Source organism: Pongo pygmaeus, chromosome 6 (genome assembly GCF_028885625.2).
Source record: "Pongo pygmaeus isolate AG05252 chromosome 6, NHGRI_mPonPyg2-v2.0_pri, whole genome shotgun sequence".
NCBI classification, from domain to species: Eukaryota; Metazoa; Chordata; class Mammalia; order Primates; family Hominidae; genus Pongo; species Pongo pygmaeus.
The window spans coordinates 31,237,447-31,381,625 of record NC_072379.2 but is presented as its reverse complement, the minus strand read 5'-3'; the positions used below and the strand labels follow the sequence as shown (position 1 = coordinate 31,381,625).

Sequence of the window (144,179 nt, the reverse complement as noted above, 5' to 3'; positions counted from 1 at the left end):
AGCGATTTTTTGAAGGGTTTTTTGTATCTCTATCTCCTTCATTTCTACTCTGATCTTAGTTATTTCTTGTTTTCTGCTAGCTTTTGAATTCTCTTGCTTCTCTAGTTCTTTTAATTGTGATGTTAGGGGGTCAATTTTAGATCTTTCCTGCTTTCTCCTGTGTGCATTTAGTGCTAAAAATTTCCCTCTAAACACTGCTGTAGCTGTGTCCCAGAGATTCTGCTACATTTTATCTTTGTTCTCATTGGTTTCTCATTATTTATTTCTGCCTTAATTTTGTTATTTACCCAGTAGTCATTCAGGAGCAGGTTGTTCAGTTTCCATGTAGTTATGCAGTTTTGAGTGAGTTGAGTGAGTTTCTTAATCCTGAGTTCTAATTTGATTGCACTGTGGTCTGAGAGACTGTTCGTTATGATTTCCATTCTTTTGCATTTGCTGAGGAGTGTTTTACTTCCAATTACGTGGTCAATTTTAGAGCAAGTGCGATGTGGTGCTGAGAAGAATGTATATTCTTTTGATTTGGGTGAAGAGTTCTGTAGATGTCTGTTAGGTCCGCTTGGTCCAGAGCTGAGTTCAAGTCCTGAATACCCTTGATAATTTTCGTCTTGTTGATCTAATATTGACAGTGGGGTGTTAACTTCTCCCACTGTTATTGTGTGGGAGTTTAAGTCTCTTCGTAGGTCTCTAAGAACTTGCTTTATGAATCTAGGTTCTCCTGTATTGGGTGCTTATATATTTAGGATAGTTAGCTCTTCTTGCTGCGTTGATCCATTTACCATTATGTAATGCCCTCCCCTCTGTCTTTTTTTATCTTTGTTGGCTTAAAGTCTGTTTTATCAGAAACTAGGATTGCAACCCCTGCTTCTTTTTGCTTTCCATTTGCTTGGTAAATATTCCTCCACCCCTTTATTTTGAGCCTATGTGTGTCTTTGCAAGTGAGATGGGTCTCCTGAATATAGCGCACTGATGGGTCTTGACTCTTTATCCAATTTGCCAGTCTGTATCTTTTAATTGGGGCATTTATCCCATTTACATTTAAGGTTATTATTGTTTAGTGTGAATTTGATCCTATCATTATGTTGCTAGCTGGTTATTTTGCCCATTAGTTGATGCAGTTTCTTCATAGTGTCGATGGTCTTTACAACTTGGTATATTTTTGCAGTGGCTGGTACCGGTTTCACCTTTCCATATTTAGTGCTTCCTTCAGGAGCTCTTGTAAGGCAAGCCTGGTAGTGACAAAATCTCTCAGCATTTGCTTGTCTATAAAGGATTTTATTTCTCCTTCACTTATGAAGCTTAGTTTGGCTGGATATGAAATTCTAGTTTGAAAGTTATTTGCTTTAAGAATGTTGAATATTGGTCCCCACTCTGTTCTGGCTTATAGCGTTTCTGCAGAGAGATCCACTGTTAGTCTGATCATCTTCCCTTTGTGGGTAACCTGACCTTTCTCTCTGGCTGCCCTTAACATTTTTTCCTTCATTTCAATCTTGGTGAATCTGACAATTACGTGTCTTGGGGTTGCTCTTCTCAAGGAGTATCTTTGTGGTGTTCTCTTGTTTCTTGAATTTGAATGTTGGCCTGTCTTGGTAAGTTGGGGAAGTTCTCCTGGATAATATCCTGAAGAGTGTTTTCCAAATTGGTTCCATTCTCCCCATCACTTTCAGGTATACCAATCAAACATAGGTTTGGTCTTTTCACATAGTCCCATATTTCTTGAAGGCTTTGTTCATTGCTTTTCGTTCTTTTTTCTCTAATCTTGTCTTCACACTTCATTTCATTAAGTTGATCTTCAATCTCTGATATCCTTTTTTCCACTTGATTGATTCGGCTGTTGATACTTGTGTATGTTTAATGAAGTTCTCGTGCTGTGTTTTTCAGCTCCATCATGTCATTTATGTTCTTCTCTAAACTGGTTATTCTAGTTAGCAATTCCTCTAACCATTTTTCAAGGTTCTTAGCTTCCTTGCATTGAGTTAGAACATGCTCCTTTAGCTCGGAGGAGTTAGTTACTACCCACCTTCTGAAGCCTACTTCTGTCAATTCATTAAACTCATTCTCCCTCCAGTTTTGTTTCCCTGCTGGTGAGGAGTTGTGATCCTTTGGAGGAGAAGAGGCGTTCTGGTTTTTGGAATTTTCGGCCTTTTTGCACTGATTTTTCCTCATCTTTGTGGATTTATCTACCTTTGGTTTTTGATGTTGGTGACCTTCAGATGGGGTTTTTGTGTGGATGTCCTTTTTGTTGATGTTGATGCCATTCCTCTCTGTTAGTTTTCCTTCTAACAGTCAGGCCCCTCTGCTGAAGGTCTGCTGGAGTTTGCTGGAGGTCCCCTCCAGACCCTGAGTATCACCAGCAGAGGCTGCAAAACTGCTAAGATTGCTGCCTGTTCCCTCCTCTGGAAGCTTTGTCCCAGAGGGGTACCCACCAGATGCCAGCCAGAGCTCTCCTGTATGAGGTGTCTGTCAACACCTGCTGGGAGGTGTCCCCCAGTCAGGAGGCATGGGGGTCAGGGACGCACTTGAGGAGGCAGTCTGTCCCTTAGCAGAGCTTGAGCTCTGTGCTGGGAGATCCCCTGCTGTCTTCAGAGCTGGCAGGCAGGAACGTTTAAGTCTGCTGAAGCTGCGCCCACAGCCGCCCCTTCCCCCAGGTGCTCTGTCCCAGGGAGATAGGAGTTTTATCTGCAAGCCCCTGACGGGGGCTGCTGCCTTTCTTTCAGAGATGCTCTTCCTGGAGAGGAGGAATCTAAAGAGGCAGCCTGGCTACAGTGGCTTTGCCACGCTGTGGTGGGCTCTGCTCAGTTCAAACTTCCCAGTGACTTTGTTTACACTATGAGGGGAAAACCGCCTACTCAAGCCTCAGTAATGGCGGACGCCCATTCCCCCACCAAGCTCTAACATCCCAGGTCAACTTCAGACTGCTGTGCTGGCAGCAAGAATTTCAATCCAGTGGATCTCAGCTTTCTGGGCTCCATGGGGGTGGGATCCACTGAGCTAAACCACTTGGCTCCCTGGCTTCAGCCCCCTTTCTAGGGGAATAAACAGTTCTGTCTTGCTGGTGTTCCAGATACCACTAGGGTATGAAAAAAACTCCTGCAGCTAGCTTGTTGGCTGCCCAAACAGCCACCCAGTTTTGTGCTTGAAACCTGGGGTCCTGGTTGTGTAGGCACCTGAGGGAATCTCCTGGTCTGCAGGTTGCAAAGACTATGGGAAAAGTGTACTATCTGGGCCAGAATACACCATCCCTCATGGCATGATCCCTCACAGCTTCCCTTTGCTAGAGGAAGGAGTTCCATGACCCCTTGCGCTTCAGCTCATCCTCCATGGGCTGCACCCACTGTCTAACCAGTCAACTAATTAGAGCCCTTTGATATATTTTTGGTAGTGAAACATTGTGTATGCGACACATAAACACATAGACATATTGAGCCGGGAGAATAGGGTAGGTGACAGGGAACGTAAGGTCCATTTGTGCTGACTTCCTAAAAGAAAAAACACAGCCGGGCGCGGTGGCTCACGCCTGTAATCCCAGCACTTTGGGAGGCCGAGGTGGGCGGATCACGAGGTCAGGAGATTGAGACCATCGTGGCTAACACGGTGAAACCCCATCTCTACTAAAAAGTACAAAAAATTAGCTGGGCATGGTGGTGGGTGCCTGTAGTCCCAGCTACTCGGGAGGCTGAGGCAGGAGAATCACTTGAACCCAGGAGGCGGAGGTTGCGGTGGGATGAGATTGTGCCATTGCACTCCAGCCTGGGCAACAAGAGCGAAACTCCGTTTAAAAAAAAAAAAAAAAAAAAAAAAAAGGCCAGGCGCGGTGGCTCACGCCTGTAATCCCAGCACTTTGGGAGGCCGAGGCGGGCAGATTACAAGGTCAGGAGATCGAGACCATCCTGGCTAACATGGTGAAACCCGGTCTCTACTAAAAATACAAAAAAATTAGCTGGGCGTGGTGGCAGGTGCCTGTAGTCCCAGCTACACAGGAGGCTGAGGCGTGAACCCGGGAGGCGGAGCTTGTAGTGAGCCGAGATGACGCCACTGCACTCCAGCCTAGGCAACAGAGGAGACTCCGTCTCAAAAAAAAAAAGAAAAAGAAAAGAAAAAAAAGACAAAACACCAAGGCCTGGGGGGCAGGGAATCTAAGGCCCATTCGAGCTGACTTCCCAAAGCTGTATAAAAGGAAAACACCTGGGTCTGTGGGCAGGGAACCTAAGGCCAACTAACACAAACTTCCTACAGCTAAATCAAAAGAGAAAAACCCTGTCTTCCCACCCCAGGTAACAAATGATCAAAGGCTACTCTTGCTACAGCCCTCCCGCTTCCACCATGTCTCAGGGGGAAAAGGAGAGTACCTTGGGTCAGCTATGGGCCAAGCAGGGACCGTCCCTTCATCTGCACAGGGCGCCAATACACTTCAGCCTTAAATTAGCCACAGACCAAATCCAGATAAGCGGTAGCCAGTAAAACCTCAAATGGGCCGGGTGGCTCATGCCTGTAATTCCAGCACTTTGGGATGCCGAGGCAGGCAGATCACAAGGTCAAGAGTTTGAGACCAACCCGGCCAATATGGTGAAACACAGTCTCTACTAAAAGTACAAAAATTAGCCGGGTGTGGTGGCAGGCACCTGTAATCCCAGCTACTCGGGAGGCTGAGGCAGGAGAATCACTTGAACCTGGAAGGCAGAGGTTGCAGTTAGCTGAGATCACGCCACTGCACTCCAGCCTGGGCAAAAGAGCAAAACTCCGGAAAAAAAAAAAAAAAAACCCTCAAATGGGGTACTTAAAGCCCAAAACAATTTGTAACTGGGTCCTTGAGCTGGTTGCTGGGGCCCACTCTCACCCTGTGGAGTGCTTTCTCGCTTTAATAAATTCCTGCTTTCACTGCTGTGTTCCTGCATTTCATTCCTCTGCTACTTTATTTGTGAGTTTTGTTCAATTCTTTGTTCAAAATGCCAAGGACCTGGACAACTTGTAGTCAAGACCCTCCACCGGTAACAGTATTAGGCATACCAGTAGAAGTACATCTTATCGATTCATAAGACCTTCTCTTTTTTTTTTCCTATCTTAGACTTGCAAACTCTTGATAACCTGTTTCATTACTCTGGCAGTTGTCAGCTAAATAGCCCTAAGTCTGCATATTGAAGGAAATAATTCTTCGGTGAAAAATCAGCAAAATTTATATCTCAAGATACAGAGAGAAAAAGTCTGGTGGTGCTAGAGGGAGATTAAAGATGTATGCCAAATCAAACATAAAATTATAGAAATCTATCATAGGATTGTCTAAGGAGACCAATTTATTTAGAGACTACCTATATTTTAACTGGATCTCTGAGCTCTGGGCAGAGCCATCACTGGAATCCTGGGTCTCCAAAAAGGGAGAATTATTATGAGGCTAGACCACACGATGCTTTTACAGTGCACTTAAAATTTTTTTTTTTCTTTTGAGACAGTGTCTCGCTCTGTCGCCCAGGCTGGAGTGCAGTGGCGTGATCTTGGCTCACTGCAAGCTCCGCGTCCTGGGTTCATGCCATTCTCCTGCCTCAGCCTCCAGAGTAGCTGGGACTACAGGCGCCCGCTACCAAACCCGGCTAATTTTTTTGTATTTTTAGTAGAGACGGGGTTTCACCATGTTAGCCAGGATGGTCTCAATCTCCTGACCTCATGATCTGCCCGCCTTGGCCTCCCAAAGTGCTGGGATTACAGGCGTGAGCCACCGCGCCCGGCTACATTGCACTTGAAAATGTTTTTAAACAAAAACATTTATAAGTGTCTAAACTACACTCTTCCTTAAAAACACAAGAGTAGTCTCTGTTCCAATAGCTATTTTAGTAAAAAAATCAGGTAACACAATACAAAAGCAAGCAGTTTAAGAGCTGAGATGAACTTGTCTGTTTACACTCTTGGGGTTCCATAAGGAAAAACAGAGGTTTCTCCCCAAAAGGGAGTCTGGCACCTTTTCTGTTTTCTTTAAGGAATCCCAATCTACTAAAACTATTTTAGGTCTCTCATGCAGTAGAGGGTACAAGAGAAAGGGGAGACAGCGGAAGTAAATGAAGAAAACAGAATTCATTCAACTAGAAGAAAAAACTTTTGCTGAAAAAAAAACAAGGTCTAGGAGAAAAAAAAAAAAACAAAAACATGAAGGCCTTTTAAGTACAAACACACACACACACACACACAGAGGAATCTTGGAGTTAGCTTTTAATTAAGCTGAACTTTAGTCCAATTGAGCTCCTTTAAAAAAATCTTTTAAAATCTCATTACCATATTTCAGCTAGGACAAACTGCTGCTATTTCAGAAGTACCAGGTAAGAAATGAGTAAGGGCTTGATTTGGGAACCAAATCCAGGCTCTTGTGGTGAAAAGAGAAGGCAGAACGTTAGCTATGGAACTGCAGCGCGGGGCGACAGCCATTGCTGTTTCCGTTTGGCCTGGCTAGCAAAAAGGTGGCCTCGTTATGTTAATAGAGACCCTTAAGTACTCAAAAAATCTTTCCTTTTTGTTTCCCTTTTGCTGGCCATTTTTCTCCCCCCACCTCACCACCTTTTTGTGTGTGTGTATGGGAATTTAGCCACTTTGGAGTCCGGGTTCCAATAATTTGGAACTTCCCTTCAGATTTGATCAAGTCAAATAGAGTTGGTCAAACCCAATGAAAGAAAGACTGAAACAACAAGAACAACAGAAACAACCAACCAACCAAAAAAAAAAACCCAGTTAAGCAAAACAAACGATCCCACAACTTATACTATTACTGAGCACTCTAACAGTAAGGAGAAATTAAATTTTAGCCAAGACAAACCCCAATTCAGTTACTTACCTAGGGATGGGTCTCAGGTCGAAGACTGCTCTCTACCATCCTAGATGCAGGAAAAAACTTAAACTTGTCTTCCCTGTTGGAAGAGAGCTCAAACTCCATAAAGGAGTCCAGAAGGAGCTTTCCTTCAACATCAAAGCAGGAAAACTTGCCTTCCTTGTGTTAGAAGCAAGTAAAACTCAAAAAAGAGGGAGTTGTACAGCAAAATAAACTTTAGATCTTGACCAAATTTTGGGAGATCAGGAATTCTCTGGACGGGGTACTTCCAGGCCTCAGCAAATTGTCCTATTCGTTCGACCCATAAAGATATCTCAAATTGGTACCAAGAACCGATGGCAGATTTGTCAAAGGTCAGAGGCACCTCCACTCAGAATCCCTCAGTGGTTACCAAAATGTGAACCCCAAATATCTGAGACAGATCTCAGTTAATTTAGAGAGTTTATTTTGCCAAGGTTGAGGATGCGCACCTGTGACACAGCCTCAGGAGGTCCTGGTGACATATGTCCAAGGTGGTTGGGGTACAGCTTGGTTTCATACATTTTAGGGAGACATGACATCAATCAATATATGTAAGAAGTTGATTGCTTCCATCTGGAAAGGCAGGGCAACTGGAAGAAGGGAAGAGGCTTCCAGGTTACAAGTAGGTGAGAGACAAAGGGTAGCATTCTTTTGAGTTTCTGATTAGCCTTTCAAAAGGAAGCAATCAAATATGCATTTATTCAATGAGCAGAGGGTTGACTTTGAATAGAATGAGAGGCAGGTTTGCCCTAAGAAGTTCCCCAGCTTGACTTTTCCCTTTAGCTTAGTGATTTTTGGAGTCCCAAGACTTATTTTCCTTTCACACTGTAAATGAGCCAAATGTACAATTAAAAGGCAAAGGTTTTCAGATTGGATGTTTAAAAAGGCAGACACAACTTGTGTGCAGCCTATAAAAAACCTATGCTAAATATAAAGACACGGAGAAAAAGGATGGAAATAGATACAGTAACAGTAATCAAATGAAAGCTGTAGAGGCTCTGTCATTTTAAAAATATTACCTGAGAACTTTCAGGGGAAATAATAATGCAAAGAACAAAGAGAGTGACTTCATAATGACAAAAGTGTGAATTCAACAAGAGGAGGGCCGGGTGTCGTGGCTCACGCCTGTAATCCCAGCACTTTGGGAGGCTAAGGCGAGTGGATCACTTGAGGCCAGGAGTTCAAGACCAGACTGGCCAACATGGCAAAACACCGTCTCTACTAAAAATACAAAATTTAGGCAGGCATTGTGGTGCATGCCTGTAATCTCAGCTACTCAGGTAGCTGAGGCACAATAATCACTTGATCTGGGAGGCAGAGGTTGCAGTGAGCTGAAATCATGCCACTGCACTCCAGCCTGGGGGACAGAGCAAGACTCTGTCTCAAAAAACATAACAAAAACGAAAACAAAAACCAAACAAGGGGACATAACAATCTTAATGTTTATGTTCCTAATTACAGAGTTTCAAATTACATGAAGCAAAAACTGATAACACAGAAAGAATAGGCAAATCAGTAATTATAGTCAGAGATGTCAACACCATTCTCTCAGTAATCAAAAGGACAAATAGTAATCAATAGGAATGTAAAAAACTTGAAAAGCATTTTTATCCAATCTGACCTAATTGACATTTATAGACCTCTCCATGCAACAATAGCAAAATATACATTCTTTTGAAGTATACCCAGAATAAACCATATTCTGGGTCATAAAGCAAGTACTGGTAAATTTTTATAAACCCAAAATCTACCAAATATGTCATTCAACTACAATGGAATTAAACTAGAAATCAACAATATAATAAAGATTAAAACATACACACAAAGAAACAAAAGAAGATTTTTGAAGGTGATGAATATGTTTAGTACCTTGATCATGGTAATGGTATTATGGGTTTGAACACATATGTTCAAACTCACCAAAATGTTTACATTAAATGTGTGCAATTCTTTGTATATCTAAACATACTCAATAAAGCTTAAAAATAATAAAATCTCAAATAATGAAAGTTATCTGGATAATCTCCAAATCTCCAAAGTACTGGGAAGTGAAATAGCACATTTCTTTCTTTCTTTCTTTCTTTTTTTTTTTTTTTTATTTGAGACAGAGTCTTGCTCTGTCGCCCAGCCTGGAGTGCAGTGGCACGATCTTGGCTCACTGCAACCTCCACCTCCCAAGTTCAAGCAATTCTCCTGCCTCAGCCTCCCTAGTAGCTGGGATTACAGGCATGCGCCACCATGCACGACTAATTTTTGTATTTGTTAGTAGAAACAGGGTTTCACCATGTTGGCCAGGCTGGTCTTGAATTCCTGACCTCAGGTGATCCACCTGCCTTGTTCTCTCAAAGGGCCGGGATTACAGGCCTGAGCCACTGTGCACGGCTAAATAGCACATGTCTAAATAACACATACGATTAAAGAAGAAATCAAAAGAGAAATTAGAAATCATTCTAAACTAAATGAAAATTTAAAGAAAACACACAAAAATTGTGGGATGCTGTTAAAGTAGCATTGCCCTATAGGGCAAATTCATAACATTAAACACCTATATTAGAGGAAATCATGGGTCCAACTCACTTTAAGATCCTAGGGAAAAAAGAGCAAATTAAACCCAAACTAAGCAGAATAAAGAAAATAATAAAAATTAGAGTGGAAATCAATGGAATAGACAGAAAAAAATATAGTCAATGAGATCAAAACTTTTTTTAAAGCACGTGAATAAAACTAATAAACCTCTAACCAGACTGATCAGGAGAAAGTAGAGAAGACATAAGTTACCAATATTAGGAATAAGCGATGTATCATCATTACAAATTCAGATATTAAAAGACAGTATTATGAGTGTTAATGGAAAAGCCAAACTCTGTAAAATATTTTAAAGAGGGAATTCTCAGCCAACACAAGTGACCACAACCCAGGGAAACACAATCTCAAAGAGTCCTGAAAAAGTGTGTCCACGGTAATTAGATTACAGTTTGGTTTTATACATTTCAAGGAAGCAGGAGTTATAGGCAAAGATACACATCAACTCATGGAAGACATACATTGGTTCAGCCAAAGAGGCAGGATTCAGAGATTCCTTAGTTTGCAATTTATTAAAAAAGTGAGGTTCTGACTAAAACTTGGAGTCAGCAGAAAGGAATGTTTTACATTAAGATAAGGATGCCATGTAGCAAGACTGACAGCCTGCAGGTGACTTAACCCTTGCGCCACATGGCCTTAGGTCTTATTTTTAATTTGGTGTCTTATTGCCACAAAGAGTGTGTTTTGTCAGTGTTAAGATCTCTACTTTAACACTAATGCTGCTCAGGTGTTGTGCCTAAACTCCAAAAGGGACGGCAGGTAGCAAGGTGTGTTCGACTTCCCGTCCCATCAAGGCTGGGAACTCAGTTTTCCAAGGTTTATCTGGAGTCTCCTTTGGCCAACAGGGAGGTCCATGCAGTCAGTGGGGGACTTAGGATTTTATTTTTAGTGTACATGAGCAATAGTATAACAATCAATTTGACAATTTTTATAAAGTGGACACAGTACTTGAGAGACACAAACTACCAAAGCTCATTCAGTCAAGAAATGGATAGCCTGAAAGCCCTTCCAGGAGAGAATTCTCCAGGGGTGTCTTGCATTTCTGTACGTCTTGCAAGCAGAGCTTTGTTCTGGATGGTCTTCTTGTGACCTACAAAAGGGTCGGGCTGCTAGCTGCTTGTAGAAAGAAGTTAAAATAATAATGAGGGCCGGGCGTGGTGGCTCACGCCTGTAATCCCAGCATTTTGGGAGGCCAAGGCAGGCGGATCAACTGAGGTTGGGAGTTCGCGACCAGCCTGACCAACGTGGAGAAACCCTGTCTCTACTAAAAATACAAAACTAGCTAGGTGTGGTGGTACGTGCCTGTAATCTCAGCTACTCGGGAGCCTGAGGCAGGAGAATTGCTTGAACCCAGGAGATGGAGGTTGTGGTGAGCTGAGATCGTGCCGTTGCACTCCAGCCTGGGCAACAAGAGCAAAACTCCATCTCAGAAAATAAAAATAAAATGATAATAATAATAATAATAAGTTGTGGAGGGAATGCAGGGGTTTTTAAAGAAAGGGTTTGGAATGCAGAAGAGGTGAGGGGTAGGGGTGAGGGTTGGTGATTAGGAGGTGCCAGGCGGCAAGACCCACTCCAATCGCTCATCTTGAATTATTATTCAATTTGGTGAAGGGGCTGGCATCATAGTGGATCCTACCAGGTTATAAATTAATCGCAGTTAATCTTGTATCACTCTTCAGCTGGGAGTGGGTTCCAGCCTTGAAGTAATCTTTTGTTGGAGAGAGAATTCTGGAGGTGTCTAGTCCCTATGAGGATCCCACTCCTGAAGCCTCTAAGGAAATAGATGGCCAGATAGGTGAGCATGGTGTGTGCTTAACAAGCATCTGGGTAAATAAGTGTGCATAAGGCATGGGAGCATAGAATGGAAAAGGATGGGAAGTGGAGGTTACAGCACATTCTGAGGCTGTGGTACAAGATGAACATATACATAGCTTGTCTCAAAGTCGTATCTTGAGACAAGGGAGTGGGCGAAGAGAAAAGGGGAAAGAAGAAAGTTTTAAAGTGTGGTTTAAGGCTCAGCTGCTAAGCTGCCCAGTTACATTCTCAAAGATGTTTGTATATGAACAGCTGTGGAAGACAGTGATGGTGTCTCACTCTGGAGCACAGTGTAGGTTGATAACCCGTCCAGAATGATAATGTTTCCTTTAAGGCAAGGGTCAGATAGGTTTGCTAGCAGCCTGTATAATAAATCAAAAGAAACAAGGAGTGAGAGAGAGAAAAAAAAAAAAGAAAAAGAAGAAGAAAGAAGAAGGAGGAGGAGGAGGAGGAAGGAGGAGAAGGAGGAGGAAAGAAAGAAAGAAAGAAGGAAAGGAAAAGAAGAGATTAATAAATAAAATATTTTAGTTTGCTGAAGTAGGGGTTCCACAGCTGTGATACAAATCTGGATGCCCTCAACATGAGGGTTCTGACGCCTCCTGTGATTTTCAGCTTGGTCTTTCTCACTGCAGGGCCTTCTTAAGGGCATCTGAAGGGAGGTTTACCAAGGCTTTGTAAAGACAAGGCAGACACTCTTTCTTCTCCCTTCCCTTTCCTCCTCTTTTTTCTTTTGTTATTCTCTTTCCTCCTCATCTGACTGTCCTCTCTTAGTTTTTTTAGCAGCCTTATTGAAATATTTCCATACCACAAAATTCTTCCATCTAAAGGGTTTTACATTTTAAGTCTAGTAGTTTTTAATGTATTCACAGAGTTGTCCAACCATCACCACAATCTAACTTTAAAACATTTTTATTACCTCCAAAGGGAACACTATATGCAGTAGTAGTCAGTCCTCATTCCCACCCCACAAACCCATCCCGGACAGCCACTACTTCGCTCTGTCTCTACAGACTTGCCTATTTGGAAGATTTTGTGTAACTGGAATTATATAAAAGGTAGTCTTTTGCATCTGTCTTCTGCAACTTAGCATAGTATTTTCAATGTTTATGTTGTAGCATGCATCAGTCTTCATTATTTTTTTTGACAAGTAATACCACATTGTATGGATATTAAACATATTATTCATCTATTCAGCAGTTCCTGGACATTTTCCTTGTTTATACTGTTTTGCTATTGTGAGTAATGGTGCTGTGAATATTTGCATACGAGCCTTTGTGTGTGCACATGCTTTTCATTTCCCTTGGGTACACACCTACGAGTAGAATTGCTGGGTCATATGGTAACTCCACAGGAACTGCCAGACTGTTGTCCAAAGTGGCTGCCCTATTTTATCAGCAGTTCAGGAAGGTTCCAATTATTCCATATTCTCACCAACATTTGTTATCTATCTTTTTTGATTACAGTCCTAGAGGGTGTGAAATTGTATCTCTTTGTGGTTTTGATTTGCATTTCCCCAATTGACTAATGATATTAAGCATCTTTTCACGTGCTTATTGGCCATTTATATATATCCTTTGAAAAATATCTATTCAAATCCTTGTCCATTTTTTGTTGAGTTACTTGTCTTTTTATTACTGAGTTGTAAAAATTCTTTATGTTGTCTGGATAAAAGTACCTAACCATATGTATAATTTGCAAATATTTCCTCCCATTCCAAATGGGAGAAAATGCAACAAAAACAAAAATAGACAAATGTGACATAATTAAGTTAAAAATCTACACAGCAAAATAATCAACAAAGTAAACAGATAACCTATGGAATGGGAGAAAATATTTGCAAATTACACTTCTAACAAAAGACTATCTCCAGAATCTACAAGGAACTAAAACAACTCAACAAGAAAACAAATAAACAACCCCATTAAAAACTGGGCAAAGGATGTAAATGGACATTTCTCAAAAGGGGACATACATGTGGCCAACAATCATGAAAAAATTCTCCACATCACTAACCATCAGAGAAATGCAAATTAAAACCACAATGAGATATCATCTCACACCAGTCAGAGTGGCTACTGTTAAAAAGTCAAAAAATAACAGTTGTTGGCATGGATGCAAAGGAAAGGGAATGCTTACACACTGTTGGTGGGAATGCAAATATACACTGTTGGTGGGAATGCAATTATAGCCTCTATGGAAAACAGTATGAAGATTTCTCAAATAGCTAAAAATAGACTACTGTTTGACCCAGGAATCTCACTACTGGGTATCTACCAAAGGAAAAGAAATCATTACACAAAAAAGATACCTGCACTTCTCTGTTTATCACAGTACCATTCACAATAGCAAAGTCATGGAATCAACCTAAGTATCCATCAACTGTGGACTGGATAAAGAAAATGTGGTACATATATACCACAGAATACTATGTAGCCATGAGAAAGAATGAAGTCATGTCCTTTGCAGCAACATGGATGCAGCTGTAGGCCATCATCCTAAGTGAAATAACTCCAAAACAGAAAATCAAATACCACATGTTCTCACTTATAAGTGGGAGGTAAACAATAAGTACACATGGACATAAAGATGGAAATAATAGACACTGGGGGAAAATAATAGGCAAAAAGTGGGGAAGGTAGAGAGATGAGGGTTGAAAAATTATCTGTTGGGTATAATGTTCACCACTGGGGTGATGGGTACACTGGAAGCTCAAAGTCCCAGCATTACAAAATATACCCATGTAACAAACCTGCACATGTACAAACCTTGAATCTAAAATAAAAATGTTTTTAAATGTCTGAGTGAGAAAGGATTATAAAGGTCCCATAACCCCAAATTCCCCTAATCCCTGACCTGCATTTACCACATCCCAACCAAGTGGTCATCTGGCCAGTGCTAGAATATCTGCAATGACAGAGATACTCTCCACCTGCCAAAACAGACAATTTCATTTTGGGGTCAGTTTGATTTTGGGGCAGGTCTTCCTTGAAGCTCTTGACAAATCATTTCAGTGTCAACCTCTTAGGATCATACAAAAAAGTCTTCCATACGATAGCTAGCCCTCTATAAACTTGAAGACATATTTTGTATCCCTCAAACCTTTCCTCCTGAAGGTGAAATATTCCCTAGTCCCTCAGTAAATTCTCACTTTGGCGTGTTTTTAGTTTCATCACCTGACTCATACTTTTGTGTTCCAGATTATTTTTAGCTTTCTAAACATGTGGCTTCCAAAAATGAATGCACTATTCCAGGTGTGGCTAGCCAGCACAAAGTAAAGTGGAGCTATCACTCTCTGCCTGCTGACTTCTATACTTGGATTAATGCAGTCTGAGCTCATTTTTTTTGGCAGGTACCTCACAAACCGATGACTCACATTGAGACAACTTTTTAATAAATGCGCTAAAAATCTGTACGTTTATTTAGCAAAAGATGCCACAAAGTGACATATTCCTCATTCTGCATTTGAGCAAGTGGGTCTATGGATCAAGATCAGGACTTTTTCTGCTAACTCCGACCTGTTACTATCTTCACGAACCCTGGTTTTGTCCCATAGCTCAATATAATCTACAAGTGTAACAACCATGTAGATTCTGTCAGTCATATCTCAGAACTGGGGCATGAGGTGTGATGCTTCATTAGAGCACCCTGGAGCAGGCAGGGTCAAAGAGGAAGCCAGGACCTGAAATGACTTTTACCAAGAGGGGAGGTGAGACCCAGAGGATGCAGAGCCAGGAGGAGCAAGTGAGATGCATAACCCAAAGGGCACGACCAATTTATCTACTGATTTGGCGACAGATGGCCCTGGTATTTCTCAAGGAAGATGGTGGAATCCTATTCTAGGGGGTTGTGAGGGAAGGAACTGAGAATCTGGTGGACAAGAAGCCACGGCTCAGGAGAGCTCTCTTAGGGGTTACAGTTGTTTGAAATGTGGGAAGAAAGGGCTTAGTCTCTGGAAGAGGAGCTAGCAAGAACAAGATGGGAAGCACAGTGGAAACCAGTCCTAGCAAACTGGAACCAGGGAGAGCTCCCTCTGGGCAAGGCCTTGGGATCACAGGCTCGGCACTTTCTGATTGGAGTCCAGGAGCAAGCAGTTGCTGATGAGCTTGCCTGGAGGGGATTGGTCCAGAGGCTGGGAGGACAGGGCAGCGTGGAATCCAGCAGGAGGTAGCTGCAAGGAGTAGAGAAGGCAGAAGCTGGGAAATGAGACTGGGCCTGAGATATACCATCGTTGAAGTCTCCAGTGAAAGTGTGGAAGAGGCCTTCACACACACTATTGAAAGTCCACCACACACCCATCCTCTTCTGTTTGAATTTCCCTTCTATGTACTTTTCTTCATTTTTTCTTTAAACTCTTATTTTCTTGAGAGCAATTTCCCTGTACTGTTTTCCCTGATGTTTCCTGGGCCTTAGACTACCTTTTGAGAAAGACATGCACTTAGTCTTTATTGCTCAACACTCATGCCCATTGCATCACTGTCTAACCTGCATTTCCCTCTCATCCAAAGGGGCAATGTGGACAAAACAAAGTAAAAAGATCAAATGCCTTGCTGAATTTCAGTGTCAGTGTTGCTCACTCTACCAATCTTTTGATCTTAAAACTGGGTTCAAAAGGAAATAAGCTACTTTGGAGCCAGGTACAGTGGCTCATTCCTGTAATTCCAGCACTGTGGAAGATTGAGGCAGGCAGAGACTTGAGCCTAGGAGTTCGAGACCAGTGTGCGCAACATGGCAAAACCCCGTCTCTATAAAAAATACAAAAATTAGCTGACTGTGGAGGTGCACACAGGCAGTCCCAGGTACTTGGGAGGCTGAGGCAGGAGAATCACTTGAGCATGGGAGGCTAAGGCTTCAGTGATTCATGATTGCACCACTGCACTCCAGCCTGGATGACAGAGCAAGACCCTGTGTCCGAAAACAAAAAACAAAGAAAGAAACAAAAAGCTGGTTTGGCATACTTTTTCATCGAATCCAATGCCAAATTCTAGCCACTTCTTGCTTTTCTAAGCACAGAGGCAATTCATTGCTCAACTATTTACAAACCTCCCAACTATATTATATAAAATCTATCTTCCTCTCTTATCAAGGGAAACACTCGTTCATCTTTGAGCAACTCACATACTCCACATACCTGTGGTGTTGAAAGCCGTCTGGTCATTAGTATGTTCAGCTGCTCAGTGTCTGAAATTCCTTTGGGCCAGGCCTCTAGAGCAACCAGATAATCTCTCAGTGGCGGTCACAGGCTAGCAAGCCTTGGCCATATCCAGACCATGCCTATCATGGTCTGGCAACACTGCCAAAGTAACAAAGCAACTTTTACTTTTATATCTTGCCAAAGTAACAAGACAACTTTGAATTTATTGCCAACATTGAACATTGAGGACCTCATATAAAATCAGGATTCCCAGCTGCTCTTGAAAATTTGCAAGTTGTGACCCTGCTGGGCCCACATTCCCTAGAGTATTGGGTCTCCTGGGCTCAGCAGCTGCTGCCCCTGAGGGAGGCATGCATCTCTCCTGTGTAAGTTTCCACCTGGCTCACTGGCTTGGTCATATTGGCTTCCTGGCCTCTTTTTGCGTGTAGTTTGTGATCCCTGATTGTAGGTTCCATCATTTATCCTGGGCTGTTTCCTCCTGGGAGTTATAACCTTCCTAATCTGAAGCTGAAACTCCCCCAAATGCAAGCTAAACTTGAGTTGATAGTAATGGCTAATGCCTAAATAGCACCTACTGTGTACCAGGCCTGAACCACTAACTCATTTCATCTTCACAACAAGCCTATGCTGTGGGTGCTGGTTATTGCACCAGGCCTGAACCACCAGCTCATTTCCTCCTCACAAGCCCATGCGGTGGGCGCTCACTACCACACTAGGCCTCAACAACCAGCTCATTTCCTTACCACACCAGGCCTGAGCCACCAGCTCATTTCCTCCTCACAAGCCCATGCGGTGGGCACTCGTTACACTAGGCCTCAATAACCAGCTCATTTCATTACCACACCAGGCCTCAACCACCAGCTCATTTCATTACCACACCAGGCCTCAACCACCAGCTCATTTCATTACCACACCAGGCCTCAACCACCAGCTCATTTCATCCTCACAAGCCCATGCAGTGGGCGCTCATCAGCCCCATTTTACAGGTGAGGACACTGATGCTCAGAGACTTTAGCCCACTTGTCTGGAGCTGACTGCCTCCACCACACCTTCTGTGTGATTCACACTGACACAACTGGACATTTCCTACCACGAACCTGATATTCACCCCGGTTTTCTGCCTTGACCTCTACATTTTTGGCCCCTGCACATTTGGGCCTCAACCTTCCAGACACGGTTCTTCCAGCTTGGTTAGAGTCCCGTGCTCCTCCTCCCATGCCTTTGGTGCCCACACTAAGTCGGGGCTCAGAAGTCACTCCTTCTGTGACTTGGCTGCTCTGCTTTGTGAGCTCAAGAAACCAGGAAGCCTGTTAAACACGCCATCAGGAATGCTGAAGAATTAAGATTGTCCAATAAAAGTCAGTGTCAAAGGAATGGAAAATGAAGTGTGGATGGGAACTGTTATTTCTCAGGAGTCAGGGAGTATCTAAATTTTGCTGTCTGAAGTCAGAGTCATAGAAAATCCCCAGCTGCACTCTGGTAGTAGTGGTTTTAGCACCTTTACTTGTCATTACAAATAAATTTGAAACCGAAGGAAAGTGAAGAAACACCTCTTAGAAGAGCATGATGCCTTCGACCCGGTTTGCTAGGACAGGAACTGGACATAGATTCTGAAAATCTCATTCATTCAAGCTGAATAAAATGTAGACGCAAGGACATTTACGTAGTCAGCCATTCCTCAAGGATTTACTGAGTGCCTACTGTGTGCCAGAAGTGGTATTCGTTAGGTACCACGTTTCATTCATTTGCTCATAGTCCTTTGAGGCCCTTCTAGGTGGAAGCCCCACACTAGCTCTGCCACTGCAGAGCTGATGTTTTCGCATAAGATTCAGACTTCCAACAACCAATTACACTACTGGTTAATTACAATTATAGTGCTGCAACTAGGCGTTCCCAAACAGTCAGTCTGGGAAATGCAGAAAGGCCTCCCTGGCGAGAAGGTCTCTGCACTGAAATCTGCAGGAGCTGGAGGAGCAGAGTGAAGGGAGGTAAGGGAAAGTGAAAGCCTGCCAGGCAAAAGGAAGAGGAAGCGCCAAGGACCTACGGAGGGCGGGAGCCAGGGAACCCAAGGAGGCAGTTACCAGCACTCCTGAAGCACAGGCAGCCAGAGGACAGAGCCACAGGCTGGACAGTGACCTTGGCAGGGGACACACCGTGCAAGGCTAGTGAGCCACGTTCAGAATTTTGAGATTTATCTTGAAAGCACTGGGAAACCATTAGCATTTTAAGCAGAACGGTAATATGGTCAAATTAGCATTTATAAAGGCCCTGTGAAGGAAGGTCAGAGGTGCAGCAAGAATGGACGCAGTGAGTTGGTTACTGGGTGAATTCGCCAGGCAGACAAGAAGGGGTGTTGTAGAGCGAGGTTTCTCCACAGCCACACCGGTGACATCTGGCGTCTCATTGATCTTTGCTGTGAGGGCTGTACTGTGCACGGCAGTATGCTTTGCATCCCTGGCTCTGCCTGCTGGATGCCAATAGCTCCCTCCCCGAGTCATGACACCCAAAAATATGTCCACTGGACATTGCCAAATGTCCCTTGTCGGGGGAAATCATCTATAGTTGAGAAGCACCAATTTAAAGTGGGGACAAAGGATGTGAAGAGATATGGACAGATTCACAATGTGTCTTGGAGCTGGAATCAAAAGATATTAGTGACATATTTGAAAAGGGATGGAGGACATGAGGTCAGGGCTGACTCTAGCTTGAGGTGCTGGGTAGATAACATGGCGACCATTGCTAGAAAATACGAAGGAAGGCAGGATTCGAAGGAAAAGATAATGAGCTCCATCCTAGGTATTTCATTGGAAAGTTGAAAAAGCTGCCTGTGCCTCGTAAGACCTCCAAGAAATACACACACACACACAAAGCAAGGTAAGGAAGGCCCTAGAGTCTAGGAAGAGACTGGCCAATGCATTAACCATTGTAGTGTAATGGATTAGATGTTACTTTATGCTCACAAGTTGGACACACACACAGGGAACCAGATCAAATTGGAGGGGAAGGTCAAAGTCAGCTTCCCAAAGGAACTGAAGCTTAGATTGATTTTTAAAGGCTGAGTTAAAATAAACTGGGTAAAAATAAAGAAGGAAAGAGAAAAGCAAATGTAAAATATCTGTGCAGCATGAAGTAGCAAAATATACTCAGAGAATGTAAGAGGCTGAAATGAGGGCCTCAGCGAAGCGTGGGAATGCAGATGGTGACATAGCAATGCTGAGGTAGGCTCCCCAGGACCGAGGCCAGCTTGTTGCGGGGAGAGGGGAGGGGCATTCTAGGATGATCTCTGGCGTGAGCAGCAGGTAATGCGGTGCCAGGACATGGCTGAGTTTTACATAAACATTTGTTCAAGCAAATATGGGATAATTCGCTGAAACGGAGAATTCAAATGAGGTCTAGATTTGGCGGCAAGATACAACTGATTCGAGGTTAGGAAGGGAGAGTTGGAGGAACAGGAGGAAGCGGCCTCTCATCTGTGAACCCTGAGTTCCTGGAACACTTGTTTGTTAGGGAGGGAAGTGTGGCCCAGCCATGAACCTTTGTACATCTTCCTCTTCCATCCTCTGGGTTCTGCATTTCGTGCTGATCTTTAATACATTTCAGATTTTCCAGATACGTCCACACCTCACCCCGGTACACTACTGACTGGAATGTCACTTCCTTCAGGCAGGGGCTTGACATCTCCTTGTGAAACTAGCTAGCCAAGCTCCAGAAATGGGATAGAGGGTCTGGCCCACCCCTTTGTAGCACAGTCCTGGAGATGACAGCAGCCTTCCTGGGTGCGGGACAAGGAATCTCATCTGTCTGTCTGCAGTGGAGCAGTTTGAGCAGCTCCCCAGCCTGGTGCCACACAATAGCATCATGCCCACGAGGTCTTATTCCAGGTGAGCTTTACATACCATGTTGTCAAAGGTGCCTGCTGGGCCTTCCAGAGGTGCTGCAATTTCTCTCTGTGCCCATTTAGTGCAGGTCTCAGAGCATTCACAGCTGGATCTAGGTGCCAGTGCTATTCTGAGGCTCCTGGGAACCTCTTAACGTTGTAGACACTGCTCACTGTGTTTCCAGGGACCAAATAAATTGGTAAAATGGCACAAGCTGGCCACGTGTGAAATGGAGAGGAAACAGGTCAATTGGAAAACTTATGAAACTTCTAAGAAGGCCAGGCACGGTGGCTCGCGCCTGTAATCCCAGCACTTTGGGAGGCCGAGGCGGGCAGATCACAAAGTCATGAGTTCGAGACTAGCCTGACCAACATGGTGAAACCCCATCTCTTCCAAAAATACAAAAATTAGCCGGGTATGGTGGTGCGCACCTGTAATCCCAGCTATTCAGGAGGCTAAGGCAGGAGAAGTGCTTGAACCCGGGAGGCAGAGGTTGCTGTGAGCCAAGATCGCACCATTGCACTCCAGCCTAGACAACAGACATGATACCATCTCAAAAAAAAAAAAAAAACTTCTAAGAAGAGGCCCAGCATGGTGGCTCATGCCTGTAATCCCAGCACTTTGGGAGGCCAAGGAGCACAGATCATTTGAGGTCAGGAGTTCAAGACCAGCATGGCCAACATGGTGAAACCTCATATCTACTGAAAACACAAAAATTAGCCAGTCATGGTGGTGCACACTTGTAATCCCAGCTACTGGGGAGGCTGAAGCAGGAGAATCACTTGAGCAGGGAGGTGGAGATTGCAGTGAGCAGAGATCACGCCACTGCACCCCAGCCTGGGCCACGGATTAAGACTCTGTCTCAATCAAAAAAAAAAAAATTAATAAAAAAATATAAAAACTTCTAAGAAGAGGCTGAGCGTGGTGGCTCATGCCTGTAATCCCAGCACTTTGGGAGGCCAAGGAGGGCAGATCACGCAGTCAGGAGATCAAGACCATCCTGGCTAACATGGTGAAACCCCATCTCTACTAAAAATACAAAAAATTAGCCGGGCATGGTGATGGGCGCCTGTACTCTCAGCTACTCGGGAGGCTGAGGCAGAAGAACAGCGTGAACCCGGAAGGCGGAGCTTGCAGTGAACCAAGAACGTGCCACTGCACTCCAGCCTGGGGTCAGAGCAAGACTCCGTCTAAAAAAAAAAAAAAATTTCTAAGAAGAAAATGCAACTTGCTCTCTGCCATTACTTAGCAAAAGTATATCCCATTCCTTTCATCAGCCTGAAAGACCGCACAGCTCACAGGCTGCCTGTCTTGCCTCCTGATCACAATTTAACTGGAAAGTTGAAAAAGCTAAAAAGTTACATATGAAGTAGGATGTCAGATAAAATACAGTCCATCCAGTTATGTTTAAATACCAGATAAGCAGCAAATAAGTTTTTAATATAAATATGTTCCAAATATTGCATGAAACCTACTTACACAAAAAACTTATCCATTGTTTATCAGAAATTCAACTGGGTGTCCAGTATTTTTATTTACTAAATCTTGTATAGAACAACCCTTGTATAGAACAGCCTGAAGTTTGACCTTCAGCTTCCTAAAAGGGATATTTTAAATGTGTTTATTCATGTATTTAACAGGGCCTTCCTTGTTCCATGAGGCATTTGAAGTAGTTCAATAAAGTTGCGCTCAATTTTGGCTCATGTATTGACTCAGTTGCCAGTTTGGGCTCATTTATTCTGTATCACTGAAGGTGGTCCTCAGACAGTGATGAAGGGCCCTCCTCAGCCAGAAGCAAAGCCCTGGCAGGAAAGCGCAAGACAGCTCCTATTGTGAGGCCCTGGGCACCACGCCACCTCCTCCTGAGCGTCCTCCCCTGCACACCCCACAGGGTGTCCTCAGGGCATCGCCTTTCCCATCACAGCTGGAGGGGAATTTACAGCAAACAGGATGAGGGCAGGGAGGTTTGTCTCACCTTGTAGCTTACCCGTTGCCCCATTCTTGAATCCTAAGGAAAAAGCCAAACCCCTTACTTATACACACGCCTCCAGCTCATTCGGATCCCTGATGGCTGTCCAGCTGCTCACAAAGAGCTGTCCTTTGGGAGCCCTGCTGTCCTGCCACATGCATCAAATATAGTGTTGGAGCCTATGTCCTGAGCCAATGCCAGTTCAACCTGAAGTGGCCCCTGGGACCAAATAAAAAAGGCATCCTTTTTATTTATTTTATTTTATTTTATTTTGAGACATAGTCTCACTCTGTCTCCAGGTTGGAGTACAGTGGCGCAATCTCAGCACATGGCAATCTCCGACTCCTGGATTCAAGCAATTCTTCTACCCCAGCCTCCTGAGTAGCTGGGATTACAGGTGCCCACCACCACACCCAGCTAATTTTTGTATTTTTAGTAGAGATGGAGTTTCACCATGTTGTCCAGGATGGTCTCGATCTCCTGACCTCGTGATCTGCCCACCTCAGCCTCCCAAAGTGCTGGGATTACAGGCATGAGCCACTGTGCCCGGCGAGGGCATCTTTTTTAAAGTGACATCATCACAACAGTAGGGTCAGCGATCACAAAGGCGCTGGAGAAGCCAGAAAGCAGTTGAGGGAGCACAGTGCTTTTTGAATGTGCTCAGGTGCTGAGCTGAGCCAACCACCAGATGACCCTTGCCTCAGGCTTTCAGGCCTCAGAAACTGGCTGGACCCCAGGTAAGAAGTGCCACTGCAACTAAAAGCGAATTTTTTATATGTTTTTTATATATATGTAGATTATATATATACCTGTGCACATTAGTTTTTTATATTGCCACATTTGTTTTATTTTTCTCCTGAATAGAGATATATAACAGATATCAAGATATTCCTAAATAACACAGCATAAACCTCCTAAGAACAAAAATATTCTTCTACATAACCACAGTAAAATTATCATACAAAAGAAGTTTAATATGATTATCTAATTAAGTCTATATTCAGATTACCCTGTTGTCCAAGTAATGTCCTTCATAGCTTTTTTTGTTGCTGTTTATCCAAAAATCTAATCAATTGCACTTAGTTTTTAATGTTCTTTTAGTCTCCTTTAATCCAGAACAATTCTACAGTTTTGTGTTTGTGTTCTATGACATTGACATTTTTCAAAAATTGAGGCCGATTTTTTTGTTGAATGTCCCCCAAGTTAAACTGGATTGTTTTCTCATGATTAGATTCAGGTGCAATATTTTTGACAATCATACTAAGTAGATGATGCTGTGTCTTCAGTGCATCATATCAGGAGGCTCTTGATTTCAATCAGTCCCACTATTTTTTTATATATAGAGAGAGAGACTTTAAGTTCTAGGCTACATGTGCACAACGTGCAGGTTTGATACACAGGTATACATGTGCCATGTTGGTTTGCTGCACCCATCAACTCATCATTTATATTAGATATTTCTCCTAATGCTATCCCTCCCCCAGCCCTTGACCCCGACAGGCCCCGGTGTGTGACGTTCCCTGCCCTGTGCCCAAGTGATCTCATTGTTCAATTCCCACCTATGAGTGAGAACATGTGGTGTTTAGTTTCTGTCCTTGTGATAGTTTGCTGAGAATAATGGTTTCCAGCTTCATCCATGTCCCTGCAAAGGACATGAACTCATCCTTTTTTATGGCTGCATAGTATTCCATGGTGTATATGTGCCACATATTCTTAATCCAGTCTATCATTGATGGATATTTGGGTTGGTTCCAAGTCTTTGCTATTGTGAATAGTGCTGCAATAAACATACGTGTGCATGTGTCTTTATAGTAGCATGATTTATAATCCTTTGGGTATATACCCAGTAATGGGATGGCTGGGTCAATGGTAATTCTAGTTCTAGATCCTTGAGGAATCGCCACATTGTCTTCCACAATGGTTGAACTAGTTTACAGTCCCACCAACAGTGTAAAAGTGTTCCTATTTCTCCACATCCTCTCAAGCATCTGTTGTTTCCTGACTTTTTAATAATCGCCATTCTGACTGGCGTGAGATGGTATCTCATTGTGGTTCTGATTTGCATTTCTCTGATGACCAGTGATGGTGAGCGTTTTTTCATGTGTCTGTTGGCTGTATAGATGTCTTCTTTTGGGAAGTGTTTGTTCATATCCTTTGCCCACTTTTTGATGGGGTTGTTTTTTGTTTTTCTTGTAAATTTGTTTGAGTTCTTTATAGATTCTGGATATAAGCCCTTCATCAGATGGGTAGATTGTAAAAATTTTCTCCCATTCTGTAGGTTGCCTGTTCACTCTGCTGGTGGCTTCTTGTGCTGTGCAGAAGCTCTTTAGTTTAATTAGATCCCATTTGTCTATTTTGGCTTTTGTTGCCATTGCTTTGGTGTTTTAGTCATGAAGTCCTTGCCCATGCCTATGTCCTGAACGGTATTGCCTAGGCTTTCTTCTAGGGTTTTTATGGTTTTAGGTCTAACATTTAAGTCTTTAATCCATCTTGAATTAATTTTTGTACAAGGTGTAAGGAAGGGATCCAGTTTCAGCTTTCTACGTATGGCCAGCCAGTTTTCCCAGCACCATTTATTAAACAGGGAATCCTTTCCCCATTTCTTGTTTTTGTCAGGTTTGTCAAAGATCAGATGGTTGTAGATGTGTGCTGAGGTCTCTGTTCTGTTCCATTGGTCTATATATCTGTTTTGGTACCAGTACCATGCTGTTTTGGTTACTGTAGCCTTGTAGTATAGTTTGAAGTCAGGTAGCATGATGCCTCCACTTTTGTTCTTTTTCCTTAGGATGGATTTGGCAATGAGGGCTCTTTTTTGGTTCCATATGAACTTATAAAGTAGTTTTTTCCCATTCTGTGAAGAAAGTCATTGGTAGCTTGATGGGAATGGCATTGAATCTATAAATTACTTTGGGGAGTATGGCAATTTTCACAATATTGATTCTTCCTATCCATGAGAATGGAATATTCTTCCATTTGTTTGTGTCCTCTTTTATTTCCTTGAGCAGTGGTTTGTAGTTCTCCTTGAAGAGGTCCTTTACATCCCTTTTAAGTTGTATTCCTAGGTATTTTATTCTCTTCATAACAATTGTGGATGGGAGTTCACTCATGATTTGGCTCTCTGTTTGTCTGTATTGGTGTATAGGAATGCTTGTGATTTTTGCACATTGATTTTGTATCCTGAGACTTCGCTGAAGTCGCTTATCAGCTTAAGGAGCTTTTGGGCTGAGACCATGGGGTTTTCTAAATATACAATCATGTCATCTGCAAACAGGGACAATTTGACTTCCTCATTTCCTATTTGAATACCCTTTATTTCTTTCTCTTGCCTGATTGCCCTGGCCAGAACTTCCAACACTATGTTGAATAGGAGTGGTAAAAGAGGGCATCCTTGTCTTGTGCTGGTTTTTAAAGGGAATGCTTCCAGTTTTTGCCCATTCGGTATGATATTGGCTGTGGGTTTGTCATAAATAGCTCTTATTATTTTGAGATACGTTCCATCGATACCTAGTTTATTGAGAGTTTTTAGCATGAAGGGTTGTTGAATTTTATCAAAGGCCTTTTCTGCATCTATTGAGATAATCATGTGGTTTTTGTCATTGGTTCTGTTTATGTGATGGATTACGTTTATTGATTTGCATACGTTAAACCAGGCTTGCATCCCAGGGATGAAGCCGACACTTGATCATGGTGGATAAACCTTTTGATGTGCTGCTGGATTCGGTTTGCCAGTATTTTATTGGGGATTTTTGCATCAATGTTCATCATGGATATTGGTCTAAAATTCTCTTTTTTTATTCTGTCTCTGCCAGGCTTTGGTATCAGGATGACGCTGGCCTCATAAAATGAGTTATGGAGGATTCCCTCTTTTTCTATTGATTGGAACAGTTTCAGAAGGAATGGTACCAGCTCCTCTTTGTACCTCTGGTAGAATTCGGCTGTGAATCTGTCTGGTCCTGTACTTTTTTTGGTTGGTAGGCTATTAATTATTTCCTCAATTTCAGAGCCTGTTATTGGCTATTCAGAGATTCAACTTCTTCCTGATTTAGTCTTGGGAGGGTGTATGTGTCCAGGAATTTATCCATTTCTTCTAGATTTTTAGTTTATTTGCATAGAGGTGTTTACAGTATTCTCTGATGGTAGTTTGTATTTCTGTGGGATTGGTGGTGATATCCCCTAAAGGGAATCTTTTCTCAACTGCATTTGGTCTTGCTGGGAGGAGAGAGAGGCAGGGATGTGAAAAGCAGACATGGGCAGGATCATCAGAGCTGCCCCTGAAGAGTCCATCCCAAACGCTGGCATCCAGACCCTAGCCAAGCACCCTCCATAGGACGTCCTCTTCAGTCACTCCCTAGAAAAGTCTAAATAGGGGCCGAGCACGGTGGCTCACACCTGTAATCCCAGCACTTTGGAAGGCTGAGGGAGGCGGATCACCTGAAGTCGGGAGATCGAGACTAGCCTGACCAACATGGAGAAACCCCGTCTCTACTAAAAATACAAAATTAGCCAGGCATGGTGGCACATGCCTGTAATCCCAGCTACTTGGGAGGCTGAGGCAGGAGAATCACTTGAACCCAGGAGGCAGAGGTTGCAGTGAGCCAAGAGTGCGCCATTGCACTCCAGCCTAGGCAACAAGAGTGAAACTCTGCCTCAAAAAAAAAAAAAAAAGAGAGAGAAAGAAAGAAAGAAAGAAAAGTCTGAATAGGCATGGAATTTACCTGCTGCCCTGCTGCAGATGGCTCAGGGCTCTTACGGGCCATTATCACATAAATAAAGCACATGACTCGAAGCAGCAATGCATGATAAGTGGGTTAACTGTTATCCCTCTTTTTAAAATACAGAAACAGAGGTACCAAGGATACTGAAGATCAAGCCAAAGAGTAGTAGTAAGATCCCTAACAGTGGCCAGGCGCGATGGCTCATGCCTGTAATAGCAGCATTTTGGGAGGCCAAGGCAGGCAGATCATTTGATGTCAGGAGTTTGAGACCAGCCTGGCTGACATGGTGAAACCCCATCTCTACTAAAAATACAAAAACTAGCTAGGGGTGGTGGCCCACACCTGTGGTCCCAGCTACTCAGGAGGCTGAGGCAGGAGAATCACTTGAACCTTGGAGGTGGAGATTGCAGCGAGCCACAATTCCACCACTGCACGCACTCCAGCCTGGGTGACACAGCAAGGCTCCGTCTCAAAAAAAAAAGATCCGTATCAAATGCTTTCTATTTCCCATTTCAAATAAGGATTATTAAAAAGCTTAAACATGCCGGGTGCAGTGGCTCACGTCTGTAATCCCAGCACTTTGGGAGGCCAAGACAGGTGGATCACCTGAGGTGAGGAGTTTGAGACTAGTCTGGCCAACATGATGAAACCCCGTCTCTACTAAAAATACAAAAATTAGCTGGGTGTGGTGGTGGGCACCTGTAATCCCAGCTACTCCGGAGGCTGAGGCAGAAGGCAGAGGTTGCAGTGAGCCGAGATCGTGCCACTGCACTCCAGACTGGGTGACAGAGTGAGATTCCATCTCAAAAAAAAAAAAAAAAAAAAGCTTAAACACAAAAAGAGAAAAGAGTGTAGTGAGCCCTCATGCACCCATCACTGAACTACAATTAGCGACCCATAGCCAAGCTTATTTCATCACTCATTCTACCCTCTTCCATATTGTCTTAAAGGAAATCCCAACCATTATGTCACCTCATCCAGAAATGGTTTAGTGTGAACTCTGAAAGATTAAGGGCACTTTTCACAAAAAGAATAAAATACCTAGGAATACAGCTAACAAGGGAAGTGAAGGATCTCTTCAAGGAGAACTACAAACCACTGCTCAAAGAAATCAGAGAGGACACAAACAAATGGAAAAACATTCCATGTTCATAGATAGGAAGAATCAATATTGTGAAAATGGCCATATTGCCCAAAGCAATTTATAGATTCAATGCTATCCCCATTAAACTACCATTGACATTCTTCACGGAATTAGAAAAAAACTATTTTAAAATCCATATGGACCTAAAAAAAAAGAGCCTGAATAGTGAAGACAATCCTAAGCAAAAAGAACAAAGCTGGAGGCATCACACTACCTGACTTCAAACTATACTACAAGGCTGCAGTAACCAAAACATCATGGTACTGGTACAAAAACAGACACATAGACCAGTGGAACAGAATAGAGAACCCAGAAATAAGACCACATACCTACAACCAGCTGATCTTCAACAAACCTGACAAAAACAAGCAATGGGGAAAGGATTCCCTATTCAGTAAGTGGTGCTGGCAGAATTGGCTAGCCATATGCAGAAAATTGAAACTGGATCCCTTCCTTACACTATATACAAAAATTAACTCAAGATGGATTAAACACTTACATGCAAAACCCAAGACTATAAAAATCCTAGAAGAAAATCTAGATAATACCATTTGGGACATAGGCACAGGCAAAGATTTCATGATGAAAATGCCAAAAGCAATTAAATGAAAGCAAAAATTGACAAATGGGATCTAATTAAACTAAAGAGCTTCTGCACAGCAAAAGAAACTATCATCAGAGTGGACAGACAACCTACAGAGTGGGAGAAAATTTTTGCAATCTATCCATCTGACAAAGGTCTAATATTCAGAGTCTTTAAGGAACTTAAACAAATGTATAAGAAAAAAAAAACAACTCCATTAAAAAGTGGGCAAAGGACATGAACAGACACTTCTCAAAAGAAGATATTCATGTGGCCAACAAACATAAAAAAAAAGCTCAACATCACTGATAATTCGAGAAATGAAAATCAAAACCACAACAAGACACCATCTCATGCCAGCCAAAATGACTATTATTAAAAAGTCAAAAAAAAAAAAAACACTGATACTGACAAGGTTGTAGAGAAAAAGGGATGCTTTTACATTCTTGGTGGCATGTAAATTATTTCAACCAATGTGGAAGACAGTGGGATGATTCCTCAAAGACCTAGAGACAGAAATACCATTTGACCCAATAATCCCATTACTGGGTATATACCCAAAGGAATATAAATCATTCTATTATAAAGACATATGTATGTTTATTGCGGCACTATTCACAATAGCAAAGACATGGAATCAACCCAAATACCTATCAATGATAGACTGGATTAAAAAAAATGTGGTACATATATACCATGGAATACTATGCAGCCATTAAAAGGAATGAGATCATGTTCTTTGCAGGGATATGATTGGCGCTGGAGGCCATTATCCTCAGCAAACTAATGCAGGAACAGAAAATCAAATACCCCATGTTCTTACTTATAAGTGGGAGCTGAATGATGAGAACACATGGATACATGAGGGGAAAAACACAACTGAGGCCTGTTGGAGAGTGGGGGGTGGGAGGAGGGAGAGCATCAGGAAGAATAGCTAATGAATGCCAGGCTTAATACCTAGGCAATGGGATGATCTGTGCAGCAAACCAACATGGCACATGTTTACCTATGTACAAATTTGCACATCCTATACATGTACCCCTGAACTTACAATAAATAAGTAAATAAATTTTTAAAGCATTAAAAAATAAAATAAAATAAAAAGATACGGGCACTTTTTTATAATGTAGTCATGTTACCAATATCATACCTTAGAAAGAATTAATTTCCTCAGTAGCATCAAATATCCCATCAGTATTTAGGTGACCAATTATCTATAAATGTCATAAATATTTTTAAATTTGTTTGAATTAGGGTCCAAATAAGGTTCACATGTTCAGATTGGTTAATATGTCTATTAAATCTATAAGGTTCCCCTTCATATTGCTTTTGACATTTACTTATTGAAGAAACCAAGTCTTTCATGCTGTCATGTTCACCTTAGTATGGATTTGACTGAATCACTGAGGTGTCATTTAATATATTTCTCTGTCTTCTGTTATTTCCTGCAAACTGGTAATTGAAGACTTGATCCACCTTTTTGCAAACTTCTTCATAGGTGTTGCTGTGTACTTCCAGGAGGAAGATATAATGTAGGGCTCTCTCTCTCTCTCTCTCTTTCTATATATACATATATATATATATGAAGTTATCTACCATTAATATCCAAAGCCTAGCTATCTTAATTCATTACTAGCATTACTGATCATGAAAAGGTAACATTCTAATTCAGTGTTTCCTTTTTCTTTCTCTGTCGCCCAGGCTGGAGTGCAGTGGCATGATATCGGCTCACTACAAACTCCGCCTCCCAGGTTCAGGCGATTCTCCCACCTCAGCCTCCCAAGTAGCTGGGATTACAGGCATGTGCCACCACATCCAGCTAATTTTTGTATTTTTAGTAGGGACAGGGTTTTACCATGTTGTCCAGGCTGGTCTGGAACTCCTGACCTCAGGTGATCCACCTACCTCAGCCTCCCAAAGTGTTGGGATCATAAGAGTGAGCCACCGTGCCTGGCCTCATTTTTCATCTATTAGCTGACATACATCCACAAAAAGAAAATGTTCTCTTTTGCTCTCTGGGTTGCCCATTGCTGTAGTACACAGAACGAACTTAAGTTAAAGGTTTGATTCTTTCATTTCTGTACCACTTTTTAACATGCCACTTTTTCAAAATAATGAGTTGATTCACTAGCATTCTCCAATAGTAATTAAGTTTTTTGTTTGTTTGTTTGTTTTTGTTTTTTGAGACAGAATCTTGCAATCTCGGCTCACTGCAACCTCCGCCTCCTGGGTTCAAGCAATTCTCCTGCCTCAGCCTCCCGAGTAGCTGGGATTACAGGCACCTGCCACGATGCTCGGCATTTTTTTTTTTTTTTTTGTATTTTTAGTAGAGATGGGGTTTTACCATGTTGGCCAGCCTGCTATCCAACTTCTGACCTCAGGTGATCCGCCTGCCTCGGCCTCCCAATGTGCTGGGATTACAGGGGTGAGCCACCGCACCCAGCCAGTTTCTTTTTCAATGTTGTCAAGACCATCAATTTAAACATATTTAATAGATGAAGGAAGCCTAAAATTAGAAAGATATAGAATACTTAAAACTTAATTAACATTTTCTCCTGTTTCTGGGGACAAAGGAAAAAAACATAATTAACAAGCTTGCATCAATAATTGAAGAAAATACATTTTTAATTTAAAAATAATTCACATACCATAAAATTCATGCTTTTAAAAATGTTTTTTATGTATTCAGAAAGTTGTGCTATCCAATTCCAGAACATTTTGAACTCCCAAAAGAAACCCATACCCATTAGCAGTCATTCTGTTCCCTTCTCACCCCACCCGCACCCCGCCCCTCGCAATGACCGATCTATTAATACTTTCTGTTTCTATGAAAACAGAAAAATACATTCTTTTTAAGTACATTTGTAACATCTGAGAAAATGTAAACTAAGTCTGTTTCTTTAAATGTAAAGGAAATAAAAGCCAGAAAGCAAATTCCAACAACATTCAAAGGATTGATATTATATTGTTCACATTATTTGACAAAAATACAAATAAATCTAAAATAAATAACAAATAAAATTATGCCACAAAATAATAAAATAATACCACATTGAAAGATGAACAATACATTTATTTGACTCATGGATTAGAGACCATGGATCATAATGCCGATACCTATTCTATGTAAGATAGTCCCTCCTTTGTAGTACCTATTTAAACCTAAATTTTAAAATATTAAATGGCAACTTGAAGGTATTCAAGAGCATTTTAAAATCCTGTTATGGAGTGTGAAAGGAAGAGAGGAAGAAAGGGAGGAGGGCCACTGATCTAAAGAGTCCTTGAGAAGGCTGCCAGGATTGGCCATGCTCAAGGAGATGGTGCTCACCTGCGGCCAGGTGGGCAGCAGGGAGAGGTGACACATGGCAGAGCTGGAGTTTCAGAACAATGGCAGTGCTGTGAGTCCTGGCACTGTCCATTAGGGCCAAGAGCTTTTCTGCTGGGAGTGAGAGGCCTCATGACTCGGTGCTAGGAGCCCCCTCGGTCATGAGAACACCACCTCCTTTGTATCAGATCCCTGCAGCAGTGAAGCACATCCGCACTGCTCCTTCCATTTACATCCACCAACTGATGGTCACTCCACCAGCTGAATGATGGATAAGAATCCCTCTCAAATGTTACAGGACTTCTAGTCATCCAAATTTCTGATTTCACATTAACTTGTTAAGATGCCACAAAACCTGCATTTCAAGTCGCCCCAGCATTTTCACCCTGTAGTACCTCTGGCAACATCACTGCAATGCTTTCTGTCAGCCAATGTGGATCAAAACTGCCAGCAGAACATACTATTTTCTGCCATGATTGGCAGAAAGCAGGAGCACAATAATGGAGTAAACAGATTGGCCAGCACTTGGCAAGCTGAGGAAATCACACGTACTTGGCCCTTTCTGGCTCCTGGAACACATCCAACTCTGCCATATTAGTGACTGTGATACTGTACTCTCCAGAATTCCAAAGTATGAGCTATTTCTGAGGGAAACAGGTCAAGCTGACTCAGCCTGTGTGCAGTTGCTGAACAGAACTCCAGTCAAGTGATGCCGCAGGGAAATGCAGCAGGAGCATCCTGGCCTGGTGCTTTGCTAAGGCTGGTGGTCTTGCCAGAGTAGGAGGTACATACAGGGCACTACTGGGGGGCAGTGGCAGGAATTCAGCACCCACAGCAGGATGCAGACTCTGGCTGCCCACAATATTGGCAGCAAATTCCAGAGACCCATGATCAGTAGGCATCTAAGGACGCTGAGGCACTCTTTGAGCAACAAGAATAGTTTGTGGGTCCTATACCCACAAACCCAGATCCCTCTCCTCTCACTTTACCAGGAAACAAAGTGAAAGGAGGCGGGTGGCCTGGGCTTCCAATAATGATTGGTTTTGTTGCTAAGAAAAGCAATTCATTCCTCTTTCCGTTATTGTCTTTTCTTAGACTGGTGGCCAAGAAACAATAGTCACGTATGAAACTCCAAGTTGTTTGAAAATTTAATGTGAAACAGTAGTTAGTGAGTTTTCCTTCATGCCAAACTGTCCTGCTAAAACAAACATCAGGTGGCCGTCACCTCAGCCAAGATGTAAGGGCTCACAGACGGCCAGCCATGAAGCCATTGGCCAAGGGCCCACAGGACATCTGTTCTGGGTCTGCCACCAAGTGTGAGCCAAGAAAGTCAGATCTGAGAATAAAATATTTCCAAATATTATTTTCCTCTGGACCTGATTTACAAAGCATAACACAAGCTGGGGAAGAGGGAGTTTTTCCAGGATAAACAACCTGGCGTAGGGGGAGGTCATGTCATTTTAAACGTGGAGCTCGTACAGGAGAGTCCCTGGTCCCCAAGATCAGGGAGCATTCGCTGTGATGGTAATTTTCATTATTTTATGCTAACTCTGATACATAGCATTCCAACATCAGTCTAAAAAAAGGTGCTCACTAAAGGAAAGTGAGCCAGCAAGCACCTGTCCTCCACGGACAGAGGCCCTTGACATTTGGCTCTGCCACAGTTAGAGGGAAGGACTCCTCCAAGAAGTCAGCTCCTGCTGTTGCCTTCTCTTCCATTTCTACTCTCCCACGATTTCTCCCCAGGAGAACATACACACAGGCATTGACAAGCAGAGCTATTATGTGACATTCTATGCAGACCTCGGGGTAAAATTATTGGCACAGCTTGTATAAATTACAGATGCACATTTTCTTAATCAACCCAGGCTCTATACATTAATTGCATAGATCTTCCAATTCAGGCTCACCTACTTTTTTCTTGAATAATGTAGCAGTTGTTTTCTAAAAGATAATAATAATACATGCTGACTATCAAAAGCTTAAGAAATAAAAAATTCAAATTGACAACAATCCTACCACTAGTGAAACCTACTGTATTATAACACTGAGTATAATACATATGTACATAAAAATACACACGCACACATGCACGCTGAAATCTTGGCATTCATGGGGTAAACATTCGCAATTTCGGCTCTTCCTCGGTAACTCCAGTTTGCACCCCTGCAAGGCACAAATCTCAATCTGGTGTGTGGGAGAATATTGCTAAGCTAATGAGCAATCCTGCAGAAGTTCCTACCATGATGCCTAGATCTCTGGATGTCATAGATAATGCACAAGCGGATTTGAATCCAATCCATGTCAATAGATTTATTTGAAAATCCTACCGATAGACAGAGACCCGTTCATGCTGAGCATGTAGAGGAAGTGGGTGGAGTTAATAAACAGGCTATCCATAGATGTGAGTGGAAACAAAGGGAAATACATATGGAATACACAAGGAGTAGAAAGGAAAGCCAGGGAGGCAGACCAGGGCAACGCTCTCTCCCCTGCCTGAGGGATTTCCTCGCCTCTACTTGCTGCTTTCTGTGCCTTCCACCCCAGTTATCTCTGCTTCTTCCGCTTTCCAATGCCTAAAAATGGCCATTTCAGCACCCAAGAATAAATGAATCTTAGTCCAATTTCCCCAAGAAACTGAGTTTCTCAGTCTGAATTTCAACATCACTGGGATATAATCAGATTGGCATGGCTCATCGTTGATTGCCAGGCCAAGGACTGCTAGCCAGGCTTTGGAAGGACTGTCCTGGAGGCCAATATACACCCTGACCTCATCAGCTGGTCCTGTGGCTCTCGAAGAATAGCCTTCCTCAGACAGGACATGGACTGGTTGGTATACAGAGCCTCAGACTGCTCAAATCTGGCACTTTGTCTTTAATGTGACAGGGCAACCTTCTTTCTTTGCCACTATAAAACAGACGCAACTTTATTTCTAGTATTTTCTACCCAAGTTTTCCACTTAGTGTTAACACTCTTAACACATTTTGTAAAAATTTAAATACATTTTAACACATTTTCTTAACACATACTTAACCAACCTCCTTGCTACACTCTTTGCCCACGTTAGAGTTCAACTCAGTACAACACAGCTCATCTTTTCCTCCATACTCTGTACCTATTTGTGTACTAACGGTGGCCCATTCTAAAATTTTTCACTGGGTGATATAGTTTGGATAGTTATCCCTTCCAAATCTCATATTGAAATATGATCCCCAATGTTGGAGGTGGGGCCTGGTGGGAGGTGTTTGGGCCATGAGGGCAGATCTCTCATGAATGGCTTGGTACCCTCCCTCCCTATGATAACAAGTGAGTTTGGGCTCTGTTAGTTCACACAAGAGCTGGTTGTTTAAAGGATCCTGTCACCTCTTCCTCTCTCTCTCTTGCTCCCTCCTCACCATATGACATACTTACTTCCCATTTGCCTTCTCCCATGACTGGAAGCTCCCTGAGGCCTCACCAGAAGCAGATGCTGGTGCCATGCTTCTTCTTTTTTCATTGTTGTTGTTTTTGTGTTTGTTTTTGATACAGAGTCTCACTCTGTCACCTAGGCTAGGGTGCAGTAGCGTGATCTCAGCTCACTGCAACCTCTCCCTCCCAGGTTTAAGTAATTCTCATGTCTCAGCCTCCCAAGTAGCTGGAATCATAGGCACGTGCCACCATGCCTGGCTATTTTTGTATTTTTAGCAGAGACTGGGTTTCACCTATGTTGGCCAGGCTGGTCTCAAACTCTTTACCTCAAGTGATCCACCTGCCTTGGCCTCCCAAAGTGCTGAGATTACAGGCATGAGTCACCGTGCCTGGCCTTCCATGCTTCTTGTACAACCTGCAGAACCGTGAGCCAAATAAACCTGTTTTCTTATAAATTAACCAGCCTCAGGTGTTCCTTTATGGCAACACAAAATGGACTAATCCACTGGGTGAGCCCAGTATCTCTGTCTGCGCTGCTCTTGGCTTTCTTCTCATTTCTAATGGTAGAAATGGCAGGATGGCACGCAGTTCAGAAAAGTAAGGATTTATGTTAACCTCTGTATAGATACAGGACATTTTGATACCACTGTTTTCCAGCCTGATGGATTTTTGATTCTGTGATTATGAACACAAACATCTTATTGAAAATTATATAACTATTGATAAATTTTACTTCAAAAAACATTTACCAAAGCAAAATCCATTGATCTATTTTCATTGATAATTTATTTAACACATAAAGTGTTTCCATCTGTTTGTTTTCATTTTTATTTCATGGAAAATATTTTATTTGGAATGGATTATTATGAATAGTACATTTGTTTTTCTTCTGTACATCTTATTGAATCTGCTTCAGTGCCTCACGCAGCCAAAAATGGAAGTACCAACTGAGGGCTGTATGAGTCAGGGTCCTGAGAGGACACACATTGCCCACTCAGCCGAGATATTTTCCTTTTTAGCTTAAGAGATTGCTGCTTTGGCTTTTATTATATATTATTCAAAAAACAAACTAAAGTTACACATCATTACTTGAATTTTAGTAGTTTCTGACCTTTGACATTTAAAAGTGGTTGTCTTAGTTCATTTGGGTGGCTATAACAGAACACACAGACTGGGTAATCTATAATGAACAGATATGTATTCGGTTTACAGTTCTGGAGGTCGGGAAGTCCAAGAGCACGCTGCTGGCATTTGTCAAAGGCCTTCCTGCTGTGTCATCCCATGGTGGAAGGCAGAAGGGCTAGAGAGGGTGATGGCAAGCTAAATTCACATCCATCACAAGCCCACTCTGGAGACAGTGAATCCACTCCCTCGATAATAACATTAATCCTTTCATGAAGGCAGGTCCCTCATGGCCTAATCACCTCTAAATGGTCCCACCTCTCAACACTGTTTTATTGGGGATTGTGACCAACACTTGAATTTTGGGGTACACATTCAAACTATAGCAATGATGAAAAATCTTTTTTATTGTCTCAAATGTCACCAAAATCTCTAGCCTTTTCCTTTATAGTCAATAAAAGTATAATTAAATACATGAAAAAATCTCAAGTTTTGTTATTTCAAACTCCATTTAAATTTGACTGTTGGCTCATAATTGAGCGAGCTACCCTTTTATCAAAACACTGTCCTTAGACAATCTATGGTTAAATTAATACATCCAGTATTTGTTGTCATTGATAGTAATGGTAAAATTTTGTTTGTGGGAATTTTGGCTAAATTAACATTCCTATATAAAGAGGCATTCAGAGGTCCAAACATCATTCCACTGCACTTAAGCTGGTTTCTCATTCCTTCCTTTCCTGAAATAACATTTTTCCTAGAGAAGCAGTTAATAAAACTTATTTTCAATACGCTTTATAGAAATCAGAATGTTTTCCAATAAAAACAGCTTCTCGCTGTTTTTCACTCTGGTCATCTTAGCTCTGCATAGATACATTGAGTTTATTTTAGGTGTCTAAATGAATGTGCTGCATGCTGTGGAGAAGGAATAAATGCCCTATTTTTGAAGACATAATTTCCATTTTTGCTTAGTTGAGAGGCAGCATTGCTGCATGGAGAAGCTCCATTGCTTCTCTATAAGAAAGAAAGATTGCTCGCTTGGTACCAATTTCTGAAGAGAAAGCACAAAGGATAATTGGTTTAGAGCAAGTCCTGTGATATGACAGCTCCCACAGTTTCCCAGAATATCCTTTCGTTTTAAAGCAGGCAAAGGCAGGTAGACAACAGCCAAGCATACAAAGAATAATCATGCTTTAAAGATTTTTTCCTTAATGGCCGAGTTTCTTTCTAGCATAGCAGTGGTGCCATCAATGCAAGCTGATCCACTTGTGAGTGATGTGATTGTGCCCTTTAGAAGTCTCTTCAGATGGAACCCAGTGCTTTCACTCGGGGTTTACGCCAGTGATTCACAGTCGTGGGATTTTTGAAGACACTTTTAAATGAAGGGAATGATTACATAGACTGGGCAGAGTTAAGGGACACAGAGGGTATGCTGAGGTACCGTGGGAAGCTTTATCATCCCAGGCAATGGTGTTACCAGAGCCTGGGTGAAAGCTAGAGTTCTAGAAGAATCTACCCATACAGGGTGCATTCCCTGCCAGAACCATGCCGAAGCAGGGAGAAAGAAAGAAAAATACATACCCAACTTCCCTCTCCTCCCACTCTCTGACCCCCTATCAGTCAGTGCTTCCCCTTGGCCAACCCTTTGGGAAATCCAAGGGCATGAGAGCAGGAGGGACAATGTCTGCAGGAGGCGGCATCCCAAAGCACAGAGCAGAAAAACAGAGGGTGGAGAGTGGACTGAGAGGTCAGGTGGGGAAGAACAGAGTATCACCAGCACAGGTAGCATCCCCTCTACTCAGATAGCACAGATGACCCAGATCATTCCAGAAGAGCCCATTGGTTTACAGTCTACTCCCGTCACTCTGGCTCTGAGAAGGTGGGCGTTTCCTCTTCTTTCTCCTGTGCTATGGAGTTCTTGCTCAGGTGGGGCACCTTGACAGCTCTCCCACATCCATTCTCCCCACGCGCACCCTGTGAATGCTCCCCTCTGAGCTCCTGCCCACTGTTCAGGGAAAGAAAGGGCTTGGAAGACTGGCCCTGCTATTTAAGGGTCTACAAATAAAATAAAACTAATCCTTCTCAGTTATTTGGGGGATAAACTTTTATTAAACCTGATCATGAAAAAGTTTATTTCCCACATGCTGTTGTTTGAATGTATCCCCCCAAAATTTCTGTTATGAAACTTAATTGCCATTGTATCAGGATTAAGAGGTAAGGCCTTTAAGAGATGATTAGGCCATGAAGTCTCCACTCTCATGAATGGACTAATGCTGTTATCACAGGAGTGGGCTCCTGACAAAAGGATAAGCTTGGCCCCCGTTTTCTCTCTCTCACACAGTGGGATGCCTTTATACCATGGCATGACTCTTGCCAGATGCTGGTGCCATTCTCTTGGACTTCTCAGCCTCCAGAACCATGAGCCAAATACACTCCTGTTCTTTATAAATTATGTAGTTTGTAGTATTCTCTTACACCAACAGAAAACTGAAGACACATTTTAAAAGAAATTGAGTCTTTGTGAAAAACTCTAGAAATTCAGAGTTCACCTTTTGTTGCCAATTTCTACAAAGTCAAGACTTACAGAAAAATCACAATTCTTCCATCAGTTCTGGAAAATCTCTTTTTTTTTCTTCCCTCCTCCCCCAGTTTCAGAAAATCTCTAACAAACATTTTTTATGTGCAGTTTTAGTATTTGCCAGTATCTGGTGTTGATTTTTTCTGCTGGTGACATTTGTAATCTGGATTTAAGACTAATACTTCGTATTTATTTATTTATTCAATAATCTATGAGAAATTGTTCATGGTTTTGCCCAGGAATTCCAGAACTGCAATATTACTAATGATTCGTCTATTTTTTTGCTAGTTTAGTTCTTACATATTCTTCTCTTCTAAAAGAACATATTACAACATATGGCAACGTTCTAATTATGTATCCAAAAAGCCCAAGGAGGCACAATGCTTACTTTTTGCTTTTGCTTCATCAAATCTTTTGTTCCTTCATCAAATGTTTAGCTTTTACCATTGTTTTGCAGCTATTATCTGCTTTTATAAAAATGAATATAGATGTATATCCTGACTTTTACTCATAAACATGTCATCGTGAGCATTTTCCCAAGCTGGGCTATAGTCTGCCAAAATGTGACTTTAGTCATTGTGTCATATTCCTTCTAATGGAAACACTTCGTAAGAATTTCCCAATTTTTGGGCCAGGCACTGTAGCTCATGCCTGTAATCCCAATACTTTGGGAGGCCAAGGTGGACAGATCACCTGAAGTCAGGAGTTCAAGACCAGCCTAGCCAACATGGTGAAACCCCATCTCTACTAAAAATACAAAAATGAGCTGGGTGTGGTGGTGGATGCCTGTAATCCCGGCAGCTTGGGAGGCTGAGGCAGAAGAATCGCTTGAACCTGAGAGGCAGAGGTTGCAGTGAGCCGAGATGGCACCATTGCACTCCAGCCTGGGCAACAAGAGTGAAACTCAGTCTAAAAAACAAAAAGTAATTCCCAATTTTTGGACTCTAAGTTATATTTATTTTTCATGTTACTACTAAAACTTGGAAAACATTCTTATTTGTAACTCTTTGCGTGTCTAATTTTTCCTCTATAAGTCTTCCTATAAGTACAATCAGTAGATCAAATAACATGAAATTTTAAAGGCTCTTGAGCCAGGCATGGTGGCTCACGTCTGTAATCCCAGCACTTTGCGGGGCTGAGGCAGGCGGATCACCTGAGGTCAGGAGTTGTAGATCAGCCTGGCGAAACCCCGTCTCTACTAAAAATACAAAAAATTAGCTCGGCGTGGTGGCAGGCACCTATAATCCCAGCTACTCAGGAGGCTGAGGCAGGAGAATCGCTTGAACTGGGAGGCGGAGGTTGCAGTGAGCAGAGGTTGCAGTGAGTCAAGATTGTGCCAGTGCACTCCAGCCTGGGCAGAGTGAAACTCTGTCTCAAAAAAAAGGTTCTTGAATCGTTTGTCCAGAAGATTTTCCTCAAGATATAATTATGCTTCTGCTCAAACACAGAAATAAAGGGAGAAAAAATACCCAAAGTTCTACCATAAGATTTTAGCTTGAAAAATGTTTAGGCCAGGCGCGGCGGCTCAAGCCTGTAATCCCAGCACTTTGGGAGGCTGAGGCAGGCGGATCACAAGGTCAGGAGATCGAGACCATCCTGGCTAACACAGTGAAACCCTGTCTCTACTAAAAATACAAAAAATTAGCCGGGCGTGGTGGCGGGTGCCTGTAGTCCCAGGTATTCAGGAGGCTGAGGCAGGAGAATGGCGTGAACCCGGGAGGCAGAGCTTGCCGTGAGCCGAGACGGAGCCACTGCACTCCAGCCTGGACGACAGAGCGAGACTCCGCCTCAAAAAAAAAAAAAAAAGAAAAATGTTTAAAGCTGATGTACAAAACTCTCACTTAAACCATTAAAAAATTTGTGTAAACATCACATTGAACAACACGATTCTTTTTTTTTTTTTTTTTACTCTTTAGATTGACACATTGAACTACATGTATTTCTTGTGTACAACATGATGTTCTGAAGTATATATACATTGTGGAATAACTAAATCTAGCTAATTGACGTATAAAAAAATAAGGGAATCCTGTCACCCAAGACAACATAGATGAACATGGAGGACATTATATTAAGTGAAATAAGCCTGGCACAGAAAAACAAACACTGCATGGTCTCATTCATACGTAGAATCTAAAAAGTTGAACTCACAGAAATGAAAAATAGAATGATGGATACCAGGGGTTGAGTTGTTGAGGGGGATGGGTGGTTGGGGGAGATGGGCTGGAAAGATGTCGGTCCAAGGATGTAAGGCTTCAGTTAGACAGGAGGAAAAACTTCAAGAGATTTACAGTCATTAAACCAGTTTCAATGTACGAACATGATTAGATCCAGGATTTTTTTTAAAAAAAAGCTTTAAATGATATATTTGAGACAATTGGGGAACTTGAATATGGTGTTGTGGTTATACAGAACATCATTCTTAAGAGAAGCATGTGAAGTAACATGATTTATACATTGTTAGCAGTTTTTAACATATAATATAGACACATATATGCATATAAACAAACACACTTTGAAATAAAAATAAATCTTGGGACCCCCAAATCACTAAGCTAAAGGGAAAAGTCAAAATGGGAACTGGTTAGGGAAAATCTGCCTCTTATTCTATTCAAAGTCACCCCTCAGCATACTGAGATAAATGCATATCTGCTTCGTTTGGAAAGGCTATTCAGAAACTCAAAAGAATGCAACCATTAGTCTCTTACCTACTTATGTTCTGGAAGCCCCAACCCAGCTTCAAGTTGTCCCACCTTTCCAGACTGAACCAATATCTTACATATATTGACTGATGTCTCATGTCACCTTGAAACATGTAAAATCAAGCTATGGCCTGACCACCTTGGGCATATGCTGTCAGACCTCCTGAGGCTGTGTCACAGGCATGTCCTTAATCTTGGCAAAATAAACTTTATAAATTAACTGAGACCTATCTCAGATATTTTGGGTTAACAATACATACAAATATACATACTTTCTGCTAGTGAAAAGGTGACAAAATATTAACAGCAGGTGAAGTTAAGTAACTTATTTAGATGTCCGATGCTAGTTAGAGAACATTTATGTTTTGAGCACTACTGGGAAATATAACTAGTCCCACAGCAGCAGGGGCAGAATGCTCAGTCAGCAGTGTCTCACGTAAACATGAAGACTTGATGTCCTCAACTTCAATCACAGCCTGTCACACAGGCTCGTGTCCATGCGACTAGCTTCCTATGAGGACTCTGGACTGAGGATTCAAGTGGATGTGCCTGGAGGACACAGGTGTCTGTGGTTTGCCTCTGGAGAGCAAGCAGCAGAGGGAGGATTTAGAAGCCTGTGCCAGCCTTCCCTAGCCTTCCTGCACTGGAAGCTGTGCAGCAACCCATTTTAACCAACAATATAACTTTCTCTTGGGTCAGGTGAAGCCTTCAGCAAGGCATCCAGCTAGGGATGGGACCCCAAAACAAAAGGGCCTGTGGGAGCCTTCTCGGGTTCAGGTGTAAGGGAAAGACAAATGTAAAAAAAGAAAACTTGAATTTTCTCCAGTACAAAAAGAAAAAGAGACTCCCCATTTCTTTCTTTAGAGGATTTACTTAATTTTTTAATTTTTTACTTCAATAGCTTTTGGGGTACAAGTGGTTTTTGGTTATGTGAACCCAGAAAATCTGAGACAAGTCTCAGTTAACTTAGAAAGTTTATTTTGCCAAGGTTGAGGACACGCATGTGACACAGCCTCAGGAAGACCTGATGACATGTGCCCAAGCTGGTTGGGGCACAGCTTAGTTTTGTACATTTTAGGGAGATATGAGACATCAATCAATACATGTAAGAAGTACACTGGTTCGGTCTGGAAAGGCGGGACATCTTGAAGCAAAGGCAGGAAGACTAGAAGCAGGGAGAGAGCTTCCAGGTCACAGATAGGTGATGCACAAACATTCTTTTGAGTTTCTGATTACCCTTTCCAAAGGGGGAAATCAGATATGCATCTGTCTCAGTGAGCAGAGGGGTGACTTTGAGTAGAACAGGAGGCAGGTTTGCCCTAAGTCGTTTCCAGCTTGAGTTTTCCTTAGTGATTTTGGGGGCCCAAGATATTTTCCTTTCAGTTACATGAATGAATTCTATAGTGGTGAAATTTGAGATTTTAGTGTAAAGAGCAACCAAGTTGTATTCACTGTACCCAATATGTAGTGTTTTATGCCTCATCCCCCACCTTCCTCGTTGAGTCTCCAAAGTCCATTATATCACTGTATTCCTTTGTGTCCTCATAGCTTAGCTTCCACTTGGAAGTGGGAACATATGGTATTCGGTTTTCCATTCCTGAGTTACTTCTCTCAGAATAATGGCCTCCAGCTTAGAGGATTTATTTTAGAAAATGCCTCATCATAAGTTCTTTCTCTCTCCTTTTCAGATAGATTTATGCAAATCTTTCTAAAAGCTAAATAAGCTTCTTGCCAGTTTTACAATCCAGGGATGCTTTTCTCAAGTACCTGGGAGCCATCTCTTTGCAATGTAAACATCAAGGAAGAGAACCCCCATCCCCAGATTCCAGGGGAGGGTAAGAGTCCAACTTCAGCAGGCACCTGGCTCGACATTTTATTTTCTTTTGGATAAAGGCAATTAGCAAGCACAAGTGACCACTCTAATTACCAGGTGAACATGAAACATGAGAGTTTCCTGATCCCCCTCGCAAGACCTGCAGCAGGGGTGTGGTTCATCTGTTAGGCTACCACACCCTCAAACCCCTTATAGGAGGGGGAGCTCACAGACAGGCAGGTGCAAGAGCCAGGGTGAGCGCTTTTGGGCTCCAGCCGCACGGTAGTGCCTAGAGGTGGGTGTCTGCAACTCCCAAAGTTCCAATGGGCATGTGACAGTGCTACTTTAGCTCTGCCGTTCACAGATGGCTTACATGTTAACCAGCTCAGTGCCCTCATGGTACTCAGGTCCTTGTCCGGCACCCAGGAAGAGTCAGGTCACATGGACAAATTGAAGGATGCTAAATGAGGAGGATTTTGTTGCCAGATGGAGGTGTCTCTCAGTGGGATGAATGGGGAGCTGGAAAGGGGATGAAGTGGGAAGCTGATCTTCCCCTGGAGTTCGTCCATCCTGCAACTGATCTCTCCGACCGTCACCGGCTGAACTCCTCTCAGCGTTCAGATGCTCCTTCTCTAATCTCCTTCTCTGCAATTCTATCACTCTTCTGCTCCCCTGCTCTTCTGCTTATGGAGCCTGGTGTTTTGGGTTTATATGGATACAGGATAGGAGGGTGTGGTAGGCCAAAAGGCAATATCTGGGCATGAAAACAGGAATGCCTGTTCCCATTTAGGGCTTTGAGTTTCCAGGCTTGAGGATGGGGCCCTTCCTGGGGAACCTCCCTCTTCTACCCAGCATTTCCCTGCCTCCTGTCCATATCGAATGTAGTATGAACTATATGTGACAAACGGTGCTGCCAAGTTCTCTTACTTAAGGACTAGTTATTTTTCTTGAGAACAAGTATGCAATGAGTTGTATCTGCCAGGTTATATCCACGGTTGTTTTTTTCTATCTTTGCAGTCTCTTTCATGGATTGCCTGTGATATGTGTCACATGAGTTTAGTGTGTATTCAATGATAAAACTGTTTTCTTTCTCTTCTAAACTTGTGGAGAGGCTTTCTGGGTTAGCAGGAGAATTTGTTTTCAATTCCATTTCCTCAGTACTGGAAATGTCTGTATCTTAAGCTAGGTGGTGATTACATGAGTATGAACATATGTAAAACTTCTTTAACCTTTGTGTATATCACTCTAGGTAAATTCTATGTCAATTTAAAAAGAAAGAAAGAAAAAAGACAAGAAAATGCCAATTCAGCCACTGCCTTTTGCCTTCTCACAGCTGAAGAAGGGACACAGGGTGTGCTGCACAGAAGTCTCTCATTTCCAACTCTGACCACCAGCACCTGAAAACATGGCAGCCTCCACCTCGCTGCCTCCACCTCACTGCCTCCACCCAGAGCGTGTGCCACTGTACCACTTCCTACGCAGCAAGGGGTCTGAAGGATGTAATCTGAGCTTGGCAACTATATCCAATATAAAGAGGATGCAAAGAAGGTTGAGAGAACAAATCCAGCTATCTTCTGTGATAATTGTGCCTGCCTCAGGCCAAGTCACGTTGTTAGGCAGATTGCTGAGTTGGGTGAGTACTTGCAGCAAAATATCAAACTAGCGGGTGGTGATGGGATATCACCCACTCATTAGAGAGAAGGAACTGCCTTGGCATGAAGAAAAAATTACAAATGATAAAAAAATATGAGAAAAAAAGTTTCAAGTTTTCAGGGTAAGAATATGGATAAAGACAGGTAGAATGGGTATTTATTGTCTTCAATTATAAGCAAACTACCAGGGATCAAGGAAATATAAAGATAGTTTCTTCCTCCACTTACAAAACTATCGGTGGGGCCCAACCAGACAAAACTATACAAACTGGCCAGGTGCAGTGACTCACACCTGTAATCTTAGCACTTTGGGAGGCCAAGGCAGGTGGATCATCTGAAGTCAGGAGTTCGAGACCAGCCTGGCTAATGAGGCAAAACCCCGTCTCTACTAAAAACACAAAAATTAGCTGGGCATGGTGGTGTGCACCTGTAGTCCCAGCTACTCAGGAGGCTGAGGCAGGAGAATCGCTTGAACCCAGGAGGTGGAGGTTGCAGTGAGCCGAGATCGCACCACTGCACTCCAGCCTGGGCAAAAGAGAGAGACTACGACTCAACAACAACAACAACAAAAAAAGTATACAAGCTTAGAAAATACAGTTAGAGCCAACCTGCCAGGCATCCTTGCATACTTCAGACCAGGGATGCTTGTCTGCGTGCTTTGTTTGGGCCCATCTCTAGAGTATTCTTCTGTCTGCAGAGATTGCGGCAGGCACCTTGGCATGACAAATCATTGAGCGGGGCTTTTCCATGTGTCCCAGAGTTAGTGACAAAGTCCAAAGCCGCAAACGGAAAGACACTCAGTACCCCCACTACAATTAGAGAAAGATAGCAGCCCCAAAGCCTTGGATTGAAGAAAGAGGCTCAACCATACCCCTCCACCTGCCTCACCAGAAGGAGTAGAATGAGGAAGGGTGGGGGTGGGGGGTCACTGAGTTATCCTGTGGTTTTGCCCAGTTTGGTAGTAAGAGACTTCTCTCTTCTCCTTCTACGGTAAAGAAAGAGGTGCTTCTCTCACCCACTTACTCAAAGCCAAGAGAGAAGAGGGGAGCTAGAGGAATCATTTATGGAGACTAGGTACCTGGAAGAAGGACTGGCCTCTCTCTACCTGGATGATCCTTTCTGCAAGCGGGAAGTTCACGAGAGGAACCCAGGCCAGCATGATGAGAAGGGCGCACTGTGGGGCGTGCCCAAGAGCAGGAGGGATTTGCTTTTTCATCTGTCCCAGGTCTTGGAAGCTCTGAGAGCATAAGCTACTGCAGTGTGAAGAGCAGATGCTGGAGGAGGGCACAGGGCCAGACAGGGCAAGCCCCACACTGAAGAGATGTTGTAGATGTGGATTGCTGTGTGCCTAAAGGCAGACACAGCAGCCCCTTTTTGAGGGGATACTCTGTGATAAAGGGTAGGTCGGGGGAAGCTGAACACTGTCCCTCCCCCCAAAACACATACACCATCTACATATACACAGCATAACAGAGAAGCCACCAACCAGCACCAAACTGAAACAATCCAAGCCAGAGTAGGCCCAGAAGGGGAGGGCAGAGGGTAATAAAGGAACAGATGGTGGCCCTGTTCCTACTCCAGCGATTGCATCAAATATGAATGCAGCAGATTTCCTTCAGGCTTTTTTTTTTTTAAATAAATTTTTGTTGAAGGGAAACACATATAGAAAGGGCATAAAAGGTAAGATCACAGTCCAACGAACCATCACAAAGTGAACACAGCCCTGCACCTAAATGACTGAATGTTACCAAAGCCCCAGACACTCCTCATGCCCCTCCCAGTCACTGCTCCTCTCTGGAAGGTAACCACTATCCTGACTTATAATAACAAAGGTGAGTTTGGACTACTTCAAACCTTGAGTCACTGGAATCATATGGTAGGTTCTCTTTTGACTCTCCCTTCTTTCATTCAGTGTGACTGTTTTCAGATTCATCTGTACTGTGTGTAGAGTACTTCATTTATTTTTAATTGTTTTTTATTTTTATTTTTTAATTTTAAATTTTTTTGAGATGGAGACTTGTTCTGTCACCCAGGCTGGAGTGCAGCGGTGCGATCTCGGATCACTGCACCCTCTGCCTCCTGGGTTCAAGCGATTCTCCTGCCTCAGCCTCCCGAGTAGCTGGGACTACGGGCGTGCACCACCACACCCGGCTAATTTTTTGTATTTTTAGTAGAGATGGGGTTTCACCATGTTAGCCAGGATGGTCTCAATCTCCTGACCTGGTGATCCACCCACCTCGGCCTCCCAAAGGGTTGGGGTTACAGGCGTGAGCCACCGTGCCTGGCCTATTTATTATTTACACACCATTGCATGGTGTATGCCTTCTTTATTTGCTATAACATATTACTACAACCTTAGCTGCTTAAAACAATGGAGATTTATTTTCTCACAGTTCTGGAGGCCAGAAATTCGAAGTCAGTATCACTGGGCCCTAACCAGGGTCCCAGCAGGGCCACAGTTGTCCAGGGGCTTTAAGAGAGAGCCCTCACCTCCAGGAGCTTCTGGGAGCTGCCAGCAGCCCTTGTCTTGTGGCCACTCAACCTCTGCTTCCTTGGCCACATTGCCACCTCCTCTTCTGTATTAAATCTTCTTCCGGCTCCCTTTTATAAGGACACATGTGATTGCATTTAGGGCATTCAGGGCCCCTCTGGATAATCCAGGATCATCTCCCTCTCTCAGGATCTTTAGCTCAATCACAGCTGTAAAGACCCTATGACTGAGATTTAGAGTGAAAGTTTAACAGGCCAAGGAAAAAGCTCTCCCTGCTGCAGAGAGAGAGGTCCTGGAGAAATGTGTTGCCACTTCCACGGTGAAATGCAGATTTTATAGATGAGCTTGAGGAGGCGGTGTTTAATTTACATAAGGCATGAAAGATTGGTTGAACCAGGTGTGTCATTTGCATAGTGCGGGAAGAAGTCGGCCGCCCCACCCCAGTATTTTATTATGCAGATGGGTTTTTTAACATGGCTGGTGCCATGTTGCCTGGTTTTTGTTTTGTTTTTTTTTGAGACACAGTTTCGCTCTTGTTGCCCACGATGAAGTGCAATGGCACGATCTAGGCTCATCACAACCTCCGCCTCCCGGGTTCAAGCAATTCTCCTGCCTCAGCCTCCTGAGTAGCTGGGATTACAGGCAAGTGTCACCACGCCCGGCTAATTTTGTAATTTTAGTAGAGACGGGCTTTCTCCATGTTGGTCAGGCTGGTCTTAAACTCCCAACCTCAGGTGATCCACCCGCCTCGACCTCCCAAAGTGCTGGGATTACAGGCATGAGCCACAGCGCCTGGCCGTTGCCTAGTTTTTGTGGTAACAAACCAAAAAAAGGGGGGGAGGAATGGAGCCTCCATGTTGAACACACCTAGCCCCCAAGTCTATTGGCAAGCTGCTAGCCTTTATCCATGCAAGCTTTCTGCTTCCCTATCTTAGTGTGCCCAAAATAGGGAAAAGAATATGCTGATTAAGGTCCATTGTTTTTACTGCGACTCATTGTATTTATGTGGAGTTTGGTGATTATTCAGGAAGCTCCCCCTCTGTGCCGAAGTACTTATTTATGTTTTATAGCCCAATCTTCCAGACTGCTCTTTGTTAGAAAAAAAGTAATTTCTTTAAACTGTGTGTGGTTAAAAAGAAAGTAATTTCTTTTTTTTTTTTTTTTGAGACGGAGTCTGGCTCTGTCGCCCAGGCTGGAGTGCAGTGGCGCAATCTCCGCTCACTGCAAGCTCCGCCTCCCGGGTTCACGCCATTCTCCTGCCTCAGCCTTCCGAGTAGCTGGGACCACAGGCGCCCGCCACCACGCCCCGCTAATTTTTTTTAATTTTAGTAGAGACGCGGTTTCACCGTGTTAGCCAGGATGGTCTCGATCTGCTCACCTCGTGATCCGCCCGCCTCGGCATCCCAAAGTGCTGGGATTACAGGCGTGAGCCACTGCGCCCAGCCAAAGAAAGTAATTTCTAAGCTGCTTTTTATTAAAAGGAAAGTTTTTGCCGGGGACTCTTGCACCCTATCAACCTAAATAATTTCTATCTCCTGTATAGGAGTCCAGGGGTCAGGGCAGAGTTCAGGGGTCAGGGCAGAGGTGCAGGGGGTGCGACGCCACGGAGTTGGTCCCCATGGCCGTAAGCCAGCCCCAGCAGCACAGCCGCCCTGTCCCCAGCGGCATCTAGGTGATGCACAACTCCGGGCAGCTCTCCAGCTACTTGGCCTGGCACCTTAGCCCGGCCAGCTCCCGGAAGCAACAGGCCACCAAGCGGCCCCGGGCTCCCGTGGCAGTGAGCGAGGGCTCTGCTCTCAAAAAGCGATGCCGCCAAGGAGCCCGCCATGGCCAGCCCTGCTCAAAGCCAGGGCCAGCCCCGAGAGCCAAGCCGCCAGGCAGCCTTCCTCCAGGGAGGGTCTGGAGGCTGAGTGGGGCAGCCTGCGGGTGACCAAGGAGATAGCCATGCAGCGCCACATGGAGGACCTTGGGCTGCTGGGGAGTCCCCGGCCACACCCGGTTCCCCAGGCCTGGCCTGGCAGGATGGTGGCTGCCTCAAGGAGGGGAAACCCGAGTAAGAAAAGCGGGACCCCAGCCGCAAAGATGGTGCCCAGGAGGAGGACAAGACCAAGGACAAGGGCTGAGGGCAGCCCGGGGAGATGCCCGGTGTGGACAAGAAGGGCCTGCAGGCCAGCAGCCCCTGCCGCAAGGCAGAGCGGGAGAAGCGACCAATAAGAAGCCATTTTCAGCCACCGAGGTCCATTTGCTCCCCCAACCCTCCCAGACAGGAAGCACACGAAGGCCCCAGCGGGGAAGCTGGTGGAGTGGCAGGCCTGCTCGCTGGACCCCTCCCAGGACGCCCCAAACTGAAGAAGCAGGTCTTGAGCCACCCTGATCTCTTCGGAGACCAGAGAGAGGACAAGGCCCCGGAATCTGTGGCGCCGAGGATGTGGGCCCCTGCCCTCCCAGCCTCAGCTGGGACTTAGACTAGGTCTCCAGCCTGGGCTTCGGGGAGGCTCAGGAATCGCCCAAGCGGCTCAAGAACTCCCCGCCCCACTGCCCGGCCCATCCTACTCCTCCTCCTTCTCCTCCAGCGCGGGCAGGATGTGGACTACTCGGCCCTAGAAAAAGAGGTGGACTTCACTCCGATCCCCTGGAGGCGTGCCTGTGGATCTTCAAGTCCACTAGCGTCAACACGGAGGACAAAGGTCGACTGGCCTTCAGCCCCCCAAGGAAGAGACCTTCGGGTCTGACCACTCTGTTCAGAAGAGGATGATCTCATCTTTCCAAGCAAGGCCAGGAGGCGGAGCCCTAGAGGAGGAGTCCCGCGGTGCCCCGCCCGCCGGCGCAGGAGTTAGTTGGCTACCTGCGGGCCCAGCAGGCACAGAGGAAGTAGGTGAGCTGGCTTCGGGCAGCCCCCAGGCTGGCGGAGAGCCGTCCTCGCTCCAAGAGGATCGCCCACGTCCCCAAACCCGCTTGGCTGCAGCCCCTACAGAAAATCCTCGTGGCCAACAGCAGCCAGACCCCCAATGAGGCCCCAAGCCCGTCAGCCAGCTGCTTGAGACCCGCAGGTGGTGAGGGATGGCGTCCAAGACCACCACCACAATCACCCCTAAGCGACTCGCCCACAGTCCATCCTTACAGAGTGTAAAGAGACCCATTATCCCCGAAGAGTTTAGGGGCAGTCACCACCGTCATCCGCCAGCGCCATCTGAACCTGTTCATCCAGAAGTGTTCCGTTCTGCGCCTCCAACTAGGAGGCCATGGAGAAGGCGCTGAAAGAGGAAACGATGACCTGAGACCGGCAACCCCGGCGAAAACCTCTACCTGAACTGCCACGCACACCCTTCCAGAGCTCAGCCGCCTGGGAATCCCCGCGGCCGCAGGATGTGTCCCGGGAGGAGGAGTTGGTGGGCAGGCTGGCTGCCGGGACCAGCTTCTCGTGCAGCTACTGGAGCAGCCCCCGGTGAGGAACCTGAACCAGGCCGCCCTGTGCAGCCCCTGGAGGAGCTCCTGCTAACCCAGGCCCAGCTCAAGAACGGCTCACCGTCCCACACCCACCGCTCCGTCTTCTTCACGGCCAAGGAGAAGAAGCCCAAGGACTCCTCCTGCAGGACCTGCTGTCCAGCGGCACCGAGTCCCGCGTGTCCTCCTCGAGCTCTATGTCCGCGACGAGGAATTGCTGCCACTGGGGGCGACTGGGAGACCCGGGGCTGCGCTACGCCATCAGGTCGCTGAGCTTATCTGCCGGCGGGAGGAGCGCCTGGAGGGCTTCATGAGGACGTTTGAAAAAGCTCTGGGGGACGCCTCCCCACTGGGACCCATGCCCTGGATTGTTGGGCGCCCTGCACCACGCACGGCCTGGAGTTGGCCCAGTAACGCGGCCACAGGAACGTGGTGCGCGACGCCTTCGTCAAGACCGACGGCTTTCTCGCCGACATTAACGTCAGCTGCAGGCCGTCCTGCTGAACGTGTTCCGCTTGGCACCAACACCATCGTCACCCGCACCGCCTGGAGAGCGACCTGTGACCTCTAAGGGTATCCACAGTACGGAGGTGGACTAGTCCGCGCTCTCCCCAGCGCCTGGGCCTCCCCTGTAAGTGCTCTCTGCGGAGCCTCACGGCCGACCACGTGGGACATCTCACCCAGAGCCGCGTGTACAGCACAGCTCCCGCGTGGGCGCGGCGCCTGCGTGCATCCGGCTGTCTGGAAGGTCCGAGAAGACCAAGCGCTGGCGCCCGGCCGCCCGCCTCTCCTGCCGCCCTAGGCCTCTTCCAAAACAACGCCATATATCTCCACGAGGCCACAGCGCCAGGCAGCTCAGAGGAGCTGGATGAGCGGACGCCGAGAACGCGAAGCCCAGCAGACCCGCCCAGGCTGCACCCCGCCCTGGCCTCTGGCGCGCGTACCTGCCCCCCCGCTCTGCAGCCCCCAGCCCCGCAGCCCTCGGCCGACTCTGCCCCTCAGCCCCACGGCCCGAGCCGCCAGGAGACCCTCGCACCCGCCGGCGGCTCCAACCAGGCTCTCACTTCCGCTCCGGGCGGCGGCCGGCGCCTCTGTTTCTCACACGGGGCGCCGGGTGCGCTGGTCTCAGTTTGAGACAGGCTTTTTAAATTCTGTATTGTTATTTGTATTATTTTTAATGTAAACCTGATGAATTGCACAGTACCTTCCCCACTGAGAAGAGCAGGAGCCCGGCGCTGGCTTCCCTCCTGGGGCATAGGGGCGGGACAGACCCGAACGGGAGCCGGGCCACGGCCACACGCGGCCTAGCGTGGGTTGGACACGCCTCCCGGGCTCCCGGGGCTGGCCTGCTTGGCGGGGGCCGGCTTCCGTAACCTACCTACCGCCCCCTCCCCTGGACTCCGTTATCTCTGAGAACCAAAGAAGCCCCTCGCCAGCCCCCAGAGCCCACTGGCCTCCAAATGCAGTCTTCCTGTGGGAGCACGCTCCTCGTCTGTGGGGTTCTCTGTAACCCTTCCCCCTCACCCCCAGCATGGACAGAATAAATGGTAGTATAAATAAATACTGGTTAAAAAAAAGAAACCACAAAATAAAAATTATACCAGTTTACACTGCTACTCCATATTCTTGCCAACACGTAGTATTGAAATTCTTTTGAAATTTACCTTTCTGATGGACTTGCAGTGGAATCTCACTGTATAATTTTGATTTGCATTTATCTGAGAATTTATGATGTCGAACAATCTTCATATGGCTGTTAGCCACTTCAGCATCCTTTTTGGTGAAGAATCACTTGAGGACTCTTCCCCATTTTTTCCACTGTGTTGTTTTTTTCTCTTTAATAGGAGCTCTATACATTCTAGATAAAAGCCTTGGCCAGTATAAGGTTCTGCCAACATCTCCCAGCCTATGGCTCACCTTTACACTCAGAAGTGGTGTCTTGTTTAGTCCATAAACAAATTGTATTTTTATTCGCCAGCAACAAGCAATTACAAACAGCCTCAAAAATTCAAATGCCTGGGAGTAAATCTAATACAAGATATGCAAAACCACTACACAGAAAGCCACAAAGCAGTATTGAAACAAAACTTAAAAGTCCTAAATAAACATGTAATTAGAAGACTTAGTATTATAAGAATGTCAGTTTTCCCAAAAATGATCTATAGAGTCAAAACAATCCCCATCAGAATCCCAGAAGGGTTTTTTGTTTCCCCGTTTTTTTTGGAAACTGACAAGTGGATATGGACGTGTATGTGGAATTGCAAATGACCTAGTATAGCCAAGACAATCTTGAAGGAGAAGAACCAAATTGTGGGAATTTTCCGTCCAACTTCAAGACTAAGTTTAAAAGTACAACAATTGAAACAGTATTGGGGTGAGTATAGACAAATGGACCAAAGGAAACAATACAGAACAGAAACAAGACTCCCCTGGGCACACGTACTTGACTTATGACAAAGCTGGCAGTGCAGAATGATGAGTAAAGGCAATAATGCTGGGCCAGTTGAATAGTCAACTGGAGAAAATGAAAATTATCCCCTCTTCATGCTGTGCACATAAATAATTCCTGGTGGGTTATAGATGTAAATGTGAAAGGTAAAATAATAAAGCTTCCAGATGATAGCATATGAAAATATTTTTATGGCTTTGAGCTAGGCAACAATTCCTCATTATTAAATTGCATTAACCATAATAGGACTACATTAAGATTTGGATTGCTTTTTGGGAGGCCAAGGTGGGCGGATCACCTGAGGTCAGGAGTTCGAGACCAGCCTTGCCAATATGTCGAAACCCCGACTCTACTAAAAATACAAAAAGTTAGCCAAGCATGGTGGTGGGTACCTGTAATCCCAGCTACTCACAAGGCTGAGGCAGGAGAATCATTTGAACCAGGCAGGCGGAGGTTGCAGTGAGCCAAGATGGCGTCATTGCACTCCAGCCTGAGCAACAAGAGCGAAACTCCACCTCAAAAAAAAAAAAAAAAAAAAAAAAAAAAAAAGATTTGGATTGCTTTAATATCTGAAGGTGGTTAAAAAAAAGTTACAGGAAATAGGTTGCATGATAATATACTAATAATATCACCAACTATAATTTATTGAGCATTTGTGATATACTGAGCACCCTACTGCGTTTCAAATGTCTTATCTCATTTAACCATTACTAATATTATTATTTCACAGATGAGGAAGCTGAGGTACAGACTGTTGAAGTAACTTGCCTAAAGTTATTCACACCGCTAGTGAGTGAAGAACTGCTCTGCAGACCAGGCAATCTGGCTCCAGAGCCAACACTCTTAATGACTCCACCTGACCCCCATTGGGGGCATTGGATTTTATATAGTGAGGGCATCTAACTTATAGACTGATACCAGACCTGAAGAGGGCATGTAGGATGCCTTTTTGAAAACATACCAGGAGCCCCTGGTATGTTTCTCAGTGCTACATATCACAAGATGCAAAAGATAACAAGAAGAAGTTATGGCTGAAGTTCCTAAGGATAAGTATCTCAGGAATCAGGACGAAGCCAAACGAGTAGGCTCAATCTTCATGTCTTTTAATTATGTTCCCACAGCTTGCCCAAAGGTGTAGGTTGTTATGGTGATGGGAAAAGGTTTTGCAAACTTAACTTATGGGAGTATTTTTTTCAGATTTAAATAATGCCTTGTCATGATGTACAACCTTAGCTAGCCCTGCTCCTCTGTGATGCCCACTTCAGTGATACAAGAAGGTATTATGTTGGTGTTAGCTGGTAAAATGTCTGAAGAATCTGTAAACCCAAAAAAGCCATGGGTACCCCCTTGGTGGTGGTAACAATAAATGTTATTTATTTATTTTTTTGAGACGGAGTCTCACTTTGTCGTCCAGGCTGGAGTACAGTGGTGCAATCTCGGCTCACTGCAACCTCCACCTCCCAGTTTCAAGCTATTCTTCTGCCTCAGCCTCCCAAGTATCTGGGATTACAGGTGCCCACCACCATGCCCAGCTAATTTTTGTATTTTTAGTAGAGACAGGGTTTCGCCATGTTGGCCAGGCTGGTCTCGAACTCCTGACCGCAGGTGATCTGCCCGCCTCAGCCTTCCAAAGTATTGGGATTACAGGTGTGAGCCACCGCACCCGGCCACAATAAATTTTACATTAGTGAGATCCATGGTGGCCAACCTATCATTTTTCTTTTGCATGTTACTTGATTAATCTGATCAGTTGTTTCAAGCTATTTCACTATCTTTGATTTTGTTACCCAGGATTAGGGAAAATCCACAGTTGACAGGACCCAATATAGATGAAGCCAATGTCAGTTAAACCTCAGTTCTTCCTAAAAACTCATTCTGGGTATGTAACATTTACTAAAAATAATAATAAAAGGCCATAAAGAGAAACTTTTTGCCCAAGCAGATAGAATGGCTGTGATATTCATATTGCCAGGGAAATGACACAACTCTAGAAGAAATTATCATCATATGACTCACCACTACCCTTGCCAGTTCTTTTGCTGACAGATGGAGAGATAAAAGATCTAAAACTGTGTCTATGAGGGATTAGCGTTCTAAAATTGTGGTCACTCATAAGAATGCAATATTAACACTCATTCGAAAAGACAGCGGCACATCGAGGGTTTTTCTTATGGGACCCCAGCTGGCCCCACCCAGAAGACAGAGCTCAGTGACTCCAGGAATCCATGGGAGTTACTTCCCTCCCTTCGTTTTTTCCTTCCCTTCTTTTCAGGCCTTCTTTTCTTTGTCTCCTTTCCCCTCGTTCCTTCCTCCCTTCTCTCTTTTATTTCTATTTCTCTTTTTGTTTTGTTTTCTTTCTCTTTATTTCTTTCCTTCCAACAGATGGGATTTTATTTTTATTTTTATAGACTTATGTATAAAATTTCAGTCAAAATATTATCCTAGAAAGGAATAAAAATAATTTTTTTGTCTCATTATATCTAACAGGTTTTCAAGCAAACTAAGAACCTCTAAAATATCCAGGTCAGCAAAGAAACTGTAACTATGTAATTTATTGTGAAGATGCCTTCTCTTCTAACACAAGCTCTACCCAGCAGGAGGGTTTTCCTAAATTTAAATCAGCAGTAAAGCATGTTATCCTCTTCGCTAGGCAAGTTTTTGCAAACACCCTGTTGCCAAGCTGCCGTCTCTGTGCAGGGAGGCTTACACAATATCTGCCAATTGACCGCAGCAAGTACTGAGAGCAGTGGAGGAAGAAGGGGCCAGTATGATCGGACATGGGAAACGGATCAAAGGGTCAAAAGCACTGAGCACTAAGCTCTGATTTTTTATCTTGCCCAAATTCCTACCTAAGGGGCCTAGGGAGTCATGCCTTGCAAACCATAAATTCTCATCAGATGGGTTTTATTGGACCCTATATATTGTGACTTACTTTTCAGTCTGACTCTGGCATAACATTATGAGACAAGGAAAAAAAAAATTTAACCACAAAAATATATTTCCTTGCCATACCTTAAAATTGCCTTGCAAAATGTCTTGTGGGAAGAATCCACATTCTATACAAAATCCCCTTCCCCCTTTGTTTTTCTTCTTTCCTTTACAGATCCGGGAGATAATCGACTAAGAGCCAGGCACCCTTTTAAGTTCTATAAAAAACAATTTACAAACCGCTCTCTCTAAAGTTGGCTACCTAAGAGCTTTCTCTGCACAATAAAACTTGGTCTCCACAAACCTTTATCTTTAACCTGAACATTCCTTTCTGTCTATCCCAGGTCTTCAGACAACCTCAACCAATTGTCAACCAGAAAATGTTTAAATATACCTATAGCCTGGAAGCCCTCACTTTTGTCCCACCTTTCTAAACCAAACCAATGTATTTCTTAAATGTATTTGATTGATGTCTCACGCCTTCCTAAAATACATAAAACCAATCTGTACCCCGGCCACCTTGGGCACATGTTCTCAGGACCTCCTGAGGGCTGTGTCATGGGCCATGGTCACTCATACTTATCTCAGAATAAATCTCTTAAAATATTTTACAGAGTTTGACTCTTTTCATCAACAGCACCTAGGCACAAAGCAGAAATGAATAGAAAAAGAAATGCATTACATAATCCACGCTTACATAATCCATGCTTCCCTCAGCAACGCCAGCTTTAGATAGACTATTTGTCTGTGACAACTAATTAACGCATGACTAATAATTTCCGTATTAACAAGAAATTATTTAGTTCTGAGTCTTCAACTCACATTTTCACTGGAATCCTACAAGTATCAGAGGTGTTTGAACCACAGCGACTTCATCTTGAACAGGGCTGGGTAAAATAAGGCTGAGACCGACTGGGCTGCATTCCCAGGAATTTAGGCATTCCAAGTCACAGGATTAGACGGGAGATCGCCACAAGATACAGGTCACAAAGACCTTGCTTATAAAACAGGTTGTGGTAAAGAAGCCGGCCAAAACCCACCAAAACCAAGAGTGACTTCTGGTTGTTCCTCACTGCTCATTACATGCTAATTATAATGCATTAGCATGCTACAAGACACTCTCTTCAGTGCCATGAAAGTTTACAGATGCCAAGGCAACGTCTGGAAGGTACCCTATATGGTCTGAAAAGGTGAGGAGTCCTCAGTTCCAGGAGTTTCCCACCCCTTTCCCGGAAAACTCATGAACAATCCACCCCTTGTTTAGCATATAATCAAGAAATAACCATAAAAATGGCCAGTTAAGGCCAGGCGCAATGGGTCACACCTGTAATCCCAGCATCTTGGGAATTTGAGGCGGGCAGATCACCTGAGCCCAGGAGTTTGAGACCAGCCTGGCCAACATGATAAAACTCTTTCTCTACTAAAAATACAAAATCAGCCAGCTGGGCATGGTGGCACATGCCTGTAGTCCCAACTACTCAGGTGGTTGAGGCAGGAGAATCGCTTGAACCTAGGAGGTGGCAGTTGCAGTGAGCCGAGATCGCGCCACTGCACTCCAACCTGGGTGACAGAGTGAGACAGTAGATCAAAAAAAAAAAAGGGGCCAATCAAAAGCCCTCAGTGCTGCTCTGCCTATGAAGTAGCCATTATTTTATTCCTTTACTTTCTTAATAAGCTTGCTTTCCCATTACTCTGTAGACTCGCCTGGAATTCTTTCTTGCAGAGATCCAAGAACCCTCTCTTGGGGTCTGGATTGGGACCTTTTTCTGGTCACACAAGCACTTCATGTCCTCCTTTTCCCTTATAGGGTCCCAGGGGCTGCTAGCCATGGCCTACCACAGTGCAGCACAGGGAGCACCACACACATCCTCAGCTGTGCTCCCAGGGATGCTTCCTGCACAGTCCAGTGTGAACAGCTGCCCAGAGCCAAGAAGGGCAGTGTTGCTCCACACGGGCAGTTGGCAGCCACGTGGTAGCTATTGAGATCTTCTTGTTTTCATTATTTACTAAAACAAACAAAAACACTTATATGTCTAATAATAGATAAAATAAATTCTCGTAGATCATACAATGGCATATGAAGCCAATAAAATTATGTTACAGAAGAGTATTTAATGACAGAAAAACATTCATGATTTATTGCTAGATAACATGATAAAATTTGAACATAATAGGCAAAAAGACAAAAATGTGTAGCATAAAATAAAATTTCAGGAACCTCTAAATTTATTTTGCCAAGGAAGGAAGTTAAGCTCTGGAGACAGTAGCATGTTTGCAATTTCACTTCTTAGATTATAGCTTAATCCTCTTCCTCATTGCTCTTTTCCTGTAAATGCCTAGGAGAGACCAGAGACCAGACATTCCACCTTCCAATCACTGATCTTTGTTATAAATAACTGTCTTTATTGTCTAGTTCCTAACCCAGACCAGATGGCGCCCAAGACCCCATGACGGTTACATCTTCAGTGTGGAATGTTAAATATACCTTTCCCTGAAAGAAACATACCATCTGGACTAATCATATCATTGTATTTTAACTACACATTAAGTCTTCCATAGAAAGACGCTGAAATTCTGTTAAAGCACCCTAAGCTTTGTCCATGTAAATGATCCCAAACTTCTACACTCAGGAGCAGTGACTTCCGTTCTTTGAAATCTGGGCTTCCTGTGTGACCTGTCCTCAATCTTTGCACTTAAATAAACTCGCTTTAAACTAGAGTCTGACCTTTTTATTATTATTATTATTTTAGGTTGATTACAGGCACTGGAACATGACCAAAAGCAGGCAGTAACGACAGTGGAGTCAGGCCATGAGAATCAGGAACCACAGTGTGTAAGATTTGCCATATGCAGCATTTGGCCTCCAGGTCCTCCCCAGTTCACACAGAGCTCAGTGCAGCTGGAAACCTCAGTCTTACTGGTTTGATGTGTCAGATGACAAAATTTAGACTGGCAGAACAGCTGGAAAGTTATGAAGAAATCCTGGAAAGGAGAAAACCACAGAGGAAAGAAACTCTTACATCTGATTATAAGCTCCGCCTAAATTCTGGGCTGACTTGATAAACTACAGTCAACGAAAAGAGTCAAACTGTGTAAAATATTTGAAGAGATTTATTCTGAGCCAAATATGAGTGACCATGGCCCGTGACACAGCCCTCAGGAGGTCCTGAGATCGTGTGCCCAAGGTGGTTACGGTACAGCTTGGTTTTACATAGTTTTAGGGAGGCATGAGCCATCAATCAAATACATTTAAGAAATACATTGGTTTGGTTCTGGCTGGGCGCAGTGATTCACGCCTGTAATCCCAGCACTTTGGGAGGCCGAGGCAGGCAGATCACGAGGTCAGGAGATCGAGACCATCCTGGCTAACACGGTGAAACCCCGTCTCTACTGAAAATAGAAAAAATTAGCTGGGCGTGGTGGCGGGCGTCTGTAGTCCCAGCTATTCGGGAGGCTGAGGCAGGAGAATGGTGTGAACCCAGGAGGCGGAGCTTGCAGTGAACTGAGATTGCGCCACTGCACTCCAGCCTGGGTGACAAAGCAAGACTCCATCTCAAAAAAAAAAAAAAAAAAAAGGATTGTGGGCCAGACACAGTGGTTCATGCTCATAATCCCAGGATTTTGGGAGACCGAGGCAGGCAGATCACTTGAGGTCAGGAATTTGAGACCAGCCTGGCCAACACGGTGATACTCTGTCTCTACTAAAAATACAAAAATTGGCCGGGTGCAGTGGCTCATGCCTGTAATCCCAGCACTTTGAGAGGCCGAGGAGGGCAGATCACCTGAGGTCAGGAGTTTGAGACCAGCCTAGCCGGTGAAACCCCATCTCTACTAAAAATACAATAATTAGCCAGACGTTGTGGTGTACACCTGTAATCCCAGCTACTCGGGAGGCTAAGGCAGGAGAATCGCTTGAACCCGGGAGGTGGAGATTGAGTGAGCTGAGATTGCGCCACTGCGCTCCAGCCTGGGTGACAGAGCAAGACTCTGTCTCAAAAAAAAAAAAAAATTAGCCGGGCATGGTGACACATGCCTATAATCCCAGCTACTCAGGAGGCTGAAGCAGAATTGCTTGAACTCAGGAGGCAGAGGTTGCAGTGAGCCGAGATTGCACCATTGCACCTCAGCCTGGGTGACAGAGTGACACTCTTCTAAAAAAAAAAAAAAAAAGATAAAGGATTGTGGAGACCAAGTTTTATAGCACAGAGAAATCTCTCAGACAGAGGATTTCAGAGAGACAGCAGGTTGTAAAATGTTTCTTATTAGACCTAAAAGGAAGCCTGGCTCTTAGTTGATTATCTCCTGGATCTAGAAAGAAAGGAAGGAAAACAAAGGGGAAAGAGGATTCTCTATAGGATGTGGATTTTTCCCACAAGAGACATTGCAGGGCAATTTTAAGGTATGGCAAGGAAATATATTTTGGGGTTAAATATTTTTTTCTTGTCTCATAATGTTATGCCAGAGTCAGATTAAAAAGTAAGTTACAATATATAGGGTCAAAACCCGTCTGATGAGAATTTATGGTTTGTAGGGCATGACTCCCTAGACCCCTTAGGTAGGAATTTGGGCAAGATAAAAAATCAGAGCTTAGTCTTCACTACATAAACACGGGGAAGATCCCCGTGGGGCCAGCAAAAAAGTAACAAATGAAAACTAAAAGAATAGATATTTCATCTACTTCTCACTGCAGGTTGTTAAAGAAAAACTAGAGTTGGACAGTTGTTACAGCAGTAAAGATTTTATTCAGGAACTATTGCAATAGGGGAAAGGAGCCTCAGAATAGAACTGGGCTCAAGTCTGAATACGGCAAAGACAAGTGGGAATTTACAGCTGTGAACTAAAAATTAAAATTCTAAGCCCCGCAACCATCTGAATGAATCCCTCTTCTTAGCCAAGAGCATTCCAAAGCTAACCTGAAAATGTAGTTCAGGTCATGATGGGAAGTTGGGGTTTGACATGCCTCATTACCTTCCTTCCTTTGGAATTCAGGCACAACTGACCAGCATTAACATAAAAACAGAGATCTTAATACTTTTTGTAGCAATAAGATACCAAATTCCAGCCTGACTCTAGTATAGCATCACCTGACTGACAGCAGGCCCTGAAAGAAATCAGAGTATTTTACCCTAAAATGTATTTCTTTGACATATCTTGAAATGGCCCTGCAAAGCTGTCTCTTGTAGGGAAAAATCTACATTCTGTAGGGAATCCCCTTCCATTTCCAGGTCTTTGTCCTGATCCAGGAGAGAATTAACAGAGTCTGGCGGCTTTTTTAGTCTGATAAGAAACATTTATAAGCTATTCTCTGAAGCCTGCTACCAGAATCCTTCATCTACATAATAAGAACCTTGGTCTCCACATCCCTTCTCTAAACCCAGACACTCCAGGTCTTTAGATAATTCAACCAATTGCCAATCAGGAAATCTCTGAATCCACCTATAACCTAGAAGCAACCCACTTCTCTACTTTGAGTTGTCCTGCCTTTCCAGATAGAACCAGTGTACATCTTCCATGTATTGACTGATGTCTTATGTCTCCCTAAAATGTATCAAACCAAGTGTTAGCCAAACCACCTTGGCACATACTGTCAGGACCTCCTGAGGCTGTGTCACAGGCATATCCTTAAACTTGGCGGAATAAACTTTTAAATTGATTGAGCCTTGTCTCTGATACCTTTTGGTTTACATAGCCAAGGAGCAGGGTGGAGGTCAGTGGATGGAAAAGCATTAAGAAGAAACATCGGGGCAAGGGTGTTCTGGTTACAGAGGTCTAACAGGACTCCTGCTGAAGGCAGGCCAGGGTGATCAGAGGTCACCGGGAAGTTGGTGGAGAATGAGGAATTTGATCAGCTATTGAAGGTGACAGTAAACTGACTTGAGATTCTTGCTACACCTGGGCTCTTGAGGACAAGGCCCAAGGATGGGTCTTAGTCCAAAAAGAACTCAGAAGAGCCTATCTAGAGTTTGGTCAAAGACAGGATCTCTGTCAAGGAGACACCCAGGTTTGGAATTCTTTTTTATTTTATTAATTTCTTTAGAAGACATGTTTAGGCTGAGTGAGGTAATCCCAGCACGCCTGTAATCTCAGCACTTTGGAAGGCCAAGGCAGGCGGATCACCTGAGGTGGGGAGTTTGAGACCAGCCTGACCAATGTTGAGAAACCCTGTTTCTACTAAAAATACAAAAATTAGCCGGGCATGATAGCGCATACCTGTAATCCCAGCTACTCTGGAGACTGAGGCAAGAGAATTCCTTGAACCCAGGAGGCGGAGGTTGCAGTGAGCCAAGATTGCTCCATTGCACTCCAGCCTGAGCAACAAGAGGGAAACTCCATCTTAAAAAAAAAGAAAAAAAAGACGTTTAAAGATTATAACAGTGCATTGTGATGTTTCTAACAGGTAGATGTTATGTATATACTAACAATAATGCAATTTACAGGAGGTGTATTTTGAGCTATATGCCTTTATTTTATTTATTTATTTATTTATTTATTTATTTAAGATGGAGTCTTGCTCTTTCGCTCAGGCTGGAGTGCAGTGGCGCGATCTCGGTTCACTGCAACCTCCACCTCCTGGTTTCAAGTGATTCTCCTGCCTCAGCCTCCCAAGTAGCTGGGATTACAGGCACCCGCCACGGCGCCCAGCTAATTTTTGTATTTTTAGTAGAGACAGGGTTTCACCATGTTGCCAGGCTGGTCTCAGACTCCTGACCTTGTGATCCACCCGCCTCAGCCTCCCAAAGTGCTGGGATTACAGGCGTGAGCCACTGCGCCCAGCCTATATGCCTTTATTTTATGTGAAGGAGGACAACATTAACTTAAGTAGACCATGTTAAACTAAAGATGCATGCTGTAGGCCGGGCGTGGTGGCTCAAGCCTGTAATCCCAGCACTTTGGGAGGCCGAGGCGGGCGGATCACGAGGTCAGGTCAAGACCATCCTGGCTAACACGGTGAAACCCCGTCTCTACTAAAAATACAAAAAATTAGCTGGGCGTGGTGGCGAGTGCCTCTAGTCCCAGCTACTTGGGAGGCTGAGGCAGGAGAATGGCGTGAACCCGGGAGGCGGAGCTTGCAGTGAGCCGAGATTGCGCCACTGCACTCCAGCCTGGGCAACAGAGCCAGACTCCGTCTCAAAAAAAAAAAGATGCATGCTGTAATCTTCAGGCATTGGTTCTCATCTGAGGGTGATTTTTCTTTCCAGGGCAACATTTGGCAAAAAATATCTGAAGACTTTTTTTTTTATTGTCACAACTGTTGGGTAGGGGACTTAGTGGGGAGGACCTGTTACCAGCATCTAGAGGGTAAAAGCCAGTAATGCTGCCAACTATCCTACAGGGCACGGGACAGCTCCTCACAGTAAGGAATTATCCAATTTAAAAGGTCAATGATGCCAAGGTGAGAAACTCTGTCAAAAAACAAGCTAACAAAAAACCCATAGAGGCATAGCTAAAAAGCCTATGGGGGAAATTAAAATGGAGTACCAAAAAAAAAATTCAGTTAACCCAAAAGAAGGCAGAAAAGGAGGAGCAGAATAACAAAAAGTAGATAAGACAAATAAAAACAACAAAATTTTATACCGAAATCCATTCATATCGATAATTATACTAAACCTAAATGGACTAAACATTCCAATTAAATGGTTGAGAATGGATAAAACAGCAAGGCGTATAAGTGACACACTTTTATTTTTTGATAATTATCAGTGGTTTATTTCATACAATACATAATAAAGTACAAACTTCTTAGTATGCCATATTAGATCCTTTATAATCTGCCCACCACTTATTTTCAGTATGTTTACAAAGAAAATGGAAAACAACAGTGTATTTTTTTTTAGAGATGGTGAGATTTCCATCCCAATATAACTGAATTTATTTTTGGTGGCCTTTTTCCAGTAGGAATTCTCTTTGATATTGTGAATCATCTGAACATCCAAGTGTCAACAGGAGGTTGTGTCGAATTGGTAGAATTATGGATGTCTTCTATTTGCTTCTTCTGCCTTTCTATCTTTTTCAAATACTTCTCTATAAACACAGAAACATTTATAGTTAGAAAAAATATAAATAAATAGTAGGCAAGCAAGCAAATGTTTTATTTGACTTGCTGAAGATAATTAAATCCACATTATTTAAATCACAGAAGTGGCTGCCCACTTGCTGCTTCCCCTCAAAGCATCCTCATCACTGATGGGGCTCATCAACTCCCACACAGTAAGCGCCTTCGATGCTCCTAATGCCAGGCATCACATAGGAGGGAGGCAAACAGTTACTGAGGGGTTTAGAACCAGCAGGGCTTTGACTGTGACACAGCAACCGGGGTAAACATGCTCTTCTTCCTTCCCCACTGGCATTATTTCTGAAGTTGGGGAAAGCACACACTGGGCTGTGTAGGGCCTGGGACAAATAATGTTTTGAAGGGCGGCTATTTACATAAACAATTTGAATCACCCCAAGGCATTGTAACAGCACCATTCTTGTGGCTTAATGTCTCTCCAGGCTACTCTCCTGGAAAACCCCACAAGTTCCAGCTACAGATACCCCAGGAAAACTCCAGAGATACAAGTCCTAGAACTTCTGGGGTATCTGCAGGGCAGGATGTAGAGGGACGGAGAGTTCTCCAAAGGGAAGAAATGAGAACGAACCCTTGTATGTCCCATAGGGCTTGGGGCACCCCATCCAGTTGGCATTGCCAGGCGTGGCCAATCCCAGGGATGGGAGAAGAACTTGGACATCGTTGAGGAAGAGCCTAGAGTGACATTATTCCATCCATGTCTGTTTCTCTTTATCCTTCTCTCTTTCTTCCTCTGCCCAGCACACTAAGTCTCATGGGGCCAAGTCACAGCACATTTGAAGGAAGCATCCAATGCTCACATCCAAAGCCTTCTTTTCGTCCTCTAATTAGTAAAAAATGTATGTCCTAGTGTGGAGCCCAGGTGTTTTGAGTCTCTCCACCTCACCTAGTATTATATAAGCTAGATCAGTCATTTTTTCTACCTGCATTATTTGATAGGCAAATCATGGCACCCTGCTATCTAGGTACTGGTCATCAGTCCCTTGATTTGTGTGTGTGTAACAGCTTTACTAAGATATAATTCACATACCATATAATTCATTCCTATACAGTGTACAATTCAGTGGCTTTCAGTGTATTCACAGAGTTGTGCAACTATCACCATAATTCATTTTAGATCATTTTCATCACTACAAAAAGAAACCCCATACCTCTTAGCCATCGGTTCCCATCCTCCTCCCATCAGCTCCTGATATTGACTATTTTTTCTGTCTTAATAGATTAGCCTATTCTGGACAGTTCATAGAAATGGAATCATGCAATGTGTGATCTTCCATGACTGGCTTCTTTCACTTAACACAATGTTTTCAAGGTTCATCGATGTTATCACATGTATTGATACTGCATTCCCTTTCGTGTGGTAAAATAAACATAACATAAAATTCACCATTTTAAATATTTTATGGTGCACAATTCAGTGGCATTGAGTTTGTTCACAATGTTATGTAATCATCACTACTACCTAGTTCCAGAACATTGTGGTCATTCCTAAAGCAAAACCCTGACTTGTTAAGAAGTCACTCCCCATCTCTTCCTCCTAGCAGCCCCTGGTAACTCCTAAGCTGCTTTCTGTCTCTATGAATTTGCTTATTCTGGACATTTCATATAAATAGGATCAGACAATATTTGCCATTTTGTGACTGGCTTCCTGGTCTAGTATGTTTTCAAGATTCATCCATGTCATAGCAAGTATCAATACTTCATTCCTTTTCAGTGTTGAATAATATTCTCTTGTAGAGACATACAGTGCCACATTTCATTTTTCCATTCATCAGTTGAGGAATGTGTGTATTGTTTACACTTTTTAGCTGCTATTAGTAATGCTGCCATGAACATTCATGTACAAGTCTTCCCGTTGACTTATGTTTTAATTTCTCTTGGGCATATACCCAGACATGGAGCCTCTACCTTTTATATTCTTCTCCTAGGTGGCTTACCGGGTCTTTATGAGAAGAGAACAATTTAGGACCTACACTCACAGGACAGCTTCTTAGGACGTTTAAGGAACTCACTGTATCCTTGAAATAACCAGGACAGATCCTCCAAACATGAAAATAAATGGAGAAGCACCAGATGGGGAGGGTAACTGGATCTTGTGTCTCCAACTCCTTTTCCCCAAGATTTACACCCTCTGGGGTTTTCTTAACTTCCACGGCTGCCCCCTGCTGATGGCAGACTGGGCACCGCTCCCTCCCTTTGATGCTCTGACCCCAGATGGGCTCCATTCCTGTGATATGAGTGAGCGCAAACTGAAATTGCTAAAACAAGACTTTAGTAAGGCTTGTATTAGTCTGTATTCATATGCTACAGAGAAATACCTGAGATTGGGTAATTTATGAAGAAAAGAGGTTTAATTGGTTCTTGGTTCTGCAGGTTGTACAGGAAGCATGATGATCTGCTTGGCTTCTGGGGAGGCCCTGGGAAGCTTACAATCATGGCAGAAGGCAAAGGGGGAGCAGGCATGTCATATGGCCAGGGGAGGAGTAAGATAGTGAAGGGGGGGTGGGGTGCTGCACACTTTTGAACAACCAGATTTCATGAAATCACTCACTATCATAAGGACATCACCAATGAAATGGTGCTAAACTGTTCATGAGAAATCCACTCCCACGATCCAATCACCTTCCACCAGGTCCCACTTCCAACAATGGGGATTACATTTCAATAAGAGAATTGGGCAGGGACATGGATTCAAACTCTATCAGGCTCCAAAGAAAAATGGGAACAGATCAAGATAGCACATACATAATAATGTGGTTTAAAATGTACAATGTATTCCCCTTAAACAGGGGTCCTGTCATAATCCCTTTCCAGCCTAGCTGCAGACTTGCCTCCATGAGGCAGGAGCCATCCAAGTGTCCCACCAGACATAACTGGATTCCTCCATGTCTGGACCAAGAGGGTGGCGCTCTGAGTGGAGCAGGAGTCCCGACTCCTGTCTATATGGTCCAGCTGGAAGACGAGTAAGACTGACATCCACTCACTTAAGAGGAATTCTCACCCATTCTTAGAGGGCAGCCTTACCCATAGTTTCAACAATGTCAAAATGCCTCACACTAAGCCTGACATCCCATGAGAGATGGACACATGGCAGAGAGGGGGATGGTTTCTGTGCTATTATCTGCTTGGGACATCAGGTAGTGAAGTAGCTAGCCAGCACATTCTTTATAAAAGGAGAAGCTGCATCAAATGAAGTCCAGGCTGTGTCAAAAGAAGCCTATTTCTTTGCATGGAGAAGAAGTAAGAAAATAATCATGTAGGCGGGGCACGGTGGCTCACGCCTGTAATCCCAGCACTTTGGGAGGCCGAGGTGGGTGGATCACGAGGTCAGGAGATCGAGACCATCCTGGCTAACACGGTGAAACCCCGTCTCTACTAAAAATACAAAAAAATTAGCCGGGCGTGGTGGTGGGTGTCTGTAGTCACAGCTACTCAGGAGGCTGAGGCAGGAGAATGGTGTGAACCTGGGAGACAGAGCTCGCAGTGAGCCAAGATCGTGCCACTGCACTCCAGCCTGGGCAACAGAGCGAGACTCTGCCTCAAAAAAAGAAAAGGAAAGAAAAGAAAATAATCATGTAGCTAAAGGCAGAAACAGCAACCTGAGACCTGAGGCAGTACCTTATAGCACTTGTTAAGGAAAAATACTTTTGTATATTTTAGAGAAAAGATCTGGCCGCTGCAGCTGCTCTTTGTGCCAGGTAAAGCAGATCCCACTAACCTATGAGTACCGTCATGTGAACAGTAACATAGTAACTCATATTTCACTGGCTCATTGCCTGCAAACCAGTCTCCTCCCAAATCTTAAGAGTTGTCCTGGTATGTGTCTTATGTTCATGAACAGGTCTACTCCTGAGTGCTGCCACTGCTCTTCAGGGTGCCATACTGTCTCCGTCACGCTGACAGGCATGATGGCCGCAGCACCAGAACCCTCAGAGTCCCCACACATGTGGTCTGCAGTGAGGTGGGGAAAATGCACAGTTAGTTCCTTCACTCAGCACAACTACCTTCTCTTCTCCTACCACCCTTTCACAGGTGTTACTGTGGACAGAGACCCTGTTTTCCATTCTTTCATGATCAGTCAGGTGCGGCCACAATGGGGACACAGGGGAGGCACAGAAAAGTTGACTGTGCTTCCAGGTCTTAGAGAGGCAGTCACTGTGCACCATGAAGGGGCCACCCTGCAAAGGGAGGGGCTCCACCACGTGGGAGGAGAGCAGAGGGAGTGGGGACCTGTGGGCCAGTGCTGTCACTGGGGGTCAGGGTGGACACAAGCAAAAAGCAGGTGGGGCTTCATCGGTGTGGTGAGCGTCTCAATATTACAGGAAAATTATTCAATGTCAACTGTTAAAGCACAGGGTCTTAATTTGTTTTCTGTTGCTTATAATACCTGAAACTAGGTAATTAATAAAGAAAGGGAATTTATTTCTTACAGTTTTGGAGTTGGAGAAGTCCAAGGTCAAAGGGCCACACATGGCAAGGGCCTTCTTGTTGGTGGGGAGTCTCTGCAGAGTCTCGAGGCAGCACAGAGCACCCCATGGCGAGGGGCTGAGTGTGCCAGCTCAGGCCTCTCTTCTTCATATAGAGCTACAGTCCCACTCCAAGACAACCCGTTAATCCCTTCATCCGTGAATGGGTTACTGTCACACTGGGGATGAAGTCTCAACATGACTTTTAGAGAGGAAAAACATTCACATCATTCACAGCACACGGTAAGGCTGACTTTATTGAGGACCTTAATGGTATGGGGCCCACCACGATGGGATTTTGCAGTGTAGGGAGAAAGATTGAGCTTAATTCCCAATACAAGTGGAAATGGATAGCCAAGAAGCAAGGTGGGGGTGGCTGGATGGAAAATTACTAAGAGATAACATGAAGGGGAAGGTGGGTACTGACTAATCTTACCTAATAGGCTTCTTGCTGAACACAGGCCAGGTTGATCTGACATCATCTAGGGGATGGTGAGAGACGGGGAACCTGGTCAAATAATGGGGGTGATCACATATTAGGGGGTGGTTCTTGCTAAAGTGACTTAGCAAGGCTCTTTGCTAAAACTGGATTTTATAAGGAAGTGTGCAGATGGGCCTTGGAGGAGATTCAGGAGCCTGACTAGTTTTGTAGAGCAAAGAATCTCTGTCACTAGGTCACAGTCCGGGAGGGCAGGAAGGGGAACTGTGGCAGGGCCAGCTCACCACGCTGGGGCATCTGGTCACCTGGGCGGGGTGGGGGAGAGGGCGGCTCACTGCCTGTTTTCGGTGTTGAGGCTGCAGGGAAGCGTGAAGTTTTGAAATACATAATACAGGCCCCACGTGGTTCTGATCCAGCACCACGCAGTTCTCAGAACCATACATTCTAGCCCTGCAAGCACCTGAGGCTTGGTTCCCGGGCCAGAGGCTGGTACCTGACTCTGGGGTAAAGAGGAGAGCCGGGGCTGTCTGCGGGGCCCCATGGCTCGGCGATGGCTGAACCCCACAGTGAGAGCCCTCGTGCCCCAGGTTTTCCATCGTCTTCCTCTCACCTTTGGGGAGCTCCAGATGAGAGGTGGCGTTTCTCAGGGAGGCGCCCCCACCTCAGCTCCTCCTGTCTCAGGCCCCACTTGGTGGGGGAGCCGCCGCAGGCGGGAAGCCCGGGCTTGCCCCTGCGGGCAGTCACCGCTGCCCTGTGCCCCGAAACCCCCCTCCCCGCCCCCCAGTGACCTCGCGCCTCCGGGGCTCCTCTCCGCCTTGCTGCCTGCTGTGGCTTTAGAAGGGAGCTCAAGCTCGGCGGCGTTTGGGGCAGCCACATTAGGTGCTGGGGAATGGAAGAGGATGACACTGCCTATTTTGACTCAGATCTTCAAGGATGAGCACACCCTCCCCTGGCAGCAACTTCCGCACCCGCCGGCCACCCCGTAAGGCCCTGCCCCGCACCGCACCCGGTGGCCTCCCCGGAGGGCCGTGACCCAAGCACCGCACCCGGCAGCTTCCCCAGGTGCTGCTCCGCCCAGTGCCCGCAGCCTGAGCGGCGCCCCAGATCTCAACGTGGTGCCACAATGCCGCCCTCTCCCACATCGTGTCCTTTGATTCTGTCTTCCTTTGAAAGGTCAGTTGCCAGGGGTCCTCACGACTCCTCGGGTGTGCTTTGGGCCGGCATCTATGTCCTCTTGCCCTTCTCTTACACAGAAGAGTGGGGAGGGTGTCCTAAGAATTTGGCTTGTCCTAAGGAAAATAAAGTTGTAATTTCAAGCCACTGACCAAGGTCTCTGTACTACTCAAGAGCTCAAGAGTGGCCACGGGGGAAGATAGCCCTGGGTGTAAAAGGGCCGCAGAAGGGATCCCCTGTGCTCTGCATTAAAAAACCCCCAGGCGACAGGAGGCTGAAGAAAGGGAACCTACCACTTCTCCATAAAATAGTGTCAGTGAGCTGTCCAGGAGGGCAGGGGATCTGCCGATAAAACAGCATTTAGGAAAATACGCCGATTCCTTACATTGGGTTTCGATTTTTCAGCTTTTGAAAACATTGGTTTTCTTTAGGACAGGTTTGTGTACTTGCCAACAGTTGCCAGTTATCCACCAGCAGACTGCAGGAAGAAGAGACAATCTTCACTTCCCTCCTGGGTAGGGAGAGCTCAGAATTCACTAGGCTTAGCCTAACAAAGCCCGCAGTGGACGTTTCTGCTGTACCTGTCCAAGGCGTGATAGTTCCCCAGACTTTGGGGAATATCACCGTGGGTTATTTTGTCAAGTTAAGTCCCTGTGGCGGGATAAGGATGGCTCCTAAAGCATGTCGGCATCAGTAGTTCCTGGAGTGGATTTTCCTACACCGTGTAGGTATGAAAATTTGGTGGGAGAAAAGACCCCAGGAAAGGGGAAAGCAGGAAAGTGGAGCTAAGGGATGCTGCTATAACAGTCATCTGTTGTTATCTGTTCTGCTTCCCTGAACTTTGAGGATAGTTATGCTGAGTGCCCCCTTTAAAATGATTTTCTTCTACACTGTACCTTCCCATGGTCATGTTCTTGGTGGGGTGTGTTTCACATGTCCAGCCCTTGTGGGGTTGGGGGGACACTAGAAGAGGTAGTGGGAAGCCAGACTTTCCCACATCACTCCACTGAGGCCACGGAGGCAGGAGGGACCGAGCCTTCCCTGTGCTCGGCACTGTGTTTTTCTTCATCATGTCACTTTTTACATTAACGTGTATTTTTCTTGCTTCCAGAAAAGCACCTACATCAGCTATGCTGTAATCCTTGCTTTTCTCACCCAATAACTGGGAATCCCCAGAGAGCCAAAACTATCTTTTTAATCTCTTATTTCTTCATCACCTAGTACCATTTGGTGCTCAGTCAATGTTTACTGAACGGAAGAAAACGGAAATAAGACATTTTCCTCAAGGAGCAGAAATCATTACACGTATTTGGTTGTAAACAAACAACAAAAATAAAGAGAACCAATGAAGACTGAAGTAAACCACATCACGATTACATAAATGTAAAGATCTGGTTGCTTTTGTCCTTTTTATAATACATACTATGCTCTTTGCCAATTAACACTGGAGGACTCTTTCTGGTCGATAAAATATTTGGATAATTAAGTATGCTTTCATTTTATGTCCCGGTATCAAAGATGTCCATTTATTCAAAACAAAGGGACTGAACATAAAACATAAAAAGAAAAAAAAAAGGCCTGTGGCTCCTCCTCCCAGACACCCCCCTCCAACAGTGATGAATAGGAGGGACTGTCTCCCTCCCCCATCCCTCGGAGACTAGCCTTGCAGTGTTTTAGGCTATTTTGAAATTCTGTTCTTTAGAAGAGATTTTTTTTTTCTTCTTAATATCAAACAAAGAACTGCTGCTATTCTTTTGGGCTGGCGCAGCAGGGGCCGGTGAAATGCAGGCTGACGACGGCGCGCCAGGGGCTGCGCTCGTCCCGGTCGGCGACGCGCACACACCTTGAGTGACAGCAACCTCTTCTCCACAGGTTTTCCACGCGGGAGCGTGGCCCTAGCGGGCGTTCGGTTTTCTCTGGAAATCGCGGAGGGGGCTGGCCGGGCGCAGCGATCCCGACCCCGGGCCTCCAGCCCCTGCCGTGCGCGTCGCCGCGGACTGGCTCTGCGGGCCACGGGGAAGGTGCGAGGAGGCGCGAGCAGGCTGTGAACCGCTGGGCGCTCCCGCGAGCCCGCTCCTCCCCTTCGGGAGCAGGGCAAAGGCGCCAGGAACAGGGCAGAGGCACCGCGCCCACCGCCTCCGCGGCCGTCTGATGTGCTAACAGCCCGCGACGAGGCAGTGCACGCTCAGAGGCCCCGCTCCTCCCGCCAGCGCGCGGCCTCGCTCCTCCTAGAGGACGCTCTCTGCGCGGGCCCCCGGAGGAGGCGGCGGCGGCGGCGGGGCGAGCTGCAGCGCCGGGACAGGAGGTTTGTCCCCGCCCGCGCGCCGTACCGCGGCGGAGATGGGCGAGACCATGTCAAAGAGGCTGAAGCTCCACTTGGGAGGGGAGGCAGAAATGGAGGAACGGGCGTTCGCCAACCCCTTCCCGGACTACGAGGCCGCCGCCGGGGTGCTGCTCGCCGCCGGAGCGGCCGAAGAGACAGGCTGTGTTCGTCTCCCGGCCACCACGGATGAGCCCGGCCTCCCTTTTCATGAGGACGGGAAGGTGAGTTTGCGGCCTGGCCGCAGGGGCGCCGGAGGGGGAGCGCGGCGGTGGTAGCGTCCACCCTCCGCCAGGCGTGACGTCACTGGAGCGCGCCGGGCTTGGGAGGGCCTCGGGCGGGAGGGCGCGGGGTGATAGTGGCTGGCCCCTGTCTCCGGGCTTTCCTGGTGAGCGGCGCTTAGGGTCCGTGGGCTTCAGCTGCATGAGCCACGTTCCAGCAGTTCGGCCCTCCTGGCCCCAACGCGCCTTTGAAATACGCGGACAGTCCGCTTTCCTTGTTGGCCCGAGCGGCGGTTCGCGATGCGGGCTTGTGTACCCGTGAGGCCCGCGGACACCTCCCGCCCCTGCGCGGCGGAGCGCTCCGCCGGCGACCTGCTCCTCAGAAGTGGCCCGGAGGCTGGATTTCCTTGGCCGTATCTGGTCACTGGGCTCCCGCCGACAAAGAAGCATTGTTCGTGTAGATTTATTAGTGTCTGTGTGCCCAGGAATGGGAAGCGGGTGTAAGGGGAGGCCAAACTTGACTTTCTTAGTGTCGCGAGGTGGGTCAGAGCGTTACATTGACATAAAACAGATTAACAGGAGAAAAACATATACATCTCTTTATGTTTTACGTGAAAAAGACACAAAGAAATGGCAAAACCCAAATACTTTTATGCTAGGCAGAACCAAGAGCGGCAGCTGTGGGAGAGTAAAGTGTGCGGGGAGGCTAACGGAAGATGGAACTGCTTGAACCACGTCTGGGTAGGAATCTCCGCTTTGCTCGGCTCTGGTGCCGAGTGTTTCTTTGTTCCTGGCGTAGGGAGGCCATCTTTTACAGGAGTTTTATCTTCTTTTAGGAAGAAAAGGGGGCAGTTTAGAGCACTCTTCTGTTTTTGAAGTGCTTTTAGCTTAAAATAATCCTTATGCCAGAGACATATTTTTGGGGTGGCATACCCTGTCACCCTTCACGGGCTATCTGAACAGAATCTAACGTGGGAGGCAAAAAGTGGGAATAAAATAGAAGATTGAATATCAGCACAATTGTTTTCATGCTTGGTAAAACCGTACCTTTACCAGGTTTTCTTTTTCCACTGAGGTACGTGTTCCAATGTCCACTTCACCTCCTTGGATCTCCATGTATTTCATATTTGGCTAAAACTAAGAAGGTAATTTTGAAAGAGCCATTGGTCTGAATATGGAATCTAAGGCAAGTGAATTCTGTAAACCTCTCTCTTCTTGAATGTGGTTAAAAACTCGAAACAGGCCGGGCGCGGTGGCTTACGCCAGTAATCCCAGCACTTTGGGAGGCCGAAGCGGGCTGATTGCTTGAGCCCAGCAGTTCGAGACCAGCCTGGCCAACATGGCGAAACACCGTCTCTACAAAAAAAAAAATAATAATAACAAAAATTAGCTGAGCATGGTGGTGGACGCCTGTTGTTCAGCTTCTCGGGAGGCCGAGGTATGAGAATCGCTTGAGCCTCGGAGGTCGAGGTTGCAGTGAGTGGAGATTGCACCATTGCACTCCAGCCTGGGCAACAGAGCTAGACGCAGTCTCAAAAACCAAAAGCAAGCAAACCTGTGGGAACAAGTCCTAACTGATGGGGATGTTTCTGAATTAGATGAAGCATATAAATTGCCTAGCAAACTGCCTGATGTGGTACCTTAAGAAAGGCCTCAATAAATGTTAATCTCTTCCCCTTGATTTAAGTTACACGGTTTAGAATTCATATTCAATATTGGTTTTTCTCTAAATTTCTTCTATTTTTACATACAAATATGTGTTTCATTTGTGACTTAGTGTTTCATTTTTTAATAACAAAAATAAAAATCTGGCAAGCATTGAAAAAACTGCATCATTCATTCTTATTACCAGTGGCCATCTCAGTACCATCCTTGGAGTAAGTAGGTTACAGCAATGCTTAGTGAAAGATGAATGAAATGAACTCTTGACATGAGAATAATAAAAATAATGTTAGAGACATGGGAAGCAGGTGAGTTTCATTTGCAACCTCACAGGAGATAAACACTAATTCAACTCAAAGTTTTGAAATTGCGTATTTTTCTTTTTACCCTTTGTATCTGGATAAATGTGATTTTTGACTTCAGCTGTATACCTGATTTATGTTGAAAAGAAAATTAGACTACAAGTAACTAATGGGGCTTGTGATATCTCTGCAATGAAATGTAAGTTGGGGTGGGGACCTATGCCAGTGGTTGTGAGTATATGCTAAAGAAAGAGAAATGGACATCATATTGTTCTTGAATATGAAAATGAGAGCACGTTGAAGGGAGAGATGGATAGTGATTTTAAAAGTGGAAAGATTGCTTCTTGGTTATTGGAAAGTCATCAGGTAAAATGAATGAGTTGAACTCCACTGTCCTCCCTATTAATTTTTTTTATGATTGACATTAAATTTTTGGTTTTAAAAATCTGTTAAGAATGCAATTTGAGGATATCACACTATGCACTGTTTTTGATAGACATGAAATTTCATGAAAATGAGGGTGTTATGGGTTGAATTGTGTCCCCCACCAGAAAAAAAGGTATTGAAGGTTGAAGTCCTAACCCATTGGAACCTCAGAATGTGACATTTGGAAATAAGGTCATGGCAGATGTAATTAGTTAAGATGATGTCATACTGGAATGTGATGGGTTCTTAATCCAATATGACTGGTGTTCTTATATGAAGAGAAGAGAGCCGGGTGTGATGGCTCATGCCTGTAATACCAGCACTTTGGGAGGTTGAGGCAGGAGGATCACTTGAGGGCAGGAGTTCAAGACTAGCCTGGGCAACATAGTGAGACCCTGTCTCTTTTTTAAAAAGAATTGTAAAAGAGAAGAAAGAGACATAGGGAGAAAGAAGGTGGTCATGTGATGATGGAGGCAGAGATTGGAATTGCCAGCCAACACCAGAAACTAGGAGAGGCAAGGAAGAATTCTCCTCTGTAAGTTTGATGGAGAGCATGGCCCTGTTGATACGTTGATTTTGGAGCTGTAGGCTCCAGAACTATGAGAAAATAAATTTATGTGGTTTTAAGCCACCCAGTTTGTTGAACTTTGTGGTATCCCTAGGGTAACTTGTTAATTTGTAAGTTAAGCATTGAATAATTTTCTCTCCATGATGTTACCGAGTAACGATTACAAAAATCTACCAACACAATAACATTTTATTACTAAGTATTCTTTAAGTCATTCACTCTATCTCATTTTAGTTTGGCTGCCTAGGTGTGTGGTGTGATCAGTCAATAAAATTAGCCTCTGATTCTAAAACCACTCAAATCGGCTTCTCTGAGCCATATTTCCATAAATTGGTGTTTATAACATTTTTTACAATATTGGGCCAATATTATGAAAAGCAGTGAACCAGTGTAGTAGCAGTTGTTTTTAATTATGGAAGGCCTGTGAAGCAGACACTCTTAGTTACTCATCTAACAGCCATTTCCTCCTTTTTACTTGATTTTGTTGTGGCCACGGACTTAAGGGGAATTGAGCCCAGCTCTAGGAACTGAATCATGATTTAATCTCTGACCAGCAGCAGCAGCAGCTTTAACTGATGTTCAAGTCCAACCAGGAGATGGATACCACGCAGAGTTTAATAGGGAAAGTTTAACTTAAAGAATTCTTATGAACTGTGAGACTGGAGTAACGAGAGATTGTCTCATGAGAAGGAAAGAGAACTCTGAAGAGTATAGGAATAGCAGACAGAAGGAGCAGCCCCACCCCTAGGGCTGAGAGGGCACTCGAGTAAAGGCCCCTGTGATTAGCTCTGTTGCTGTGTAATAATTATCCCAACACTTAGCATCTTTATAAACACTTATGATCTCATGCAGTGTCTGAGAGTCAGGAATCCAGCTGCAGGTTAGCTGGGTGGTTCTGGCTCATGGTCTCTGGAGAAGCTGCACTCAAGCTCTGAACCAGGGCTGCTGTCATTTTGAGGCTTAACTGGGAGAGAGAATCTGCTCCAAGCTCATTCACATGGTTGTTAGTCGGCCTTGCTAGGTGTTTTCTGGAGGCTTCAGTGTCTAACCACATGGGCAGCTCCGTAGGGCTGCCTCATGACATAATGGCTGGCTTCCCTGAGACTGAGTGATCAAAGAGAAAAGTGTGCAAGAGCACCCAGGATGGAAGCTGCAGTCATTGTATTTATTATGTAATCTCAGAAGTGACATACCATCACGCCTGCCATATTGTGTGCTATTAGAAGCAAGACAGTAAATCCAGCCCACGCTCAAGTGGAGGGGTTATACAGGAGCATAAATACCGTAAACTGTAGAGTCCTCAGCCAGAGCTGAAATCTTGAACTTGTCAGAGAGGTCATGGCCATACCTCATTGGTTGGCAGAGAAATTGCTGTGATACTGCACCATTGCTAGGTGTAGCCTCCAGAACCCTGCAATGAGTACTACGGTAAGTGACAGTATGTAAAGAATATCTTGGGGGCACAAGAGAAGAAAGAAACATGTTAATTCTGCCCATTCGCATCAGGGAAGGCTTTTTAGACTAAAATGATACTTGCGTGGTCCTTGAAAGATTAAGTGGGGGTTTTCCAGGCTCAGGTAGGGAACTCCATGAGCAAGGACTTAAGGGATACCACATTATGAGAATATCAAGGAGTACGGCATGACTGGAGAAGCGGGAGCGTGACTGGCACTGGGGGTATTGAGGCCGAAGAGAGTGATTGGAGTTGATGCTGAAGGACTTGATGGATTGGAAGGATTCTTTTAAAATGAAATTTAAAATTGTATATTTAAGGTATACCACCTTAAATATGTATACCACCTTATTATTGGTAAATATATATACCAATATATTATTGTATATATTGTATACAATATATACAAATATATATTGTATATACCACCTTAAATATACAATATAAATGTTATGTGATACATATAGGTAGTAAAATGGTTTCTATGGAGAGGCAAATTAATATATTCCCAATGTCACATAATTACCCATTGTTTTTTCTGTGGCCAGAGCTGCTGAAGTGTATTCACTTAGCGTGAATCCCACATCCAGTGCATTTTTATTACCTGTAGTTTTCATGTTGTACATTAGAGCTCTAGACTTGTTTGTCCTACATATCTGCCATTTTGTATCCTCTGACCATTTCCTCTCCTTCCTCCAACCTACTGCCTCCAGTAATCACTGTTTTGTTCTCTATCTCTGTATGGTTTTGGGTTTTGTTTTGTTTTTTTTCGAGACAGGGTCTCACTCTGTTGTAGGCTGGAATGCAGTGGCACGATTGTGGCTCCCTCCCAAGCTCAAGTTATCCTCCCACCACAGCTGCCTGAGTAGCTGGGACCACAGGCAGGTACCACCACGCCCAACTAGTTTTTGTATTTTTTGTAGAGACAGGGTTTTGCCATGTTGCCCAGGCTGGTCTCAAACTCCTGGGCTCAAGGAATTTTTCCCAGCTCATGTGCTGCTGTTTCATTTTAAGAATTGTTTCCTTTGCTGTGCAGAAGCTTTTTAATTTGATATAGTAATATTTGTTTATTTCTGCTTTTGTGCCATGAGCTTTTGGTGTCATACCAAAAAATTATTGCTATGGCCAGTGTCCAGGAGCTTTTCCCCATGTTCTCTTCCAGGAGTTTTATAGTTTCTGGTCAATCCAAAGGACTTTACAACTTTTTCCACAGAAAAAAATCAGGAAAACTTGTCTATAATTTGATACAATCTTAAACTATTGGAAATGCTTCAGTTTATAATTATTTAATTTTCCATATTTTTGTTTTGAAGCTTTAAAATTTGTTTAACCTCATAATATATCATGGAAGCATAAGGAAATCAGTACTACCCTAATACCCAGAGAAATGTAATTTTTTTCTTTTTATTCAAAATGAACTAAATTGTGTGTGTGTGTGTGTGTGTGTGTCAAGTGGAAGGTGGGGGAATATACTCTACAACTTCTCAAAGTGAGGTTTGTGGACCTAAATCATAAGCAGTTCCTCAAAGATTGTTAGAAATGCAGATCCCACTCCAAACCCAAGGAACCGCAGTCTGCATTTTAACAAGATCCTCGTGCCAGAGTACTCATAAATTTGAGAAGCATTGAGGAAAACTGTTCTACATATAGCTTTATTAAATTTTCTTTTAATATGAACTTAATTAACCTCCAGCCAGTTTTCAGTTCCTGATGTGGAAAGATAATTGATGTGGAAGGGTAATGGTAAGACTATGGAGAGGAAACTAAGAAGATATTATACGTGAGCATTTTCCATCTTTTGGAAATAAATGTAGCATAGAGCAGGTAACAGTTTTAATAGTCTTGTGTTTCACTCCTACTTTTCTGCCATTTATGACTTATAGACTTTGAGCAAGTTGTTTAACCACACGCTGAACCTTGGTTTTCTTACCTCATCAACTTGATGTAAATGGTTAAATTGAAAGGCTAACTGAGGTTCTTAATATAACATAGTTGTAATATAACGTATTTGCTAAAGCTTTTAATAATGTAGATGTAATATAACCATCCCCTCCTCCCTGGGTTGTTATAATGGCTAATTAGGTTAATACATTTAAAACATTCAGAACGGTGCTGAGTACAGTTAGTACCTAGGTACACATAGTTACTGATACATAGGTGAATAGTAAGAGTTCAGTTAATGATAGCTATTAACATTATTATAGACATAGTTTGTTTGTATTAGAGTATAAAATGGGATAATGAAAAATTTGTTTACATTTTATATTTTCAGTGGAATGCAGAAAAAATACATACGTTTTTTGCTCTTTAAAGAAATGCTTATTGTCTCCTTTTTTTCCTAAGGAAAATATGGTTAGATGTACGATATTTATATGGCTATATCCTCAGATTGCCAATAGTTTCCAGATTTCTGAATTCCGTACACATACATTCTTCCTCTCATCATCTCTGAAAGGGCGTGGAACTCCTGTTGATGGTGGTGAGATGATAAGGAATAACCAAACCACTTGGAAATATGGAGGTTGGGAATTCTACCCACAGTAGAACCTACCAGCTCATGCTGTGCACCTTTGGGCCTCAGCGAGATTGAAAATTGTCATCTATCATAGCCTGGGTCTCCAGATTCGTAAGTTTATGCTTGAAACTTCAAACAGGAGCTCTGAACACTTAATTCATGATTACCAAGGGCTTACTGTAATTCATTTCTATTTTTCCCACTTAACTTTACTCCTTTCTGAGAACAGGAATTTTTTTCTTGAATATACTTGAGTTATTATTTTTTAATTTTTTAAATATTTATTTATTTATTTGAGACAGGGTCTCATTCTGTTTCCCAGACTGGACTGCACTGGCACAATCATAGCTCACTGCAGCCTTGACCTCCCAGGTTCAAGAGATCCTCCCACCTCAGCCTCCCAAGTAGCTGGGACTGCAGGTATATTCCACCATACCCAGTTAATTTTTAAATTTTTTTTTGTAGAGATGGGGTCCTGCCATGTTGCCCAGGCTAGTCCTGAATTCCTGGGCCCAAGCGATTCTCCTCTCCTGCCTCAGCTTCCCAAAGTGTTGGGATTACAGGTGTAAGCCATTGCACCCAGGGAGTTATTTTTGAACATCCTCGCTGCTTGATACTGAAATAACGCAGTAGGTAGTAAATGTTTGTTGACTGAATAAATCTATTGAAATTAAAAAAAAATTTTTTATGAGAGGCATTTTTTGCATTTTATTTAATGATATAATTTTGTATTTTAAAAGCTATTCTGTATCTAGAATGTTACATCTTGGACTCCTAGATGACATTCCAGGCTACTGTAAGTCAAGAACTATGTAATATGCTTTGGGAGTTCTGGGTGAAGAGTGTGCTCTGTAAGGGCAACTAGCAGTTGGCTAGGGCCAGACTAGGTTTTGAGCAAATTTTGCTTGAATAGAATTCAATATAACAACAAACTGAGTTTCTTTTTCAGAAAATGTTCCTGTCTTTTATAGATTTTAGTTAGTACCATGCAGCAATTGTTTAATCAGAATAACACCTAACTTTTCACTGAGAGCTTTCCATAATTAAAGATAATTTGACCACAAAATCCTACTATCTCCATGGGTTCCTTGTCCCTTGAACTGTAATTATGTATGTTTTGAGCCCTTGTGTGCAGTGTATTGATATATTGTCACTTAGCAGTTCGTCCTTGGTTCTTGATTGCAATTGTAAACTTCCTTGTGGTTATGCCATATATCCCCTACAAAGCATACATAGCAGATGGATTTTTATGATACACGTCAAAATTGGATTGAGGTGTGTGTGCTTAGGATATGTAATCTAGAATATTTCCTATTATATTACTGAGTTTGAAATAAGAAAACAGAAGCAGACCAGATTATCTAAATCTATGACTATTTTTAGCAGAATGAACTATTTTCAAACACCTCTGCAAAATAGCGTTATCTTGATAGAGTCAGTTTAGGTACGGACCTGTTTATTGAAAATACCACTAGTGAAGGTAGGTGTTTTCACTACCATCTAATTCTTTACTGTCAGAAGATATAGCCTCCCCACCCCTGCCTGCTTTTCCCATGTAGTGATTAGCTTTGAGGTAAGGATTGGGGGACTTTTGTTTTATTCATTTTGTTTGCAAAATGGAACAAAGCAAGCCCACACTCTTGCTAGGTATATAACATCTCATCATATCTTCATGTGTTTAACATTACAAGTGATCATTAGCCTAGGAGAGCTGAATTAGGAAATGCACTTCCTCAACCCATACCCCTCAGCAGAAAGGTTTGTTAAAATCTTTCCTAAGAAAAGAATTACTTTATGGTATACAGTTTGCAAAGTTTGCACATCATCACATATGTAAAATGTGAATCAAAAAGCTATTTTTATCGTCTTTAAAATGTAGGCAAGTTATTTTCTCTTAGCTTCAGTTTCTGCATGCATACCATGATGATAATGCTGTTTTAGGATTATCAAGAAGATTAAGTTAGATTTAGTGTCTCAAATACCCCATTTATTAGGAGTGTAGTAGATGATTTTATTAAGCTCTCCTGGTGCATTTCAAGTATTATTCATATCTAAATGTTCAATTTATGCATAACTATTCAAAACGTACCTTTTTCTTTCTAGGAGCTATTTATTATGCACATGTTGAACACTTGTTTTTAGACTTTTCACTCTCTTCTGTTTGTAGTTAAGATCATCATAATTTTTTACAAGTTAATTGTCAATCTTTTTAAAGTTTTCTGTATTTTTATGTATGGTTGTATTTCCTCAAACTAGCACTAAATTTATCATAAAAAATACAGAAGAACACAAATATTTTAGAAAGAGAATGATTGCATATTCCGTAGTTTTCAGATGGAATGACTTGTTTCCTCAGGAATGACCATGGCTTTCTCCTAAGTGCATTTTAAATATCATCTCTGTCCCTCAGCACAGAATGCCCCCCTGCTTTTCGAACAGCGAGCTCCTGTCTTTCTCTGAGATGCCTGTGAGAGGCTTCTTCCTCCAGGGTCTTTCTCAGAGTTACCAAGGCAGACTCTGTTGCTTGGCCATTCCAAAGTCACTTGAAGGATTAGCTAAGAAAGTTGTATTCTTTTTCCATTGTTGCCATAAATACCACCAATTTTGCAGTTTAAAGCTGCACCTATTTATTTATCATCTTTAAAATGAAGTCAGAAGTCCAGGTACAGTCTGGTCTGCTGGCTCCTCTGCTTAGAATTTCATAAGGCCAAAGTCAAAGCGTCTTCAAGGCTGCCTTCTCTCCTGGAGGCCCTGAGGGTGAATCTGCTTCCCTGCTCATTGAAGCTGTTGGCCAAATCCAGTTCACTGTGGCTGCTGGAGTGTTCCCCACTTCCTTGCTGGCTGGCCTTTGCTCCTCAGTGCCACCTGAGCCCTGCCCATGCTTTCCACATGGTCTTTCCAGCACCCGCAGATCAAGTCACTCTCACACTTCACATCTCTCTGATTTCGCCTTCTGCCCTATTTTTCTGACTTCAATAGGAGAAGGTTCTCTCCTTTTATGGGCTTATGGGATTAGATGGGCCCCGCTTGGATAATCCAGCATGCTCTCCCTATTTTGTGGTCTGTGACCTGTTTCAGGTTCCAGGACATCTTTGGGGGCCATTCTGCCTACCATAAAGGTTTCTAGCGCTTGTAGTCTGGAGTAGCTGCCTGGGTCTAAACTCCAGTCTGCCCCTTACTGTTGATACCACTTTTGTTAAGTTACTTTACCTCTCTCCTGTGCTTCATAGTTCTCATTTGTAAAATGGGGGTAATAGTTGTAGCTTCACCGTAGAGGTTTTATGATAGCAGTGAAGGGCAGCAACAGTCTTAGACAGAGTCAGTGCATTCCTTTCATGGGGCTCAGGATCCACCAGACTCCACATGGACAGCCCTGCAAAGCAAGCTCCTCAGCTTTTAGCCCATTGAGGAGCAAGCTTTCAGGGTCTTCTAGTCCACACATTGCCCCACTGACAATACTCCCTCATCAAAGAAAGGGTCTCCTAGGTCCACCAGGAAGCCCCCTGACGGGCTCACAGTGGTCATCGATGCCTTTCCATCCCCTCTCCACCCTTCTGAGTGCCCCAGCTACACACTTGCCTGCCTCTGTGAGTGGGCATCTGATAACAATCCCAGTAAATTCCTGAATGCCTTCCACAAGGGTGAAGTAAGATTGTCTTCGGGTATCAGTCTACATACATTTATATATTTTCTTGAATATACCATATTGGATATTGCTAGTCAGGCATTTATTATATGCAATCATAATTATTTTTACGTTTGTCTCATTAGACCAGGAACATTTTGGGGAGTACCCAATCTTATTCAGCTTTGTGTCCCAATAACAGTGCCTGGCAGATGGAAAGCATTATTTGTTTTTCAAAAGAATAACTAATATTATACTCAAGATTTGCTAATCATCTACATTTTATTTCTTTCTTCCTCACCTATTTCAAAGGTATCTGAAGATTACAAAAGTATATATAGTGCTGGGTATTTTATCATATATGAAGTTGTTAATATGCCAATTATATTATGTTTGCTACGCTTCATGCCAAGATAAAGAAATTTCATCCTTTATCTTCAGTAACAGTTGTTAGAGTGTTGTTTATATCATCTAAAATATTTGTAAAATTGTAAAAATTTATAAAATCTACCTTTTATTTTTTCCATATGCAATATGAAATGTAGCTTGTGAACATACTGAACCCATACCTTCTCTAAGATCTAGAGTTGAGGCAGAGAGGTACAGAATATGTGTATCTGTTCTAGCAAATGACAAATTAGGAAATAAGTTATTCCCCTCAATTATTCCTGTGATGTACGTGGAAAAAAATATCATGAATAAAAAGGAATTTAATTTCTTGAAACGTTTTTCAAGAATATAACTGGTGTAATTTGTGTGCTTCAATATCACCCAGTGTCTGTCTGCCATCTGTTTATCTTTTTCTTCTTCTTTCTGTCTCCTTCCCCTATTCCCCCTTCCCCCTCCTCTTCTATCTCTTTTTCCCACCCTCCCGTCCCCAGGAAAAAAGCTTTTTTATTTGATTCTAAGATTTATTACCATGAAAACATTGTGAGGAAGAGAAATAAATCTTGCCATAAATGTACCCTGTGTATCATTTGGAATAATAGATGCAGTGACACCTCACAAGGGGTTTTACAACTAGTGATTAATATCTACTCCAGTATATTTCTGCATTATAATACACTTGGGCATTCTTGTTTGGGAAAATTGCCTACTCACCATGTAGGAAAAGAACATTTTCTTCCCGATTGCAATGTAATTGCTAAAAATCAATCTCAGAGTCAAGAGATAGAACCTCCAAAATTCTTTAACTGCTCCTGCTGTTTCTGGGCTATGTGGCAGGTACATATTTCTATTCATATAGTATGACTGAGTGAAGGCTGTAAGTCCTGAACATCCAAAGGTAAAATGTAAATATAGAATCAAGCAAAAAATTTTGCAATAACCAGAGAATACACAGCCCAGGAACTTTAGAAGTAGACAGTCTAGTCAGAGTTTCAAGAGCTTTATCTCTCATTGTCATAAGACCTCAAGTAAGCCTTGGTTTTCTTACCTAAAAAACTGAATGATGTGAAGATTAATTGAAATATGTAAATCACTTAGTGCCAGGTACATAGTAAGTGCTCAATAATTGTTAGTTATCTTTATAATACCATTATTGCCAGGTGCAGTGGCTCACACCTGTAATCCTAGCACTTTAGGAGGCTGAGATGGGTGGATCACTTGAGGCCAAGAGTTTGAGACCATTCTGGCCAACATGGGGAAACCCTGTCTCTACTAAAAATACAAAAATTAGCCGGACATGGTGGCACATACCTATAATCCTAGCTACCCAGGAGGCTGAGGCATGAGAATCACTTGAACCCGGGAGGTAGGAGGTTGCAGTGAACTGAGATCACACCACTGCACTCTAGTCTGGGCGACAGAGTGACACTCAGTCTCAAAAAAAAAAAAAAAAAAAAAAGTGTGTGTGCATGTATATATGTAAATGTATATATGTATATGTGTATATATATGTATGTATACGTGTGTGTGTGTGTGTGTGTGTGTGTGTGTGTATGTAAATAAAATACCATTATTTAGTGAGACAAACCAGTTAAAATTTCTCCTGGTACAGTAATCTCCATCAAATGTAAATAGAATTACAGCATAATAAATTTTCTTTGTACATGAGAATTTGGTTCCAGTATAAACAAATTAGAATCCTTTTTTTTATGAGAAATAGGAAAAGGGGAACCAGAAAAAGTACCTTATGGCAAAGGGCAGAGAAATAATGATTTTTGCAATGAAATTTTGGCAAATATTAAAGGGAACTGGAGGAAGCAATCGTAAGTCTTAAAAATATACTCCAGTAGGCTGGGCGCGGTGGCTCACGCCTGTAATCCCAGCACTTTGGGAGGCTGAGGCAGGCGGATCATGAGGTCAGGAGATCGAGACCATCCTGGCTAACACGGTGAAACCCTGTCTCTACTAAAAATATAAAAAATTAGCCGGCCTGGTGGCAGGCTCCTGTAGTCCCAGCTACTCGGGAAGCTGAGGCAGGAGAATGGTGTGAACCCGGGAGGCGGAGCTTGCAGTGAGCCAAGATCACACCACTGCACTCCAGCCTGGGCGACAGAGCGAGACTCCATCTCAAAAAACACAAAACAAAACAAAACTCCAGTATCATTTATGAGGAATGAAGGGTTAGTAGCATATGCTTTGGAATTAGGTTACCATGATAGAGCTAAGACTGCATGAGAGTGTGCATTAGGCCTGGAAAACTCAACTTACAGGTACTTTAATCAGCAGGCAGAAGGGGAGAAAAATTAGGGAAGTTCTTTCTTTTTTATCATGAAAAATAAGAACCTCCTAGAACCTCCTAGAAGACTTTCATTTAGGTCTCATGGTTCAGGTCTGTGTCATGTGGCCACCCTTGTGCATAACGGGGCCTGGAAAATCAAGTGTCTCTTCTGGGGCTGGATGCCCTGCTATTCTGGATATAATCAGATTTCTGTTAACAAGCAGGAAGGATGTGGGGACTAGATATGGGCTAGGAACTACCTTATGGGTTCTGCCACCGCAGGTATTAAAGAGGTATCCCCTATTTATTCCTTCTCATGCAAATGATTCTGCGTCTCTTTGATTACAGTAGAAACCAAAGGTCAAGACATAGGAGGCCTAAGTTACTAACATGGAGTCAAAAAGTTTTTAAGAAGTTGGGTGGAGAACCAGACAGTTACTCTTCTTGGTGCATTCAGTAACAGAAGCAAAGTTAAATACATTTACAAGCACATCATGAAAACCATAGGGAATGGCAAATCCAGAAAGCATTGCTAGTAAGTAAAGATTGTTAAGTGAATGTGTTTGTCCAGTTAACTCATAATATCACCTTTAAGGTGGGTGAAATAGTGATACTGTGTTTTTTGGTGTGCCATCTTTATCATTTTATTTAAGTGAGCATAATTATGAAGATTTTCATGAAGCTCTCCTTGGCCTTAGATTTCTTACTCAGCTTTCGCTATAAGGGAAGGTATTTTACCACCATGGTTGAGTAGGAATTATTGTAATTTACTTATTACCTTGAATAACATTTAATGAAAAGATACAATTTTGAAAGCTAATGCTATATTTTAGTCACTTAATAGAATTCGTTGTCTTGCCTACCTATTTTAGTCTTGGGCATCTAATAAATACAATATCAAAGGGGAAAGTCATATTCAGTACTTATAGCAAAAATATGTGCTTGTAAATATGCACGTTTAAATCCTCCTTGGCACAATTGGTTGGTCTCAAAATAGATTTGCCCATCTCTGAATGCTCAGCTATTACTTTCAATGACTTAAAAATGTAGACAAGGATGGGGGTTTTGTGGTATATAATATGCAGCTGGAGTGCAACAAAAGAAGGTACATATACTGGGTTTTTTTTTTTTTTTTAACTTAAAAGGTGTTTTAGGGGATTTATACTTTAATGATGGGCTAAGACCCTGGTGGAGTACTCCCTGTATAAAACAACTATAAAATTTGTATATAATATATATAAAAAGCAACTACTCAAAGGCACTGGAGAATAAGCAGACTGCAGTGTAATTGCTTTTTTGTATTATGTCCAGATTCTATAGAATATGTTACAGTGCATGATTGGAGGAGGAGGGAGGTTCTATAGAGCGCGTTACAGTGAATGATTGGAGGAGGAGGGAGGTTCTGTAGAGCACATTACAGTGCATGATTGGAGGAGGAGGGAGGTTCTGTAGAGCACGTTACAGTGCATGATTGGAGGAGGAGGGAGGTTCTGTAGAGCACGTTACAGTGCGTGATTGGAGGAGGAGGGTGGTTCTGTAGAGCACGTTACAGTGTGTGATTGGAGGAGGAGGGAGGTTCTATAGAGTATGTTACAGTACATGATTAGAGGAGGAGTGAATTTCTTTTTTTTTTTTTTTGAGATGGTGTTTTGCTCTTTTTTGCCTGGGCTGGATTGCAGTGGTGCCATCTCGGCTCACTGCAAGCACTGCCTCCTGGGTTCAAGTGATTCTCTTGCCTCAGCCTCCCCAGTAGCTGGGATTACAGGCGTGCACCACCACGCCTGGCTAATTTTGTGTTTTTAGTAGAGATGGGGTTTCACCATGTTGGCCAGGCAGTTCCTGAACTCCTGACCTCAGGTATTCCACCCACCCCGGTCTCCCAAAGTGCTGGGATTACAGGAGTGAGCCACCATACCTGGGCGGAGGAGTGAATTTCTGTAGGGTATGTTATAGTGCATTCCCTGTGAAGGAAGTTTCTGTGTCCACGTCTTTTATCCTGGAGCTAAGTTTCATTTACATGGTGCCCTCAGTGGCGGCAGGGGTTGCCTATGGGAAAAACACATTTTCCGGGAACCAGAAATCTAAGATGGGATAACTGGCTGATAAGATAATGAGGAAAAGGAATGAGCCAGAAGAGGGATCCAAAAATCTTATCTGTGTACGTATCCAATCAAATTCTGAACAGTGCGTGTCTGGAACCGACCCAAAGAAGCTTAGCTAAAGACAAAAGATAGAAATTGAGAGGAGAGCTGCTGCCCCAGAAACAGAATTTGCAATTCAATACAAGCAAGAAAACAGTGTACAAATTAACATTCCAGATGCAGGGCAAAGTTACCTGCTATCTGTAGAACCAGGAACATAGTGTAAGGGAGAAAAATAGGTTTTCCTCTTACCCCTCGGAGTTTTTAGCTGGGACAGACCCCTGTAACAAAAGACAAATTAACAAGAGAAAAACACATAAGTGTTTTAATGTGTGTATTTCATATACACATGGGACGTACCCAGGGAATGAGTGTATCTCACAGAGATGGCTTATATCTCATATACCCAGTTTATATCTCATCTTCAGCAAAGAGCAATGTGTTTTTAGAGCAGCGACAAGACAAAGGACAGGGACTTTTTGAGTGTCTGGGGTGCAAAGCGTAGAATGGCAAACAAATGGGGTTTGTGATGTAGATTTCTCTGGTGCCTTCTCTAGGCTGATGCCTTCCAAAGATTTCTTCCCTGGTTGGGAGGGAAGAAGGGACACCATTTTTAAGTCCTGCTTTTAGGTAGGTGGGGGAGGGGAGAGAGCTATTCTGGCGTCTACTTCTCAGTTCAAATTCATCCTTATGTCAAAAATGCATGATTTTGAGGAGGCATATTCTGCTTTTCTACATAAAAGACACATTTTCAAAAGAAAAGAACATTAACTGGGTCCAATCCTGAAAAGAACCAGATAGTGAAACTAGTATGCAAGGATTTTAAACTGACTGCTATAACTCTCCTCCATGAAATAAAACAAAATATGCTTTCAATTCATGAAAAATGAGGAAATCTCAGCAGGGAAGTAAAAACCATTGAAAAAAGAGTCTCATGGATGTTGTAGAACTGATAAATACAATATATGGCATTTAAAAGTTACTGCATGGCCTTAGCAGGGGAATGGAGAAGACTGTCAGTGTCCTGTGAGTTCTGCTTGCCCGCTGCCCACACAGAACTGCCTTATCAAGACGGGAATCACAATTTGTATTCACACAAAGCCAGCTGAACTGGAGACCGGAGTGTTTTACTCAAATCAGTGTCCCTGAAAACTTGGAATGAGGTTTTTAAAGGATAATTTGGTGGGAGGGGACAAGGGAGTGGGAGTGCTGATTGGTCAGATCCTGGTCAGATCCTAGATGAAATCTTAGGGGTCACAGTGGGTTCTTCTTGCTGTCTTCTGTTCCTGGGTGGGATCACAGAACTGGTTGAGCCCGATTACCAGTCTGGATGGCACCAGCTGGTGCATCAGAAGGCAGGGTCTGAAATTATATCTCGAGCACCATTCTTAGGTTTTACAGTAGTGATTTTATCCTGAGGAGCAATTGGGGAGGTTTGGAATCTTGTGGCCTCTGGTTGCATGACTCCTACACCATAATTTCTAATCTTGTGGCTAATTTGTTAGTCTTACAAAGGCATTCTGGTCCCCAGGCAAGAAGGGAGTTTGTTTTGGGAAAGGGCTGTTATCTTTGTTTCAAAGTTAAACCATAAATTAAATTCCTCTTGGCCAGCATGGTGGCTCACGCCTGTAATCCCAGCGCTTTGGAAGGCCGATGTGGGTGGATCACTTGAGGTCAGGAGTTCCAGACCAGCCTGGCCAACATGGCAAAACCCTGTCTCTACTAAAAATACAAAAAATTAGTGGGACCTGGTGGATACAGCTCTGATGACTGGAGGAACACCAGGGTCCTTTGTCTCACGCTGATTTAGATAAAATGACACAGACGCATGTGGAGTGGTTTTAAGGAGCAGAGAGTTTAATAGGCAAGAAGGAAGGAAGAAGCTCCTCCTTACAGAGACAGAGGGAGGGGGGCTCCAAGCAGGCTCCAAGCAGAGAGAGGAAACCCCATGTGTGGTGGGTGGGGAGGAATGGTCAGTTATATTGGGAGGCTGGAGGAGGCAGTGTCTGATTTACATAGGGCCCAGAGGATTGGTTTGACCAGGTATGTCATTCATGTAGCCCTCAAAATAATTGGCCCTCCCACCCTAGCCTTTTAATATGCAAATGTGGGCCACTATGATGTCCTGCACAGGTGGAGATATCTGGGGGTGACCATGTTGGGCAGATCTAGTTTTTAATCCACATTAGCATATCAGTACTTGCTAGCCTAGCCCTTCAAGCCATTTTTCTGCTAGAAAATAAACATTTCTGGAGCTGCTTTTATTACGAGAAAAAAACACCTTACCAAGGACCCCTTATCCTCTCTGTTACCTAAAATAATTTCTTAATAACTCCTATAATAGTGGCATGCACCTGTAATCCCAGCTACTGGGGAAGCTGAGGCAGGAGAATCACTTGAACCTGGGAGGCAGAATTTGCAGTAAGCCCAGATAGTGCCACTGCACTCCATCCTGGGCAAGAGAGTAAGACTCCGTCTCTCTCTCTCTATATATATATGTAATAAAATAAATTTCTCTCAGAGTTAATTCAGCCAACACCCAGGAATGAACAAGTACAGCTTGGAGGTTAGAAGCAAGATAGACTCTCTTAGGTCAGATCTCTTTCACTGTCATGATTTTTTCACTGTTATAATTTTTGCAGGAGTGGTTTCAAGACAGAGGAAAGGGAATTAGTAATTAGTGAACTTGAAAATAGATCAATAGAAGTTATCCATTGTGCAAAACAGAAAAAAAGAATGAAGGAAAAAAGAAAGGCAGGGATTTAGGGACCTGTTAAATTACATCAAACCATCCAGCTGTTGGTAATTGGAATCATAGAAGGGAAGCAGAGGAAGAGTGGGACAGAAAAAGTATTTGAAGAAATAGTGGTTGAGAATTTTGCACATTCAATGAAAGACAGAAATTTATAGATGCAGGGCTGGGTGCGGTGGCTCATGCCTGTAATCCCAGCACTTTGGGGGGCCCAAGGTGGGCAGATCACGAGGTCAGGAGATCAAGACCATCCTGGCTAACACGGTGAAACCCCGTCTCTACTAAACATACAAAAATTAGCCGGGTGTGGTGGCGGGCGCCTGTAGTCCCAGCTACTCAGGAGGCTGAGGCAGGAGAATGGTGTGAACCTGGGAGGCGGAGCTTGCAGTGAGTCAAGATCACGCCACTGCACTCCCGCCTGGGTGACAGAGCGAGACTCCGTCTCTAAAAAAATAATTAATTTAAAAAAAAATTTATAGATGCAAAATGCCCCTCAAAACACCAAGAGGAATAAACACAAAGAAGCCCAAATCAAGACAAAGGTAAAGAGCACATCTTGATAGGAGCAGAGGAAAACAACACATTATATACAGGGAATTTTACTGATGGCTGATCTTTCGTTAGAAATCATGGAGACAGAGGAGAATGAAATAACATGAAAGTCCTGAAAGAAACTAGTATCCAGAATTTTTTTTCAGTGAAAATATCCTTCAAGAATGAAGGCAAATTAAGACATTTTAAGATTAAAACACTACCACCATCACCACCACCATGTAAAATAATTTGTTACAGCAGACTGGGCACAATGGCTCATGCTTGTAATCCCAGCACTTTGTGGGGCAGAGGTGGGAGGATTGCTTGAGCCCAGGAGTTTGAGACCAGCCTGGGCAACATAGCAAAACCTTGTCTCTACACAAAATACAAAAATTAGCCAGCTGTGGTGGTGCACACCTGTAGTCCCAGTTATTTGGGAGGCTAAGGCAGGAGAATCGCTTGACCCTGTGAGGCAGAGGTTGCAGTGAGCCAAGATCATGCCATTGCACTCCAGCCTGGGTGACAGGAGTGAAACCCCGTCTGAAAAAAAAGCAACAGAGGTGATACCTGATGGAAACTGTCGTGGGTGAGTGGCGACTTTCTGGGCTGGTGGTGCGGGGGTGCAAGAATTTACCAAGACAGTTGTTGAGTACAGAAAGGCAGATTTATTAGAGAAAGAAGGAAAAGATGTTGCAAGGAGGTGACAGGCAGGCCAGCGGAAGAGAAGCTGGCTGTATGGAAACAAAGGCTTGCTGGAGATCGGTTTTATAGAATGGTGTGGGGTGTGCTGGAGAGCTTTGTGCACTACCAGTAATGCCAAGGCTGCAGTGAGCTAACTTGTAGGTGTCTGGTCGTAAGTTGGGCACAGGAGGGCTACATGTTCTGGACCCTGAAGAAAGACAGACTTTAGCTTATCTGGGTTTTTTTGCTTCCCACTGCTCCCACCAGTGTGACTTCTTTTCCCCAATTAGGACTCCACATTTCCCCCCACGACAGCAACAGTGACAGATCTTTGGCATGTTGGTGAAGGTATCATCTTCCAGCTGCTTCCTGCTGACTAGGTCATAGAACTGGCCCTACCTAGGATTGTTAGTTGGTCGAGAAGTTACGTGGGTTATTGTTTTGGATTGTGAAATGTAGGATATTGGACCTTGCTGGAAAAAGGAACTTGTTAGAGATGGGGATTATGTTAGGGTGAAACTGGTGTTCAGCTGAATCCCAGGGAAATTCGTAAAGGTAGCAGGCATTATTGGGGAGAGATTGTTATGCAATTTGCAGCATCATTTGAAGGTGAAACTGATGAACTCTAGAAGATAAAAGTTTGGGTTTTTTTTAAAGCCAGTTACCAAAAAGGCAAAGAAAAACCTTTTGCAGTGTGACTTTTTTCGGAGGGGTGTCCATTTAGTTAACCTGGAAGTTAAACTTGATGAAAAAGTGTTTGAATTTAATTAGACACAGAAAGAGTGTGTTTAGGGTTAAGAGGTTATGAGTATAGCAGGGGAACACATGATTCATAGGAACAGTGTGAAACGTTTTTGATTACATTGAGAATTTAGATAAATACCAAGAATATCCAGGAGTACAGATTTAAGTTATGTTAGAGGAAAACATTGGTTAATGTTGACCTTCAAGAAGAAACGTTTTAGCACTAGGCCACAATAACAGAACTGGGGGAAAAAGTTACAGGAGCTGACAAAGACTGCAGAAGAGAGTTACTATCCTAGGCCTCCTCCAGGGGAGAAAAAGCTGAACGCAGTGGGACACAGCAAACTGGCACACAGCAAACGTTGAACTTCTGATATATCCTTGAGTTTTTTTTTTTTTTTTTAGAAACGTTTATAAAATTCTGAGTAAAACTTCTTGCAGTTTTATTAAGAGCAGGTTAATACCTTAAGAAAACCTTGTTTTAACATAGAGGATTAATGTTAGAAAGACTATCCTAAATAATTTTTTAAAATTATAACCAACTTAATTACATACAAAATTCCTTTTATAAATTCTCCTTCATGAACCTTTTCATGACTTACACAGACCATTTACTACATACTTGGACTTTGACTTGTTCTAAATATCCTTTTTTAAAAACAACCTTACTTTAAGATAATAATTTACCATACAAGATTTTTTTTTCTATAAAATTTCTTTTTATACCCTTCCTTACTAAAAATACCTCTTTTCCTTTTCTTCTTTAACTTTAAATGAGTTTTCAATGTTTACATATTAGTTGCACCATAAATAATGAGTCTTATCTTAGCACCAGCAAGTTAGTAACAACAGATTTAAAGCAGCTAGGAAAAAAGAGGGGAAGAGAGCTTTAGAAGACTCTACATAACTCTACGTTGCAGGTTAACCATTTGAGCTCTGAATTTCTCTTGTAGCTTGTCCATCAGTTTAAAATGTGCACAAAAACGGGCCATAATATGTAACCAGCTGGAGTTTTAAAGAAAATGACAAAATCAGGGGTTAGGATATTAGCGACTTTTTCCCTTTTAAGGCTCAACCCCTGGATTGAACAGAAAAAGAAGAAAAGAGAAGAAAGGAATGGGCCAGGCACTGTGGCTCACATCTGTAATCCCAGCCCTTTGGGAGGTGGAGGCAGGTGGATCAATTGAGGCCATGAGTTTGAGACCAGGCTGGCCAACATGGTAAAACCCTGTCTCTACTAAAAATACAAAAATTAGCCAGGTGTGGTGGTGCATGCCTGTAATCCCAGCTACTTGGGAGGCTGAGGCATGAGAATGGCTTGAACCCGGGAGGCAGAGGCTGCAGTGAGCCAAGATGGTGCCACTGCATTCCAGCCTGGGCAACAGAGAGACTCTATTAAAGAAAGGAATGGAGAGGAAAGAGTTAAGCTTTACAGGAGGACTTGTAAGCCATCCAGCCATTGCAAGGTGCAGGGCCAGCCCCTTTACTACTTTCCTTTATCCTTTATCTCCATCAGTCAGGGAGAGCCTTTGACACCTCAGACCTACATGGTATAGGACGAATTTTTCCCATCTCCTCAAGTCACCACTTAAGGTGAGCTGTTTTCAACTAGAGCAGAGAGCCCCTTCAGCTCAAGGCTTTCAGGGGTTGGGATTCTGTCCTGGGAGCCCTTTGGTCCTCAGGCCTTGTTTCCAGTGGCTGAGCTTGTGGCAGAGGGTACAAGTCGGGTGGGGCTTTTCCCGTTTATCTCATTGAGGGCCGTTTGCCTTTGAGTGGCCTGGCCCTCTCCACTGGTAGCAGTCATTTGGAGGAGTATCCTTAGGGAAACCTGGAGGGGGCCGTGGGCGTTAGAACAGCCAACAGTTGAGCCTGCCTCTGCCTCTTGTTTCTATGTTTTTCGTTTTCCTTCCTTTTTCTTTTTCTTTTCTTTGCCCTGTCCTCCTTATTCTGCTTTTGGTTATAAAAGACTAAGGAAGTGAATTTGATGTTTTTCTGCATAGGAGCCATGCTGTGTTACATAAGAAAGTTAAGACATTTGTTTTTGAGGATCTGGGGGTTGAATTCATTCCAGTTTTAAAAAAATACAGCCTAGAGGTGAGTCTGCAGGAATAAATGGGGTCTTTCCCACCGTGGGACTGGAAAAGGTGTCACTTGGGGATGACTGAACTACAGTTTCTCTTAGGTCATCCTGCCAATGAAGAGGGTTCTGCTCATGTCCACTGAGGGACTCTAAGACTATCAGAATAAATTAACAAAGACCTAACTGTATGTTACACAAGAGATGGACTTTAAATATAAAGAAAAAGGTTGAAAGTGAATGGATGGCCAAGTAAGCAAGCAGTGGGCATCTGAAAACTTAGTGACTGTGTAAAATGTCCCATAAAATAGCTCTTAGGGCAAGCAGGTAAAGAGGGTGTTCGGTTTTGATACTTATGTTAATTAATTTTGTCCTGAATGTAGCAAAAGGTTTTTGAATCAGGAATTTCTTCCTATTTACCTGACAACAAATAACCAACGGGCAGTTCCCTGGTCCCAGTTCTTATCTGTGGTACAATGCAGTGCAGGGAGGGTATGATGGCCTTCATCGGCAAAGCCGGTATTGTAGATAAGGAAAGAAGGAAAGTAAATTGTCTGTGCTTTTTATAAAAGGGGGAAAGGCAGTTGTCTCCCCTTCCCTTTCTGAGAGGGATCATCTTTCTTTAATCTTTTCAGAATGTACATAAATATCTGTATGGAAAAGATGAGTCCATTGTCTTCAGTTTTACAAGTCAGAAATGTCTCCTGGTTCTGGGGCCTCATGCACTTTGAAATGTAAACATGCACATCCAGGGTTGAGGAAACTTCTCTGGAGTTCACACTCTGCAAACCTTAGTTCCTAAGGTTTACTTTTAGTCCAGAATCCCAAATTTCAGTAGAATTTGCCCTCAAAGCCCTAATTGTGCAGAAACCTAAAAGTATTTTCTTTACAATCTCACGGAAGGACATTTCATTATGAAACTGAGTCGGTTTGTCAGGAGGACATACTAGCCATTAATTTGCCTATGCTTAATAACAATTTCAAAATATATGAAAGCAAAAAGAGAGAGTTAAAGGGAGAAATAAACAATTCCATAATCATAATGGGAGGTTTCTGACCAATTAATAGAGCAAGTAGATTTTTAAAAATCAGCAAAGGTGGGCCAGGTGCAGTGGCTCATGCCTATAATCCGAGCACTTTGAGAGGCCGAGGTGGGTGGATCACTTGAGGTCAGGTGTTCAAGACCAGCCTGGCCAACATGGTGAAACCCCATCTCTACTAAAAATACAAAAATTAGTCGGGTGTGGTGGCGGGTGCTTGTAATCCCAGTTACTCAGGAGGCTGAGGCAGGAGAATCGCTTGAAGCCAGGAGGCAGAAGTTGCAGTGAGCCAAGATCGTACCATTGCACTCCAGCCTGGGTGACGAGCAAAACTCTGTCTCACCCCATCTCTACTAAAAATACAAAAATTAGCCGGGCATGGTGGCAAGTGCCTGTAGTCCCAGCTACTTGGGAGGCTGAGGCAGAAGAATCTCTTGAACCCAGGAGGTGGAGGTTGCAGTGAGCTGAGATCACACCACTGCACTCCAGCCTGAGCAACAGAGCGAAACTGTCTCCAAAAAAAAAAAAAAAAATCAGCAAAGGTAGGAAAGATCTTAACAACACCGTTAGCTACGTTATTTAAGAATATTGCGTATTTCTCTTGGGAGAGACTGCCAACAATGAATAAAAATACCTTTTCTGTTTGCTCTTAGTCTTGGGACTTAATTCTTTTTATATATATATTTTTTAATCTGGTAAGAAATCCATAGTACTTGTTTTTATTTGCATTTCATTAGTCACTGAGTGATTGAATATTTTTTTGTGTATGCTTATCATTTGTTTTTTCTTTTGTATGAAGATGTTAATAATTTGGGGTCTATATCATTTGTTTTTTCTTTTGTATGAAGATGTTAATAATTTGGGGTCTAGTTATGTATTATGTTTATTATTGATTTATATCTTATATTCCATGTATTTCGCCTTTGTCATTAACTTTTGAACCATCTTTCTGATGTTCTTGATCTTACAGAAGTTGAAATGTTTATATAGTTAAATCCATCCATTTTTTCTTTTGTTTTTTTTTAATTCTTTGATTTCTGCAAGTTGTTTTTTGTGATTCTGCTTATGAGTTATAGTCTAAATAGGGTATTATCTCATTAAAAAAAGTAACCTTATAAAAACCAAGATAGACTCCAACCAATGATGCACTGAGATGGTCCAAGGAAAGTAACTTCTGTTATGTTTGTACAACTTAGACTTTAAAGTATTTATTGCAACATTGTCCCATTCTTGTGCAGTTAAAGTTATCTCTTCTTTTGGATCTCAGATCATTCATAATTTCATAAGACGGATCCAGACCAAAATTAAAGATCTTCTGCAGCAAATGGAAGAAGGGCTGAAGACAGCTGATCCCCATGACTGCTCTGCTTATACTGGCTGGACAGGTGAGGCTGTGGGGTCTAAATCACTGATACGTTTTATTCTTAGATTATGAGATGTAAGACTTGACTGAAATTTTCTTCTCTTTTAAAATGGTAAAGACTTGGCCAGCGCGGTGGCTGACGCCTGTAATCCCAGCACATTTGGAGGCCGAGGCAGGTGGATCACCTGAGCTTAGGAGTTGGAGACCAGCTTGGCCAACATGGTGAAACCCCGTTTCTACTAAAAATACAAAAATTAGCCAGGTGTGGTGTCAGACACCTGTAATCCCAGCTACTTGGGAGGCTGAGGTAGGAGAATTGCTTGAACCTGGAAAGCGGAGGTTGCAGTGAGCCGAGATTGTGCCACTGCACTCCAGCCTGAGCCACAGAGTGAGACTCCATCTCAAAAAAATAAAATGGTAAAGATTTTATATCTTTTTTTTTTTTTTTTGAGACGGAGTCTCACTCTGTTGCCTGGGCTAGAGTACAGTGTCTGTTGCCTGGGCTAGAGTACAGTGGTGCAATCACAGCTCTCTGCAGCCTTGACCTCCTGGGCTCAAACCATCCTCTTGCCTCAGCCTCCTGTGTAGCTGGGACCACAGGCACGTGCCACCACACCTGGCTAATTTTTTGATTTTTTGTAAAGACGGAGTCTCACTGTGTTGCTGAGGTTGGTCTCAAATTCCTGGGCTCAAACGATCCTCCTGCTTCAGCCTCCCAAAGTGCTGGGATTACAGGCGTGAGCCACCATGCCTGGCTGATTTTATACCTTTTAATTGAGGTCTTGCTCTATGTCTTCAATGTTGAGATGATTTGGAATTTCATTTCTAAAGAAATGCTTTCTTCCTGAAGTTTGAACTTTAATATCTAGTGTGTCTTTTTTTATAACATTATTTATTTAACCTAATATATAGCTGTCTATGAAAATGTGTAACTATTAAGAGCAGACTTTCCCTAGGGTCAGTTTTAAAGGATTCTTTGCTGCTCTGGTCATTGTGACAGGCTGTGATGAGTGGTCTCTCTGTTCTGTGATATAAACTAACTACCCTACTGCCTGTACTCATTTGACTCATTTGTGCACATAAATGTTTTTATTTTTATTTTAATGATAACAACCAATAATACACTTCACATCAAAAAATGTAATTGAAAAATTAACTTGCCTTAACTAATCTTTGCATTCTTATTATTTTACCCGGTATTGAGAACATTCTAATAATTATTTGGGGAATATAAAGGATATAAAAGATAACCTTGTTCTCAGGGATTAGACTGAAGTCCAAATTGCTAATGACAATTTATATACAGATTTAGAGTGATTTCTTGCTGAATTCTTGTAGCTTAATTAATAAACAGCATAGGCCAGGTGCGATGGCTCAAGTCTGTAATCCAAAGCACTTTGGGAGGCTAAAGATGGCAGATCACTTGAGCTCAGGAGTTCAAGACCAGCCTGGGCAACATGGCAAAACCTGTCTCTACTAAAAATACGAAAATTAGCTGGGCATAGTGGCATGGGCCTATAGTCCCAGCTACTGGGAAGGCTGAAGCAGGAGAATCAATTGAGCCCAGAGGTAGAGGTTGTAGTGAGCTGAGATCACATCATTACACTCCAGTCTGGGCAACAGGAGTGAGACCCTGTCTCAAAAAGAAAAAAACAAGCAAACCAAAAACCAAAAAAAACAGCATAGACAGAGATATACATGTTAGAGCCACCATGAACCAAACATGGGCCCTTGATAATATTGTATTTGTATTTATATTTACATTCATTTTTGTGAATATTGTATTTATATTTACATTCGTTTTTGTGATGCTTATTATTTGCCTATTATGCATGCAACATTTACATAGTGACATTACATATTTCAAACTTATAAACTTATTTCAAACTTCACACTTATAAACCCAGACAGACGTGGAGCCAGTTCACTTACAGGGCCAAAGATATCTTAAATGTAATAAAATTAGATAATTGTGGCTAACCTGAAGTAAAATACAAAGAATAAGGATATTTTGGAAGGAAAATAACATAGCTATTAGTCTCAACGGGTTTCCCCTAAAAAGCCTTTTACTTACAGCTTTTTCGCTTGTTGAAAAAGGGTTTCTAAACCTCTGATTGTTAGGTTCCAAACTGGCTATGCATCACAATTACCAAGAGAGCTTTGTAAGAAACCACACTTCTCAGCCTCCAGCCCAGAAGAGTTACATTAAGAACTCTAGAGGTGGGTTCCAGAAATCAGTATTGCTTAAAAATCCCTAGCCGTTGCTGTCTTTAGGAATCATCATGGAAGTATTTGGTTTCAGTGATTTAAAATAATAGGGTTTAGGGGTTCAGGTAGATGTATGGAATCCACCTAGACCTATCATACCTCCCCTAAACTGTGTATACGATATAAGAAGAAGGCTGGGCACAGTGGCTCACACCTGTAATCCCAGCACTTTGGGAGATGGAGGTGGGAGGATGGTTTGAGGCCAGGAGTTTGAGACCAGCCTGGGCAACATAACAAGACCCCATCTCTAAAATTAGCTGGGCACAGTGGTAAACACTTGTAGTCCCAACTACTCAGGAGGCTGAGGCAGGAGGGTGGCTCAAGCCCAGGAGGTCGAGGCTGCAGTGAGCCATGATTACACTGCTGCACTCCAGCCTGGGTGACAGAGTGAGACCCTGTCTCAACAAAAGAAAAAGGAAGAAGAATGAATGAAGCACCCACAACTTAATCTCTTTAGTAAAACTTTGAGACAGAAAACACACAAGTCATGTTGGGTAAAAAACAAGCAGCATCCACAACAAGTGTGGAGAGCCGTGGTGTGCAGGGAGGAAGCCCAGGGTCCAGGCATGGCCGAATCACCCCGACCCTACCCACCCTCCCAGAATCAGCAAATAGTCCAGGCAGAGTGGGCCACAGCCTCAGTGGGAACTTTTGTGGGCACATCCAAGTGCAGAGCAGGCAGGCGGTGCCAGGAGAAGCTGGGAATAAAGGCATGGAAAGTGCACAGGGAATGGGGTTGGAGAGCTGTAGAACAGGCATGGCTTGCAGAGAAGCAGGTTTAGCTTGCAAGGTGGAGCGGCATCCTTGCTGGCCCCCGCTGACAGTGTAGGGAAGGAAGGAAGCAGCAGCAATGGGCACTTCTGATACAAGGAAGGGTCTGAGAGTCAGGAAATCTGGCCACCAGACTCCCTGTATGTAACATACGCTGTTCTTCACTTAGCAAGAGGACACCGTTGGGATAAAAGTTGGGAAAGCTACATTAACCATTTTCCCCTTCCAGGGATTTGTCCTATTAATAGTTGATATAGAAAAATTCAATTTTAAGAAAAAATTTAATTGTTTTATCCATAATATAAAGAAGAAAAATAAAAATTTCTCAATGGAGGGAGAAAAACGCACCAGGAAAATGTCACTACAAAGTGGAGAAAAATTGGCAGTACTTTCAGCATTCATTTTGTAACTTAGTTAAGCAGTGAGTTCACAAAGCAGAGGTAAAGACACTCAGAGCAGAGATGCCTAGACAGTAAGAGCATGTGAAATAAGAATTGAGAGACTAAGAAAAGAAATTTAAGGAAAAGATAAAAAATCGTTTCAGAAATGAAACCAAAGCGCAAGGAGCCAGAGAAAGAGCTGATCCCACAGAGAGCACGGGGGCAGAGTGTCCTTGTGTCTAGGAAGGGTGTCATAAATGTTTGCTTAATAAATAAGTGACTAAATGAAACATCGAGGAAAAAAAATCAAAGAGAAAGAAAGATAAAGAGAGACTTCAGTTTTCCAGTCTAGCATATGAGGAGTTTAGAAGTCACCATTGCATCCTAGCAAGTAAAAAGCTGAACAAAGTGAAAACTGAACAGCTCTTCTTAGCTCCATCAGAGAAGTGAGGTCACAGGGGCAAACTGCTCCACCAAAAACTGGCGAAACAGGTGGATGCCGAGAATTACAGTCATGCATCGCTTCACATCACGGATGAGTTCTGAGAAACATATCATTGGGCAGTTTCATTGTGCAGATATCATAGAGGTGCTCACACATACCTAGATTGTGTAGCCAGCTACACCCCTGTGCTCTATGAGATAGCCTGTTGCTCCTAGGCTGCAAAGCTGTACAGCATTACTGCACTGAATACTGTAGCAATTGTAACACAATGGTGTTTTTGTATCTAAACATAGCTAGATATAGAAAAGGTACAGTAAAAATATGGTATTATGATTATGATCGTATGGGACTGTGCCTATGCAGTTTGTTGTTGACCTAAACTTTAAATATGAATTGTGGGGGCTCAGTGTGGACAAGCCAGAGAGACTAAAAACTCGATGGGGACCCAGTCATACGGGGCTCTCACACTTTTGTGAACTTTACCTCTAGGAGCTCCACCAGGTCTTCATGGTGAGTATCAGAGACAACTCCCCTCATGCTTCTCATAGGTTCGGAGGAAGGAACCATACTGAATTCCATCAGAGCCTTCTGTTCTTGACAAGGCCTGCCCTCTGGAGAAATTGCTTTACCGGAGCCTCTCCTGCAAGGGGTTTATCGCAGCCCCGCCTACCTGGAGCAAGGGAGATGCCTAGCTCCAGCTGGTTCTAGCTTTCAGCATTGGGGAAGGGAGATAATCAGCTGCAGCTTCTGCTGGCCATCCTGGCCAACTGAGGGCGTGGGGATGGGAGGCACTGGTGCAGTTCACAGTCCAAAGGCACAGGCTGGCCAGAAGGTTGAGCCTGCTCACAGGCACGTGCTCCCCAGCACCTCCCACCACATCCCTAAGGCCTGTTCATTCCAGCTTCTTTTACCTAGTGCAACGTGTCCGCCTGCCAACAAAAAACGACATAGCATGATGACCTTTTTTTTTTACTTTACCTGTTACCATTTACTTTAAAATACTGAAGCATTAAGTATATATAACTGTTAAGTTTTTAGGTTCGTAGGTTAATCAGATCACCATCCTATTTTTAGAGATTTCTGAGTCAATCAGGGAATACTCATTTGTAAGCCTTTATAGTGATTATTATGTTTGAAATTTGTAGGTATTAAACTTTTACTGTCTGTTTCCTGTATGCTTATATTTTTTGAATACAGAAAACATGCTCTCAGGGAGATGATAAGCAACTCATGAAGAAGAATTATTTTTCAGAGCTTCCAAATATTCTACTTTCATATCTGTTTGACTCAACATCTTTAAAGAAATGGATAATGATGAAAGACTTCAAAAAGTGTTAAGGATTAATTTGAAAGAAAAGTTATATACCCTGAATAGAAGAATAGAAGAAAGAAGAAGCTAGATATTTGGAGAAATTTAAAAAGCAAAATGAGGCCGGGTGCAGTGGTTCACGCCTGTTAATCCCAGCACTTTGGGAGGCTGAGGTGGGATCACAAAGTCAGGAGTTCGAGACCAGCCTGACCAACATGGTGAAAACCCGTCTCTACTGAAAATACAAAAAGTAGCCAGGCATGGTGGCACATGCCTGTAATCCCAGCTACTCAGGAGGCTGAGGCAGGAGAATCACTTGAACCGGGGAGGCAGAGGTTGCAGTGAGCCGAGATCGTGCTGCTGCACTCCAGCCTGGGCAACAGAGCGAGACTGTGTCTCAAAAAAAAAAAAAAAAAAAAGGCAAAATGAAAAATAGTAAAAGTCAGAGTAGGATATTAGACAAAGACTAGAATATTGAAGAACCTCAACTTAAACATGAAAGAAATGTTTCATTTGCCCTTTCACCAGCATGTCATCTCTGTCAATGCTTGTTCCTATAAAAGACTTTAGTAAATACATATTTATACTGATTCTTTTTTTTTTTTTTTTTTACTTAGCTGTCATATTGTCTTCTGGAACCCAGATGTAAGGACATGCTTCTTTAAGAAGCCATATAGGCCCTTCTTTGGAGATTCTCAGATTCATTTGAAGACCTGAGTTTGTTCTTTATCCAGAATGGAAAGGTTGGTGGGTGGTGAACCACACACGCCCTTTGTACTGGTTGCCTTACTCTGTACTGTGTGGCTGCTCCAGAAATGGCGAGTTCACACATCAGTTGGTTGGTCAGTTGTAGGGTTGTTCACTAAAGAACACTGAAAAATTGGGAAAAATAGAAAAAAAATAGGAAGAAGAGAGTATAAAGTTCAGAAAAGCAATCATTTGGGATAACACAGGAGAAATGATTTTACAAGAAGTAAAAAGAAGAAGATCCAAGTTAGGATCTACAAGGGAGAATGAATACAACCTTGGAATGAATGAAAATTAACTGAGGATGAGTAGGAAGTGATGTATCTTCTGTTGTCTGTGAGTAAGAGGTATTAAATCACTGTGCCAGGACAAGCACCAAGATAACATGTACAAACTTGGTTTCAGTTCTTTCCTCCCTGATTTCTCTGTCTTGGTTTTATTTTGTTTATTCATTTTTAAGAAATATGTGAAATGTATTGTTTTGGTGTTACCCCTTTGGAAACATAGATTTATGTAGAAGAAGGTATTTCATGTAATTACAAATAATGTCCTGAAGATAAAAGGAAACGATAATAATGCTTTTCTTTTGGGGTGGGAAATTATTCCAGGCATAGCCCTTTTGTACCTGCAGTTGTACCGGGTCACATGTGACCAAACCTACCTGCTCCGATCCCTGGATTACGTAAAAAGAACACTTCGGAATCTGAATGGCCGCAGGGTCACCTTCCTCTGTGGGGATGCTGGGCCCCTAGCTGTTGGAGCTGTGATTTATCACAAACTCAGAAGTGACTGTGAGTCCCAGGAATGCGTCACAAAGTGAGTTTTAGAACTGGAAACATTTTCTCCCAATTCCCAGTGGAAGCTCTTGCTGTAGAAAGATATTCAGAAAGGAAACTATTTTTCCATTCATCCATTGTTGTAAACAGATCGCTCCAAAATGTTAATCTTGAGCATAGTGGTGGGATCATATGCCCTGTTTTTATCCAAGCATGTGTGTGCCTTAATTTTGGGAAGAATAAATATATTTCTTTATTTTAACCATGTTTCCTAAGCAATTTTTTGTTTTCTTCAATGCATGAAAATTAGCTTACCTGCTTTAGATTCACTATAGTAACTAAACTGATGTTAGGTTCAACCCTTAAGTAACTGATTAGATATGCTAATGATGGAACAATTAGGGAATGTAAGCTTTTATTGCACCTATTGGTTTACATTCTTTCTTGAAGAAGCAGAAATCACGGTTCATTCCTAGGGTCTGGTAGAATATCTGGCACGTGCTAGTCAGTTAATGTTTGCTGAAAGATAGGATGACGCTGGGTATAGCGGCATGCGCTTGTAGTTGCATTAACTTGGGAGGCTGAGGCAGGAGGATCACTTGAGCTCAGGAGTTGAAGGCTGCGGTGAGCCATCATCCTGCCACTGCACACCAGCCAGGGCAACAGAGCAAGACCCTGTCTCTAAAGAAAAAGAAAGAAAGAAAAAAAAAAAAGACAGAATGACAGTCTAATTCCCAAGCATTGGTGACATTGCAGTCCTTTTTTTTTTCCGAGATGGAATTTTGCTCTTGTTGCCCAGGCTGGAGTGCAATGGCGCGATCTCAGCTCACTGCAGCGTCCGCCTCCTGGGTTCAAGGGATTCTCCTGCCTCAGCCTCCAGAGTAGCTGGGATTACAGGCATGTGCCACCACACCCAGCTAGTTTTGCATTTTTAGTATAGACAGGGTTTCACCATGTTGGTCAGGCTGGTCTTGAACTCCTGACCTCAGGTGATCCACCTGCCTCGGCCTCCCAAAGTGCTGGGATTATAGGCGTGAGCCACCGTGCCCGGTCTGCAGTACCATTTTTATTTAAATTTTAAATCACTTTCTTTTACTTCTGGATTTCAAAATAAAATTTTATGGTTTAAAATAGATGTAAAGGTAGAAATTAACAGGAAGATGTTTTGTTTTTAATTTTGACGTTCAAAAAGGGACTAGTAAACTGGAGACATTTTTGTTGTGTTCTGGATTTGGGAGTATTTTTTAAAATCATGGTTTTAAATGTAAAATAAATAATAGGTAATTCCTAAAGCAACAGGGTTAGTGTTTCAGGAAGAAGTACTTTAGACTTCCACTGGGAAGAAATTAATTTTTGTTATTGGTTAGACTTTTGCAGCTCCAGAGATCGGTTGTCTGCCAAGAATCAGACCTTCCTGATGAGCTGCTTTATGGACGGGCAGGTTATCTGTATGCCTTACTGTACCTGAACACAGAGATAGGTCCAGGCACCGTGTGTGAGTCAGCTATTAAAGAGGTACTATGGGGTATGGGTAACTATGGGCGTCTCTACCATTCAAACCTATTTGCTAGCATTGAGTTGTATTAATAGCTGGACTTTGCTTCTAGGTAGCATTACTCTTTTAAAGCAACTCATCAAAAGTAAGAAATAGTCCCTGTTTTTTTCTAGGAACATTAACAAAAAAATCTGTACTCTCTTTCATCTTTTATTAATTTATCTGTTTTTACTGGAGCTAAACAACAGCAGCTTCAGAAAGTTAGAATGTTTATTTATCTTTCATGCAATGTCTCAGCTGGTAAGCATTTCAGGCTGGTATGAGTGGGGACCAGCTTCTTCTGTCTCATTCTGCCTTATTCTAGGGGCAGACCCTTATTTGCAGGACCAAGGCTAGTTTAGCCCCTCAGCCTATGAAGGGAGAAGAGGGGGTGGAGGCAACACAGCTTCCTGGTTAGGGACTCGGTCTCCAAGTTGCCCACTTTACTTCTGCTCCCATCCCAGTGCCAGAACTTCATCAAGTGTCTGTGTTCAGCTCTCTCTAACTGGGGAGCCAGATGCCCAGCTAAAACTTGGAATACTTTCCCAAAAAGGATGAGAGGAGATAGACGTGAGGAAGCAGTCATCCCAGACATGATATTCTGTTGATCTAACTGAAATCCTTCATGCCACAGCAGACCTCATATCATTAGCCTTTTATAAATAAAGCCATTTCCTCCAGCCTTTTCTGATAGGTGTATGTGCTGCTCTTTTGGGAAAAATACTGCAGCTACGAAGCGACTAAGAAATCCAAAACAGTTTTATAAGAAATTTTTCTAGATTTTTGGTTGACTTTTTATGCAAAGAATTTTTTATTTCTTAGACTCAGTATCTTTTCCTACTCTGACATTGGCTCCTGATTTCTTTTTGCCCGCATTTATTAATTTATAAAATAAATATGACTATATTAGCTGCTAACTGCTTAAAGACTTTTAGATTAAGGTTTCTGCCTCTCTATATATGTGTCATATATATATAACACATTGTTAATTAGACTACAACAGGGTACATATACAGTTTTAGATTTATGCTGTCTTGTTATCTCTGTAGGTAGTCAATGCTATTATTGAATCGGGTAAGACCTTGTCAAGGGAAGAAAGAAAAACGGAGCGCTGCCCGCTGTTGTACCAGTGGCACCGGAAGCAGTACGTTGGAGCAGCCCATGGCATGGCTGGAATTTACTATATGTTAATGCAGGTAGGTAAGAATACTCTTACACACTACAGTATATTTGATCAAACATGAAATGGGAAATGAATCCTGCATATAAACAAAGCAGGCTGGATTGAAATACCCTACTTTGAATCGCAGATGCGTAACTCTGCCGCATAAACCACAGGCAGTGGATTTCTAAGAGTCCAGTGAGTTCCTGAGTACATTTGGTATGGAGTCTTATAGCAGATTAGTTATCTCTTCCCCACACTTTTCTGTTTCTTTTTTTATTTGTTTTTTATGTTTTTTTTGAGACAGAGTCTCACTCTGTCGCCCAGGCTGGAATGCAGTGGCGCGATCTCGGCTCACTGCAACCTCCACCTCCCGGGTTCAAGTGATTCTCCTGCCTCAGCCACCCGAGCAGCTGGGACTACAGGCGCGCACTACCACCTCCAGCTAATTTTTGTATTTTTAGTAGTGACGGGATTTCATCATATTGGCCAGGCTGGTCTCAAACTCCTGACCTCGTGATCCGCCCACCTCGGCCTCCCAAAATGCTAGGATTATAGGCATGAGCCACCGTGCCTGGCTTGCCCACCCTTTTCTTCTGTGCTTGTCTTCCTGTTGATTGCAGTAGGAACTCTTAATGGGGAAAAATCTTCAGGGAGCAACAGGGCCTGCAGAACCCAACTGAGGCAGAGACTTTGTCATGTCCTGGTAACTTTGCTTGCTGTCAGTTGTCTTCTGTGTTTTTGATGAGTTTATTGCTGTGGTTACGATCTTGTCTCTCAAACATCCCTGACAACTATTAAGTACTGACTCTTCTATCAGGCCAGTAGAGACCCCACAACTAAACATTGCTTCAGGCTGTGCTTGGCTTGAGCATAAGCCTAGGGCTTCAGCCTAGCCTGTGGCCTAGGTTCTCTTCCCTGCTAGGTGCACAGCCGCCTCTGCCACTGCCTCCTCCTTCTTCTCCTCCTCCCTCCTCTACCTTTCCTCCTGCCCACTGTTCCCTTCCCCCCTTCTCCCCCAACCTCTCCTCCTCCTCCTTTCTTCTTTTAAATTTAAGCTTTCTTTATTCTGCAAAACTAGAAAACTAGTAAGTCAAAGGATATGTATTAGAATTTAGATATCTTAGACTGGAAAACCTATGTATTACTTTTTAAAATTTTACTTCAGATTCTTTTTATGTCTAACCTACTACATCATGTTCTCACTCACTAAAGGAAACCAGGAAATTCATATCTACACAGGATTAAAACTTTTTCTAGTTATTATTTGTCTTTGTTTATTGTTGTTGAAAGTAAAACATGCATATATGCATATAGTTCATTTTGTGAATTTTCTTTCTTTTTTTTTCTGAGATGGAATCTTGCTTTGTCGCCCAGGCTGGAGTGCAGTGGTGCCATCTCAGCCCACTGCAACCTCCGCCTCCTGGGTTCAAGCCATTCTTCTACCTTAGCCTCTTGAGTAGCTGGGATTACAGGCATGCATTGCCACACCTGGCTAATTTTTGTATTTTTAGTAGAGATGGAGTTTCGCCATGTTGGCCAGGTTGGTCTCAAACTCCTGACCTCTGGTGATCCACCCACCTCAGCCTCCCAAAGTACTGGGATTACAGGCTTGTGAATTTTCTTCATGATGCAGGTACACGCTTTCAAAATAACCAGAATTCCATACCTTATTTAAAAATGGCACTGTTATTTTGAACAGTTAGATTTTGTGTACGTGTTAGGGTTCTCCAGAGAAACAACCAATAGGAGATAAATATTATATATGAGATGGGATTTCTTAAAGGAATTGGCTCATGCAACTATGGAGTCCCAGAAGCCCCATCATCTGTCATCTACAGGCCTAAGACCCGGGAATTCCAGGGCTGTAACTCACTCTGAGTCAGAAGACTGAGACCCAGGGGAGCCAAATCCCAGTCCAAGGGCAGGAGGAGACTGTTGCCCTAGTTGAAGCCGGCAGGCAGGAAGGAACAGATGTTTTCTTTCTCTGCTTTTGGTTCTGTTCAGGCCTTGGAGGGACTGGATGAGGCGCATCCACTTTGGGGAGGGCCATCTGCCTGACTGAGTCCACACCGTTCAATGCTAATCTCAACTGGAAACACCTTTAGAGACACACCTAGACACCATGTTTAATTTGACACATAAAATTAACTATCATAGTGTATTCTGTATTTTCCCAGAAAAATGTTTTAACAGTGGTTCGGGAACTTTTTTTTTTTTTTTTTTTTTTGGGGACAGGGTCTCACTCTTGCCCAAGCTAGAGTGCAGTGACACAATCTGTGCCCACTGCAAACTCCATCTCCCGGGTTTAAGTGATCCTCCTGCCTCAGCCCCACGAGTATGCTGGGATTACAGGTGTCCGCCACCATGTCTGGCCGGAACTTTTTTTTTTTAATGCTAATTCCCTTAGGGGAACATAGTAATGTAAGAACCATGCCAGTGTCTTTCATGTGTTCAGGCTGATTTTGCTGTATATTAGGGACTTCCTTGGGAGGGATACAAATCATAAAATATTCCACTGATCTGCTTTTAAAGTGAGGAACTTGGAACACTATGTAGTAAGTACTTGACTTAGATATTGAGCCAGGTTTTCTTTCAAGATTCTTAGGCAGTGGCGTGGTGGAGCCTGCTGGGGAGCTGCCTGCATCTCTTCCCTGTTGCACGGTTCGTGGCTGTTGTCAGTGCAGAAGGACGGTTCAGAAATGTGGAAAGGAGGGCTTTGTTTCTCATACAGGGTTGCAGCCTGCAGCTAATCGTATGCAGCCTTGGACTAGAAGCCAGAAACATATTCTGGGGGAGTGGAAAGGGAGCAGGAATGTGTGCCAAGCCAGGTGGCCGAGTGTATGTGTCGGTGAGCTGCAGGAGGAGTGGAGTATTTGCTAGAGAAGTGTGTGCCTGCACAATTGGACTTCATGCTCCTTCTTGAGACCCATGTTCAGAAAATGGTGGCACAAGTGGGATCCAAGGGTAGCATTTTCCGCCCTCTGAGTCAAAAGGTGAAGCAGAGGAACAAAACCCCTCCCTGCATGTCCTTCATAGATAGGCTGGCCAGAGCGTCCCTGGCGCCTTCTCAGGAGCAAGTGCTGGCTGCTCGGGTTGTTGAAGCCACAGAAGATGGGGGAGCAGTCAGGTGGTTGTCGCTGCCAGTGCAGAGTCGGCTGAAAGGTCTGGTTCCCGCTTAGCCCTTAGGGCAGAAAGGCTTATGGGGTCAGCAGGGGACGGGCAGAGCAGGGTGAGCCCCACCTCTTAGCCTGTCGTGACTGGGAGCTTAGTTTCACGGTTGCCTCAGGCTTCCTTGGCCAAGAAAGGGTCTGCTCAGTGAGTTGGGGGCTTAGAATTTGGTTCTTATTTCTCATTGTCTAGTAGTTCAGTCACGTAAAAGTGGTAGTTTCAAGGAGGGTGTCGTTGGAAGGCTAGCAGAACAATATATGCAGAAACTCTTAAAATATCGCTTAAAAAGAACTCCACTTTCTTGATAGCAGAATAAAAACAGTTCGCCTCTTGAAAATCATGTCAAAACAACCAGAAAAACAACAAAACAGAAACCGAAGTTCTTTGATGAAGCTAGGGGACATCTGGAGCTCCAGCTGCAAACCTGTGAACTGAAGCAGGCAAAAGAATGACAGCTGACCTGCTGGGATGAAAGATGGCATCAGTGCCCGAGGGGGAAGGGTGCCCACGAGAAGCAAGTCAGTTTGTTCTACAGAACCCCAGAACTCAGGAGGGGAAAGCGCCATGTCCCCAGTAGGCATTGCCATACATGGGCTTGGGGGATGCTCTGGCACAGGAGACTTCTTTGAGCATGTGCAGTGGTTGGACCTCTGTGAGCACCTGCACCCAGCCCAGGGAGGGAACTGCCTATCCTTCAACTTGTGCTGGAGACAAAAGGAGCTAGGTCTGGAAAAACTGACTAGGCTCTTTTCAATTCAGGAAAGCCAGATGTAGAAGAGAGTTGGAGTGAAGCACAGAACTAAAAATAGGGGGCGAGAGTGAGGGTCCATGATCCAGGGTGAGACTGCCTCTCTGTCACCGCCAGCCTCAGGCACCGTCACCTCTCCCTCACCCCAAGGGGCAGCACCACCTCCACCCCACTCGGGGCTTGAAGTCACTTTTCTGAAGAAACAAGTAGCTCAGATAAAAGTTTCATAAGCACAGGTATTTGAAAGCCCCCATTAAAAAGTTAGTGTGCCATCCATGATGGTTAATTTTATGTGTCAACTGAGCCCTGGTGCCCAGACATGTGGTCAGACATTCTGGATGTTTCTTTGAGGGCGTTTTTCAATGAGATTTACATTTAAGTTGGTGGACTTTGAGTGAAGCCAGCTGCCCCATAGGATGTGAGTGGGCCTTGTCCGATCAGTTGAAGGTCTGACTACAACAAAATGCTGGACCCCCAGGGCAAGAGAGGATTCTCCAGCACTCTGCTTTCAGACTCCAGCTGCAGCTCCTTCCTAAGTCTCCAGCTTGCTGGCCACCCCAGGCAGTTTGTAGACTCATGAAGACTCTGCAGCCAGTTCCTTGGAGTGAATCTCTTTCTCTACTTTTACACATCCCGTTGGTCTACTTCTTTGGAGACCCCTGGCAATCCCCCATCCAGCCACTCCACAGTGATTCCTACCGTTCCGCAGCCCCTCCGGTGCACTGAGGACAGCGAGGAGCTGTGCCTTATGCGTGAGCACAGACCAGTAGCCGATGAGCAGACATGGCAGAAAAGCCCCAGCTTGAAAGATGGAGACCTGAACAAGTAGAAATAAAAACAAAGAGAAAGCAGGAAGTGGAAGAAAGCTTCGAAGAAATAATAATTCATAATTAATATCCTCAGGGAAATAAGAGAAGCTATTGCATCCAAGAAACAAACATTTGAGGGAAAAAGAGAGCTCTTGAAAATAAAATATATAATAGCTGAATTTTTAATAAATTCATGAAAATGTTTGGGAAGCAAAGTCAAATATCTTAGAAAACAGGCAGAAATAGACAATGGGAGAGGAAAACGTAAGAAAGTAAGAGGATTAATCCAGGAGGTTCAGCATGTGACTAGTGGGAGACCTAGTGAGGGAGAACACACAATAGGAGGGAGGAAAATAACACAAAAATATGCTCTAGAAATGAGGGACATAGGCTGGGCGCAGTGGCTCATGCCTGTAATCCCAGCACTTTGGGAGGCCGAGGCAGGCGGATCACTGAGGTCAGGAGTTTGAGACCAGCCTGGCCAACACAGTGAAACCCCATCTCTACTAAAAAAATACAAAAAATTACCTGGGCCTCGTAGCGGGCACCTGTAGTCCCAGCTACTTTGGAGGCTGAGGCAGGAGAATCGCTTGAGCCCGGGAGGCAGAGATTGCAGTGAGTCGAGATCACGCCACTGCACTCCAGCCTGGGTAACAGTGTGAGACCCTGTCTCAAAAAAAAAAAAGAAATGAGTGACATAGTTGCATATTGGAAAGACCTACCAGGTTCCTACACAATGAATGCAGACAGACAAATCCACATCATGCCCGTTATTGTGAAAGCTTAAGATAAAGGGATAAAGAGACAATGCTTAAAACATTATAGCTGGGTGTAGTGGCGTGCGCCTGTAGTCCCAGCTACTCGGGAGGCTGAGGCAGGAGAATTGCTTGAACCCAGGAGGCGGAGGTTGCAGTGAGCCAAGATCCTGCCACTGCACTCCAGCCTGGGCGACAGTGAAACTCTGTCTCAAAAAAAAAAAAAAAGAAAAGAAAAAAACAGGTTATGTACAAAGTCCAAAAATGACATTGGACTTTGCAACAGTGTCATTGAAGCTAAAAGATAAATGGAAATGATTTCCAAGTGGTTTTTTTTGTTTTTGGTTTGTTTTTGTTTTTGAGATGGAGTCTTGCTCCGTTGCCCAGGCTGGAGTGCAGTGGCGCGAACTCGGCTCACTGCAAGCTCTGCCTCCTGGGTTCATGCCATTCTCCTGCCTCAACTCCTGAGTAGCTGGGACTACAGGCACCTGCCACCATGCCCGGCTAATTTTTTTTTTTGTATTTTTTAGTAGAGATGGGGTTTCACCGTATTAGCCAGGACGGTCTTGATCTCCTGACCTCATGATCCGCCCGCCTCAGCCTCCCAAAGTGCTGGGATTACAGGCGTGAGCCACCATGCCCGGCCGACTTCCAAGTTTTGAGTAAAAATGATTTCCAACGTTGCGTTCTGCCCAGAAAGTTACCAATTAAATGTGGAATAGAGCAAAGACTGTTTAAAACATCCCATCCCCCAAATTTAATTCCCCTGTACTCCATCTCAGGAAGCTACTGGAGTGTGGTGTCTACCACAACAAGGGAGTACTCTAAGAAAGAGGATCAGATCCAGGGAAGAGGGGCTCCCTTACAAGACAGGGGAGCAGAATCCCCAGGAAGTTGACAGGTGCAAGTCCCAGGACAGCAGTGTCACAGAAGACCTGGAAAGCAGCCAATTATGGAGAGCCGCCTCCAGGGAAAACAAAGTCATAGTAGATTTGACCATGTGGAAAATCTTATCGAGAGACTTTTTACGGAGCTGTTGGTGGGTATGAAAAAGCTTAGGTACTGGTTTAAAGAAAACTAAGCAAATAAAATGTGAGAAAGTTACTCTAGGAAAAACTAAAAGGTGTAAAATAATATCTGTAATTCAGTGTATTTCCTGTTTCAGGAGCAAACAATATTTGCATAGTATAGTCTGTAAAGAACACAGGATTATGGATGGTGACCAGAGTGAAACTAAAAATGGTGACCAGAGTGAAATTCTCTTGGGAAGATCAGAGGAAGGAAAGTGTCCCTCATCTGCCACAAGGGGAAACCTAGAATCAGTAACTCAGGGCACAGCCATGCATGGATTGTTTAGAAATACTGTGGTAATATGAATAAGCAGCTAACAACCACCACAACAAAAAGGAACTCAGTTGTGTCCTAGGAACGACATGGTCTGTTGGTCTTTGAGATAAGCTCCTCAACATTTTTTGACATTTTAAAGTGGTTCTGTATTTATTACCTGTAAGAAAGTAATTTTAAAAGTACCATGTAGCCTTTTGAAAATAAACTACATGACCTATAGTTTTTAAAAAGCTAATACGTTCTCTAAGTGTGTATCAGGAAAAACACCTAAAGATTTTCTACTAAGTATAGTTTTATTTCAATGAAATTTAGAAGTATTGATATTCCTTAAATTAGCTTTCCTTCATTTTTAATAAAATTAACTTTTTGTTGAAGAAATGAGGTTTTTATTTCATTCTGTAGGAGATGTCGTGTTGTAAACTTTGGTGCTTATGGAATGATGAGAATTTAAAGCAATGCAATATTTTATTTCAGTTTTGAGAGTACTTTACGTCACCTCTGACATGTGCAATTAAAGCCAAGTGAAAAATCAGTGGCCAGAGACAGGTTCTCTATCTCAGACTTTAGCAATATGCGGATTTATGTGGTGCTGACGTGTCACTTTAAAGACATTGTGTGGTGTTAACATGTCACCCTGACACGTTCTGTGGTGCTAATATGTCACCCTAAGATGTTTGTGTGGTGCTAACCTGTCACTCTAAAGATGTCGTGTGTTGCGAATGTGTCACCCTAAAGACATTGTGTGGCATTAACATGTCACTCTAAGTATGTCATGTGCTAACATGTCACCCTAAAGATGTGAGGTGTTAACATGTCACCCTAAGATGTTCTGTGGCGCTGTCATTCTAAGGATGTCATGTGGTGGTGACATGTCACCCTGAGACGTTGTGTGATGTTAACATGTCACTCTAAAGGCATTCTGTGGCATTAACATGTCACCCTAAAGTCATTTTGTGGCATTAACATGTCACCCTAAAGACATTGTGTGGCATTAACATGTCACCCTAAGATGGCGTGTGGGCTGGCATGCCACCCTAAGATGCTCACTTAGCCCAGCCTTGCCATCTGACTCTTCTCACCAGGTTTTTTCATGGGAAGCTGTACAGTAACTTGAGACTCTTTGAATGTTTTTATTTAAGTCCTTTTAAAAAAACAGTGCCTCAAAATTAGCAAATATTTTCCAAGTATGTTTTTAGTCTTAGTCCCTGTAGTAAAACTTTAACACACAAACTCAATAGTAAATTCTAGTAGGTAACATTTAATGAGTGCTTTCAGTTAGTAAAAGGCAGTATTGCCACCAATTGTTGGATGAAGGAGTGAGGCATGCAATTTTTTCTCCTTTTTTCCTTACAAACACCTTAGGAGTTGAGTGCTGTGATTATTCTATTTTAGAGATAAAGAAACTGAGGTTAAATAATTTGGCCAAGTAACAAAGCCGGTATATAGATTTGGGAGAAGAGGGGTACCTGGCTTTTTAGGAGGTGTGAGCCCCATGGAAGGAAATCAAGTATTGGTATTTTAACAAAGCAAAGCAACAAAACAAAAGCTACCTACTCCTAGGTTCACTTGCCATTTAATCATTTCCTTTACTACTCTCTTAGGAGTGTAGTCCTAATCCACCAAAGAAGAGACAAAATACACTATAACACTAAGATTTCAAAAAGCTGAAACAAGTTCTGCCTAAGTCTTAAATAACCAGATAGTTGAATTAATTCTAATTTTATGTGCTCTTTCGTTTTCCAGTAATTGATGTTTTGTTAGCCATGATACAATGTAAAAGAAATAACTTCAGAAAAAATAATTTGTGTTTTATTTTTGTTTGTTTAAAGCCAGCAGCGAAAGTGGACCAAGAAACCTTGACAGAAATGGTGAAACCCAGTATTGATTATGTGCGCCACAAAAAATTCCGATCTGGGAATTACCCGTCATCATTAAGCAATGAAACAGACCGGCTGGTGCACTGGTGCCACGGTGCCCCGGGGGTCATCCACATGCTCATGCAGGCGTACAAGGTCAGTGCTTCCGCCGTCACGGCCGTCCCCTGCGCGGGGAGCCAGGTTTCCCTGTCAGGTTTTGGGTCTTGCTTTGATAAGGCCATTTGACTGTACACTAAAAACCTTTTAGAATGATTGTTTTTACAAAATAAAGTCTCTGTATTTTACCACTCATCACCACTGTCATTAGTGCTGCAAGTCTGTGTGTGTGTGTGTGTGTGTGTGTGATTGTGTGTGTTAACAGGGTTTATATTCATGTGTAAAAGAAAACCTAGATGACAGAGCAGTGGTGAGATGATTTTCATTCTAATGAGTATGGATATCCAGTAAGGTAGTGGACAGGATTATAACCAAAGTGCTTTTTTGTTCATTTTCACATCATTTTATTTTCTTGCTTGAATAAGCCTTTATTGCTGGATTATAATTGTCCAAGAACTTTTGAGTTTAAAATTGTTATATTATTCTCAAGACATAGTGGTACCCAAATTTGTATACATCTGGGGTACTATAGGAAAATTGGCTGAACCTTCACTGATTAATTCTAGTAGGCATTAAATATATTTGGGCATAATATTAAGAACGCTATTGATTTCTGTCCTGGACTAAGATTTATCATTTAAGATTTATCATTTAAGTTGAAGTGATGCTTCTTTTATAATTTTATTTTGTATTTAACACATCTGTGTTTGTAATAATTGATGTTGGAGATTGTTGCTCATACATCAGAGTATATAGCTGTAACACAATGATTGCTCTGTTCAACACCGTATTTTGGCAAGTTCTCTTTGTTTAGGATAGATAGGTGGAATTAATGGAGCACAACTCATATTTCTGCCTGGAAATAATAAGAACTGATACCTGAGTCAATTTTATTTTTTCTTTACAGCTACCGTAATAAATTACTTAGAAAAATTGTGGGGAATTATCTCTCATGATTTAGGCTAATTTCTCAGAAATTTTTAGTCCTCCTACAACAATACCAAAATATTCAAATCATATATAAGATATGATCATTCAAGAAAACAACTCAGAAAGTTACGATGTTTGGTCAGTGAAACACAATGAAATGTATTTTTTGAAAATAAGATGTATCTTCCCAACAGTACCCTCACTTTTACATTAAAACATAATTCTGTTCAAATCACTGCCTCCCTTTTTTAGAGTTTTGGAGCAGTTATAACTTCAGTGTCATAGAGGGACATGTGTAATACAAATGTCCAACAATAACGTGTGAGCATAATATTGACTGTACAGACAGGGGCCCTCTGATACTTTTAAAACAAATGTATAACTGCTAAAATGTGGAAGCTCCTTTTTGTCAAATTCCTTTTCCCTTCACTTTAAAGAGGCTCAGCTGACACAGCTGGGTGTTCCTGGTGGCTGATCTCTGCTGCCAGGTGTGCTTTTCCACTGTGTTTCAACTGAGCCCTGTGGAGAGCAAGCAGGTGCCAGGAACCAGGCTGTCCTGTGGGGACCCTTCCTCCTGGGCAGTTCCATTTTCATGAGTTCTGCAGACAGTGGCCACCATCTGTTTTCACCACTGCTGGCCACTTGGGAGCAAGCCAGCACGGCTATGCCGCTGACGGGCTGCAGATGGCTGCGGCCAGCTCCTCCTGGCAGGGCTTCTGCACAGAATACCATTCAGACACCTTGCTTTGCCCTGCTGGTTCCAAAACAAATTTCTCTCCTCCAGAAAGCATAGAGCCAAAGATGTCAAGATCCCATACTCAGTCTTTAAAACTTAATTGTGTCCTCTACGTTAAGATTCTTGAACATGAGGAATGAGGAGGAATATCAGAATCTTCTGGGGGTAGGAAGGCATCGGTGGTAATTTGAAAAAGCGTATATATTTTATATTTCAAAATAGCTAGAAGAGAAGATCTGAAATGTTCCCAGCATAAATAAATGATAAATGTTCAAGGTAATGGACATCCTGAATACATCATTACACATTGTATGCATGTATATCACATGCACCCATAAATATGTACAATTATTATATATCAATGAAAAATTTAAAAAGGAAAAAGCATATGTAATATGGTCTTACAATTGGGGGTAAAATTACGTCTTCTTCATAGTATAAACTACAGAAAATAAGTGTAGACTAAAGCTCTCTGCCAGCAGAGAAACAGACCATGCGCCGTGGAGTCTGCACATCTATTTGCGTCTCTGAGCAGAGGGCGGGGTTTGTGTTTGACCAAGGCAGGGGGTTCAGTGGGGGAGGCAAAACTAGGGAAGTACAGCTCCACACTGTTTTCTCTCAAGTTACAGTTAAATTGAGAGGGCCTCCATTTATTAAAGCTGTCTCTTAAAATTAGGTAGGAAATGTTCAAGTTTTATGTAATAACAAGCTCTAACATTTTCTTCTCCTGGCATATGAAGTCCTAAGTTGTTCAGGCATGCTTATGAAGGTGTAAAGTGTTCAAGTACTTGAAAAAATATTATTAATTATCCTTTACAAAGAAAACTATAAGTTCAGTCCAGACTCACAAAATTTATTTTCCCTCCCTGTAGATGCTCATCATGTGTTAGTATTTAGTAGGGTATACTCTTCTGTGTAGGAACGTGTATTACTTGTTAATTTAAAGTTATATGGTATTTTAGATGGCCTTAAAATGTAAAGGTTTGGCCAGACACTGTGGCTCACACCTGTAATCCCAGCACTTTGGGAGGCCAAGGCAGGAGGGTTGCTTGAGCCCAGGAGTTGGAGATCAGCCTGGGCAACATGGCGAAACCATGTCTCTACTAAAAAAATATACAAAAAATTACCTGGGTGTGGTGGCAATTTAGTCCCAGGTACCTGGAGGCTGAGGTGGAAGGGTGGTTTGAGCCTGGGAGACGGAGGTTGCAGTGAGCTGTGATCATGCCACTGCACTCCGGCCTGGGTGACACAGCAAGACCCTACCTCAAAAAAAAAAAAAAAAGAAAAAAAGGGCAAGGTTTTAACAATATTAGAAATTTTATTAATTGTGAATGATTTTCTAACAAATACATCTGTGGAGCCTGTAACTGGAAGCTATTTTGATGAGTAGTTACAGCCAGCTCTTGATTACCTGACAAAAAATCATGGGTAATGGTGGCAAATTCTTCCTTCTGTTCACGTTTTGAGTTCTAGGGCATTAGGAATTTGTGTGGGTTTAGCCACTGTAAACAAATACATTTGTTAAATGAGATTGTATTTGGAAAGGTAAATGCGATATCCAAAAAAAGCATATAATACCCCCACCAGAGTGACATGAGTGCAGTCCTTAGATGCTGAACTGAATCTGGCAGCAGCCACAGCGTCACTGCTTGTGCCCACACGCCTGCCCTGGGAAGCCCCAGATAGAACTGCATTGGGAGTGCCCCCTGGTGGCCAACTATTGTATATATGTCAGAAAATGCTTTCATACAAATTCTGTTCCCGAAGCTCGTTTGTAAGTTGGTTATTTGAAACATGGAATGTTTTTCTAGGGGTACCAGAATTACTTGAAAAGATTTTTTTAAGCTATACTTTTTTTCTTCCTTACTCAAGATTCTGATACCTTCCTAATTTTAAGCATCACTTAAATAAATGTACCATAGTTTATCATTGTTTTTCTTTCTTTCTTTTTTTTTTTGAGACACAGTGTTGCTCTGTCCCCCAGGCTGGAGTGCAGTGGCGCAATTTTGGCTCACTACAACCTTTGCCTCCTGGGTTCAGGTGGTTCTTGTGTGTCAGCCTCCCAGGTAGCTGGGATTACAGGCACACGTCACCATGCCCAGCTAATTTTTTGTATTTTTAGTAGAGATGGGGTTTCACCATGTTGCCCAGGCTGGTCTTGAACTCCTGACCTTAGGTGATCTGCCTGCCTTGGCCTCCAAAACTGCTGGGATTACGGGCATGAGCCACTGTGTCCGGCCAGTTTATCATTATTTTTCATCGGTTTCCAGGTTTTGGCTATTAGGAACAAGCTGCTATGAACATTCTTGCACAGGTCTGTCTAGAGACACATGTCTTCATTTCTTTTGGGTTAATATTTAGGAGTAGAATTACTGGATCGGAGGGTAAGTGTATGTTTAGTTTTAGAAATTGCCACTTTTTCCACAAGTTCTGGTTATTCTGCATCTGCCAACACTTGGTGTTGAAAGTCTTTTTAATTTTAATTATTTTGGTGGGTGTTTCATTGTGGTTTTATTTGTATCTTCCTGATTGACCAGGGTTGATTAATGTTGCATGTGCTCATGGGCCAATTGTGTATCTTCCTTTGTTGACTGTCTCTTCATATCTTCTTCTTCTTATTATTTTTTGAGACAGGGTCTTGCACTGTCACCCGGGCTGGAGTGCAGTGGTGGATCTTGGCTCACTGTAGCGTCAACCTTCAGGGCTCAGGTGATCCTCCCACTTCAACCTCCCAAGTAGCTGGGGACTACAGGCACGTGCCACCACACCTGGCTAAATCTTTTTATTTTTGTAGGGGTCTTGTTTTTTGCCCAGTCTGGTTTCCAACTCCTAGACTCAAGCAATCTTCCTGTCTTGGTCTCCCAAAGTGCTGGAATTATAGGTGTGAGCCACTGTGCCCAGCCTGTCTCTTCGTATGTTTTACCTACATTGTTTTATTTTATTTTATTTTTGTCTTTTTGCTATTTTTGGAAGAATTCTTTATATGTTCTGCTTAAAGTCCCTCTGTCAGATATATATCATACAAATAATTTCTCCCTGTCTGTAGTTTGCCTAATCATATTCTTTATGGTATCTTTTGACTAAAATAGAGTTTTAAATTTTGATAAAATCTATTTTTCAGTGTTTTCTTTTTATGATAATTACTGTCTGTGTTTTGTCTAAGAAACCTTATCTACCCTCAGGTTATATAGGTAATACTCTCCTTTAATCTTTATTGTTTTAGATTTTACCTTTAGGCCTGTGATTTATCTCAAATTAAGTTTTGTATATTACATGAGGTAACAAACGAGGTGTTTTTTTTGGTTTTTTTGTTTTTTTTTTTGAGACAGAGTCTCACTCTGTCGCCCAGGCTGGAGTGCAGTGGCACGATCTCTGCTCACTACAAGCTCCGCCTCCCAGGTTCACACCATTGTCCTGCTTCAGCCTCCCGAGTAGCTGGGACTACAGGCGCCCGCCACCACGCCTGGCTAATTTTTTATATTTTTAGTAGAGATGGGGTTTCACCGTGTTAGCCAGGATGGTCTCGGTCTCCTAACCTCATGATCCACCCACCTTGGCCTCCCAAAGTGCTGGGATTACAGGCGTGAGCTACCATGCCCAGCCTGAGGTGTTTTTTTTTAACCATAGGGATATCTGATTGTTCCCATACCTTTTGTGGAAAAGACATTTATTTTTCCCATTTGATTGATTTTGGTTCCTCTATCAAAAATCAAATGACCTAATAAGCCTGGGTCTATTTCTGGACTCTATTCAGTTACTTTGGCCTGTTTACCTACATGATATTACCATGTTGTTTTTCTTATTCTGCATTTATTGTAAGTTTTGAGATCGGGTAACTTAAGACCTCACTTTGTTCTTTTTCAGAATCACTTTGAATATTCCAAGTCCTTTGTATTTTCATATAAGTTTTAGAGTCCATTTGTCAGCTTCTAAAAATGGAGCCTATTGGAGTTATGAGTCAGAGTGCATTGAATCATTGAATCTCTAGATCCACTTGGGTAGAACTAACTGACATCTTTTTTTTTGAGATGGGAGTCTTGCTTGGTCGCCCAGGCTGGAGTAGGTGTGATCTCGGCTCACTGCAACCTCCGCCTCCCAGGTTCAAGCAATTCTTCTGCCTCAGCCTCCTGAGTAGCTGGGATTACAGGTGCCCACCACCATACCCGGCTAGTTTTTGTATTTTTAGTAGAGACGGGGGCTTCACCATGTTGGCCAGGCTGGTCTCGCACTCCTGAGCTCAAGTGATCTGCCCACCTTGGCCTCCCAGAGTTCTAGGATTACAGGCATGAGCCACTGTGCCTGGTCAGAACTGACATCTTAATAATGTTGAGTCCTTCTGCTCGCAAATGTGGTATATCTCTCCATTTATATTTTCTTTCATTTCTGTCAGTAGTGCTTTATAGTTTTTGCTGCACAGGTCTTACACATCTTTTGTTAAATTTATTCCTAGATATGTTATTTATTTACATTTTCCAATTATGTATTGCCAGTATATAGAAATACAATTGTGTTTTTTTTTTTTTTGGAGACATAGAGTCTCACTCTGTTACCCAGGCTGAAGTGCAGTGGTGTGATCACGGCTCACTGCAGCCTCTACCTCCCAGGCTCAAGATATCCTCCTGACTTAGCTGAGTAGCTGGGATTACAGGCATGCACCACCATGCCTGGCTAATTTTTGTATTTTTTTGTAGAGATGGGGTTTCGCCATATTGACCAGGCTGGTCTCAAACTCCCAAGTTCAAGGGACCTACCCACCTCAGCCTCCCAAAGTGCTGGGATTACAGGCTTGAGCCACTGTAACTGGCCACAACTGCTTTTTGTATATTGACTTTATATTCTGTGCTAAATTCACGTATCAGTTCTAGTAGCTTTTTATACATTACTTAGGATTTTCTGTGTACACATATTGTATCTGTGAGTTTTCATCTTCCTTTCCAACCTCTGTGCCTTTTATTTCCTTTACCTCTTTTATTACATTGGTCAGGATCTATAGTATAATATTGAATAGAAGTGGTCAGAGTGGACATCTTTGCTTTATTCACAATCATAGAAAAAATATTAAATATTTCCCCATCAAATATACTTTTAACTGTTTTTCTTAGATGGCTTTTATCAGATTGAAGAAGTTTCCTTTTATTACTGGTTATCATGAAGGGATGTTGAATTTTGTCATTTTTTTTTCCTGGATTTATTCAAATGCTCCTATGGTTTTCCTCTTTTGTTTTATTAATATGGTGATTTTACATTGATTGGTTTTTAAAGGTTGAGTCGACCTTGCATTCCTAGTATAAACCTCACTTGGACATGATTTTTATCCTTTTCTTTTTATTAATATTGCTAGATTTGGTTTGCTAATATTTTGTTAAAGATTTTTATGTTTCTTAGTACATACTTTCTTTTTCTATAAAATCTTTGTTTTTATTAGGAATCAGGTATCAGGATTATGCTGGTCACGTACATGAGTTGGAAAGTGTTTTCTCTTATTTTCAGAAAGATTTTGTGTACAATTGGTGTTATTACTTGCTTAAATATTTGTGGGAAAATTTTTTATTATGAATTCAATTTCATTAATAGAATCATTTTGTATCAGTTTTGTTAATTGTGGTTTTCAATATGTTTTCTCATTTTATCTAAGTTGTCAAATTTATTGGCATAATGTTATTCATATCTCATTTTTTTAATGTTTAGTAAGGTCTAAAGTGATAGTTTCTCTTTTATTCTTTTTTCTTTTCCTTTTTTTTTTTTTTTTTTTGAGATAGAATCTCGCTGTTTCTCCCAGGCTGGAGTGCAGTGGCACGATCTTGGCTCACTGCAACCTCTGCCTCCCGGGTTCAAGCAATTCTCCTGCTGCAGCCTTCCATGTAGTCGCGATTACAGACACGAGGTACCACGCCTGACTAATTTTTGTGTTTTTAGTAGAGACAGGGTTTCACCATGTAGGCCAGGCTGGTCTCGAACTCGTGACCTCAGGTGATCCGCCTGCTTCGGCCTCCCAAAGTGCTGGGATTACAGGTGTGAGCCACCACTCTGGTCTCTCTTTTATTCTTGATATTAGTAATTTATGTTTTCTCTCTCTCTCTTTCATCAGTCTAGATAGCAGCTTTATCAAAGTTGTATTGATCTTTCAAAGAAATAAACATAAATTTTAGCTTTATCTATTTTCTATTTCATTGATTTTTCTTCTTTTCTTTTTAAAACTTCCTTCAATGGTTCTGGGCCCAGTGGCTCACTTCTATAATTCCAGCACTTTTGGAGGCCAAGATGGAGGATAGCTTAAGGCCACAAGTTCAAGACCAACCTGGGCAACATAGTGAGACCTCATCTCTACAAAAAATCCAAAATTATCTGGGCATGGTGGTGCCACTGCACTCTAGCCTAGGCAACAGAGTAAGACCCTGTCTCAAAAAAAAATAAAAAATAAAAATAAATAAATAAAATTTCTTTCTATGGACTTTAGATTTACTTTGCTCTTTTCTAACTTTTTAAAGTGGAATCTTAGGTTTCGTACCTTTCTTTTTTTCTAATACAAGCATTTAAAGCTTTACATTTTCCTCTAAGCACTATTTTAGCTCTGTTCCCAAATATTTTATGTCTTGTTTTCATTTTCATTTAGTTTTAGATATTCCCTAATTACCCTTATGATTTCTCTTTTGATTCATGGGTTATTTAGAAGTGGGTTGTGTATTTTTCAGATATTTGAGAATTGTGTGGATATTTTCATCGATTTCTGATTTAATTCCATTGTTGTTACAGAACATATTATGTACGATTTAACATTTTAAAATTTACTTAGATGTATTTTATGGCCCAGTATTTAGTCTGTCTTGATGAATGTCCCACGTGCATTTGAATGGTCTAGTTGTCAGGCATAGTGTGCTAGAAATGTCAGTTAGGCCAGTGGTTGGATGTATTGTTCAGATCTTCAATTACAGAGGTCAGCGAACTTCCTGTAATGAACCAGATAGTAAATATTTTAGGCTTGTGGTCCATGCAATTTCTGCAACCACTCAGTTCTATCATTGTAGCACAAAAGCAGCCACAGCCAGTGTGTGAATGAACCGTCATGACCACACTCCAGGGAACTTCGTTTACAGATCAGACTGTGTGGGCTTGTAGTGTGCTGATCCTCACGGATTTGCCTTACGTATTTGTTTCGGCTGTTTGTTTACTCAGTCATGGGAGGAGGAGTTTTACAGTCTCCCAACTGTTTATTTTCTTCTCTTTAATTTTCTTAGTGTTTGCTTCATGTATTTTGAGGCTCTGTTCTAATACATGTTTATGATGGTTATGTTTTCCTAATGAATTGACTCTTTTATCATCATGGAATGTTCCTTTTATCTCTGGTAATATTCTTTATCTTGAAATCTACTTTGTCTGATATTAATGCAGCTGCTCCAGCATTTTATAATTACTGTTTGCATGACACATCTTTTTGCTTTCAACCTGTATGGGACTTGTGTTATAGCTAGTCTAATAATCTCAGTGTTTTAATTGGAATTAGTTCATATATATTTAATGTAATTATTGATGTGGTTGGATTCAGCGCTGCCATTTTAAATTTTTTTAAATTACATTTTGTGTGTTTCCTCCCTCTATTTTTTCTTTCCTGCCTTTTTTTTTTTTTTTTTTTTTTTTCAGGGAGGTAGAGAGATTAGTTGGAAATTTTTCAGGATTCTCTTTTAATTTTTCTCTTGACTCTTTTTTTTTTTTTTTGAGATGGAGTCTCGCTTTGTCACCCAGGCTGGAGTGCAGTGGTGCAATCTCAGCTCACTGCAACCTCCGCCTCCTGGGTTCAAGCGATTCTCCTGCCTCAGCCTCCTGAGTAGCTGGGACTACAGGCACGTGCCACCATGCCCAGCTGGTTAATTTTTGTATTTTTAGTAGAGACGGGGTTTCTCCGTGTTGGCCAGGGGTTTCACCGTGTTGGCCAGGCTGGTCTCAAACTCCTGACCTCAGGTAATCCGCCAGCCTCAGCCTCCCTAAGTGCTGGGATTACAGGTGTGAGCACCACCGTGCCTGGGTCTCTGTTAACTCTTTAACTGTATCTATTTGCATATTTTTTTTACTAATGCTATAGGGGTTGCAATATATATCCTTAGCTTTTCATAATCTCCTTAGAGTTAACACTGAGCCACTTCACATAAACTGTAAGAAACTCATAGGCAGGTGGTTCTGCTTACTCCAGAGCTTTGCACTCTATCTGCCATATTTATAAAGTCTATGAATGTTGTAAACCACTAATATAATGTTAGAATTTTTACTTTATTTTTAATTTAAAAAATTGTTTTTGAAGAGGACAGGGTCCTCACTATGTTGCGCAGGCTAGTCTGGAACTCCTGGGCTCAAGTGATCCTTCTGCTTCAGCCTCCTAAAGTGCTGGGATTAAAGGTGTGAGCTACATAGGGGCTGGCCAGAAATTTTTCTTTAAATAGCTCTGCATATTTTATTTTAATTGATACAAGCAAAAAAGATAGTTTTGATATTTATTTATGTATTTCCCATTTTTAGTGGTCTTTGTTTCTTCCTGAAGATCCTGATTTCTATCTGGTATTATTTCTTTCATCCTGTAGAATTTTACTTAGCATAGGTTTGGTGACAACAAATTGATTTTCATTTGTCTTAAATTTGTTTTTATTTTCACCTTTATTCTTAAATACATTTTTGCTGGGTGTGGAATTCTAGGTTGACTTTTTTTTCTTTTCGGTGCTTTAAAGGCAGTGTTCCGTCGTCATCCACCTCTGTTCTTTCGAAGTCATTTTTTGCACTGTTCTCTTGTATGGAACATGTGCTTTTTCTCTAGAGGCTTTCACGGTTTCCTCTTAATTTTTGGTTTTCAATGGTTTAACTGTTACATGCCTAGATGTATTTGTATTTATCGTGCTTAAGATCCTTTGAACTTGAACTTGTAAATGTGTATCTTTTAGTACACTGGGTGACTGGCCGCTCTTTTCCTGCAGGTTCCTGAGGCTTTTGTTTTCCAGATTTCTCATTCTCTGTAATTCGGGTCAGATGATTGCTGTTTCCCTGGTTTTGTATTCATTCATGATTTCTTCTGTTATGTCCAGCCTGCTCTTAAACCCACCCAGCGAGTTGTGTAATTTTACCTATTGATGTTTTTCTAGGTCCAGAATATCCCTTTGTTTCTGTCTTATTCTCCCTTTCTCTTCTGAGGGTTCGCTGATGATGAGTATAGTTCCCTTTTCATCTTTGAAGATATTTCTAATAACTGCCTAAAACCCTTGTCCCTATTTCTGACGTTTGGGTCATCTTGGGATCCATCCGTTTTGTAGCATGGGCGCACAGGCCCAGGTCGGGTGCAGCAGCTGGCCTGGAGTCACAGTCTGCCATGGTGGAACAGGGACTCTAGCCCTGCCTCTGACTGACTCCAGAGCCCTCGGGTTTTCCTTTGCATTGTGCTGTCTTTCCACACTTTTTGTCCTGTACTGCCCAGGGAAACTTACCATTTGGGAGAGGTAATGTGGATAAGTACATGGATTTTGTAGCCCATGTATGATTGCTGTAATACAGTGTGGAGAAGATGTATCTGTGATTAAGTCCAGGAGCTTTTTTCTGTAGTTCTGAATTGTTGGATGTCTCGCTGTTAGAAGTAGCTGTTTGCTTAGAGCATGAGTGTATGTGGTGGCAGGAGCAGACATGGTAGGCTGCTGGTGCTGAGAAGCAGCAGTGCAGGCTGCATTGTGGGCATGGCTCTAGCAGCCTCAGCCTCGTAGGCGCAGGGACGGCACGAAGGAACCCTGTTCGGTTTCCCTGTGGACCCTCACTCGCCAGGCTCCCACCAGCAGGGGCAGCTCTGGCTCACTTTAGGGCTGGCGTCTGTGATTTCAGAACACAGCCTCTCAAACAATATCTTCTCACCCATTAGCTTTGACCAAATATTTCCTTAGGATGGGAAAACATGTTTTCTTTTACAGTTCATTTTCAGAGGCTTAAGATGCAAGTGACAGGATGAGGATGAAGTATGTGTGCCGGCACAATACGGTAGAAAGAGTAATGGTTAATCATAGCCAGGAAATAGCTAGCACTTCCCATGTGCCAGGCACTGTTCCAGGAGCTCCATGGATGTGATCACATTTTAATCTTCATAGCAAGCCACTGAGGTGAAGGAATGTCATCCCTTTATAGTTGAGAAAACTAAGACATAGACTTTCAGTGACTTACCCAAAGTCACACAGTTAAAAGGTGACAGTAGGGACTCAGCTCAGGCTGTCTGACCCCAGAGCCCACATCTTAGCTGCCTTTGTGACTGATAGAGGGTGTCCTGCTTCTGATTCCCTAACAGCCTAACTTTGGGAACATTTAATCTCCCTGGTGATTTGCTGTGCCTCTGTTTCCTGCTCTGCCCTCTGTAGACACTGGTCGCAGTTCGTGCCCTGCCCCCCAATCTCCGCCTTTTTCCTGAGGCCTCAGAACCCTTCTCGGCTGAGTGTCCAGCTCATGAGTCACAAGTAGAGGGACCTGACCTGCTACCCAAGTAGTGATGACCTTTGTGCCTCTGATTCATTGTCCAAAACCCATTTGCACTGGAATGGGATGAGTTTAGCACGTAGGGATAACTAAGAACAGACGCTGAGAAAAGGATCAGGAAAACAGTACATGGCATGTGAGGAGAAAGAAGAAAATGTACAAGGGAATCTCAGGAAGTGAAAACCCACAGCTGCTTCTTGCCATCTCTTGCCTTCACTGAGCTTGCTTGTCTCTGCAGCTGACCATATAAACAACTCAGGGAGGTGGTGCTTGCTCCTGGACCCCAGAAAGCTTTGTGCCAGCTTCCTTGGGATGGGTGGTGAAGATGGATCTTGCTAGCCTGGTGGTGCAGGGTCCTCGGGTCCTGTTGATGTGTACTGACCAGTGTGTTGGACACTCTTGCCCTGCTAACAGGGCCTCACTCTCTCGATTGCCTTCTACAAGAGCAGAAGTTTTAGAGCTATGGGATGTATGTGCCAAGAAACAAGGAAAACATCTTACCAAAAGGATATGGCAGCTTTAATTTTAATTTTAAAAACTAAATTTTAGCATTACTTTAGTAAAACCGTGAAACAGAAGGAGGACAAGGGGAATAGGCTAATGCAGGGGTCTCCAGCCCCCCAGGCTGTGAATTGGTACTGGTCCGTGGCCTGTTAGGGACTGGGCTGCACAGCAGGAGGTGAGTGGCAGCGAGCAAGCGAAGCTTCAACTGTATTTACAGTCGCTTCCCATCACTTGCATTACTGTCTGAGCTCTGCCACCTGTCAGATCAGCGGCCACGTTAAATTCTCTCAGGAGAGCGAACCGTATCGTGAACTGCTTATGCAAAGGATCTAGGTTGCGCACTCCTTATGAGAATCTAACTAATGCCTGATGATCTGAGGTGGAACAGTTTCATCCCGAAACCATCCCCCACTCACCTTCCTGGCCATTGAAAAATGGTTCCACAAAACCAGTCACTGGTGCCAAAAAGGCTGGAGACCGCTGGGCTAATGGATTGAGATTTTGAGAGTCTACGTACGGTGTTGCTGGTGTGTTTTTTTGTTGTTTGTCTGTTTTTCACCCCCAGTGCCATTTCAGTTTTCCTAATAACATGCCATATTCTAACCAGAAAGGGAAAGTATTTTGCCAACTCGTCGTTGAAACCGTCTTTTTAACACTGCTTTGTTTTTAATTTGCCCAGGTCTTTAAGGAGGAGAAGTACTTGAAAGAGGCCATGGAGTGTAGCGATGTGATTTGGCAGCGAGGTTTGCTGCGGAAGGGCTACGGGATATGCCATGGGACTGCTGGCAACGGCTACTCCTTCCTGTCCCTTTACCGTCTCACGCAAGATAAGAAGTACCTCTACCGAGCTTGCAAGGTGAGGGTGGCTCTGTTGGAACTGCTTCTGAACAACCCCGGGTGTGCACAGAATCCAGAGTCCAGAAGTACAACTCCTGTTCCTTCTTTTAACCTGTTTCTCCCAATTCTGTAGCTTCCTCTTTTTCTTCTGGCACAGCTTGTCTGTGGTTTCTCTGGGCCACAGTGTCCCTGTCTATAGAATGGGGAGGACAAATGTCAATGGCTTCTGAAGAATATGTGTCCTGGAGTCACTACCTGATGAGAATTACCACCTGTGCCATTTATTGGCTTTATGAGTTTGGATATGTCTCTTCTTCAAGCCTCAGTTTCCTCATTTGTACAGACAGAAAAAAAATACTATCCACCTCCTAAGGATGTTTCAAGCAGAACTGAGCTAATGTGCAGATTGTTTGTAATCGTCCTGCCAAAACCCTCCAGCGGCTTCCCATTGACTGCAGATGGAGCCTGTGCTCCTCCGCTGGTTTGACAGAGCCCTGCGCACCTTGGCCCCTCTCTGTGTCTACACCCCGTCTCCTCACCTTACCCTGCCCTCTAGCCCGCCATAATACAGCCATGCTGCCCTCTCTAAGAAGTGTGTCACTCTTGTTTCCGCTGGACCTGTCGTTAACTGTTCCCTTCAGGAGCATTCTTCCTTCAGCTCCTTGCCATGCTGATCTGAATTGTGACATTCTTGGAGGGATCTTTGAGACCCCCCAAGTGGATGATCACTCAGTTGCTCATTGTATGTTTTGGCTTGTTTCTTGAATGTGTAGGCTGGTAGAACATAAGCTTCTTGATCTTGTTTGTCTGGGTCACTATTCTATACTAGTACTTGGAGCAGTGTATAGCACCGAGTAGAAACTCAGTAAACGTGCACTGGACATGTGAAGATAAATGGCACAGAGCAAGACTCAGCAAATGTTTGCTGGTATTTTTATTATGTACACATTTCACAAAATGTAGTTGTGTGCACACAGAAAAAAGATTGGAAGAAAATACACTAAAGTGTGTACAGTGACCCTTGTTAGATGGAGGCATTGCGGCTGATATGTTCTTTATACTTTTTGAACATCTGTTACTTTATGAAGACTTCTCAACCCCAGTGGAATGGGCCCCACCTTGTTGGGTGCGCCGGAAAATGCACACACATCTGTGGCTCCCCCACTGATGGAAGCATGCAGGGGGCTGTGGAAGCAAAGAGGGCAGGGCCCAACTTGGCATGGCAGGTCAGCAAGGGATGTCTCAGCCAAGACCTGAGGGACAGGTCGAAATTAAGCAAAGGGGGATGAGGAAAGACGCGAAAAGGAGAAGAAACTGCTGTTCCAAAGGCCCGGAGGTGTGAGCACCCAGGGCCTGTGTGAACTACACTGTGGCTGGAGCACGGGGGATGGGGCAGAACAGGAGCCAGCGAGCGGGGAGCAGCCAGATTCCGCAGGCCTGGGCCAGCCTTGATGATTTGATGATGGTAGATGATTATGCAAATATGGGCAATGCGAGAAGACCGCAGGAGGGTTGAGACGCAGCCGGGTTTTTTAAAGATGAGGGGTTTTTCAGGTGGGCCAGGCAGGGGTGGCCTACAGAGGTGGAATGCAGTTCTGATAAGGAGAATAGCTTGGGCAGAGCTGCAGAGCACGAACCAGTTCAGTGTGTTCCTGACTGTGTAAGCCTTTGGGATGCAAAGGGAAGGAAACGTGTGGCAAAAGGTAAAAGACAGGTGGGTAGGGGCCAGAGAAAGTTAGTCCTTCCCTGTAGCCAGTAGTTCTCAACCTTGTACCACTGGGAAGCTTTCAAATCATGCCTGGACCTCACTCTAGACCAGTTAAATGAGGAAGCCTCAGCACTAATATTTTTCAAGCTCCCCCAGTAATTTTAATAATCAGCTAGCACTGGATACTGATTTGGAAGATGGGGGCTCATGGAAGGGTTTGGAATCCATGTTCAGACTCCTCTTTTAGAAAGATTGCTGTAGTCCCAGTAGGAAGAATGAGGCGGGCTTGGGTTTCCCCAAATAGCGGTTTAGTAATTAATGCAAGAAATGTTGAGTCATAAACCAAAGCACAGGTTGGGATAAAAAATGAGACATTTAGAAACACCTATGATGTAAAGCCCATAGAATTTAACGCATGTTTTTAAATGTGGAGAGGATGGAAATATCTGAATGTCTTTCTGTTGTCTGACTCGGAAAACTGGGTAGATGGGCCATCAAACAAGCTAAGAGTGAGCAGATTGGGAGGGGAAAAGCAGAGTGAGTTTCTTTTTACGTGTGCTGAACTTGATACTCCTCATGTTTGTTACTTATGATTCTTAGTGTACAAATGACCCTTCAAATTATGTTAGCTTAGGCACAAAAGGGAAGTTTATTAAAACGATATGGAAACACCCATTGAAGAGGTCTAAGAAGAAAGGGTCAAGGAGCTCACAGGAGAGCAGAGGGAGGGCTGAGGGCCAGGGGCTGGGAAGGTGGAGAGGCTGCCAAGCAGCAGCAGCTGTGGAGGGGCTGCAGTGAGAGGCGGCACTCCAGGCAGGGCTGAAGCTGTTTCCCAGCTGGGGCCGGGGGAGCCAGCAGCTGCTGCTGAGAGCCATTTTAGAGCCAGGGTTTTTTGTTCAGAATAGAGCAGGCGTTTTGAGTTGCTTCTGGAATCGTCAGCTGAAGCGGCAGGAGAAAGGTGCCAGGGAGAACAGTGTCGTTGAGCCGTTCGGTTTTCACCTCAGACTTCTCAGCAGCCGTAAGGCAGACCCCATTCTACAGCTGAGACAGCCGCAAGCAGAGGCTAGCTGGGCCTCACCCCTGGAAGAGGGGGTGCAGTAGCCCATGGAGCCCACACTGAATGCCCTACAGCTGGGGCTCCACTTCCCTGATGTCTGTGAAGACATTGCATTCTCATTTATTGCCTTTTCACCAAGTAGAAACTCCAGTCTTAAAAAGAAATCCCTTTCTTTTCAGTTTGCAGAGTGGTGTCTAGATTATGGAGCACACGGGTGCCGCATTCCTGACAGACCCTATTCGCTCTTTGAAGGTAAGAGTGAGAAAAATGCTATAGATTAAATGTTTGGGTGAAATTGGTTCTCCTGCCCCTGTGGACTGGCACTGTTCATATTTGACCTGGCTCAAGTAATACTTCCAAACTGTAAAATAAGTCAGCAAAGTAGCTTATTGCTGAAAATTACGTTGAGTCTCTTCACCTTACCTATTTTTTTTGCTCCTGTGAATGTCTTCCAAGTGTTCTTAGGTTTTTTTGTGAGGTGTCTATGCAGACAGAACATAGAAGGCTTGCTGTTAGCAATGGAAGAAATAGTTTACTCCTCTGCGTTTCATCTGTAATGTTGCGTATTTAATATTGGTGTATTCATGGGAAGTTTGAATAGTTACTTAAATATATTTAATATCATATAAAGAAATATGAATAATATTAGCAATTAGAAATATTGGTAAGTAGAAAAAATAGCAAGAGTGAATATTGAAGAAAGTTCTGAAAAGAAGAGCACTGATAGGCAGTCAGTGAAAGCAACAAGGATTCCAGAGTCCACCACGGGCGCAGAGAAGGGAAGACAGGAGCACAAACAGAAGCCCCACAAACAGGCCCGGATATTTGTTAGATTTGTATGTGGGTGTGGGCGTGCTTTCTGTTTGCTGACATTTTGGTAAAGGTTTTTGCATCTCCATTCATGAAGGATATTGGCCTGCAGTTCTCCTGTTTTGTGCTGTCTTTCTCTGGTTTTGGTATCAGGGTCATACTGACCTAATAAACCATGTTGAGAAGTGTCTTCTCTTCTGTTTTCTGGGACAGACTGTGTTAATTGGTGGAAGAATTGGTATTAATCTAACTTAAATGTGTGGTAGAATTCTCCAGTGCAAACTTCTAGGTCTGGAGATTTATTTTTCTAGACTTTTAAAATAAATTCAGTTTTTAAAATAGTTATAGGGCTGTTCAAGTTATCTATTTCATATTGGGTGAGCTGTCATAGTTTGTAATTTTTGGGAAATTGGTTAATTGTGTACATGTGGTGAAATTCATATGTGTAAGCTATTGGTATTCCTTATCATCCTCTGTCTGCATCGTCTGTAGTGGTATGTCCTGTTTTAGTTTTCATACTGGTAATATTTTTAAATCACATTTTAGAAATATGAGCAGAAAACAGAGCATGTGTCTCATCTTTTGCAGAAGATGATCTTTTTTAATATTCAGAGAACTCATAAGGAAAAAGTACTTATTAGAATAAAAGTTTTAGTCCTCTATATCATAAAAATGCAATGCATTTGTATCAGATATAACAGAGTTAGTGCCTGAACTCTAAATGGAGTTTATCAAGTTGATAATAGCATCTTCAGAGCCCCCGTAGGTCAAAAGCTTTGGATGTACAGCTCCCTAAAGGCGGGAAGTTAATAGGTCACCTCCTTCTCCTCTGCCTCGCCAGTGCCTGGCAGACAGAACTGTGGGGGACTCTCACCAAATTCCCGTCAGGGGACGGAGGGATTATTAAGCCATGTGCCTAGCAATACAGGCCATTGTGGCAAACTGGCCGGCTGGAGGAGCCACTGGGAGGGCTTACTGGCACCTGGCACCCCTTCTGGAGGAGCTCACTCCTACTGGAGTGCACCGCCCAGTGGATCCGCTGCCCACACACCTGAGCAGGAAAGCCAGGCTCATCCCCGCAGGGCCTGCTGTAGGGACTCCTATGCTTGTTATGGGTCCCTGTTTACTTCTCATGGGCACTCCTAGGTCAGTGGTTTTCTAATTTTTTAAATAAGTTTCTGGAACCTTTCTTTAAACAAAAACTTACAGAGAAGGCTGGGAACACCCCAGATGACCTTCAGTAGGAAAAATGGGGAAACAATCTGCAGTGTACTGTTCAGCAGTAAGAAGGGGCCAGCTATGAACATGCACAGAACGTGAATGAATTGCAGGAACCCTGACGAAGGAGCCAGATACAAGGGCTGTACACTGTGGCCATGCTCATAAGAGTGCCAAAGCAGACAGAACTCATCCATGGTGGACCAAGACCAGGCTGCCGGTTACCTCTGGGGGGACCACAGGGATGGGAGGGACTGGAGAGGGGCACTTGGAACTTCCTGGGGTGATGGAAATATTCCAGGTCTTAATTGGGTTTTGTTTGCACGTGTATATGCATTTTACAAACCCCAGAGAAGTACACTTTGGATTTATGTGTTTCATTGTACGTGAATTTTACATCAAAAGAAAAACTGTAAACAAAAACCCTATAAGGGAGGATTGTTCTGATTTGAGTGGGGATAGGAGACCTGGAGGCCTTGGTGGGCTACTAGCACCTTCTCCACCTCACACCCTTCCTATGCTGCTGTGAGTCTAGTTGAAAACCCACTGCTTAATTACTGCAGTGATTTGGGGTGGGGATTTTGACCAAATTGAGGTTTGTTAAAAATAACATTCTTCAAATATCAAGAAGATGTAAAATGCCACTTTGAGCATATACAGGCCCTGAGGGGAAGCTCCATGTGTAGGAATATCATAATTAGCAGCATCCATAACTTCCATAGCGATGCTGTGATGCCACCTTAAAGTTTCAATATATAAGATTAAAGCCCAGTAACCAATTTTTTAAATATAAGATAGTGAGGAAAACTGGTATTATTATATTACCTGCCAGGTGCTAAATATAAGGATATCTTTGGTTTTTAATGAAGTCATCTTTAGAGTCCTCAGCACCTTTCCCACATGCTTGCAGCCCCTGGTAAGGGAAATGATTAAAAGTCACTGTTTTAGACACTACCCTTATGCCATTCCTAAGAGGCTCCCCATTTTACATTGCAGGCATGGCTGGCGCTATTCACTTTCTCTCCGATGTCCTGGGACCAGAGACATCACGGTTTCCAGCATTTGAACTTGACTCTTCGAAGAGGGATTAAAAGGTGCAAAAAGACAACTAAAATACCCATTTGGACCAAAAGCCACCAGATTGCTTAGTGCCTGACACAGAAACAACTGGGAATCCTGAAAGAGAAGCAGACACCGTCACAGGCCCCTCTGTTAGACTAGCATGAGTGACCGAAGCCATCCATCAACATTTTCTAACAGCACCTTCATCAGTATAAAATATGACTTCTTCACATACAGATTCTCTGTAGTGTTTGCATGTTTCTTGGTGTTTGTTGTCTCCAGGTGTAAGCTGTTTTAAATGGAAGGCCCTTCTATTCCTGAGGGCTCAGAGCTGACCATGCATGAATGTATGGCAGTGACCACTTTTCTGTATAAAATGTATAAAGTGGGGTTTCTTCCATATTGACAAATGAGGGAACAGGTGGTGTCTATCTTGTATATCAGAAAGATTATCTAGGGTCTATCCTAGTGATAATACATTGTCAGCCTTTTCTATGGCACCTTCCAGATGAGAATGAGGGAGCGACCACTCCAAGGACGGACAGGAGCAGCAGTTCGCAGGGGCGTGCTGGGGTGGTTTGGGAGTGCACAGTTGAACGCTTCCTGTTTGGATTTTACACTCACCTTCATGTTTTAGAGAAGCCTCAGGGTGCATTGCAGCTCTGTCAGGGCCCCATTCCCAGCAGAGGCTTCAGGTGCTTTGTGTAGAGTCCAGGGCAGCCAGAGCTTTGTTGGGGAGACTTCTGGACCCAAAGGGAGCTTTCCCAAGAAGCCTTTGATGGCCACACTGTAGGCAGCAGTGACTAAGCACTGGCAGTTCCAGAACATTTACCCAGGTATATGTTACTAAAACAGGCTCCACCTCAATTTATCAACATTATAAGTTACTGTTCTAAGAAGAGTAAATACAGTTCCAGATGGGTTATTACAGATTAACAGAAAGACACTCAACTGGACTCATGTCCCTGCAATTAAACTTACTTCAACCTTTTGGAAAGTTATCAAAGTCTAAATTTGGAACGAATGCATTTCCTATTTTTTGTCTACTTTTGGGTGATAAAAAGTACTAGCCCTCATTTATAGATATGAGAAACATAATGTTCTAACCAACAGCATTATGGTATTTGTGTGACTTTTATTTAAAAAAATGTGAGCAGTAATTTGGGTTAGCTCTACCTTCATTAATTCTATCACATAGATTTCAGTTTTTAGAAGGGTTTCTGTCATCATGGAACAGGTGGTCTGGGACTAAGTACTTCTCATCTTGTGAGCTAAGGCTTGTGTCATGAAAGACAAGAGGCCTCTCTTAGCAGCCCAGTCCTTGTCTGCAGGGGGCAGCCTGAGCATTTCCCAGCCCCAGTGTCCACACCTCTCAGAAAAGAGAAAAAAGAATGTCAGTTTAGGAAAAAAGCTTCCTTTTTACTTGTGTGGTTATGTGTGGGGCTGGCATCCAAAATGTGTGACATTCAGCTTCTAAACGATGCCTGGAGAGTCTCTTTGCTGCAGACACCCTTGCTCCTGAGTCATGATTATTTTCTTTCATGTTAGATTGATGACTTCTGTGAATAGAAATCATCCTGATCCTATTTTACCTGGCCTCCAGGGCCTGTTGATGGGCTTTGCAGGCAGTCCAGCAGCCCACACCTGCAGGCAGGATGCTGTCGTCAACGAGCTGAGGGTAGCTGCTTTGCTGAAGACCTCACACGATGTCCAGTCTCACCCAAATAACATTGTTCCCATCCTCCCCACCCACATCAAAACAACACATCACAGCACTCAGTAGAGGTCCTGCCTCCCCGTTTCTCAAGGGAAGCCAGTAGGCAACACAGCCAGCACGGTGCTCTCCAGGGCGGCCCCTTTCAGAGGAGGAGGCAGCTGGTGCAGCCAGGTGTCTGCAGAGCAGCCACAAAGGTGGCCTAGGATGCGGGTGTCTCCCCAGGTGAGGCCATCCATACATGTTTGAAAAACACTATTAGTCTTTCTAACACACTGAGGGAAAGATTTAAAAAATCTGTGGAATAAAGGAGGGCGATTTTATTTACAGATTTTTTTAAAAGCCACCTGGGTTGATACCTTCCTACTTATCCACTAGATGTCATCAGAGGTGCTGTTCCGTGGCTCTGCATTAACCCCTGCTTCTTGTCTGTCACATGTGACAGTAATTCCAGCTGGGTCCTTCCAGGCAAAGGAGAAACGGGACTTACTTCACAGGACAGAGGATTGACAGAAGTCAGTTTAAGAGAAGTGTTTGAATCAGACTTCAGTACATCATTCATTTCTTGGATTTGTGTTCACAATTGTGTTCTTTAAAATGTGTCTAAATTTTAAAAATATGCATAATGTCATTTTAAAATATGAAGGAAAGAATTTGATGTCCACAAAAAGTGTTTGAGGTTCTTTGGTTTTGTTAGTAAAAGCCAGTTCTGTGGTGATGACCTATGGAATGGTCATTCGTTTTCATTTCTCCGTGTTTGAGAGTGACATTGGTTAGGAGCAATGGCGACTGTTCCGAAGGTCGGATTCTTCACTTAAAAATGTGGCAGTTTCAGCTGGGCATGGTTGCTCATGCCTGTAATCCCAGCACTTTGGGAGGCCGAGATGGGCAGATCATGAGGTCAAGAGATAGAGACCATCCTGGCCAACATGGTAAAACCCCATCTCTACTAAAAATATAAAAATTAGCTGGGCGTGGTGGCGGACACTGTAGTCCCAGCTACTCGGGAGGCTGAGGCAGGAGAATCGCATGAACCCGGGAGGTGGAGGTTGGAGGTTGCACTGAGCTGAGATCGCAACACTGCACTCCAGCCTGGTGACAGAATGAGACTCCATCTCAAAAAAAAAAGTGGCAGTTGCTCGCCTTATGATGTTCTAGTTGCAGGTTTCTTTTTCTTTCCTTTTTTTTTTTTTCAGACTGAGTTTCACTCTTGTTTCCCAGGCTGGAGTGCAATGGCACAATCTCGGCTCACTGCAACCTCCACCTCCCGGGTTCAAGCGATTCTCCTGCCTCAGCCTCCCGAGTACCTGGGATTACAGGCGCGAGCCACCATGCCTGGCTAATTTTGTATTTTTAGTAGAGATGGGGTTTCACCATATCGACCAGGTTGGCCTCGAACTCCTGACCTCAGGAGATCCACCTGCCTCAGCCTCCCAAAGTGCTGGTATTACAGGCGTGAGCCACCGCGCCCAACCCTAGTTGCAGGTTTCTATCTATAAGTACATTCTTTTTGATTCCAACAAGACCTTTGGAACCCTGGGTAAGAAGAGCCGCATCTATCAAGCTCCCGCCTTGTGATGGGCCCTTTGTTTTCACAGCAGCGCTGGGAAGGGGGACTGTTGTAATTAACACTTTCTCACAGATGAGAGTGCCGGACTTGCCCAGCGTCTCACAGCCCGTGCTTGGGACAGTCGGGTCAGACCCAGGTGCTGCTCATGGTGCTAAGTTGCACCCACTCCCTCTTGCTCTGTGTGCTCGATGCAGGAAGAAAGCCATGGAAACCCAGGAGCGCCCTGCGACATGACCATGAGCACATGGCTAGTGAACAGAAAAGCAGGACGGACCATATAGGGTTGCTTCCTCTGGCCCTGTCATATCTACTACCCCACGGCCTTCTAGGTGGGGAGGGACCCTACAGCCATTTGTCGGAATTGAAACTGTTTTTTAACTTAGTAAGGCAGTTTTCACATCTGTTGCTTCATTTGCTAAATTTACAAAAACAATGGTCCAGGTTTAAAGTCCAGGTTCCCTAAGACGTCTTTACAAACCATCTCCACTCCCGCCCAGGCTCTGCGCTGCGACTTCTAGGGCCCTACCTTTCGTGAGCCTCATAGTCTGGTGAGAGACTGGATGTGTAATGTGGATGGGACCATTGGTGGTCCTCAGGAGGCGTGAGCCCACTACATTGCGTGCAGAATTCTGTGTGCATATGATTACTGACCTGGAGAGAGGGTTCCCAGTTTTCATTAGCGCTTCGAAGCGGTGTATGACCCAAAAAAGGTGAAGTGTCAGGTTGGGGGGTAAAGAATGTGTGTGGGCCAGCCGGGCTTCAAAGCATGGAGCCGGGGGTGCTGTGGGAGGCGGACATGGCAGCAGGATTGGATCAGGAGGTGCCGTCACATTTAGGAAGACCCCTCCTGTGGTGGAAGATGCGGCCAGCAGGTCCTGACTTTTCCACATCAGTGTCAAAGTCCAGTGTGACCAAGTCCCTGGTGCCTGTCAGCCTCTTCTCTGCTTCCTGGTACACAGCTGTGGGCATAGGAAGTGGTGGTCCAGGCAGCACAGTACGCAGCCCCGAGTGAGCCAGCCAGTGGGCTTCTGGAAGGCTATTCCGTCCATTGTCTCCTGTCAGAGGCAGGGCTCCTTTACGATCCTGTTTTAACCAGGCTGCAGCTCCCCAGAGGCTGAGGCACAGTGGCTCTCAGATGCTTGGGGCTATCCTGAGATCAGTCGGCTTCACAAATCTGACTGTCCCCAGCTCCCTCTCCCGTTTGGAGGTGGGAGGCTCGGTTCTTCTGCTCAGCAAATGCTTACGGAGCATCCACACTGTGCCAGGCATTGTGCTGAGTGCTGCGAGTGGAATGATGAAAAACCACCCTGGCTCCTGTCCTCAATCAGCATCACATCAGGCCTGAGGAACCTCTGCAGCACAGTAGAAGCCTTGAGCTGAGCTCAGACTCAGAGGGCCTCCTTCAGAAGGACCCCGGAGTGTTTCTCTGCAGTGAGGTGAGGACAGCTAGCTTCTGGGTGAAGGATGTTGTACGCCTCTTCCAGATAACAGCAGGAGGCAGACCAAAGGAAAGTGGGGGTCAGCTCAGCCTTGCAGTGTGACACCTTGTGTGCATGAAGGGGAAGGTGGTAGTCCCTGTCATCAAGGAGTATATGGTCTACAAAGAAAGTAATAAATACATATTTATATTTTACAGCCAACCCAGGGTGGTGTGTGTTAAGAGCAGAGACTCTGGAGCCTGGGAGCTTGTGTTCACCTCTGAGCTCACCTGCTCCCTGTGGGAACTTGGTCAAGTTATTTCTTGAGCCTCCGTTTCTTTATAAAATCAGGACAGTGGTGATATCTACCTGATTTGGTTGGTGGGAGGATTTAAATGACAAATGGGAAAAGCCTCTAGCCCGTGTAAGTGCTCTGATGGGGCAGGTGAAGGTGCTGGTGATTGGCTTTCATGTGAGGAAGCAGACTCGCCTGCCTGCATCGTGGAGGGAAATGCAGATCTGTCCTGCTTCAAAGTCTCATGCCTCATCACAACCCCGTGTCAGTGCTCTGCCTGGCAGCCCTGGGCTTTCAGACAATTGTGCATGAGTGTGTGTGCGTGCGTGTGTGTGCGTGTGCGTGCGTGCACGTGCGTGCGTGTGCATGCGTGTGTGTGCATGCGTGTGTGTGCATGCATATGTGCATTGGTAACTGCCCCAGGATCCTTCAAGAGGAAAAGATGCTGCAGGAGCAAAGATGTCCTAAACCACAGTTTCGGGCTTATTTAAAATCCAGGAATTCAGAGAGACCAGAGACCAGGGTGTCAGCTGCTTTGGTGTTTTCTTGGGCATCCCAGGGAGCTTTCCCTGGTTCTGTGGCCCCCTCCACCCTCCTCATTACTGTACAAGAGAAACTTGTGGCTTTCATAGGATCATCCAGCACATGCACTGCTACTCACATGTTGATAAATATATTACCCCACTCTTAAAGTATTGCCCTAGGAGAATAAAATGTGTCCCGAGCAGCATAATCACACATTCATCTGTAAGTGTATAAGTATTCCTAAAGTTCCAAGAACTGACAAGGCCAGCCTTTCAGACCATTCCTAATGGAGGTGGCAGGGAAGTTACCAAACACTGCTCGGTTGCTGGAAACTAGGTGTGATCCCCAGGATAAGAGAGGGTGACCTACACACATCCTCTTGGCAAGCCAGAGGTGGCCTGGCTCCTGAGGAGTCCCCACAGAGGCCGCCTCGTAGCTGTAAGAAGGGCTGGGAGCTTCTGCAGTGCCTGCTCCCTCACGGCAGCTGAGGAACTTATTTTGAGTCCTTGTGTGCCAGAAAGATGTCTTTCATCTGCTCTGACACTGAAATCATAGTTTGACTGCTTAAAGGATTCTCGACTGGTTATCACTTTCCTACTGATATCTCAAGGCATTGCTCTGCTGTCCTAAACCTTCCATTGCTGCCTGTGGAGATTTCATAGCCATTGGGATTCTTGTTTCTTTGTATTTGATCTTGCTTTGTATGATTGCTTTGCAAGTTGTAGGATTTTCTTCATCTGATGATAGGCCTAGTCCTGGTTCTTAATGGGCCCTTCCAATCTGTAAATTCATGTCTTTCAATTCTAGCAAATTTTCTTGAGTTATTTATTTAATGCCCCCACCCACCCTCTGCCCTTGTCTCTTTTTCTTAAACATCTGTTATTTGGCTGTTAAGCCTCTTAATGTAATCCCTGATTTTCTTTCTTCTGTTTTACACCCCTTTGTCTTTTTACTTTACTTTCTGAGAGATTTCAACTTTATCTTCTAGTCCTTCCATTGAATGTTTCATTTCGTTTTTCTTTTCTGGAATTTATTTTTCATATCAGTGTATCTTTTATATAGTATCCTGTTTGTTTTTTTTTTTTTTTGGAGACTGAGTTTCTATCTTGTCGCCCAGGCTGGAGTACAGTGATGCGATCTCAGCTCACTGTAACCTCTGCCTCCCAGGTTCAAGTGATTCTCAGGCCTCAGCCTCCCAAATAGCTGGGATTACAGGACCCCCCGACCTCGCCCGGCTAATTTTTTGTATTTTTAGTAGAGACAGGATTTCACTATGTTGGCCAGACTGATCTTGAACTCAGGTGATTCGTCTGCCTCGGCCCCTCAAAGTGCTGGGATTACAGGTGTGAGCCACCGTGCCTGGCCCTTCTTTGTATTTCTTGGTTTCGGTGTCTTATCTCTCTGAGGATGTTAATTTATCCAACTGGTTAATGTATCCAACTGAGTAAGTGCTTACTCAGCACCAGACATTATGGAGGCACTTGGAATCCATCAGTGAAGAAAACAGGCGAAGACCCTCACCTGAATGCGTCTGCAGTCTAGCAGTGGGAAACAGACAGTACACATAAGTGTGCACATTTTCTTATATGTTATAAGGTAAAAATGATACAGAAAAAGGATAAAGTAAGCAGGACCAGGGAGACTGATGGTGGGAGGTACACAGGAGGCTCTTTCAAATAGAACGGTAACCATGACACTAAAGTCAACACTCGGAGAAAGTGAAGAGGCTGACAGGTGAATAAGTGCGGACAGGGCGCCTCACACAGAGCAGGACAGGCAGAGGCCCTGGGGAAGCACTTCTCACTCGCTGCAGAATCGCAGGCCTTGGAGAAGGCACAGAGGCTTCGAAGGCCATTCTTAGGAGTTTGGCTCTGACCATGGGTGAAACAGAAAGCTCTGGAGGGCTGTGAGCGAAGGAAGGCATTATCTGGCCCATGTTGTAAAGGGATCACTGTAGGAGCACAGGCAGGAGCAGGGACCCAGGCAGGAGCAGGGACCCAGGCAGCGGGTCCGGGAGGGAAACGGCTGTGGCTACGTAGGTGCAGGTGGTGAGCCGAGTCGGAATCTAGACAGATCTTGAACTGGAGCCAGCAGGACTTCCTGGCGGTCAGGGGCAGAGTAAGAGAGTTGTCAGCTATGGCTCAGGCACAGTGGCCGGACATCTGGCAGGGCGCCACAGGCTGAGGCGTGCAGGTTGGGCTGGGAGGGCCGGGCTGAGATGGAACCCAGTTGTACGCACATTGAGTTCAAGGTGGTTTATTAGAGGCGGGCGAGTCTGGAGTCTGGAGGGAAGCCTGTGATTGAGGCGTCACTTTGGAGTTGTTTGCTTATCGATGTTATTTAAAGGCAGAAGACCTGATGAGGTTACCAGGGAAGTGAGGGAGATGCGAGAGGGAAGGGAGCCAGGACACAGCCCTGGGCCACAGCGGCAGAGAAGAGGAGAAGGCGCCGTCACTGAGGTAGGGAGACAAGAGTCTGTTTCCCTGGAAGCCATGCATGGAGAAGGGAGGGGTCACCTGTGTCAGAGGCTTCTGACGCATGAGACAAAAGCCAAGCACTGGTCATTGGAGTCAGTGTGGAGGTCTGAGGGTGAACTCAGCAGCACAGGCAGCACTTGACAGGAGTTTCGTTGCAAAAGGTAGGACAAAGAGAGTCACAGCTGGTGAGCGAAATAGGGTCGAGAAAAACTTTAAGTTCAGAAAAATAACAGGATGTTTGTAATTTGATGGGAATTATATAATGGGCAGTTGGAAAGAAGGGGTGATATAACACAGGACACAGTGGAAGTGCTGGAGTGACGTCTCCAAGGAGGCAAGGGCCTGGGGGCCGGTGCCCCGGGACTAGAGATCCGAGAGGAGCGCCAACACCACTGTGGATGAACAGACATCAGTTGGCACAAGAGCGGTGGGCACTGCCTCCGACTGCTTCAGTTTTCAGTGAAGTAGGCGCCAGCTCAGCAGCATCTGCTGCCTGAGGATGGAGGAGGCGGAGGTGCTGGGATTGAAGGCAGAAGAGAAAGTGTGAAAGCACCCAGGAGGAGAATGAATGAGCTGTTCTCCAGCTGCATCCTGCCAGAGAGCACCAAGTGGATCTGCCAAACACAGACTGCTGGGCAGGCATCTGATTCATTAGGTCTGGGTGGGGCTCGAGAATGTGTATTTCTAACAAGTTCCAGGATGACACTAATGCCGCTGGCTGGGGAATCCCACACTTCCAGATGACACTGGTCTGGAGGCAGGTTGCATGGTAGCCTCAGGGGCTCCCATGGTCACCGCTGGTGAGAGCGGGTGGCAGGTTTGT

General features: G+C 43.6%; 1 protein-coding gene and 1 long non-coding RNA gene across 2 annotated transcripts; one reads left to right on the top strand and one right to left on the bottom strand.

Moving 5' to 3' along the window:
* Positions 1 to 69,344: 69,344 nt before the first annotated feature.
* On the bottom strand, positions 69,345 to 73,077 carry LOC134739841 (uncharacterized). The gene is made up of 2 exons (XR_010126882.1): positions 72,570 to 73,077; positions 69,345 to 70,842 (listed from the first exon to the last, which is right to left on the bottom strand). It is a non-coding gene; the product is annotated as an uncharacterized LOC134739841 (long non-coding RNA).
* LANCL2 (LanC like glutathione S-transferase 2) lies at positions 71,928 to 137,796 on the top strand. Its single transcript, XM_054495357.2, has 9 exons — positions 71,928 to 73,270; positions 97,720 to 97,837; positions 104,344 to 104,551; positions 105,879 to 106,026; positions 107,095 to 107,241; positions 115,867 to 116,049; positions 129,345 to 129,521; positions 132,447 to 132,519; positions 135,292 to 137,796. The coding sequence occupies exons 1-9, from the start codon at positions 73,067 to 73,069 to the stop codon at positions 135,384 to 135,386; spliced, it is 1,353 nt and encodes a 450-aa protein (XP_054351332.1). The 5' UTR covers positions 71,928 to 73,066; the 3' UTR covers positions 135,387 to 137,796.
* Positions 137,797 to 144,179: the final 6,383 nt, after the last annotated feature.

What these genes read in the sequence shown, in the direction of transcription:
- LANCL2 (XM_054495357.2), top strand. Translation starts at nt 73,067, where the DNA reads ATGGGCGAGACCATGTCAAAGAGGCTGAAGCTCCACTTGGGAGGGGAG. An exon ending in TTTACTATATGTTAATGCAG is followed by an intron (nt 107,242 to 115,866) that starts GTAGGTAAGAAT and finishes GTTTGTTTAAAG; the next exon opens with CCAGCAGCGAAAGTGGACCA. An exon ending in ACCTCTACCGAGCTTGCAAG is followed by an intron (nt 129,522 to 132,446) that starts GTGAGGGTGGCT and finishes CTTTCTTTTCAG; the next exon opens with TTTGCAGAGTGGTGTCTAGA.